A 112,650-nucleotide genomic window follows, 5' to 3' on the forward strand; every position below is an offset into this window, starting at 1 on the left:
CAAGTCTTTGATGGATACTGAAGTTACACCGAAAGCAAAGTTTAGATTTGATCACCGCGAGGGAAAAGGCGCATCTTCCTCGGGCATTTTTGATTTTTGGAAGGAAAATAAGCGCTTTTGGCCATTTGAACAGGATGAAATCGGCTGGAGAAGAGGATTTAACTTAAAACGCGAAGTTTCACACACACACCCGCCCCCAGTTAAAGAGCCAACGTCCACATTTGCGATCTATCCCAGCAGCCGGTCTTAAAATCCACAGGCCAGAATGTTTTTTTTTAACCCATTGTCTCCCCACCCCCTAATTTGGATTTAGTGGGAGGGAAAAAAACTTTATTGAACAATTCTTGAGACTCCAAAACGTTGCAATCAAGGACAGGGCTCCCGAGACTCCTTAAAAGTTAAAAGTCCCAAACTTTTCCTCCTTTCCCGCCCCGCCAATGCCTACCGTCCTTGTCCTAATGTCCCTTTTTATTCGTATATATATATTTTTTTAAGGGGCGTGGATAAGAGCACCAGCGTGCCTACCGATACAGTAGTTTATACACTGCTCAAACAACTAAAGGGAACACAAAACTACTGTATGTAACGAACAAAGTATTTAATAAGGCTATTTCATTCATTCAGATCTCGGATGTCTTCTGCTTGTGTTCCCTTTATTTTTTTGAGCAGTGTGTGTATGTATATATATATATATATATATATATATATATATATATATATATATATATATGTATATGTATATGTATATGTATATGTATATGTATATGTATATGTATATGTATATGTATATGTATATGTATGTATGTATGTATGTATATGTATATGTATATGTATATGTATATGTATATGTATATACATATGTATATATATAATCTAATATGTACTCGACAAAATAAATAAATAAATAAATAAAATAAAACCTATTTCATGTATTCATAATCACGTTTATACTTTTATAAACATATGTTATAAGCATATGTTATCTTTACATATGCTTGAAAAAATAAATAAAAAATAAATAAATTCCACCAATCTCGGAATTTCCCCGCCCGGTTGGAACTTTTCCCCCAAGCGGCCGCCCTCCAGATGTATATGGGCAGTGCAAATTTCCCCAGCCGAGGGGCAGAGTCAGATTGATGGGAATTGGTTGGAATCGCAACCGATCGGGAGGACCAATCGCTTCGTATAGGCAGAGAAAAATCCAATTCTTTTTTTTTTTTTTTTAGGGAAAAAAAAAAAAGATCCCCCATCATAGAAAAAAAATAAAATAAAATAAAAAAGATCGCCCATCATAGGAAAAAAAAAAAAAAAGATCCCCCATCATAGAAAAAAAAACAAAAAACAAGTGGGGGGTGGGGTGGGAACGTAAATTCGCGCCTTTTCACATTCGACCCCGAGGTCTTTAGGGAGCTGTAGTCTTTTTCCTTCCCCTGACCCAGAAAAACTACACTTCCCGCTCCCCTGCGTGCCCCATTCATCGCCTGGCCAATCAGCGAGGCGCCTCTCCTCCGCTCCTATTGGCCCGCGCCGAGCGGGGGGAGGGGGAGGAGCAGGAAGAAGAGTCCTCAACCTTCTCGCGAGTTGCACTTTGAGGCCTTTGCTCCCCTTGTGCCGCGAGCGCGAGACCCGGCGGCGGCGGCGGGCGAAAGGCGGAGTGGGGCGGGCGGGCGGGCGGGCGGTGGGGGGGGAGCCGAGGCTCGGGCTCCGGCCCCGGCTGGATTTGCAAGAGGAGGCGGAGTGGCGGGGGGTATCCGAGGCTGCAGCTTCCCGACCGGAGGGAGGAGACGGGCAGGCGCTGAGACCAGCTTTCCCCCGCCCGCCTGCCTGCCTGCCTGCCCGGAGCAGCTCTGGATTCCGTAGCCGCCACCGGCTTTTCCCCCCGACGCTTCGTAAGGGTGTTTTTCTTTGTCCAGCTTTCTCCAACGCCGGGTCTTCCGGAAAGGGCCGGACTACAGCTCCCATCGTTCCCGGGGGCCCAGCAGCACTGGCTGGGGATGATGGGAACTGGAGTCCGATGATTAATTACTCCCGACTCTCCTCTCTCTCTCTCTCTCTCTCTCTCTCTCTTTCTTTCCTCCCCCTCCACCACCCCCTCCTTGCAAGCCCGGCGTTGCTTGCTTGCTTGCTTTAAAGAAAAAAAAGAGAGAGAGGAAAAAAAAAATTCAGCTGTGCTTTGGGGTGTCTTTGCTCCGGAGTGCATGCAGACGATCGCTGGAACCCGGGTTCTTGCTCTCCAGGAAAGTGGGGGGGGGGGAGGGAAAAGTGATCCTCCTTTTGAGTAATCGGCGATCCCAACTTTCCTCTTGGAAGAGAAACTTTTTCCGTGATGGTGATGGTGGTGGGGTGGAAGAGGAGAAGGAAGGTCGCCTCCTTTGTCGTCTCTCTTCGGCTGGGCCACCCACACCGGCTGCTCCTTGGGAGAGGATATCTAATGCGTGCTTGGATATGAAATAAATGATTTAAAAAACAAAAAACGAGAAAAGCTGCCGTGAGGATCGGTTGTCCGGGGAACCCGAGTCGGAGAGAGGCTTTGCAAGCGTGTTGGGGTGGTGGAAAAAGCTTTTTTTTTTCTTTCTCTCTCTCTCTCCTAAAAGGCATCTGGTTGGCTACATTGGCAAACAGGATGCTGCATAAGGTAGGCCTTTGTCTGATCCGGAAGAGGTCTTCTGCTTTTTTATTTATTTGTTGGGTTGGGTAGCTTACCTTGACTTTCAGCAGCATGGAATCATGCTTTAAAAGAAAAAAAAAAAAAAAGCAACCCCACAGCTGATAATTTTACTAGAATGCTGCCCCCCCCAACCCAAATTTATTTATTTATTTATTTTTGCACCAGCAGCCATCCCTCCTCTGCCTCCTTGCATGGCAGTGAGTGAGTCTCTTTGCAGGAAAAGAAAAAGAAAGAAAAAAAATAATTCCTGGGACTTCCTTCAAGTGTGTAAACCCGCCTAATAGCGCGGTGTACCTTTGGCAGCCTGTTCCAACAATGGACTACCTAAAAGCTCTTTGCTTTTCTGTCTTTAAGACAATGTCTGGAAGCCAGCAGGTTCAGTTTCGCTATAGCTCTGCTTCCTGGTTAACTTGACCTTGTTACTGAGTATTGATTTTCCCTGGAATGGTGCAATTTGTGATCATTGGAAGGGTATTTACGTAGTCTAGGTAACGGGCGCGGAAATGCTTTTAAACAAAAAAAGTCCGAAGGCAACTTTTTCCTGCATGGGGTGGATATCATCAAAACGGATGGATTTTAGCAGGAAGTAACTGTATTCTTTCATGGTTGTTAGGCTTTCTATCTAAAGTCAGAAATCCCTTCCATTGAATTCAATGGGTTTTACTTGGCCTCAGTCTGTTTTAAAAGCAAGCAATACTGAGCTGAGTGGGATTTCCATGGTTTTCCAGCCAGTGCTGTTTTGTTTTTGTTCACACTGAATAGTAGCTCTTTCATAAACATTGTAGGGCACTAATTCAAAAGGTGTGTGTGCTGAGGTCATAGATAATATATATGTGAAGAAAGGTGGATATGTGGTGGAAGAGCCACACGTGGAGGTAAAACCCCGGTTTCGACACGCTACTTATGTGTGACACTAGTAACAATGTCACTGAATGGTGGTGATGGGTATCACATTTTGACGGTGCTCTTGCTTGTAACTATAAACTGGATGGCAGATAGTCCTTGACTTATGACCACAATTGAGCCCAGAATTTCTGTTGAGCTTTTGCCCCGTTTTACAACTTTTCTTGCCACAGTTGTTAAATGAATCTCTGCAGTTGTTCAATCAGGAACAAGGTTGTTAAGCGAATCTGGCTTCCCCATTGACTTTGCCTGTCAGAAGGTCACAGGGACATGGCAACCGTCATAAATATGACCTAGTGGCCAAGTGTCTGAATTTTGATGACATGACGATGGCCATGGTCATAAGTGTGAAAAACTATCATAAGTCACTGTTTTACTGTTGTGGTAACTTTGAATAGTCAGTAAACAAATGATTGTAAATTGAAGATTACCCGTATTTCACATCTATTTCGCATGACTATTTAAAAAAGCCTTCCTTAACTTCACTTGTTCCAAACACATTTAGACTACAACTCCCAGCCTCCCTTTCCTTATAGTTGATTGATTAGATCAGGGGTCCCTAACCCGCGGGCCATATAGGGGACATGGTGGCTCAGTGGCTAAGACACTGAGCTTGTCGATCAAAAGGTCGGCAGTTCAGTTCGAATCCCTAGTGCCACGTAATGGGGTGAGCTCCCATTACTTGTCCCAGCTTCTGTCAATCTAGCAGTTCGAAAGCATGTAAAAAATGCAAGTAGAAAAATAGGGACCACCTTTGGTGGGAAGGTAACAGTGTTCCATGCGCCTTTGGCATTTAGTCATCCCGGCCACATAACCACAGAGACATCTTTGGACAGCGCTGGCTCTTCGGCTTTGAAACGGAGATGAGCAATGCCCCCTAGAGTCAGGAACGACTAGCACATATGTGCGAGGGGAACCCTTTACCTTTAACCTGCAGGCATATGGACTAGTACTGGGCCATGGCCTATTAGGAACTGGGCCAGGCAATCTAACAAAACGAAAACCATCCCCCCCAAATTTTTTGGTGGAAAAATTGTCTTCCACAAAACCGGTCCCTGATGCTGGGGTTGGGAACCGCTGGATTAGTTGTTTTACACTCGGTGGATAAATCCATCTATTTTTGTCAGAGATGATGTTGACACTGGGGAAGAATGGAAAAAGATACAGTTCTGTTCCATCTTTCATTTTTTTTCACAGCTGCCTCTTGCTATAGGGGGAAGTATATTTAGAAATCCCACCTAGTCTATAGGCTGTGAAATTCCCCCAGGTCTATGTACACCAATAGTAGTGGGCCTAGCCCTACTTAATTCTGAGCCCAGACAAGGTCATCTGGGTGTAATCAGGAAATAAATTGCTTTCTATGTTTGCAGGGTGACTTATAATTACCAATACACTTAGGAACTATTAGAGTATGGAGCTACATAACCACCCACATTAAATTACAGCATGGATCCTCTAACAATATTTTGCAATGTCACAATCCTGTGATTCTAAGAAAGGCTTGAAGGGATTCTTGTGATCGCCCATAGGCTCCATAGGGAGCTTAGCACATCACCCTGGCTGTGAAATTCTAAAGTCATGGGGTGCTAGCATAAGAGGTACCTTTCTTCGGGTATTCACTGATCTGTATATAGTATTCACAGCCCTTCCTTTGTAAGAGAAATTGCTAGTTAATAGCCCTAGATGCTTAGTGGATGTTCCCTCTATAGGAATTGCAAAAGTCTTCTATTTCTGAATGAAACCCCCCACCCCTCACTTCAAAGCCCAGAGAGAGTGATCTTGCTCTAAATAAGGGGAGGGGGGCCTAGAGAGACAGCAAGGGGGAGGGAAGTCTGGAGTTTTCCAGTGGGAAGCCCCAGAAGATTGAAATTGCTATTTTTTTTTCTTTAGAGATCTGAATTGTTGAAATAAGTGCCTTATGGATGTACATGGATTTCTACTTATGTCTGCTTGTGTTGGCTGGTGGAAAAAGCTCGCATGTGGAGTCCTTATTCTCTGACCTGTATGTTTGCTTGCAGACATTTTATTACCCAACTAGGTAACATCATCAGTGCTAGTGAGTGTGGGATTTCCTCGTTTATATACAGTAGCTTGCCCTGCCTGTGTTTGAGGGGCCGGGGTGTTTTCTCCTCAGTAGTTCCTTAGCTAGTGTTCTCTGCTTGAAACAGAAAACTGGAGCAGAAATTAAAAAAAACAGGTTCCTAATCAAGGAATTACCAAGGAGAAAACCACACCTCCATTAATATAGAAGGTTTTCAATTTATGACCAATTGCTTAGCTACTATTTGAAGCTACGACGGAGCTCCCCAGGGGTACCTGCAGTTCCGTACTGAAGTTTCAACCTCCACCCCCACAAGGTGATGTAACCACATTTCAGGTGCTTAGCAAGTGGCCTGCATTTTCAGCTGTTTGCAGCATCCTATGATCATGAGGAGGGATGCAGTGGCTAAGACGCTGAGCTTGTCGATCGAAAGGTCGGCAGTTTGGCGGTTCGAATCCCTAGTGCTGCGTAACGGGGTGAGCTCCCGTTACTTGTCCCAGCTTCTGCCAACTTAGCAGTTTGAAAGCATGTACAAAAATGCAAGTAGAAAAATAGGGACCACCTTTGGTGGGAAGGTAACAGCGTTCCATGAGCCTTTGGTGTTGAGTCATGCCGGCCACGTGACCACGGAGACATCTTTGGACAGCACTGGCTCTTCGGCTTTGAAACGGAGATGAGCACCACCCCCTAAAATCAGGAATGGCTAGCACATGTGTGCGAGGGGAACCTTTACTTTTACCTTTTATGATCATGTGGCCACATTTTATGAGGGTTTTGGGCAAAACTGGCCCATAGCACACCGTTGGTTCGCTTAGCAACTGCCACAAAAAAGGACATAAAATTACGTGGGTCACAGAAGTAACCCAGTGTGCTACCATTATAACCTAGAACTGTGATGTCCATAGTCCCATTATGGTTGTAAGTCGAGGCCTGCTCTCATTGGCAGAGCAAGCTACTGTATAGAGATAGTCCTCGTCTTACAACAGTTCATTTAATGACCGTTCAAAGTTACAACAGCACTGAAAAAAGTGAAGATAACCCTTTTTCACACTTACGACCATTTTAGTATCCCCATGGTCACGTGATCAAAATTCAGACACTTGGCAACTGACTCATATTTATGACAGTTACAGCATCCCAGGGTCATATAATATCCCTTTTTGCAATCTCTTAACAAGCGAAGTCAATGGGGAAGTCAGATTCGCTTAACAACCGGGTTACTAACTTACCGACGTCAGTGATTCACTTAGCAATTGCGGCAAGAAAAGTCGTAAAGTGGAGTAAAACTTGTTTAACAAATGTCTCATTTAGTAACAGAAATTTTGGGCTCAGTTGTGGTCGTAAGTCGAGGACTGCCTGTGTAAATGGGGAGTAAACCCCACACTCACTTGCACTGATGATGTTGCCTAGTTGAGTAATGAAACAACCAGGTTCAGCACTGCTTTCTCCACAGCTTATCCCTGTGCTACACAGATGGTTTCCTACTGAAATAACTATGGGTGTAGTTTAATTGACGAAAATATGTTGCATGGGATTTTGAGAAGTGTCTTAGCAGGCCCATTTGGTTTACCTGAGATGCTTAGCTCAGTATAGTTTACCTCATGGCTGCCATGCAAAGGACAGACTAGGCCTATGTATCACCACCTTGATGACTTTATGATGGGTAGACTTCAACTCCCAGAGTTCGTCTGCCAGCATGCTGGGAATTCTGGGCATTGAAGTCCACACATTTTAAAGTCGCCAAGGTTCAGAAACAGTGAAATCTACTCCCCTGTCAGGTTATCAGATTTAATTTTGGAGATGGTATATGAAACTCATGTCTCATAGATCAAGGGGGTGATATGTCTTTTTGGTCCTTTCTCAAGAACCTCCTGAATATTACAAGCTGTGATTCCAAAGGACTGGTTGAAAAGGCTTACATTGTAAGCCGCCCTGAGTCTCCGGAGAAGGGCGGCATATAAATCAAATTAAAAAAAAAAAAAAAAAGGATAAAACATGGATTATCATCCCCTGCCTGGACAGTTCCTTTTTTTTTAAAAAAAAAACAGCTGTCCCCCAACCTGGTGCTCTCCATATATATTGGACCACAGCTCCCATCAGCCACAGCTATGGGATGGTTCCCCTGCTTGTTTTCAGGTTTTTCCCACATTGTGGGGGAAAAGAAACAGAAAGGCCAGAAATCTGCTAAGGGGTTTGCATCTAGAAATGGAAGGGGAAAGTGGTATTTGGAAGGGAAGAGAACACTCTTACACACTATTCTACCCTTTTAAGCTCTAGTTTGCCAAACAGGCCATGGTGGACTGGTTGACATGGAGTGCGAAGTCATAGACCACAGTTTACAGAGAATAACGGGTGGCTTCACACATTGCATTGTGTTCTAAAGTTGAACAAGTCACAATATGGCTTGGCATTCTATGGGAACTTGGTCTCCATCTGAAGAAACTGCTTAGGCCAGGGGTGTCAAACTCGATTTCATTGAGGGCCACATCAGGGTTGTGTTTGACCTCGGGGGGTGGGGTGGATTGAGGGCGTGGCGTGGCCAGGGTGGGAGTGGCCAGCTTGACATCACTTGTGTCGGGCGGGGGCACCTGTGGTGGCCTGAGTGCTCTGCCAGTGAAAACGGGCTCCTGAGCTCCGTTTTCGGCTGGGACGGCCTCCTGCAACCCTCTACCGGCGAAAACGTGCGGCCCTCCCAAGCTCTGCTTTTACTGGCAGAGTCACCGCGGCCCGGTCCTTCGTTGTTTCCAGGGTGGCCCCATGGGCCAGATCTAAGCACCCCATAAACCAGATCCGGCCCACGGGCCTTGAGTTTGACACCTCTGGCTTAGACCAAGAGCCGATAGACTCTGGAGTTCCCATGTTCCTCATGCAAGATTTTACATTTTTAAATCGGCTGCGGGTGACTTCTTTTTTTCTGACCCTCGATTAGTTTTTACTTGGGACAAAAATGAACAGAGCATTGTGCTCCTTTGCCTGCTTGCAAAGTCTTGTTGATTTTAATCAAACGTGAGCCAGTAGATCAATGGCTACATTTTCTTTGTCCGCTGACGCTCAAGAGAAATTGGAGCTATTCCATTTATTTCTGCAGAATGCAAACAAAAAAGAAATCCAAACATGAATAATAAATATTTGTGGTTCTAGATTTCTAGGGATGGCCAAATGATCGGAGAGCCAGTTTGATCTAGTATTTAAAGCACCAACTGGGAGACCGTAAGTTCTAGTCCTGCCTTAGACATGAAAACCCAGCTGGGTGACTTTGGGCCAATCACCAGGAGATGGTGAGTTCTACTCCCACCTTAGGCATGAAAGCTGGCTGGGTGACTTTTGGTCCTATTCCCTCCACCCAATCCACCTCACAGGATTGTTGTTGAGGGGAAGGCATATTAGGCACATCTGTCCACTTGAGTAGTTGTTAATTGCAAAGTCTTGTCCGACCCATTGCGACCCCATGGACAACGTTCCTCCAGGCCTTCCTGTCCTCTACCATCCCCCGGAGCCCATTTAAGCTCATGCTGACTGCTTCAGTGACTCCATCCAGCCACCTCATTCAATGCCGTCCCCTTCTTCTTTTGCCCTTTTTCCACTTGAGTTACTTATAAAGTAAACATGGGATTACAAAATCTAAATAAATCTGAGATGGGCATGGTAGGAGAAGTTGTGCGTTAGAAAGCAGAAATATACAAAGGTGTGGAGAAAAGGAGACCAAAGGGACTATGTTCCAAAGAGACATTTTCAAGAGGCAACTGGACTTTCTTTTTCCTTGAAGACGTTTTGCTTCTCATCCAAGAAGCTTCCTCAGTTCAGAAGTGAAGCGAAATGTTTTCAAGGAAAAATAAAGTCCAATTGCCTCTTGAAAATGCACCTTTGGGACAACCAGGACCTGGATGACTGAGAATCTCCATAGGCAGAGGGACTATGGCTTGCTAAGGGCGAAGGTGAAAGAAAATTACTGTAGAATAGAGGTGTTTTTATGTGCTGGGAAAAACAAGGGTCTTTTTGTGTGCAGAATTCTAGTGAGTTCAGATAAACAACCCTAACGTTTTGTTCACTTCTTTTAATTTTAGGGATACCAGCAAGTTTACAGGATCTGCGCAGCCTATTCCTGAAAGTCTCTCCTTGGACCTAAATCCTGGTGTGGGCCTACTTCCATATCGGCACCTCAATCACTGTGTCCCTCAAAAGGGCAAATTTCTAAGTAAGCTTGCATTAAAATAACCCTGGGTGTGGCTTGATTGCTTAAACTTTTGCTGATTTTGAGCATAGAGTTGCTTATTTTATGAAACAGTGATGCACAAAAAATCCCAGTCCATTGGATTACCTTTATCTGTAGTGACCCTCAGATCTTCCCACCATAAGAGGGTCCAATTGGATTGTCTTTCCCCTCCCCCATTTATGCAAATGTGAGATCCTTAAGGGGCAGAATGGGTCACATGATGCTTAAGACACCTATTTCATCCCTTAAAACTCCTGGATTATCCTAAACCAGATCTTTGCCTGCTTTGGGATACCCTGTAAAACAGGGGTCTCCAACCTTGGCAACTTTAAGACTTGTGGACTTCAACTCCCAGAATTCCTCAGCCAGCTGGCTGAGGAATTCTGGGAGTTGAAGTCCACAAGTCTTAAAGTTGCCAAGGTTGGAGACCCCTGCCATAAAACATAATTCATTGTTCAGACTGATTGAAGTTGAATGTTCCTAGGATTAAATCCCCACTGTTTTTAGGGAAATGTTGCACCTTCTATTGTTTCTTCTGCTCCTCTATTTATGAGGTAAAATGGAGAAAAAAAATTATCTCTGCAATGAACGTGTGGAGTGGGGCTAAAGCCAGTTCATTTTCCTATCTCTTTTCTAAGACAGATTCATAACTCTGCTGGATTTATATTTATTTTATTTATTGGTTCGATTTATATATGCCGCCCTTCTCCAGAGACTCAGGGCGTCTTACAATGCGTTAAGCAATAGCCTTCATACTTTTGTATATACCTGCGTAGTAGGTATATTTGAATTTTATCCAAATGTGACTTTTTGTGTGTGCAGTGGGTTGATACTTTGAATGTGTAGATCAATGTTACTCAACCCCAGCAACCGTAAGATATGTGGACTCCGACTCCCAGAATTCCCTAGCCAGCCATGGCTGTTTGGGGAATACTGGGAGTTGAAGTCCACACATCTTAAAAGTTACCAAGCTAAGGAACACTGCTATAGATGATACAGCCAAAGCTCTTGACACGTTCTTTCTGTTGATAGCAAAAAGGCCTTCATGCTCACAGCAGAAGCTGTTGCTTTGGGGCACTTCCTGGAATGTCCGTATGACCACACAATGTTGTAAGGTCACATGGTCAGTCCAGGAAGTGTTTAAAGGAGAAATGCTCTTGAAGAACCCTGTGAGAAGTCCTGACCTACTGGGATGAGTTGGATGGTGTTTCACGCTTTTGGAAAAAAGATAGGATATAAACTAGACTTGGCTTCTCTTAGTGTTTATCCTACCGTAGTTTTCTGGAAGTGAGAAACATTTATTTGTTTGTTCATTGGTGGCGTGATTCATGGGTCAATTCTTTTATAGTCCAATTTCACATCTCGTGTTATATGCACCTTTAATTTGCTGTATGGCCAATTTAAAACGGATACTTCCAGATAAATAAATGTTAGCTGATTAATTCATTGGTGAAAATAGAATCTTTCAGCTCTTTATACATCTTAAATAATGAAGGCTGGGAATTAAAAATGGTTTTCTAGTTGATAGTTTTGGAACAGTGTTGTATGGATTTGGGCTCAAAGGCCTTGGAAGTGTGACCCCTGGAGACTTCCCAATGTTGTTATACCAAAGTGACATTTTTTTAAAAAAAAGGTTAACATCAGAGGAAAACAGGGTGGATAAAAATCGATGATTTTTTAAAAAATCAAAATCAGATTTTTTAAAATTTTAAATCGATTTTTTTTATTTTTATCAAATTTATTTTAATGCTTTTGGAGTAAAAATCTATCTAAAGATAGTTTTCTATTTAAGATACATAATTTAGTTTATTCAGCGTGAAATGGAGCTTAGTTATGTAGCATGAGGCTGTATATTCTGCAATATTGGGACTGTCAGTGAGTCAACAGCGGGTCAGAGGAGGAACCGCTGCAGGACAGAGATGATAGTTGCTCTTTAAAAAATATGATTTAAATCAAGCTGATTTAAATCAAGCCTTTTTACTAGTGATTTAAATTGTGATTTAAATCGACTTGATTTAAATCAAATCCACCCTGGAGGAAAATGAGTAAGATATGACTAAGAAGCAATTATATTAATACTGTGTTTCCCCGAAAATAAGACCCTGTCTTATATTTTTTTGAACCCCGAAATAAGCGCTTGGCCTTATTTTCGGGGAGGTCTTATTATTTTGGGGTGCGTGGAGCAAAATGGGGCTCCTCTTGCCATCTTACCTGATTTCTAGCTCTGTCTCCCTAAGCCTAACCAGAGGAAATGGCAGTGCATCCGTTTAAATATTTTCAGGGAGGGCTTATTTTCAGAGAAACACGGTAATACATTTTCTGTGTGAGCTAGATAGGTAGTTCCTAAATAAATAAATAAAGATGAAATCAAAATAACATTGATGGTGGTTCCAACCATCATCCATCTTGCATTGAGTTAGAACTTGAATTATTCTTATTCCCTTCCCTTATCCTGCTCCTAATTTCCAGGGTTTTGTGTCGTCCCATGATGCGGTCATATGTTTCTCAGAAGCAAAGTGAGCTTTGTTGATCGGGCGCAAAGACCCCTCTCGAAAGAAGCCATGCAGGACAGCTATCAGAATGTCATGGCGCTGGGTAAGAATCCATAGTCATCCATGCAAGGATCTTTCACTTGTTCTCTCCTGGCATGAGAATCGCCCTGTGCTGCCACCCACTATTTTATACAGGTAGTCCTCGACTTACGACCACAATGAAGCCCCCAAATTTTTGTTTGTTTAGTGAAACGTGTGTGAAGTGCATTTTGCCCCATTTTACCACCTTTCTCGCCCACAAGTGGAAATCGCTGCAGTTGATAAGTTAGTAACTCGGTTGTTAAGTGAATCTGGGTCATAAATATGAATCAGAATTGCCAAGCATCTGAATTTTGATCACACGATCCTGGGGGAAGCTGCAAAGATCCTTAATGTGAAAAACGGTCACATAAGTTACATTTTTCAGTGCCGTTGTAACTTTGAACGGTCACTAAATGAACTGTTGTAAGTCGAGGGCTACCTGTATCTCCCTATCTGTGTGCATAATTTTAGGGGATAGTCTGCACAATGTGATTGGCACCGAAAGCTGGGTACAGCGTTCCCAGAGGGGTATGGTGTTGTACTCCTAGGAGTACAAATAGGGCACTATTAAGATAAGACTCAATAACGATAAACTCCTGTTAGTGTGGTGTTTCTCAACCGTGGCGATATTAAGAGTTCCCTGCAGATTTTACTCCGCTAGTCGTTGCCGACTATAGGGGTCAGTGCTTATCTCCATTTTAAGGTCTTTCAGCCAGGGCTGTCTAAAGATGTTTTCGTGGTCATGTGGCCAGCTTGACATCACAGAGCGCTGTTATCATCCCACCGAAATGGTACCTGTTTATCTACTCACATTTACATGCTTTCGAACAGCTAGGTTGGCAGGAGCAGGGGCGAGGATGGGAACTCACGCCATTCGTGGTGCTCGGGTCTTGAACCTGGACTGCTGGCTTTCCAGCTGACAAAGCCCAGAGTCTTAACTACTGAACCAGAGCACCACTCCAATATTATGATGGGTGAACTTCAACTCCCAGAATTCTTCAGCCAGCACATTGGTTGGAGAATGCTGGGAGGTGAAGTCCATCCATCTTAATGTTGCCGAGGTTGAGAAACTGTCTTGGAACATTCTGGTTTCTGCCAGAATGCTCGTCAGGAATGATGAGAATGGAGCCTCCACATTCTGGAGGACCATGGCTTCTTTTAAGTCTAGATCAGAATCCCTGACACACAAACTGCATTTACCCCAAAGGATATCTTATCTGCAGGGTCTATTTTCTTCATTTTTGGCCTTCTCTCTTTCCACACAAACCTTCCCAAGCTTTTGAGATGATAGTATGGGAGTTTGCACTGGGTTCCTTTACTGCTGATAGAAGACAGGATCTTCTGTGATTGTTTTTTGTAATTTATATGTTGTGTTCAATTTGAATGGTTTGTTCAACCAGGTTTTGGAATTGGCTTCTGAATCTTGACTAGCATCAGTTATGAGTTGATGTGACTTTTTATATTATATTGGCTTAATCTGAGTTTGAAATTTCCTTCAAGTCATGTCCGGTTTGTGGAAAGTCCCTAGACTTGTCTCCTCTTGTCTTGTTTCCTCAGCACTGTCTTCTCCACTCCCAATTTTTTAGACTACTCAATAGTTTTGGATTTTTTTTGGAGGTTTTCCATCCATATACTAACCAGGTCAGATCCTGCTCAGCTTCTGAGTTCAGACAAGGTCAGCCTAGTGCTGCCATCTGTTGAGAAGAAACGTAATACTTCATGGGACAAGTTCCACCTGTAGAGAGTTTTCAGAACTTCTCATTTTGCTTGTCAGTTGAGTTTCTTTCCTGGGTTTTTGATCCTCATTCATCCATCAGTTTCCTAGGAGAGAATTAGAAAATTTTCTCGCAGTGTATAGCAATGATTCTCAATTTTAGCAATGTTAAGATGGGTGGACTTCAACTCAACAATTCCCTGGGTAGCATGCTGGCTGTGGAATTCTGGGAATTGAAGTCCATACATCTTAATATAGCTAAAATTGAGAAACACTGATGTATGGACTTTTGGGGGAACAGAAAATTGGGATTCTGGATGTTACATTGACGGCCTTGGAGGAAAGATAGCCTTTAGATGTGATACAAAAAAGAAAAAATTGTCCTAGACTATTTACCCCAAATGAAAAAGTATTTCATATACAGCAAAATATGGATTTAACAGACTGGGTGGTTGGGGGATGCTATTCATTAAATCCAAATGTCCATTAACTCCAAATGTATGTCATTTACATCATTTATAAATCGTATCATTAATATGAAGGAAAATCTCATTGTAACAAAAGAGCTTTTGATTAAATGTGAGTTGGCATCCAAACTAGAAAAATAGGGTTGGGGTGCGTTCAAAGTCTTCTTAACGCTTCTGAAGCTTTACAATAATAATAATAATAATAACAACAACAACAACAACAACGTCTGCATTTGTGTTCCTGTGGCAGGCCGGACGCCCCTGTTGCCGAATTACCCTGCGGTTGCAAAAGACACTCAGGAGTCCCAGAGACAAAGGGCCAAGTTTTGGAGCAAGGAAGAGATCGGCCTTTTTGTCGACCTCTGGATCAGCCCGGAAGTCCAGAACGAACTCCAGAACACCTATCACAACGAGGTGGTTTTCAACTGGCTCTCCAACGAAATGGGTTTGCGGGGTTTCAACCGCTCAGCTCGCCAGTGCCGTGAGAAGATGAACGCGCTGAAGAAGAAATTTAAGGAGGTCACCACTCACAACAAATGCCCCGGCGCTGGCGAAGTGCGAACCATGCCGTTCTACGACAAGCTAGCCACCATCCTCCTCAGCAGGAGAGACGCCAAGCACTCTTCGAACAGTGGCGATAAGGGCCAGTGGTCCAGGCAAGCTTCCTCGCCGGCTCCAGGAACGTCTGGGCAGGCGTCTTTACTTGCGAGGCCATCTTTAATTAGTCCGCCAGGGCTGAGGTCCTCCGGGGCAGCCAGCCAAAGCAAATCCCACCTGCAACAGCCCCCTCAAAAGCAACCTCGCCTTCTCCAGGCTGGGACGGTATCTCCCACTCACTGCCACCGGCCTCTTTTGCAACCCAACCGGAGCTTGACTATGCAAAAGCACAGGGGACATTCCTCTCCCTGGCCTACCGCCAACCAACTGGCAGTGGTCACTCCCAAAATTGAGGAACAGTCGCCGGAGGGAGAAGACCCGCCCAACTCGATGTGCTCCGTGCTCCAAGGAAGCCACCTCCCCATGGAGGTGCGGGTGATCGACGAGAACGGCATCACGGTCACCTCCTCCATGTGTGAGGAGGTCAAGCAGGAGCAGGACGAGGAGGACGCGGCTCACGATCCCGAGTTACAGTTCGATGCCAAGTTTGAAAGAGAAATTGTGGATGATAGCGACCCTCCAGAGGCCACCGGCACCCGTCTTGACCCAGACGTGCTTTCAGAGTATTCGGAAGAACCGTATGACGAGACCGAAGGGGTTGACGACTTGCCCGTGGATTTACTACAATGTTTTGGAGACCGATTCTCCTCCTTTGGTGGGGTGGAAGAGAGCAACCATGAGCCGGAAAGACCAAAACACGAACATCCATTATCCAGGGCTTTATCTACAGGTAAGAACACTTTGACTTGGCCATCAATGCTGGGATTACTGTGTTCTGCCTTAACCTCTCTCTTCCAGGCATATACAGGTAGTCCTGCAACAGTTCGTTTAGTGACCGTTCAAAGTTGCAACGGCACTGGGGAAAAAAAGTGACTCATGATGGTTTTTCACACTTAACGACCGTTGCAGCAACCCCTTGGTCACGTGATTTATATTCCGACGTTTGGCAACTGCCTCACATTTATGACGGTTGCAGTGTCCCAGAGTCATGCGATGCCCTTTTGCAACCTTCTGACAAGCAAAGTCCATGGGGCAACCAAAATTCACTTTAAGAACTGTGCTACTCATTTAACAATCCGGTGATTCAGTTTAACAAACGTGGCAAGAAAAGTCGTAAATTGGGGCAAAACTCACTTGACCAATTTCTCACCCAGCAGCATAAATTTTGTGCTCAATTGTGGTTATAAGTTGAAAACTACCTGTATGTTCTGAAGTGAGTACTTTCATAAGCACCAGACAACACTAGGATTTGGCTTTTAGAGTCTGTATAATTATTTTCCACTGGATTTACCAGTCTTTTTTCTGTTTTTTCCAGCTGTAAAAAGTCACTGCCTCATTAAGGATTGCATTTTAAATTTTAACATTTGAGCTTTCTCCTTCTGAAAGTGGGAAAATGTGTGTCTTGTTGCTTACTCCCAATAAATTTCAGGAGAATTCTAGACGCAAAGCTAAAATTCCTAAAATTGCTCCCATTCTGTAAGGCTGTGGGCAGTGATAGTTGTTTCTTTGTTTTGAAGGCCTTTGAAATAGTCTTTGTCTAATTAGTCTTGGCAATGGCAATAGCACTTAGACGTATATACCGCTTCACAGTGCTTTCCAGCCCTCTCTCAGCGATTTATAGAGTCAGCATATTGCCCCCATTTTACTTCATTTTACCGACCTCGGAAGGATGGAAGGCTGAGTCAACCTAGAGCCGGTCAAGATCAATACTGCAATACTGGGCAATACTGCATTCGAATCACTTTTATATAATAATAATAATAATAATAATAATAATAATAATAATAATAATAATAATAATAATAATAATAATAATAATAATTTTATTTCTATACCGCCCTTCTCCCGAAGGACTCAGGGCGGTGTACAGCCTATTTAAAAACATTGATTAAAAATTTAAAATAATTAAATAAATTTGGCTCAATTTAAAACCCCACAAATTTAAAATACCCCAATTTAAAATTATTATTTTGATAGCCCGGCCTGGTGGAACAACAGGGTCTTGAGGGCACAGCGAAATATATGGAGGTCGGGGATCTTACGCATTTCCGGGGGCAGTTCATTCCACAGGGCAGGGGCTCCCACAGAGAAGGCCCTCCCCCTGGGTGTCGCCAGCCGACATAACTTGGCTGATGGCACCCTGAGGAGATCCTCTTCGTGGGAGCGAACTGGCCGGTGGGAGGCTATTGGTGGCAGAAGACGGTCTCGAAGGTACCCGGGTCCTGTGCCATTTATTTATTTATTTATTTAATTGGATTTATATGCTGCCCTATCTCCGCAGGACTCAGGGCGGCTCACAACAATAAACAAAAACAATCAGACCGTTAAAAACAAAGTCCATGATAAAATTGATACAAATCCAATAAAACCCCATTAAAGTCTAGGGCGGCTAGATGGAATAGCCACGATTTCAGCCCACGGCGGAAGGAGGGAAGGTTGGGGGCCACCCGGAGCTCCAGAGGGAGTTGATTCCAAAGGCCGGGTGCGCCTACAGAGAAAGCTCTCTCCCTGGGGGTCTCCAGCCGACATTGTCTGGCCGATGGCACCCTGAGTAGGCCCTCCCTGTGGGAGCGCACCGGGCGATGCGAAGCTGTTGCTGGCTGCAGATGGTCCGCCAAATATCCTGGGCCTAAGCCATGTAGGGCTTTATAGGTGATCACCAGCACCTTGAATCTCACCCGGAGGGCAACCGGCAATCAATGCAGGTCGCGCAGGAGAGGTGTAACATGGGAGTGTCGGGACACTCCCGTCACTACCGGCGCAGCTGCATTCTGCACCAGCTGAAGCCTCTGAGTGGTCTTCAAGGGCAGCCCCATGTAGAGAGCATTGCAGTAGTCAATACGGGAGGTGACGAGCGCATGAGTGGCCATGCGTAGGGCATCTCGGCTCTCGGCTGCGCCACCACAGCTCTTCTCTGCCTACATAACTGCCTACACAAATCTCTTCAGCTCTCTTGACAACAGTTTCCTAAGTGGTTTGCCATTGTCACCTTCTTCCTACGGCGGAGAGAAAAGGACTGGCCCAAAAGTGCCTAAGGCAGGACTAGAACTCCTGGTAGCTAGTTGTACCCTGGTGTTTCATCCTCTAGTGCAGCGGCCCCCAACCTTTTGGGCACCAGGGACTGGTTCTGTGGAGAGAGGTTGTTCTGCGGACTGGAGAGGGAATGGTTTCATATGCTGCTTGCATCCTGCGGATGAAGCTTTTCTTGTTTGCACGGACCGGTTTCTGTCATGCTGTGGCTCATTGCCGGTCCCCGGACCGGGAGTTGGGGGCCCTGCTCTAGTGCAAACATGGCTTCAATGTCAGCCACAGGTTTTCCAACCCAGATTCATTGTGATGACTCGGGGCATGGCATGAAAGCAACACAGCCAGAGAACAGGTCTAACTCCCCTTTATTGCTCCAACTTTACCCCCAAACATCCTCACGTTTACTACAAGTCCTGGAGCAAAGCTCTCACACACAGCTTCAGCAGTCTCTGGCTGCAAGTAGTCCAGTAAAACAGATTAGCCAAACAGTAACCAGGGCCAGCAGTCCAGTAAACCAGGCTAGCCAAGCCAGAGCAAGAAGTTCAGCGAAGCAGGCAAACTGGGCAAGCCTCCCAAGACAGAGTATAGTAATCTCCAGGCGTCGGCAAGCGCACACGAGGCGCCACAGATTCAGTGCTTGTTCCCGACAAATGCCCCTCCCACCGGCACCTCCTTACATCTTAGTCCCCAAGTGTGCCTTGTTAAGGGGGGCAGGGCAGTCTCGTAGCCGGCTCAGTCTGTGGTGTTCTTGCCTTCTCTCCTCTCTTTGTGCTCTAGGATCAGGAGGGGGTGGTCCAGTGGTGAGTTCCTCCCGGTTCGGCCTGGTTCTCCCGAGCCGGTAGCGGTGACGATATGACATTACCGAACCAGTTCTGCCCCCACCCCACCCCCCCACCCCCACGTTATTCTTACCTTTTATTTGGTCCCACCCCCAATCTATTGCTCCCTCCTGTATCCCAACTGATGGCTAGAGGGGAAAAAACTATTTAAACTCTTGCCGCGGGGCTTCAAAGGGCCGCCCTACAGCTGATCAGTGTTAAAAGAAAACAATTGAGTAGACCGGTGCCTGCAAAAATACATGAGTAGATCAGTGCCTGCAAAAATAAATGGATAGACCGGTACAGCTCTGCAAGCAGTTAAAAAAAAAAGAGCCTTGGTAGTACAGTGGTCTAAGGCACCCTGTTATTAAGCTGGTTATTAAGACCAGCTGCCTGCAATTACTGCAGGTTCGAATCTCGCCAAGGCTCAAGGTTGACTCAGCCTTCCATCCTTTCTAAGGTAGGTAAATTGTGCGGGCAATAAGCTGACTTTGTATAAATATACAAAAAAGGATGAAGGCTATTGCTTAGCACATTGTAAGCCGCCCTGAGTCTCCGGAGAAGGGCGGCATATAAATCAAATTAAAAAAAAACGCTTAGAGAGGGCTGTATAGCACTGTGAAGCGGTATATAAATACTGTATTTTTCAGAGTATAAGACACATCTTTTTCCCCCCCTAAAAGGGGGTGAAAATTTAGGTGCATCTTATACACCAAATGTAGCCTCACCCACCCACTGGCCCCCACCCTTTGGCCTCTGCCTCGCAGCAGTTACCTCCTTGCAAGCAAACAGCAAGAAAAAACAGCTCCTTTCAGCTTCGGCACAGCCTAATTAGCACAAGTTGATTAGATCAGCCTCCCAACTCTCAGCTGATTTGCTCTCAGCTGTTTTACGCAGGGCTCTGCTGTTTGCTGCAAAGAGGTAAATTGCTGGAGCAGATTTTTTTTCCCCTTGTGCTAATCAAGCTATGCTGAAAACGAAAATGAAAGTAAAGCAGGCTGTTTGCTGTTTGCTGCAACGAGGCAAAATTGCTCAGAGGCAGAGGGAGATTTCTTTTTCTTCTTTTCCTCACCAAAAAAGGTAGGGGCGTCTTATACTCCGAAAAATACGGTAAGTGCTAGTGCTAAGTGCTAAATGCCAGTTTTGGCAAAACTATCATAAAATACACTCGTGATCGCAAGACACTGCAGACGGCCATAAATGTGGGCCAGTGACTGAGCACTCTCGCTTCTGTTTCTTTTTAAGAGCCATAATGGCGGCAGTAGTCAGAATGCAGGCTAACTCACTGCCCAAAAGCCAGGAGTTCGATCGTGACTGGCTCAAGGTTGACTCAGCCTTCCATCCTGCTGAGGTCGGTAAAATGAGGACCCAGATTGTTGGGGGCAATAGGCTGACTCTGTAAAACTGCTTAGAGAGGACTGTAAAGAACTATGAAGCGGTATGCAGGTAATCCTCGACTTTACAAGAGTTTGTTTAGTGACCATTCAAAGTTATAACGGCACTACAAAGGGTGACTTAATGACCGTTTTTCACAGTTACGACCTTTCCAGCATCCCCATGATCATGTGATCAGAATTCAGATGTTTGGCGACTGGTTCATATTTATGACCGTTGCTGTGTCCCAGGGTCATGGGATCCCCTCTTGTGACCTTCTGACAAGCAAAGTCAATGGAGAAGCCAGATTCACTTAACAACCAGGTTGCTAACTTATCAACGGCTGTGATTCGCTTAACAACCAAGGCAAGAAAGATTGTAAAATAGGGCATAAAATTCACTTAACAAATGTCTCACTTAACAACAGAAATGTTGGGCTCAATTGTGGCCATAAGTTGAGGACTACCTATATAAGGGCCATTGTTATTGCTAAGTGCTACCGTCAGGCTAAAGCAGGGGTCTCCAACCTTGGCAACTTTATACGACTTGTGGACTTCAACTCCCAGAATTCCTCAGCCAGCGCTGGCTGAGGAATTCTGGGAGTTGAAGTCCACAAGTCGTAAAGTTGCCAAGGTTGGAGACCCCCTGGACTAAAGGATGACTTGTATTCACGTGGGCCTCCTTTCTGACTCCTAATGGTCTCTTCTCTTTCCTCTTCCTCAGCTGAAAGTCTCATTCAGGAGCAGGAGGGGGAAGTTCTCGAGAACTCCGACATCATCTGTGCTCCTTTGGGTAACCTTGGGCGGAAGGATCTGAACGCCAGCTTTGAGGGTGTCGTAGGGCCACCGGTCGACCGCGTTCCGCCCGCGAGAGGCCTGGGGGACGACGCTCCACTGACCAGCGCGCAGAGAACCGCCCGGTTCAGGAACAAGAGAAAAATTGAGAGAGTCCAGCTGGCGAAGGAGCTAATTAACGCCACCCGAGAAACTGGTGAGAACATCCGCGAGGCTCTTTACGAGCTCGACAGCAAGGAGTCGCAGAGGCGGGTTGACGATCGCAAGGTCGCCGTGTGGTGCGCCAAGCACATCGCGAAAAGCATCCGAGTCTCGAGCCAAACCATGGCCGCTGCCATGCGCGATTCGGACGCTGCCTTCCAGAGGTGCATGGAGAGCTACACGGTGGCCCTGGAGAGGCAGACGACTCTGTTGGAGAACATTGCCGATTCGCTAAACGCCCGCATCTCGGCTCCCCAGCCTTCCCTCCCCACTTCCACTCCCGCCGACCGGACACGCGAGACTTCCGTGTGCGCGAGTCCTGTACCAGCACCTTCGCCTTCCATCCCCATGGAGTCGGAGAAGACTCCCCCCTCGTTGAGAAGCCAGCCTGGAAACGAGGAAGAGTCTCCTGGGGGGGCAGACTCCAATAGCAGTAGCCGATAATAGTCCGAAGCGCCCTTCCCCAATTTGGTGCTCCCTCCCCATGGTATTGGGACCACAACTCCCAGAATTCTCAGCCGGAGGGCACCACGCTGAAGAAGGTTGGTCTTCACAGAACACTTGAGTTGCTGCATTGTTCCTCTTGTCAACACAACAGATCACCAAGCCTTCTCGAACGTTGACAAGGTTACCTCAGTACTTCCATTTACTCCTATACAATCGTTCTTCTGTTACGTTACTTGAGAGAGAAAAAAACGGTGCTATTTTCTGCACCTTATTCTTGTTTACAAAGCTCTGTTAAACCTGCTTTTTTTTTCTAGCACTGTATACAATACCCAATATTTACTAGACGGCACAGCCAGCTTATGCCATAATAAATTTGTTAGTTTTTAAGATGCCACAAGACTGCTCGTCGTTTTTGCTGCCAGAGACTCACCCACTGCCATCCCTGTACAGCACGGGTGTCAAACTTGATCGCCTCACATGACGTATCTTGACGTATCGCAAAGTTTTTTGCCTTTATAGAGTTGGGGTGGATGTGGCCTGCGCATGATGCATCCGGCCCATGGACCACCAGTTTGGCAGGCCTGCTGTAGAGAATGTCGGTATAGGCAGTCCTTGACTTACAATCACTCACTTAGAGACCATTTAAAGCAGAGGTATCAAACTCAAGGCTCAAGGTGCTTAAATCCGGCCCAAGGATTTAATATCAAAGGACTGACCTGAGGTGCCTCTGCTGCTTGCAGCTCCTGTTTGACCTGTTTTTGGCCTCTGCGGCCTCCAGCAGCACTATGCCAGCCAAACGGCCTGTGTGGCCCATTTTTGGCCGGCAGAGTGCTGCGGGAGGCCAAAAACGGGCCACATGGGGACCTCGGGAGGCCTCCACGTGGCCCATTTTTGGCTGGCAGAGTGCTGCAGGAGGCCAGGGAGGCTGAAAATGGGCTGCGTGGGCCGCACGGCCAATTTTGGCCGGTAAAGTGTTGTAGGAGGCCGTTCAAGCCAAAAACTGTGCGGAGGGGGTAGCGCGCGCACCCCCTGCCAGCCCACAGAGAACTACAATGCTGATCCGGCCCTCGAAGAAATCCAGTTTGACACCCTTGATTTAAATGAACCATGGTAGCACAGTGGTTAGAATGCAGCATTGTACCCTAACTCTGCCCACTGCCAGGAGTTCAATCCTGACCAGCTCAAGGTTGACACAGCCTTCTATCCTTCTGAGGTCGGTAATATGAGGACCTGGATTACTAGGGGAACAATAGGCTGTAAACCCCTTAGAGAAGGCTGGAAAGCACTATGAAGCAGTATATAAGTCTTAAGTGCTATTGCTATTTTAGACAAGTGGCTGTCTTAACCACTTAACAACCTGGTTCCAAAGTTTTGATAGCTGGACCCACGTGACCGCATTTCTGGCCCTCGACAACCGGAATTCATTTGCAGCCATTTGCAACATCTGGCAGTCACATGACATCAATTTGTGATATATTTTTTTTTATGAAAATAGTTGTTGTTTGGCAAAGATGCCTCCTAGTGAACAATGGGCTTGTTTAACTACCATAGCATTTGTTTACCGACCATAGTGATTCACTTAACAACCACCATAACAGTAGTAAAATGGGGTCGGTCACGTGTTGCCCCAGTTTACAACCGTCACAACTTACGTCTATAATGGGCAGGTTCCATTATGATGATAAAGTCAAGGAATACCTGTATGCTGTTGAAGCAAAGTGAAAAAAAAAACATATTTCCTGCTTCGACAAATGCAGTTTTATATACTGCTTCAGTATATAAATCATCCTCGATTTACGACCACAATTGAGCCCCAAATTTCTGTTGTTAAGTGAAAAGTTAAATTGTTAAATGAGTGTTGCCCCCTTTTACAACCTCTCTTGCCACCGTTAAGTGAATCCCTGCAGTTGTTAGTACCATGGTCGTTAAGCGAATCTGACTCCCGGGACACTGCAACCGTCATAAATATGAACAAGTTGCCAAACATCTGGATCAGTGGTGGGTTTCAATTTTTTTTACTACCGGTTCTGTGGGTGTGGCTTAGTGAGCGTGGTGTGGCTTGGTGGGCATGGCTTGGGTGTGGCAGGGGAAGGATAGTGTAAAATCTCCATTCCCACCCCAATCCAAGGGAAGGATACTGCAAAATCCCCATTTCCTCCCGATCAGCTGGGACTCGGGAGGCAGAGAATAGATGGGGGTGGAGCCAGTCAGAATTTTTACTACCAGTTCTCCGAACTACTCAAAATGTCCACTACCGGTTCTCCAGAACTGGTCAGAACCTGCTGAAACCCACCTCTGATCTGGATTTTGATCACAGGATCATGGGGATGCTTCAAAGATTGTAACTGAAAAGCAGTTGTAAGTCACTTTTTTCAGTGCTGTAGTAACTTTGAATGGTCACTAAATGAACTGTTGTAAGTTTGAGGACTACCTGTAATTGCAATCGGTGTCATTCTAGAGATCAGTATTATTCACTCTTCATGTGCAAATACTCTATCCGATAGCATCTTCTTTAGAGGTTGCTAGAAGCTTCCTAACCAGTCTTGGGAAGACTTAGCATTTTCAAAAGAGTTAGCCTACAAGGATTGTTTCTTTCTTTTAAAAAAAATCCTCTTTTTTTCTGGCCCAACCTCCAGCGTCTATTAATCATGCCTCTTCCTGTGTGCAATGCCACAGGGGATGTTGAAAAGTGTTGACCATTTGAACTGCTTCTGTTCCAAACCCCATTTTTTTTTTAAATGAAGGCATTAAACAGTCCATTCGTTTGAGTACATTGGTAGATGTCACTGCTATTCTCCTGTTACGTTCCTTTATACGTTTCCTGTTGGAGAAGAATGAGATTCCTTTCCCAAGGAATTGTGATTCTTTCAGTGCAATTTTAAATCATTTCTCCTTCCAACATTTTGGATTGGAAAATTGCTGAAAACGTCCGTTCCCAGCAGTTTTCTATGTGCTAGAAATTCCTTGGAGGTTTTTTGACTCCATGGAAGTGTTCTCCAGAGGCTGGACTTTAGTTTCCATCATTAACAGCCAGTAAGGAAAAGTGGAATAAACTTACCGGAAAATAGCCCAGACTGAATAACTCCCAAGTCATGCTTGCTTGCTTGCTTATGTATGTATGTATGTATGTATGTATGTATGTATGTATGTATGTATGATTGGTTTGATTTATATGCCGCCCTTCTCCGGAGACTCAGGGCGGCTTACAATGCGTTAAGCAATAGCCTTCATACTTTTGTATATACCTGCTTAGTAGGGCTTTCGCCCCCCCCCCCCAAGTGGTGTTCTTTTTTATACAAAGTCAGCTTATTGCCCCCATAATCCGGGTCCTCATTTTACCTACCTCGAAAGGATGGAAGGCTGAGTCAACCTTGAGCCTAGTGAGATTTGAACTTGCAGTAATTGCAGGCAGCTGGTGTTACTTAACAGCACTTTAGTCTGCTGCGCCACCAAGTCCTTCAATTTGGGAACACAGCTGCATTGCATTTGCATATTCATTAGCAGGGTAGGGGTTTTTTTCTGTACTTCAAGCCTGAAAATTATTTATTTACTTAGTGTATGGCATAACATACATGGACTTGCAATGTACATTAATATTTTACCTAAATTAAGACGCAGTAAAATAAAAACGTTAAAAAGAGCTATATTCGGATAGAAATGGCATTACATAAATCAAGTATTCTAAACTGAACTGGACAAAATTGGATACAGGTAGTCCTCGACTTACGACAGTTCATTTAGTGACCGTTCAAAGTTACAACTGAAAATTGACGTGATTGTTTTACACACCACCGTTGCAGCATCGTGATCAAAATTCAGATAGTTTGGGCAACTGACTCATATTTTACGACGGTTGCAGTGTTTCGGGGTCGTATGATCCCCCTTTTTGTTGACGAGCAAAGTCAATGGGAAAAAAACAGATTCACTTAACAACCGGGTTACTAACTTAACAACCGCAGTGATTCACTTAACAACTGTGTCAGGAAAGGTTGTAAAATGGAGCAAAGCTCCATTTAACAAATTACTCACTGGGCAACATTAATTTTGGGCTCCATTGAGGTCGCAAGTCGAGGACTGTCTGTATGATACATTGACCAGATAAAAGTGGTTGCTGTTTTTTTAACAAAAGTGGACCAAAAAAAAAAAAGGGGTTGACTCATCCTTCCATCCTTTCTAAGGTAGGTAAAATGAGGACCCAATTTGTGGGGGCAATAAGCTGACTTTGTAAAAATATACAAAAGTATGAAGGCTATTGCTTAACGCACTGTAAGCCGCCCTGAGTCTCCAGAGAAGGGTGGCATATAAATCAAATAAAAAAATAAAAAATCGGGTATTATGAGTTGAATTGAGCCAAACCAGGCATTGCCCCATCGGAGGAAGCCTTCATTGCATCGCTCTGTTTAGGTTTGCAGAAGAATCTTGTTTCTGGCGCCCGCCCGCCCGCCTTAAAGAACTCCGCACCCTCCGCCTTTCCTCAGTCGGGCTACCTAGAGTCCTAGAGCTAGACAGATGAGCTGGCGGTGGGCGGAGCCTGTCACTGCTTTCCTCGATGGATCGAACTCGCCGGGCGCCCCGCCCCGCCCTCTCCACCTTTCCAGGCCTTTGGCTCGGCGTCAGTCACGTGACGGGAAGCGGAAAACCCGTCCGCAAAAGCAGCCGGCAGAGTCCGAAGGACGCGCCCCGTAGTTCCCCCCCCAATTCCTCCTCCCTCCCTTTCCCTGCCCTTCCTTTCATCCGGAGCCTGACCCGGATCTTTTCCTTTTTAAGGTGCTCTTGCCAGTCTCTTCCCCCCACCTCCACTCCCCTCCCCCGAAGCAGCCCTCGGAGACTCTGGGATGGGGGGCTGGCGGGCTTCCTCCCGGCTGATCTTCGCGGCGAGGCAACTGCAACCTTCATGCAGACGGAGGGTGGCGGTGGGAAGGGAAGCGACGAGGCTCCTCGGGGTCTTCGCGCCTGGCTGCCCGACGCTGAGCTGGACGGGGGTGAGACGCGTATTTTGCACGGAGAAGACGACGAGCTTCCCGAGGCTTTGAGCCTGCAAGCTCCGTGGGAAGGAAGGCGGGAGAAGAGAAATTGCAGCAGCAGCAGCAGCGGATCTTCCGAGCGAGCAGCCATCCGGTGGCTAAACGGGTGAGAATAACACACACACAAAAAACATGCACACACACACACACCTCTCTACACCTGTTTGTGAAGCCAGGACCCCTATCCACCTCCCCTCCCCATTAATAGAATAGAACAGAACAAAACAAAACAAAACAGAACAGAACACTTTATTGGACAAGTGTGATCGGACACACAAGGAGGCTGTCTTTGGTGCACACACACACACACCCCTACACCTGTTTCTAAAGCCAGCACCCCCATCCACCTCCCCTCCCCATGAATAGCATAGAACAGAACAGAACAGGAACACAGAACAGAACAGAACACTTTATTGGCCAAGTGTGATTGGACACACAAGGAATCTGTCTTTGGTGCATAAACTCTCAGTGTACCTAAAAGGACAAGATACGTTCACCAAGAATCATAAGGTACAACACTTAATGATAGTCGTAGGGTACAAATAAGCAATGCTACAGCCTCTGCTAACCCTGTATTTTATTTGCTTGTCCGGGATGGCCGGCGGGCTATATTTGCTTGTCTATGGGACAGAGACACACACATACACACACACACACACACACACACCCCTCACCTGTTTCTAAAGCCAGCAACCCCATCCACCTCCCCTCCCTATTGCTAGAATAGAATACAACAGAACAGAACAGAACTCTTCCTTGGCCAAGTGTGATCGGACACACAAGGAATTTGTCTTTGGTGCATAAGCTCTCACTGTAAAATAAAAGGACAAGATACATTCACCAAGAATCATAAGGTACAACACTTAATGATAGTCATAGGGTACAAATAAGCGATGCTACAGCCTCTGCTAACCCTGTATTTTATTTGCTTGTCCAGGATGGCAGCTGGATTCTATTTGCTTGTCTATAGGACGGACACACACACACACACATACACCTGTTTCTAAAGCTAGCACCCCCATCCACCTCCCCTCCCCATAAATAGAATAGAACAGAACGGAACAGGAACACAGAACAGAACAGAACACTTTATTGGCCAAGTGTGATTGGACACACAAGGAATTTGTCTTTGGTGCATAAACTCTCAGTGTACCTAAAAGGACAAGATACATTCACCAAGAATCATAAGGTACAACACTTAATGATAGTCATCGGGTACAAATAAGCAATGCTACAGCCTCTACTAACCCTATACTTTATTTGCTTGTTCGGGATGGCAGGAAGCGTTCCCCAGATTTTACATCTCTGTTTGGGTTCTCATGTGATGCTGCCTAGCGTTGCGTGCATTTGGCCGGGATGTGCAGTTTTGAGCTGAGTGTGTCAGTGCTGTCTTAAGCCATTTGGATAGTACAAAAAATCATTCATAAGACCGGGGGGGGGGGGGGGGTGTTCATGTGTCAAGGATCAGTTGTGAGGTAGATTCAGTACAAATACCATCATACATACAGTATTACTGTCCTGAATGGTTCAACAGAAACCCAAAGCTCAACAAAAATGACTGTAAATTCTTCTTTTTCCAATTTAAAAAGGCTGAGATTTCATGAAGGTAACAGCTCTCGCCATTAGTTAGTGTTATTGCCTGAAGCCATCCAAGATTCAGGGTGAGGCAAGTCAGAATCATGTGAAATGTAATGATTCTTGAATTTGGTGCCATTTTCTAGTAATTATTTTTATAGGCAATCCCTAGTGGAAACTTCCCTCCAGTATCCACGTGGATGATCAGGGGTTCTTGGGAATATAGGTTGGGAATACTGTAATCTAGTGTCTTCAAAGTTGAGAGAACTAGAAGCTGATAGAGCGCTGCTTGGTTAGCGCAAGATCTCTTGATCATTCCAGTTTAGAAAAAGATCAAATAGCTGGATGTGAAAAAAGCAATATTTAAAGGTCATTAGAGGACCAACTGTTCCCTTAACTTTCCTTTTGTTCCTTACATTTCAAAAGAAACTCATTTTTTAGTTATTGTTGGTATTTGTTGCAATTCTTATCTCATTCTGAGCCTTAACTTTCTCTGTCCTTGCAGATTTGGGCTATTTGCTGATTATTCTGCTTTAGTTACAAGCTGCTCTATCCATTTTTTTATACTTGTCCTTTTTGTCCCTCACTTAGTCAGAACATTTTGTGCAACCATGATTTTTAAATCTTGATTTTTTAAAAAAAAATCAGTCATGCATTAGGTTAGGCTATGAAGCATGGCTTATTTAAAAAAGGCTGGATTCATTGCTCAAGCCAAAACACATAAATTTGCTTCTAGTGCAGAACTAACCTGCTGCCCCAATAGTTTTTCATGTTATGAACCCTTCCCCCTCCTCTTCCTCCCCCCCCTCCTCCCCCCCTCCTCCTCTTCTTCTTCTTCTTCTTCGAATGGATACAACTCATCTTTTCATTCTGATGCTCTCCTTGCTCATTTCTGTCTGGAAAAAAATATAACAGGCATATTAAACTTAAAAAGGATGCCAGTTTTCTACAGAGTTCATAGCATCCTTGGTGTGCTCTGAACATTGCTGGTATCCTTACGATTTATATTGACTGTTTCCTAATACGATTTGATTGCTTATTTGTTCCTTATGACTATCATTCAGTGTTGCACTTTATGATTCTTGATGAATGTATCTTTTCTTTTATGTACACTGAGAGCATATGCACCAAGACAAATTCCTTGTGTGTCCAATCACACTTGGCCAATAAAGAATTCTATTCTATTCTATTCTTGCTTGAAGATGTTTCATTACCCAACTGGGTAACATCAGCGTGAGTGTATTAGAGAGTGTTAGAAGCTCGGGCACACGAAGTTTGCATGGAGCTGAAGAAGTGTTCCCGGAATTTGGAAGAAAAACACACTTTTATATATGATTACACAGTTTATTGCTATAGATTATGAATTATTACTGGAGACAGGTGGAGAGGGCAGCCATTGGTCCCTGCAATCAACAATGGCCACGCCCATTTTGATGGCACCTACCTAAGTAACTGAAAACATCATTGATAGAAATTTGAATCCAAAACTGGAGTAGATTTCCCCTGTCAGACTTCGATGCTATCTCAAAATAAATGAATTTCCAAACTGCCAATCTTTAAGGAAATCTTCTCTTTATTCAAGTACAGCAACCGGATCATGACTCGTGCGGACAAGACTGACCTTTTGCCCCCCAATCCCTCCCTTTCCGATCCCCAATTCTTGCTTCTCATTGGCTATCTTCCAAGTCACTCTCCTGACTTCTTGTCTCGTCATTTCACAGGAATGGTCCCCCCTCTTCATTTCCACAGAGACCAAGCTTCAAAGGGATTTAGCAGGCAAAAGTTCAGGGCTTGTCTCCCTTTTCTATGTCAGCGCTGAGACGCTGACATCCCCATTGTGGGCACTAAGTTTCCAGATAGCTGACTTCAACTTCTACTATGGTCAGTAAGGGCCACAATGTGCAAGGAATTCTGGGAAATGTGGTCCATGCGTCTCAGGATATCCAGGTTAAAGAAGGCCGCTCTGGGTTTTCATAAGCTTTTCCTCTATAATCATCTGTAATTATCACTGCATGATTTTTGGCAGGTTAGTAGATGTTCTGAACTGACTCACATGCCTGGATTCAGTCTTTAGACATCTCAATCCCTGGAATGGCACCTACTGGTCATGGATTGCCATGGGGTGGGATTCATAATAGAAAGTCTTTTGCAAATTCTGAAAAATCTTTATGCTAAAAACAAGTGCTATTTTTGTTTTAAGGACATCAGGCAAATTCTGAAGATGCGGCCCTGTGCATCTTGTGAAGGAGGAACCACAGACTTTTGAGCCCAAATCCATGAAACTGATCCTGGGCAGATATGCAAGAGAATTCCAGGAAAATGTCTTCATTGGGTAAGGATTTCATTCTTCTTTTACGGATTTGAAGGGTATTGTTAATGTTGTTTTGTGGGCCCATGCTGATCAAGGGACATCCCTTCCTGAAATCACATTTCTGTTTTTGTTTTGACCTGAAGACGAATTAAATGCTCTTGAAGTAAAATTAACTAATTCTAATCAAGGAGAGAAGCAACCTAAGGAGAAATTTCCTGACGGAACAATTAAGCAGTAGAAGACGTTGCCTCCAGAAATTGTAAATGCTCCAACACTGGAAGTTTTAAAGAAAAGATCGGATAACCATTTGTCTGAAATGCTACAGCCATGATGGTGAACCTATGGCATGCGTGCCCAAGGTGGCACGCAAAGCCATCTTTCCGGACACGCGAGTTTTCGCCAAACTCAACCTGCAGCTGCACATGCACATGCGCCCCAGCTGGTGTTTGGTGCTCATGCGCGCAATTCAGGGGACCCAGCTGGTCTTCGGAGCTCTCCTGCGCATGCAAGCATGTTTGTGCACACGCACAAGATTACAGCGCAGGCATGTAGATGGTGTTCGTGCGTGTGCATTGTGCACATGATAACCATGCGCAAAGGGTGCCATTGCGCACAGGGTGTGCGTGTGAAAGCCGTGCACGGATAGCACGCTCGCATGTGAAGCATGTACCTGTTCAGCACTTGATGAGTAAAAGGTTCTCCACCACTGTGCCAGTGGTGGGTTCCGCCCGGTTCCGCCGAGCCAGTAGCGGTGACGATATGACGTCACTGAACCAGTTCTCCCCCACCCCCCGCATTATTCTTACCTTTTATTTGGCCCCACACCCAATCTATTGCTGCCTCCTGAGTCCCAGCTGATGGCTAGAGGGAAAAAAACTGTTTAAACTCTTGCCCCGGGGCTTCAAAGGGCCGCCCTACAGCTGATCAGTGGTAAATGAAAACAGATGAGTAGACCGGTGCCTGCAAAAATACATGAGTAGATCAGTGCCTGCAAAAATAAATAGGTAGACCAGTGCCTGCAAAAATACATGAGTAGATCAGTGCCTGCAAAAATAAATGGGTAGATTGGTACAGCTTTGCAAGCAGTTAAAAGCCTGGTAGACCAGTACCTCTGCTAAATCCTAAAGAATTGTCACATGACCATCAAGCCATGCCCACAAAATAAGCCACACCCACAGAACCGGTAGTAAAAAAATTTAGAACCCGCCCCTGCACTGTGCTATAGGGTTTCCTGCCTAAGCAGGGGGTTGGACTAGAAGACCTCCAAGGTCCCTTCCAACTCTGTTATTCTATTCTATTCTAATTAACCAAGTGCAAGCAAACTCAATAGGGAAGCCAAATTCCCTTGAACAGCCATGTTGCTAACTTAACAATTGCAGTGACTGGGAAGAGTCAGTGGGGCTAAACTCACTTGACAACTGTCTAAATTAGCCACAGAAACTTTGGGCTCAATTGTGGTCGTAAGTCGAGGACTATCCATACTTCACAAGGTTGACAAAAGTCTGAAAATACCTTAGCTATGTGTGATGAAGTCTGAAAATATGTTAGCTATGTGTGATGACCTTTGGCACGGCACAGAGGCAACACAGTCAGCTGACACTTCATACCGCCCCTTTTATTGCTCCAAATTTTCCCAAACGCTCCCACGTTTCTGGCAAGTCCCAGAGCAAAGTGATGACACACACACCTCCAGCAGCCTCTGGCTGCAAGTAGTCCAGCACAACGCTGTGAGCACAATGGCTGCAAAGCAAGAAATCCAGCAGGGCAAGTCAATGAGTCCAGGAAGCAAAGGAACAAGGCAATTAATCCAGGAAGCCATAAAGAAAGCAAGAAATCCAGGAAACTTCAAATGTCGGCAACGGCACTCAACACTCCATGAATTCAGTGTTTGTTCCCGACAAATGCCCCTCCCCACAGTGTTTCCTTAAGTCTCAGTCCCCAGGTGTGCGTTGTGTAGAGGGGCAAGGCGCTCTCCTCCCAAGTAGTAGTAGTGGTCAGCCTGCGCTGTTCCCGCCTTCTTTCCACTCTCCTTGCTCGAGGATCAGGAGGGGGTAGTCCTTGCTTGTCACCTGAGCTCTGTCTCTCATGTTCACTGCTTAGTCTCTCTTGGTCATCCTGGCCCCGTTCCTCTCTGCCTACAAGCCATCCCAATCTTGAAAGGCTCTGGCTTGACTTGGCTGCTCCTCCCCATATTCCTCCGAAGCCAACGGAGCCGCCCCCTCAATCTCCATCGGCTTCCTCCGCAGATTCAAGCTCCACCGGGGGCATGACATTATGCTTCCATTGCTTCTACAAGCTAAGTTGCTTCTTATCCAACCATTATCTAGTCTGCAGCTGTTCTTCTTGTCTCTCAGATGGAGATATCTGCAGCTCTTTTATTGGCCTCAAAGGCTGTTAGGATGTTATTTGTAAATGGTAGAAGTGAGCAATATCATACACTGTATCCCCCCCCCCAAAAAAAACCATAATAGTCAGCAATGTCTTCTTTTTCAATATTTTTCCTCTCTCTTAATTAGAATTCCCTAACGTGACAATAAAGTTAGAAGACAAAGAAGACGTCTCATGGCTTCCAAACAACCAGGTGGCAGAAGGAAGTCGGAGTTTCTCAATTGATCATTCAGGTACAGAAGGAGTAACCTAGATTTGTGCCCAGTGCTTTTTAAGGTCCACAGGATGGAGCTAGACAGATTAAGGAACTAAATTCCTTAAATGAAGTGTAGTGGAGCATAACGATTCCAGAGCTGAACCAAGAGCTAGGCTGTGCACATTTTATATTTATTACCTTAGTCCTGGCAATCTACCATATTCCAGTTTCAATATTTGGGACAAGTATGTAATATTAGCAACTTTACTTCTAGAATGATAAATATAAGTTTCATTGAGCCAAGAACACCCCCACCAACACTTGCAGGCCAAACTACTTACATATCAAGAGAAAGCAAACCCTGGAGCCTGGATAGCTCAGCAGACTAATGCATTGTAATTTAACTCCAGCTGTCTGCAATTAGTAAGTTCGAATCTTGCCAGGTTGACTCAGCCTTCCATCCTTTCTAAGGGAGGTAAATTGAGGACCCAATTTGTGGGGGCAATAAGCTGACTTTGTAAAAATATACAAAAGTATGAAGGCTATTGCTTAACGCATTGTAAGCCGCCCTGAGTCTCCGGAGAAGGGCGGCATATAAATCAAATTAAAAAAAAAAAAAAAAAACTCCCTTTCAGCACTGATGATGTTACCTAGTTGGGTAATGAAACATCTGTAAGAAAACAATGAAGCACACGGCGCATTGAGAACCTCACAGTTCAACCTTGAGATACAAATAATTCTCATTTTGTTTGTTTTCTTTCTGTGTAGGGTTTCCAGTTCCCAAGTCTGAAGTGATCCATGGGGGAGATCCATGGATTCCGGAGCCTATTTCACAAGAAAAAGAAATTCCAATAGATTATGGTTCTGGTAAGATTAACTATTGAGTGAATTATTGCAATTAATCTAGATTCCCCACCCCAGGAGTTCCTTAATTGGTGCACCACTGAAATAACCAGGTTATGGAGAAAGTCTTTCCATGTGGTTACTAAGAGTTGACACTAAATTGATATCACATAATCAATTAGTCAATCTAGCTAGAATTAGAAGTTCTCTAATTCTGCTCCATTATACCACTGTAGCATTGATCTAGACCAGGTGTCAGCAACCTGCGGCTCTGGAGCCGCATGTGGCTCTTTCACTCCTCTGCTGCGACTCCCTGTCACTCAAAATATGCGTCACAACTGCCCATTTGTGACACCTGCCAGCATGCGATTTATTGAGCTTTTCAACCCCCGATAGGCCAACCATGGATAAATCCAAGAAAAGAAAAGTTTCAGAAGAAAAGAGAACATTTAATTCAACTACATATGCTAGTTTTGTGGCTGCTCAAGAAATAGTCAGGCACGGGAAGGGTTTTGTGGCTCCCGGTGTTTTCTTTTCTGTGGGAAACGGGGCCAAATGGCTCTTTGAGCGTTAAGATTGCAGACCCCCGATCTAGACTTTGAGGAAACCAAGTTCAGTTTTAATTCAGTCATTGGATCATCTTGATTTGAGGATAACACAATTGGAGAAATACCACAATTGTATTTTGAAATACTTTAAGACAAAATTACTTTTCTTTCCCTTCATATGCCTTAATGTTGTGCTTGGTATAATGTGCCCATTCTGAAATTACTGTGTATTTTTTGTGGGGGAGAACTATCCTTCACAGATTGGCTCTAAGGCAGCGTTGTTGTTTTTTTAATTTGATTTATATGCCGCCCTTCTCCGGAAACTCAGGGCGGCTTACAATGTGCTAAGCAATATTTTCCTCCAGAACTGTTGGCATTGCAGTTCCCAGAATTCCACGGCATCAGAGCAAAGAGAATTCTGGGAGTTGAAGTCCCAATACACCTGGAAATTGCCATGTTGGGAACAGTTGTTCTGAATTATTGCCTAAAGTTCTGGGATTTGCCCAGAAAATTGCAGATGTCCTCCATTGCCAGTTACCAAAATAATTATTCTATCATATCTCATTTCTTCTGATCAGAGCTTCCAGATGTAATAATAAAGCTGGAACAGGAAGAGATTCCGTATGTTCCCTGCCCCCAGGTTTCAGAAACAAGTGTGACATTCAAAACAGTCCAATCAGGTAAGTTGAGATTAATTTACTCCATTAAATTTTATCACTAGGAAGAAAGGACTGTGCTGACCTTACCTCAAATTCCTTCTAAGAGCCAGTTTGGTCTAGTGTTGCAGGCTAGAAACCAGGTGATAGTGAATTTTAGTCCTACCCAGGGGTGAAATACTCCTGGTTCAGACCGGATTGCCCGATTGCAATAGCGGCAGGTGGTTCGGAGAACCGCTAGCAAAAATCCCTGCCCCCCCACCATGCCCAGCTGAGCCGCGCAATCATCAGAGGCTTTTTTTTTTAATTTTTAAAAGCATTTTTTCTACAACCTCTTCGGCTGAAAAAAAAATGCTTTTAAAAGTAAAAAAAAAAAAGCCTCTGATGATCAGGCGGCTCAGCTGGGATCGTCAGAGGCTTTTAAAAGCATTTTTTAAATAACCTTTTCGGCCGAAGAGTTTGTAGAAAAAATGGTTTTAAAAGTTAAAAAAAAAAAGAGTTGGCCATGCCCACCCAGTCACATTACCCCCTCCCCCATCAACCCATGCCCACAAACTGGTAGTAACAAATTTTACATTTCACCACTGGTCCTACCTTAGGAATGAAAGTCATTTGGGTGATTTTGGATTAATCACTAGGAAACAAAGAGTTCTAGTCTCTCCTTAGGCCTGAAAGCAGTTACCCTCTCTGAGCCCAATCTACCTCACTGGGTTATTGTTATTGTGGGGAAAAGAGGAGGAAGAAGGAATATTAGATATGTTTGCCATTTTGAATTATTTATAAAAATAATAAAGATAGGATAAACAAATAAATAAGGGATGTAATGTTCCTTCTCAGTCAAATACGTGCTTTCCTACTTAATCTCTTTCTCGTATGCATTAAGCAAGATGTTGCTTCTGAACCAAGATTCTCAATCTGGGTACAATAACAGGACATAAAGATGTGTGTGTGTGTGTGTGTGTGTGTGTGTGTGTGTGTGTTTGTGTGTGATCCATCAGGTTCCATATTCATTCTGCTTTTAGAGGATATGAGATGCCAAGCTGGAGAAAGACCTCAATCTGGGACACAAATTACATTGTGGTTTAACACAATCTATGTAAACTGGAGCACCACCTGGGGTAGATCTTAATGATCTTATTTCCATGAATTAGTCAAGATATAGACAGAGGTTATCTTCCAAGAGATGTCTGAGGACAATCAAGAGGTCAAAAATCCTGTCACAAGTCCCCCAAACATTTTGACTCCCCACCCCTACCCAGCAGATGTCCCTGCTGAAACCCTAATCCTGGCTTGATTAAAAATGAGCATTTCTTTGTTTATCCCAATAGGAGGTGGCCATGACAAAACGTTGCAGAGAGAAATACCATTTTACTCTGGCTTTGTGAGACGTTTCCCTGACAAACCCGACCGTGTCAAACAAGAGAACCAGAACACGGCAGAGAAGCCCCACAAGTGCTCTTGCTGCACCAAAAGCTTCATGAAGAGGTCCAACCTTCGTACCCATGAGAGAATCCACACGGGGGAAAAGCCATTCCGGTGCTCCGAATGTGGCAACAGCTTCAGCGACGGTTCCAGTCTCATCAGGCACAAGCGGAAGCACACCGGGGAGAAGCCGTACAGCTGCTCGGCGTGTGGGAAGCGGTTCAACCAGAGCTCCAGCCTCATCAGGCACGAGCGGAGTCACACGGAGCAGAGACCCTACAAATGCTTGGAGTGTGGGAAAAGGTTCAACCAGAGCTCCACCCTCGTGCGGCACGAAAGGATCCACCGAGAACAGAGACTATACAAATGCTCGGGCTGCGAGAAGAGATTTATTCAGAGCTCCAGTCTCCTGGCTCATGAGAGGATCCACCGGGGAGAGAAACCCTACAGCTGCACAGCTTGCGGGAAAGGCTTTGTCCAGAAATCTAACCTTCTGATTCACGAGATGAAACACACCGGTTTGAAGCCATTCAAGTGTCCGGACTGCGGGAAAGGTTTCAATCAGAATTCAAGTCTCGTCATACACCGGAGAATCCACACAGGGGAAAAACCATACAGTTGCTCGCACTGCCGGAGACCTTTCAGCGACAAGTCGAGCCTTAACAAACATGAGCGAGCCCACCGAGGGGACAAACCTTACAAGTGTTCCAGCTGCGGGAAAAGTTTCGTGCGTAGGTCTCACCTCTTGACTCACGAAAGGATCCATACGGGCGTGAAGCCATTCAAGTGCTCGGACTGTGGGAAAAGCTTCAGCAGCCGGTCACACTTGATTAGGCACGAGGGGACGCACACGGGGGAGAAGCCCTACGATTGCTCATTCTGCGGGAAGAGCTTCAACCGGAAGTCCAACCTGACGAATCACGAGAGGACGCACACGGGGGAGAAGCCTTACAAGTGCTCCGATTGCGGGAAAAGCTTCAGCGACAGATCCAGCCTGATTAAACACGAGCGGATCCACACCGGGGAGAAGCCGTACAGCTGCGCGTCCTGCGAGAAGAGTTTCAGCGACAAATCGAGCCTTATCAGGCACGAGCGAATCCATACGGAGGAGAAGCCGTACAAATGCTCCGATTGCGGGAAAGGATTCAACCAGAGCTCGAGTCTCATTGTGCACGAGAGAACCCACACGGGCGAGAAACCCTTCAAATGCTCCGACTGCGGGAAAGGCTTCATTCGCAGGACGATTCTTAATAAACACGAGAGGACCCATGCTGGGGAAAAACAATAAAAAAAAACAACCCGGGGTAGTGGACAAGGCCCAGATTCCATTATGAACTCTAGGTCTTCTGATTTGACAGTACACTTGCTTGAAGGAAGCTGTTGGAATGAATGTAGGCTAGTCATAGAGCTGTGCACTAAGAGTCTTTTATTTCTGTGATTTTAGATAGCCTTAGAGCAGAGATAGACAGTTATGGCAACTTTAGGACCTGTGGACTTCAACTCCCAGAATTCCTGAGGCAGCCATTTTATGCTGACTCTCAAGAATTCTGGGAGTTGAAGTCCACAGGTGGTAACGTTCCCATAGTTGCCCATCCCAGCCTTAGAGAGAGGTTTCTCCTTGCCTTCCAAGCCCTTTGTCGTCATCATGTGACATGGGGATTGACGCATAGACCACGGGTCAACACCAAATTCCCTGTTTAAAGGCATTATGTCGAGTGAAGTGCAAACATGCTAGATTCTACTGCTGGAATGCGATTCTGATATTATTCCTCCATGGAGATCTGTCGGCGGATGTAGAGGGGGGATGCAGAAGACAGTCGATAACGGTTAACAGTCAATAGACTGGAGGATTGTGGGAAAATAAAATGAGTGTATGGTGGAAAAATAAAACATGGATTATAAAGAATTACGAACCTAAATTTAGAAAAGAAACGGCTGCATTAATAACCATAAAAAGTACTTTTTAAACATTTAAGTGTTGTTACTTAATAATAGTCCCTAGTGGAAGGACGGATGTCTTATCCCTGTTTAAATGGATGACTGAGTCATTCTGGCTTTCCAAAATTAGATTAGAAGCCGTTTGGGTATCTGGAGTTTCACATCTGTAATTAGATTTCTTTTACCCTCTCCTCTCTTGCACTCCCTCACTGTAAGTCTTCCTTAAGACTTAAGGGGAAATATGGTAACAATCTATGCAGGACTGTCAAACTCAATTTCATTGAGGGTCGCATCAGAGTTGTGTTTGACATTGGGGGGCCAGGTGGGCGTGGCCAACTCGACAACACTCATGTCGGGGGCGCCTGTGGTGGCCTGAGCATTGTGTCAGCGAAAATGGGCTCCCAAGTTCTGTATTCGGCTGCGACAGCATCCTGCAACATTCTGTTGTTGCTGGCAGAGGCACTATGGGCCAGTCCTTCGCTGTTTCCAGGGTGGCCCCACGGGCCAGATCTAAGCACCCCGGAGGCCGGATTCGCCCCATGGGCCTTGAGTTTGACACCCTGGTCTACGGACATAGATAATGCTTTTCTTACAACTACAATTAGGATCAGAATTACCATGGCTAAGCAAAGCGATTGTTAAATGAGGGGTGCCTGATTTTACGACCTTTTTTGCCATGGTTGTTAAGCGAATCACTGCAGTTGTTAAGCAAAGCACATAGTCGTTAAGCGAATTCAGCTTTCTCCGATGACTTTGCTTGTCGGAAGCCAACTGGGTAGGTGCTGGTCACATGACGTGTGCCGGTTGCCAACCTTCCAAATTTTGATCATGTAACCATGAGGATACTGCAACGGTCGTAAACGCAAGGACTTTTCTCAGTGCCGTAACTTCGGTTGCTAAATGAATAGTTGTAAGTTGAGGACTACCCATATCTAAAAGGCATAGTTGGAGAATCAAGTTGAGCATGGACCAAGAGAACAGGGTGGGTTCTAAAATTTTTTACTACCGGTTCTGTGGGCGTGGCTTATTTTGTGGGCATGGCTTGGGGGAGAAATGTGACATGGGCGTGGCCAACTTTTTTTTTTTTTTTTTTTACTTTTAAAAGCATTTTTTCTACAACCTTAAGAGGTTGCAGAAAAAAACACTTTGAAAAGCCTCTGCCGATCAGGCAACTCAGCTGGGATCGTCAGAGGCTTTTCAAAGCATTTTTTCTACCACCTCTTCGGCTGAAGAGGTGGTAGAAAAAATGCTTTGAAAAGCCTCTGACAATCCCAGGTGAGCCGCGGGATCATCAGAGGCTTTTTTTTTTTTACTTTTAAAAGCATTTTTCCGGCAGAAGAGGTTGTGGAAAAAATGCTTTTAAAAGTTAAAAAAAAAAGCCTCTGATGAGGTGGGCGGGGTAAGCGAGCGGCAACCAGGCCGGGGACTGGTTCGGGGGCGGGGCCAGGCAATGTTATCACCGGTTCTTGGAACTACTACAAATTTTTACTACCGGTTCTTACGAACCAGGAGCAACCCACCACTGCAAGAGAATGAGCTGAAATTAAGAAAAAGGAAATTCAGAGCGAATATACAGGCAGTCCTCGACTTGCAAACACGATGGAGCCCCAAATTTCTGTTGCTGAGACATTTGTTAAGTGAGGTTTGCCCCATTTTATGACCTTTCTTTGCCACCGTTAAGTGAATGACTGCATTTGATAAGTTAGTTCCATGTTGTTTTTTTTAAGTGAATCTGTCTACCCCATTGATTATGCTTGTCAGAAGGTTGCAAAAGGTGATCACACAGCCCCGGGACACGGCAACGGTCCTAAATATGAACTAGTTGCCAATCAACTGAATTTTGATCACATGATTGTGAGGATGCCGCGAAGGTCGTAACTCTGAAAAACGGTCATATGTCACTTTTTCCAGTCTCGTCGTAACTTTGAACAGTCAGTAAATGAACTGTTGCACACCGAGGACTACCTGTGTTAAATTCTCCAGCCATTGTTGTATTGTGCTGGTGCTCACATGTCCCTGGGATAGTGCAATTGCCATAAATAAATGCCAGTTGCCAAGTGCCTGGATTATTCAGAATTCAGTTCCATGTTCTGCCCTCCAGACATGTATGTCACTTGATCAAAGAGCTCCGATATTGAATATTGGCAGAGATCACACATTCTGCTCAACCACAATTATTGGCATCTCATTTATGTGAATCACATTTGGCTGGATGAAGTCACACAGGGATCCTCTTAAGTCTTAAGCCACGATTTCTAAGCCACAAGATGGCTTGCTTTTGTTTTAGAGCAGGGATGGGCAACTATGACCAGTTTACAACCTGTGGACTTTCAATTCTCAGAATTGAAGCATAGCTGGCTCAGGAATTATGGGAGTTGAAATCCACAGGTCATAAAGTTGCCATAACTGCCCACCCATTTTAGAGCTTTGAGTCCCAATCTTGGCAATTTCCAAATGTGTAGACTTCATTTCCCAGAGTTCCTCAGTGTTCTGACCTAAGCTTCCCAAGAGCACTCCTTGTCCCGACAAAACCCCTTTTTATTAAGTTATTGTGAATTCCTCTCATTCACATCCAGCAAAGTCTTTCAAGGGAGAATTTACAGTCACAGACCTTATCTGGCTTGGAGAGCTGCCAGGCCGATATCTTCAAAACTTGGCAAGGAGTCATGGAGAGTCACGAACCAATTAAGCAAACTAATTGTCTCCTGCAAACTCCGCTCCCCTTTTGCTCTTTATTCTCTATGGGGCCTGTGGCTTTACTCCTGAGTTGACCCTTGCTCCTTAGCTGTTCCCTTCTCCTGGCAGCTCTGCGCATGCACACACTGGGAACAGGCTCCAGGTGTTCTTCTGCCCCACTAATGTCTGGCTCCGAAGGCAGCTGACAACTGTCAGACGGCCTCGACCCCATCTCTGCCTCCGACACAGAGCCTTCCCCAGACTCCAGGACTGGCCCATGGTCCTCCCCAACCTCCTCACTGTCTGAGTCTCCTACCAGCTCCGCTGGCCACTGGCGGGCCACAACACTCAGTAAACATGCTCATTACTGAGGATTCTGGGAGTTGAAGTCCACCCATACGGACATTTTGAAAATACCAACAGAATATTGGGTGAGCCCAATTTGCATATAGCAACTTTACTATTGAAGTTGTAGTTTACAGAATTTAGTGAATGTTCACTATAGATCTTAAAACGGTGTGCATTTATACACCGAGCCTGTCACAAACCTTGGTGTCCGAAATGAAAATCATCTTCACTTTAAGTGAGCATACCTACATTTGCCGGTTGATCTCTGCACGGAGCAGCCGTTGTTCTTTTTAATTCACTGGTGATCTTCCAGGGGTTATTTTTGGGATCAAAAGAGTTTGGGGAACAATTGCGCAAGAGGTTTTCTAATCAGAGAATTAAAAAAAAAATCTCACTGCAGATAGGCCTCTTGAATCCTGGTTTGTGTATGCATGCATATATACCGGTACATACACAAACATACAAAACCAGGATATAGGGAGCTTATCAACTATTGGGTTTTTTATTTTATCAAGGTGATCGCATGATGCAAAGATCCACCTGTCTGGAAAAGGTTCCGATGCTGGGAAAGGAGGAATCAAAGAGAAGAAAAGGAGGAACGGCAGCAAGATGGATGAACTCAAGATACTTCAGCAATGGGGGCACCATTGGAAGACCTGAAGGAACAGGTTTGGGCCACATCAGGTGTTGGTTACCACCTTTAAAGCGCTCCATGGCATAGGACCTGGGTACCTTCAAGACCGACTTCTGCCACCAATAGCCTCCCACCGGCCAGTCCGCTCCCACAGAGAGGGTCTTCTCAGGGTGCCATCAGCCAAGTTATGTCGGCTGGCGACACCCAGGGGGAGGGCCTTCTCTGTGGGAGCCCCAGCCCTGTGGAATGAACTGCCCCCGGAAATGCGTAAGATCCCCGACCTCCGTGTATTTCGCTGTGCCCTCAAGACCCTGTTGTTCCACCAGGCCGGGTTATCAATGTAATGATTTTTAAATTGGGTGTTTTAAATTTTGGGGTTTTAAATTTGAGCCGAAATTATTTAATAATTTTAATTATTTTTAACTGATGTCTGTCTTTGTGCTTTTAATAGGCTGTACACCGCCCTGAGTCCTTCGGGAGAAGGGCAGTATAGAAATAAAACTATTTATTTATTTATTTATTTATTATTTATTTATTAATTTATTTATTTATTTAATATGAATCAACAAGGCCCACTGAAATAAGTCATTTTGGGCAGTGCTTGCAACATGCTCTCAAATTTGGAATTTTAATTCTCATACTTAGAATGGTGCCAAATGAAATAGGCACCAACTGTTCTGACCCAGTCTTCGCAAAAGCAAGAAACAGATTCCTCGCAAAAAAACCCAAAAACCTCTTTTATGTACATCTTGTGAATTAACTGCATTCACCCACAAAGTCCAGGCAAGAGTCCTGCAAGGAGTTAACTGAAGCAATAAGCGAGAGGTCTTCAAACTTGGCAGCTTTAAGACTTGTGGACTTCAACTCCCAGAATTCTCCAGCCAGTTGTGCTGGGAGCTGAATTCTGGGAGTTGAAGTCCACAAGTCTTAAAGCTGCCAAGTTTGAAGACCTCTGCAATAGGCCTTATCAGCTTGTTACAATAATTGCAAGGATGTGAGCTCCCAGCTGGAAGGCTACAAATTAAGTCAGTTCAAATAAACCTCAGTTCTGGCAAGGCAGTCTGTCGCACAAAACCACAATGAGCAAAAACTCCAGAAATGCGAATGGTTGTCTGCTACAACTACCACTCCCTTTTCCTCCTATTTATTCCCCAGCCAGGGAGGGGCCAGTCAGAATCCATGTTTGTTTTGCTTCCCGAGTTGACTTCTTGTCCTCTGTTGTTCACCTCTCCTATCTGCTCTGTGCATACGTGCATCTAGAACAGGCCCCAGCTGTTCTTCCTCCTCACTCATCTCTGACTCCAAAGGCAGCTGCCTCTTCGGTGGCTGGGAAATGCTGGACAGCCCTGGCTCTATCTCTTGTGTCCAACACTGATCATCCATCAGAGCCTTCCCCAGGCTCCATAACTGGCCCAAGTTCTTCCCCAACCTCATAATCATTTGAGTCTCCCGCCAGCTTTGCTGGCAGCTGGCGGCCCACAACACCAACACAATTTCCTAGTAGGCTTGGAATTGTACGATTTTTAAAGCTGGTGAATTCTGGGAGTTGAACACCACACATCTTAAAATTGCTGAGATTGAGAAACACTGTTCCAAGAACTCGAATTAAAAGGAGTATCCTGGAATCCGATATGATGCTTAATATTTCCAAAAGTGCCACTGCTCCCTCTCCCAATCTGCAACCATTCCTTTAAAAAAAATACATTATTTGCCAATTTTGGACTAATATACCTGAAATATATCTGAAGGTAGGGGGAAAACTATCCTTCAGCACTTGCAAGCTGTAAAACCCAGAAATATGTCCTTTTAATGATGTTAAATATGTTAAATTTATTCATCAACAATATGATTCCCAATAATAAGTGCCTTGGTGCAGTTTACAGTGACAAAAAATAAGAAAAACAACCTTCTACTAATTTTAGAATAAACTCATCATTGTAACAACAAAGGTTTTAGCAACCCATCAAACATGAGAGCTGAAAATATGGAATGAATAGAATAGATATACTCCACTTCTACTTTATTCCTGAAATGGTGGTATTGTCTGATCTCTAAATATGAGATTAAAACAGTATTTCTCACCCTCAGCAGCTTTTAAGATGTGTGGACTTCAACTCCCAGAATTCTCCCAGCCAACATGCTGGGGAATTCTGGGAGTGGAAGTCCACATATGTCAAAGTTGCTGAAGTTAAATTAAAGGTCAAGTTGAGATTGTGTGTCTCCTTCAAGGCAAAGCTGATCTAGATCAAGAAAAAGGAAAATTGGTTCAGTATCTCAGAAAAGGCTTTGTCCATTCCTGCCTTTTTCTCAACATGGCTTTAACAAAAGGATTTGGAGGATGATTCAACTGTTTTTTACAGGTTCCCAACTGTCCCGCAACTAAAATACTGAATGTGGCATTGTATAGTAACCAGTATCTGAAAATGGTTAATAATTTTTATTTAGTTAATTTAATAGTTGTAACCGTATTACAAATGACAGGAATTCCTCCATTTCCAAAATTTCTCTTTGCTCCGTTTCTTCCTCCATCAGCTGTCTCAATGTCTGCAATCCCCACAAACAAATGTAATCATTTGCGAATTTTCTCTAACATCCCATGTGGATGAACCGAACTTCTAACAGCCCTGATGTTTTCTTTCTGAGAAATTAATTAAATAAAAGCGATAGCCAAAACAAAGGTAACTGATCCAGGTGTTAAGATCATGTCCCAAATTCAGAAATAAGGATAAGCTCTGTGGTGGATCCAGAAATTAAAACAAAGCATCAATACAGTACTTCTTCATGCTGTTGGAGAATATTTTGTTCCTCCATGAATACCCTGCAAGTAGAAAATAGGTAAAGGAAGTCCTCAACTTACAACCACAATTGAGTCCAAAATATCTGTTGCTAAGTTAGACAGTTGAGAAGTCAATTTTGCCCCATTTTATGACCTTTCTTGCCACAGCTGCTAGTTGACTTGTGGACTTCAACTCCCAGAGTTCTTTGAGGAATCTACCTACCTCAAGAGTTCTGCTTTCAATTTCAATGAAAATTGAAATTGTGTTACTCGGAATGCTGACATTCTACTTTCTGAGGTGTGAAGAAGAGAAAATTGTGGTTATAGCTAGTCCTCAACTTACGACTACAATTGTGACCAGACTTTCTATTGCAAAGCAAGGCAGTTAAGCAAAGCTGGCTGAGGAATTATGGGAGTTGAAGTTCACAAGTCTTAAAGTTGCCAAGGTTGGAGACCCCTGTTCTAGATCAACCTCCTGCTCAAGGTAGGAGACCTTATTACATCCTGGTCAAATGACTGTCTAGTCTAGGGATGGAGCACCAATAACTTCCGGAGTTAAGTCCCATATGGGTGCTCTTGTGTGCAAGCAAACTGGTTGAATCATATACTTAAATTTTTTTTTTTTTTCATCCTGCATGAGTTCTCTCGTGTTTCCTCGGCTGGATTTGTACGAAAAGCTTTTCCCGCAACCAAACACGAATACGGTTTCTCCACTTCATGGGTTTCCTTGTGGACCACGAGAAACATTTCCTCATAGGGGATGCATTGGTTCGGTTTCTCTTTTGCACGGATCCCTGAATTTCTCATCCGGTTCATGTGCAACCTGGAACTTTCCCCACAATCCAAGAACAGATTCTCCGGTTTTCCTTTGTGGATCTTCTCGTGCCAGAGAAGGTTTGATTTCTGGATTAAGCTTTTCCCACATTCTGAACAGATGTGGGGTTTCTCCCCTGTGTGGATCCTCTCGTGTTTGATTAAGCTGGATTTGCTGGTGAAACCTTTAACACAGCTGAAACACTGGTACGGCTTTTCACTGGTGTGGGTCCTCTTGTGTATGACAAGAGTTGTTTTATTGCTGAAGTTCTTCCCACACTTGGCACAGTTGTAAGGCTTTTCTCCCGTTTGGGCCTTTTGATGTTTTAAGAGGTTCCACCAGTTGTTGAATAATTTCCCACAGCCAGCACACTTGTGTTGCTTTTCAACCACGTGTGTCTTCTCCTGCACTCCAATAAAATTGGACCTCTGGCTGAAACTTTTTCCACACGCTAGTTTATATGGTTTCTTTCTTAGATGGGCTTTCTCATGTATGATGAGCTTACATTTCAGCCGGTATCCTCTTCCACAGTGGGAGCAGGTGTGCAAATTTGATCCATTATGGGGGCCCTTGGGAGCTGCAAGAAGCTTTAATTTTGGAATGATGCTTTTTCCACAGGGAGAGAAACAATATGGCTTCCTTCCCACTTGAGGTCTTTTGTGTCTAAGGAGAGCTAACCTAGAACCGAAGTGTTTCCCACCGCCAGAGTAGGAATACAACTTCTCCCCTTGCTGTACACTTTCGTGACTGCTAAAACTCGTTTTATCAACAAAGCTTTTCCCACAATATGTTTTCACTCTTGTGTGGCTTCTTTGGTGGATCACAAGGCTTAAGTTGTGATGGAATCTCTTCCCACACTTCGAACACTCATAGGGTTTCTCTTCCTTATGCGCCACCTCATGGACGAGAAGGTGCGATCTTTGAAGGAACCGCTTCCCACAGTATGCGCATTGATAGGATTTCTCGCCCATATGGATTCTCTCGTGTATCCGGAAGTTTGACCACTGAATGAAACCTTTCCCGCAGTGCTCACACTGATAAGACCTTTCTCCCACTTCCATTTTTTCATGCCTGAGGAGTGCCGATTTGTGACGGAAACTCTTCCCACATTCGGAGCATGTGTACGGCTTCTCTCCCGTGTGGGTCCTCTCATGCCTGGTCAAGATGGACCTCTGGCTGAAACTCCTCCCACATTCTGTGCATTTATACGGCTTCTCTCCCGTGTGAGTTTTCTCGTGTCGAACAAGGCTGGATCTCTGCGTGAAGTTTTTCCCACAATCGGAACACTGATTAATTTTCTCCCCCGTGTGGCTTCTTTCGTGGATGAGAAGGCTTAAGCTGTGATTGAATTTCTTCCCGCATGTTGAACATTCATGAGAGGCCTCCTGCTTATGGGTCATCTCGTGGACAAGGAGATGCCACCGCTGGACAAAGCTTTTCCCACAATCCGAGCACAGGTACGGTTTCTCACCCGTGTGGATTCTCTCGTGGATGAGAAAGTTTGACTTCTGAATAAAACCCTTCCCACAGTGTGAACATTCGTAGGGCTTTTCCCCAGCCTCCATCTTTTCATGCCTCAGGAGTGCTGATTTGTGGCGGAAGTTTTTCCCACACTGAGAGCATTTATATGGCTTCTCTCCCGTATGGGTCCTCTCGTGTCGGGTCAAGATCGATCTCTGACTGAAGCTCCTTCCACACTCCAAACACCGATATGGTTTCTCTCCAGTATGGGTCTTCTCGTGTCTGACAAGGCTGGACCTCTGCGTGAAGCTTTTCCCACAATCGGCACATTTATTCTCCTTACTTCCCACGTAGCTCTGTGTCAGCTCCTCTTCTGTGGGATAAACAGAAAATCACAATGTGAAAATAAGCAAAGGAAGTCACTGCAAATAAATTCAGGATCGAGTATATCACATGTATTCTATGTCAACTCTGAAGCAAACCTGGCTGAAGCCATCTTGTGCTGCCTCATTGTTGCCACGAAGCCTGAGAGGGGGAAGGGAGAGGGGGAAGTAGATAGCCCAGCTAACAGTCAAAACAAGAAGTTTTCCTGTGGGAACCAAGGTCATCATATCAGGTAGCTGTTGAAGGAGAAGAGGAGCCTGCCATCCATCTTCATTGGACAATGTGACAGGTGAAACCTGGGAGGGGGGATTTTTACTCTTTGAATTAGGTGAAAACCGCGGGAACTGTTAGAGTTGGTTTTCACCGGCTCTGCTGATATGATGTATCCAACATTCTTTGAGGAATCTACCTGCCTCAGAGTTCTACTTTCAATTTCAATGGGTAGGTTACTTGGAACGCTGACATTCTACTCTCTGAAGTGTGAAGATGAGAAAATTGTGGTTATAGCTAGTCCTCAACTTACGACTACAATTGTGACCAGACTTTCCATTGCAAAGCAAGGCAGTTAAGCGACTCACTCCAATTTTATGACATTTTATGTCACGGTTATTAAGTGACTCACTATGGTTGTTAAGTGAATCATTCAGTTCTTAAGCGAATCCAGCTTCCCCCCCCCACCTCATTGACTTTGCTTGTTGAAAACTGGCTGGACTTTGAACGTCCGTACGATTCCCTCTTCCTTATGCATCGTCTCATGGATGAGAAGATGCGACCTTCAAAGGAACCGCTTCCCACAGACCGTGCATTAATAGGATTTCTCGCCCATATGGATCCTCTCGCAAATGGTGATCACATGATCCCCCCCATGACATGGCAACCATCCTAAGTACATGCCAGTTGCCAAGCACTTGAATGTTGATCATGTGACCATGGGGATGCTAAGATGGTGGTAGGTACAACGACCAATTACTCGCCTTTTTCATTGATGTTGGAACTTTGAACAGTCATTAAATGAATGATTGTAAATTGAGGACTACCTGTATATTCTTTTACAGTCTACAGTCTGGTGTTTCTAATTTCCAAGTTCACATCACTGAGAAGAAAACTTCAGGTATCCTCCTCAGTGGTGGGTTTCAAATTTTTTTACTACCGGTTCTGTGAGTGTGGCTTGGTGGGCGTGGCATGGATTGGTAGGCGTGGCAGGGGAAGGATACTGTAAAATCTCCATTCCCTCCCCAATCCAGGGGAAGGTTACTGTAAAATCCCCATTTCCTGCCAATCAGCTGGGACTTGGGAGACAGAGAATAGATGGGGGGCGGAGCCAGTCAGAATTTTTACTACTAGTTCTCTGAACTACTCAAAATTTCTGCTACCGGTTCTCCAGAACTGGTCAGAACCTGCTGAAACCCACCTCTGATCCTCAACTTTGAAGTATGCCTATATTAGCAAATTCACATACATATGTATATATGTATATGTATATATATGTGTGTGTGTGTGTACACACACACATATATATACATAATATGTATATATATATTTATATACACAGTGACTCAGGCAGTTAAAAATCCACAATTTAATCCTGTGGTAGCAACCACAGAATTATTATGTTTGTCAACTATTTGCAGAAGTTGAAAATTAGGCTGTTCAGTCTTACAGTTGTTCTCTGAGGATGAAATGTTTAATACTATCTACATGAAATCTTCAGGTTTGACAAAGCACAAATAAATACCTTGTTTCTCCGAAAATAAGACCTCCCCAGATAATAAGCCCAATCAGGGTTTTGACCGCATGCGCTAAAATTAGCCCTCTCCTGAAAATAAGACCTCTCCAGAAATATTTAAACGTATGGACAGGCAGTCCCCGCCATTTTCTCTGGTTGCTTGCCGTGCAAACAACATGAGATAAGGAGGCGAGGCCAGAGGGGGGGAAGGGAGGGGGGAACATGCCCCACACACTCCACATATCCTTACCTAACGGCCACTCCCGCAACCCTAGCCACCACACCCCTTTGTTATGCTAATGGCCACTGCAAGAGTGTGGTGGCACAGCACACTAAAGCCTGTTATTAACATTCAGCTGCCTGCAATTACTGCAAGTTCAAATCTCACCAGGCTCAAGGTTGACTCAGCCTTCCATCCTTTCTAAGGTAGGTAAATTAAGGACCCAGTTTGTGGGGGCAATAAGCTGACTTTGTATAAATATACAAAAGTATGAAGGCTATTGCTTAACGCATTGTAAGCCGCCCTGAGTCTCTGGAGAAGGGCGGCATATAAATCAAATTAAAAAAAAAATAGCAAAGAACAGGGAAGCGGCAGCGGCGATGGGACATCCAGTCGCAGTGATGTGGCTGGGCCGATGGCATGGTGCAGAGTCCTGGGAAGCATGGCTGGAAGCGTGTGCACGGCCTCAGGGGCAAACAGCTGACGAGCGGCTGTGTCAGCAGCAGCCATGAGGTAACCATGCTCATTGCCTCCTGCACCTCAAAAATAATAAGACCTCCCCAAAAATAAGGCCAAGCACTTATTTTGGGGGTCAAAAGAAAATAAGACTCTGTCTTATTTTCAGGGAAACACGGTATGTACTTGGGCACAAAAACTAAGAATATAGCCAAATCAGGCACATTGGAAACTTGCGACGAAGCAAATAGAAAATGTGAACAACAATACCATACATAAATATCCGGGATCCAGATAGAAAGAATAATAACTTTATAATAACTCATTATAAAGCTCGTCTGAACTTGTATTACTTTGCTGGTTCTAACAGCCATTACTGGCAGCCCTTCATAGACAGTGTTCCTTCAATCTTGACCTCAGTTCACAGCGACAATTCAACAGTAATAAAAGCAATTTTTTACTCCAAGTAAAGGAAATCCGGTAAAAACTGTTGAATTGCTTCTCTACATAATTTTTGATTCTGCAATCCTGGAAGCTGATGTTTCCTCACCTTCTTTCTGATGACATAGTGATGCATTATTTCAAGATCTAGCCATCTTGTGAAATAAAAATTTCTTACCTGAATGAGAAGCTGGGAAGGCCCCATTTCCTTCCGAAGCCTGGCGATACAGCACCCACTGACCTTCCTGTTCTTCCTTCTTTATGATCACAACAGGAAACTCTGCTCAGAGAAATGAGACAGTTGCAGTGATCAGACATTTTGCCAAAGTCAAAAGTGTGTCTTCTTTGATTGCCTTGTCATCCTTATAATATTCTTTTCCTGACATCTTGTTATGTACAGGTAGTCCTTGACCTACGACCAGTGGTGAAATCCAATTTTTTGAACTACCGGTTCTGTGGGCGTGGCTTGGTGGGTGTGGCAGGGGAAGGATACTGCAAAATCTCCATTCCCTCCCCACTCCAGGGGAAGAATTCTACAAAATCCCCATTCCCACCCCACTCTGGGGCCAGCCAGAGGCGGCATTTGCCGATTCTCCAAACTACTCAAAATTTCCACTACCGGTTCTCCAGAACCTGTCAGAACCTTCTGGATTTCAGTTTACAAAGTCAGCATATTGCCCTCAACAATCTGGGTCCTCATTTTACCCACCTTGGAAGGATGGAAAACTGAGTCAAGTTTGAGCCAGTCAGGATCGGACTCCTGGCAATGAGCTAGCCTGCAATGCTGCATTCTAACTACTGCGCCACCACAGCCCTTTTGGAAGATCAAAGTGTTCAAGCACTGCAGAATTCCATTGGGGTACTTGCTAAAAGTTGAATGGCCAGAATATGGGCCAGGCGCATGCGAGAAAAGCGTGCATGCGCAAATCATATGCGTGGAAGGCCGGCCGCATGTGCAGACAGAACCAGTGATAAAGGTAAGTGAAACCCATCCCTGATCTTCTTGCCTCTTTATTCATTTCTACAAGAAACTGTTGCCTTTGCAATGAGGGAGAAGATTTCTAACGATTTGAGATGAACTGGACTTCCCTTCTTACCTGGAGTGTTATTTGTTGTAGTTTCACTTTCTTGGCCAGGTGAGAGCAACGCTTTCCTTTCTTGTTCCGCGTTTCCTGACAGCCATTTCTCCTCTCCTTGTTCCAATTTTATTATTACATCAGGGAACTCTGGGAAAAACAAAATATATGCCTCAATGAGTCAACAGAGTGATATTCTTTGGGGAGAGGAGAATCAGGAAATTCTTGATTGTTCTCTGTGGCAGTTTGTAGTTTTTTCCACAAGAAAAAAGGGTGTTAAACTCAAGGCCGTTCTTCATATGTTTTAGCCTCCAGTCCCTTAATCATCTTTGTTGCTCTTCTCTGCACTCTTTTTAGAGTCTCCACATCTTTTTTACATTGTGGCGACCAAAACTGGATGCAGTATTCCAAGTGTGGCTTTACCAAGGGATTATAAAGGGGTATTAACATTTCATGTGATCTTGATTCTATCCCTCTGTTTGTGCAGCCTAGAACTGTGTTGGCTTTTCTGGCAGCTGCTGCACACTGCTGGCTCATATCTAAATGGGTGGCCACTAGGTATTTAGAGGTAAGGCATGTGTAGTTGCATGGGGGTGGGTGAAGAGATTGTTGCTAAAACAACAGATTGGAGGAATGCCTTTGCTTGGAATAACAGAATTGGGAGGGACCTTGGAGGTCTTCTAGTCCAACCCCCTGCTCAAGCAGGAAACCCTGTAGCACCATTTCAGACAAGTGACTGTGTTATGTCTGCAGTTCAGTAAATGGGGGCCCTCTGAAAATAGTAATAATAGAACATCTGGATGACAGTGAGACAGAAAAGCAGAAAATCTTTAAAAAAAAAAAATTCCTCGGGTTTCTAGAGCCCGTAGTTTGGCCTGCATTCAACAATGCAATCCTTCAGCAATGAACTCCAACTCAACATCAGAAAACTGACAGAGGACAAACTTTCCTCCACACCAGGAGTGAAATCCAGAGGTTCTAACAGGTTCTGGAGAACCGGTAGCGGAAAGTTTGAGTAATTCGGAGAACCGGCAAATACTACCTCTGGCTGGCCCCAGAGTGGGGTGGGAATGGAGATTTTGCAATATCTTTCCCCTGGAGTGAGGTGGGAATGGAGATTTTGCAGTATCTTTCCCCTGGAGTGGGGTGGGAATGGAGATTTTGCAATATCTTTCCCCTGGAGTGGGGTGGGAATGGAGATTTTGCAATATCCTTCCCCCAGGAGGGGAGGGAATGGAGATTTTGCAGTATCTTTCCCTGGAGTGGGGTGGGAATGGAGATTTTGCAATATCCTTCCCCCAGGAGGGGAGGGAATAGAGACTTTGCAGTATCTTTCCCATGGAGTGGGGTGGGAATGGAGATTTTGCAGTATCTTTCCCCTGGAGTGGGGTGGGAATGGAGATTTTGCAGTATCTTTCCCCTGGAGTGGGGTGGGAATGGAGATTTTGCAGTATCTTTCCCCTGGAGTGGGGTGGGAATGGAGATTTTGCAATATCTTTCCCCTGGAGTGGGGTGGGAATGGAGATTTTGCAATATCCTTCCCCCAGGAGGGGAGGGAATGGAGATTTTGCAGTATCTTTCCCCTGGAGTGGGGTGGGAATGGAGATTTTGCAATATCCTTCCCCTGCCCCGCGCACCAAACTACACCCACAGAACCGGTAGGGAAAAATTTTGGATTTCACCCCTGCCCCGCACCCAGCCATCAATCAATCAATCCGTGCATATGAGAGAAAATTGTGGATTAGGGAAACTCGACCCCTTTTTTATGCATTAATCCTTATGCATTAATTCAGCATCGCTGGGGGGGGGGGGCGCGCTGCAAAAGGAGACCCCCGGATTCCGCCTAGGGATTTACGCCTTTTTTTCCTTTTTTTTTTTTGGTGCAACCTCGCTCGCTTCTTTCCTCGTTCCTCCCATGTGTTTATTTTCTTTTTTTTTCCCCTCCCATGGCCCCCCTTTCCTCTTCCCTCCAACTCACCCGCTTCTTGCAACCTCGCCATGGCCGGATCTGCAAACCTCAGGATCCTGCAAGATCGTGCAAGCCAGATCCAAAGCCTCAAGCGCGGAGTGGATGCAACCCAAAATCTCTTTTTTGAGGTGGGGGTGGGGCACTTTTTCTCTACCTCTCAGATCTTTGCCCGTCTGGTCCTGTCTAGGATTGGCTGCTCGCTCCGTTTAACCCAGTGTTTCTCAACCTTGGTAGCTTGAAGATGAGTGGACTTCAACTCCCAGAATCCCCCAGCCAGCAGCGCTGGCTGGGGGATTCTGGGAGTTGAAGTCCACCCATCTTCAAGCTTCCAAAGTTGAGAAACACTGGGTTAACCCCTTCGGCGTTTACGAAATCGAGGGACTGGGCGAGACATCGCTTCTTGTGGGGAAAAACCAGGACCAGGACTGGGCAGAAGGAAGGAAGGGAAGGCTATATGGCTGAATATTATCGCAGCCGCCTCCAGCACCTCACAGGTGGGTGAAAGAGTCTATCTCTTGACCTTATTTCGTGAAAAATTATTTATTCAATTTGTTTGCCTGACTAGCTTGTCGATCAGCAAGGTCGGGGATTCGAATCCCTAGTACAGGTCTCCTGCGTGAGTAGCGGGTTGGAATAGATGACCTCCAAGATCCCTTCCAACTCTGTGACTGTTTAATTTAATTTAATTTAAATTAAACATATTTCTATGCCGCCCAACTCCCAAGGGAGTCTGGGCAGCTTACAACAGAAATAATACAAACAGTGAACATAATTTTTTTAAAAAAAACATTATAAAAGCATTTTAAAAATGTTAAAAACACATGCACACCATTCATGACTGGATCTCACCAGATCGCAAGAGCAAGATCAACGGCCCCAAGCCTGCCGGAAAAGCCAGGTCTTCACTGCTTTTCGGAAAGCCAATAGGGTGGGGATGGTCTGGACTTCAGGAGGTAACTGGTTCCAGAGAGCTGGGGCAGCCACAGAGAAGGCCCTCTCTTGCGGGCCCACCAGCTGGCATTGTTTAGCTGACGGGACCCGGAGGAGACCAACTCTGTGGGATCTTACCCGTCGCTGGGAGCTATGCGGTAGAAGGCGGTCTCGAAGATAGCCTGGCCCTGAGCCATGTAGGGCTTTAAAGGTAATAACCAACACCTTATAATTCATCCATCTCACCTGGAGATAACTCTGAGTGGTTTATAATATTAAAAACACAAAAAACAGAGTTTGTATTCAATAAAATCATTGAAATCCATTTATTCGAACTGCACCCTCCTGCCAAAATAAAGGTAGTCCTCAATTTACGACCACAGATGAGCCCAACATTTACTAGTATGTTGCTAAGTGAGAAATTTGTTAAGTGAGTTTTGCCCCCTTTTATGACGTTTCTCGCCACGTTGGTTAAGCGAATCACTGCAGTTCTTAAATTAGTCACACCGGTTGTGAAGTGAATCTGGCTTCCCCACTGACTTTGCTTGTCAGAAGGTCGCAAAAGGGGACCAAGCGATTTGAGACACTGCAACCGTCATAAATGTGAGTCAGTTGTTAAGCATCCGAATGTCAATCACGTGACCACGGGGATGCTGCAACAGTCGTAAGTGTGAAAAATGGTGATAAGTCACTTTTTTTAGTACTGTTATAACTGATCGCTTCTTGTGGGGAAATGAAGTATTGTAAATCAAGGACTACCTGTATACCCATCTTGGCCCAATCTCTTTAGCATGACTTTGAACAGGTTGGAATACTTTTGACTCAAAATGGATTGTAATAATTTTAAGCCTAAATAATAACTGTCAGTTTGGCACTGGATTAGGGAAAACTGAGTTCTAATCTTAGTTTAGGACTAAGTTTAGGAAGAAGGCACCAAGGCAAATCGCTTCTGAAAAATGTTGCCGAGAAAACTTCAGGAACCTGCCCAATGTAATCACCAGGCGTCAAGACTGATTCAAAAGCAGACACTTAAAATAAATTATTCAATTTCCTGACAGTGAGAACAATTAATCAGTGAAGTTACTGGAAGTTTTTAAGAGGAGATTTGACAACCATTTGTCCGGAATGGTATAGGATAGTGATGGCTAACCTTTTTGCTGTCACGTGCCAAAAGTGGGGGGAGAGTGGGGGGGTTGTGTGCGCATGTGCCCATACCCATAATTCAAAGCCCTCCCCGCACCCTCACGCATGCGCGCATGACCTCCCCATGCTGCCCCCGCTTTTGGCACGTGATGGCACGGTGGGCCCAGTAGGCTCATTTTTCACCCTCCCCAGGCTCCAGAGGCTTTCTAGGAGCCTGGGGATGGCGAAAATGGCCTTTCTCACCCCCTCGGAGGGCCTCCAGAGGCCATTTCTCAACTTCCGGTGGGCCCGGAAGGCCAAAAAATCATGCGCACTGGAGCTGAGCTAGGGCAATGCTCGCGTGCCCACAGATATGGCTCTGCGTGCCACCTGTGGCACATGCGCCATAGGTTTGCCATCACGGGTATAGGGTCTAGAAGGCCTCCAAGGTCCTTTCCAATGTATGAAAGATTATATCTATATATTTCTTATATCTCTATCTCGGAGATATAATCTAGATAGATAGATAGATAGATAGATAGATATAGAAGAGAGAGAGAGAGATGGATGGATGGATGGATAGATATAGTAGAGATAGCTAGCTAGAGATAGTAATAGATAGATAGATAGATAGATAGATAGATAGATAGATAGATAGATAGATAGATAGTTCCAAGCTGGGAGGAAGGCACTGGAAATAAAAGGGGTGGCTGGAGGCTGATTGGAAAGAAGATCCATTTATTGATGAAGCAGAACCTTCTGGGTCAGCTGAACAACTGGTTTTTCTTGTACATCCGGCTTTTATACAATTTTTACAGCATTCTGTAATCTGGAGGCTTGCTTTGTGTATTTGATTGGTATATTATTTGATTGGTTTTACTTATTTGGCAAAGGCTCATGATGGGTCTTAATTGTTAGTTCCTTCGTCCTAATCCTGTTATCTATTGCCTCTAGCCTGCCTTTCTTAATGGACCAGTATTGTTACCACTTTTCTTAATGGAGTTGAGCTCATGCCCTGTCCTTTCTTAATCCCATCTTAATTCCTGAAGGAATTATCCCATCTTAATTCCTGAAGGTGTTTGTGAATAGATTAGCCCAGCCTTTCTGAATGGATTACCAAATCTGCATTTCTAAAAGCTGGCCTTCTCAGTTTCTGCTTGGGGAAGGGAGACGGAGGCTGGTTTCTGTCTCCCTTAACATTTTTGTTTTTTTCATTTCTCATTTAGGGGAAATATTCTATCCTGCCCTTTTAAAATTTTCCAAAATATTTCATTCTTCTAGGAGTAGGGCGGGGGGGGGGGCTTCCTACAGTTGATAGTTGATAGTGGGGGAGGGGGGAAATCCGGGTGGAGGAGGAGGAGGAGGCGGGGAAGGAGGCACGTGATCAAAACAACAACAAAGGGCCAACTGTGGGCAAAAGGGAAGGGCGCGCGAGCTTCGGGGGTGGCGCGCGACCATGCTCGGGACCGAAAGAGGCGGCGCGCGCCCTCCCTCCCTCCCTCCCTATCCTAATAAGAGGCCCCTCCCTTTCGCTTCCTTCCCCTCCGCTTCCCTTTCTTCTTCCTCCCAGCTCTGTTTATTCGGCCAGCCCTGCCCGGGGCCCTTCTCCCGCCCGCCGAATCGCCTGGCGGAGCCCTGCGAAGTGAGAATCCCCGCGTGCGAGGTATGGACTTTTCCCCTTTCCACCCTCCCCCCACCTCCCCTCCCCAAAAAAGTCACTTGCAAGAGGTCCATGCGAAGGGGGGGGTTCCTCTGCACGAAGCCCCTGTGCCTGCATGGAGGGGTGGGGGGTGGGGGGGAGGGGGAAGAAGAGAGTCAGTCCCCCCACCCTTTCAGTTTTTAAAATTGCAATGCAACAAGCCGTCCCGAATGCCGATCTTGCAAAAAGTAAGTTCGCCTTCCTAGGTGTCCGATGGCGAATCGGGGGGGTTCGGTTCTCAGTTTGTTGGTTTTTTGTTATCCCGGGGTTCGATCTTGTTCCCCAACGTGGATTTGGTCCAAAGGAAACAAAGCCCCCCCACCCTGATTCTGCACCCCTTGGCAGTGCGCTTTCTCCTCCTTTCCCTCCCTCCCTTCTGCAGCGCTTTTGGAGAATGGGCATTGTAGTCTCTGGGCAAGTGCCTCGGCTCTAACGAGGAGAGGACTTCATATCCCATCAGCCCCCCCCCTTCTTTCTCTTGCATGCCTTCTCCGCCTCTTTTGCCTTCTTGAGGATTTGGGTTCAGAAGTACAAATTCGCTTTTTTTTTTTTTTAATTTGATTTATATGCCGCCCTTCTCCGGAGACTCAGGGCGGCTTACAATGCGTTAAGCAATAGCCTTCATACTTTTGTATATTTTATACAAAGTCAGCTTATTGCCCCCACAAACTGGGTCCTCATTTCACCTACCTTAGAAAGGATGGAAGGCTGAGTCAACCTTGAGCCTTGGAGAGATTCGAACCAATTATTGCAGTACAAGAGCCGGGTCAGCTTTGTTCTGGAATTTGGCAATCTCTTGGTGAAATCCCAGGATGTTTGCATGTCTGCAACAAAAGCGGCATTATAAATCATCCAGATGTTGGCCAGTTCGGTAAAATTAATCTTCGGTGTCGAATTAATTAGGGCAGTTGCATGGTTTGCTGTGGGATGCTCTTATTTAGAGAAACTTACCTTCCTCCCCCCTAAAACATGGGCCAAATTTTCTCATGCAAAAAATGCAGATAGTATTCGATTTACGACCATAATCTGAACCAGACCCAAAAGTGGGTTTTTTTCCCCCAAGAAGCAATTGGACTTTCTGGTTTTTCTTTGAAAGTCCAATTGCCTCATTAAAAAATGAGGCAATTGGGGCAACCGTGACCTGGATGACTGAGAATCTCCATAGACAGATCTGAACCAGAATTTCCATCATAAATTAAGATGGTTGTAAGCTGAGTATCACCTGACTTTATGACTATTTTTACCATGGTCATAAAGTGGATCACTGCAGTTAAGCAAATTATTTGGGGGTTAGGTGAAACCAGCTTTGGGTGAAAATAGAAAGTTGCAAATTGCGATCTCTGAACGCACAGCACGTCATAAATGCAAGCTTTGATGCCAAATGCTTGACTTGTGATCACACATGACCCACAGGGGTGTTACGATGGTCATAAGTGCGAGTACAAGATTTGTTTTGTAGTTTTGGAAAACTGCAGTACAAGGAAGTGTGATTTTGTCAGTCAAAGTGTGTTATCACTTTGGGTAGGTTTGAGGAGAAAGATTGCTGTACAATAAAAAAGATGAAGTGGAAGAAAGGCAGCGTCGAACAAACAAATATAAATATATTAAGATAAAGAATGAATTGTTTAAGAATAAAAGAGAATAAATGTGAATAAACAGTAAAGTTAGAATTTAGGGGACAAATGAAGATGGTGTTTATGTATGCAAGTATAGAAATATTGAGATATGTTTAAAAAAGAAAAGAAAAGGGGGAAAGACGATTTTGGCAAGAATTGTAACAGTAAAATGTATTTGAATTTGATTAATTGCATAAGATAAGAAACGGCCAACACTGTTAAAAAAAAAAAAGATGTGGGTGAATGTGGGAGAGGAGAAAAAACCCAATAAAACTTGTTTAAAAAAAATGTGTGTTATCAGGCCACATTTTTAGGCAAATGATCGGGTACCTACCTCTATATGTCAGGTTTTTTTTTCCTGTAAACCTGTGAGCAGGTGAAATGCTACTAAATACACGTAGTCCTCGAATTACAACCACAATTGAGAGCAAAATTTTTGTTGTTAAGACAGTTGTTAAGCGAGTTTTGCCCCGTTTTACAACTTTGATTGCCCCAGTTGTTAAGTAAATCACTACAAACATAGCTGTTAAGTGAATCTGGTTTCCCTCATTGACTTCGCTTGTCGGAAGGTCACAAAAGGAGATCACGTGACCCTGGGACACTGCAGTCATCATAAATATGAGCTAGTTTGCCAAGTGTCTGAATTTTGGTCATGTAACCATGGGAATGCTGCAATGGCTGTAAATGTAAAAAATGGTCATAACTCGAGCTGTTCAGAGCTGTTGTAACTTCGAACGGTCACTAAATGATACAAAGGTGCTTTTTCAGTTTCAGTTTATTTAGATTTATATACTGCCCTATTCCCAAAGGACTCAGGGCGGTGAACAGCCAAGAAAAAACACATACCATATAAAATTTAAAAACAATTTAAAACGTATTAAATAAATTTGGTCCAAACTAATTAAAATACCCCTGTTTTTAAAAAACAAATTAAAATTAAACAATTAAAAAGAGTTAAGCCAGCCCAGCTTGTTGAAATAAAAGAGGCAACTGGACTTTGTTCTTTTCTTTGAAGACGTTTTGTTTCTCATCCAAGAAGCTTCTTCAGAGTCAGAACTGAAGAAGCTTCTTGGATGAGAAGCGAAATGTCTTCAAAGAAAAAAACAAAGTCCAGTTGCCTCTTGAAAAAGCACCTTTGGGACAACTATGACCTGGATGACTGAGAATCTCCATAGATGGTCACTAAATGAACCGTCGTAAGTCAAGGACTGCCTGTATTCCATAGCTATTTTGGGAACTGACCCACTTGCACATAGCGTTTAAATGAATGAAGATGGTATGCTTTACAACGCAGCTACAGAGATGTCATCCTTGCTGAAATAGGAGAGAATTTCCTTCTCTTATTTTTGTTTATTTTGGTAGATTGCTATCTATAGCACTATCCTAAATACCAGGACTGTTGCATTGCTCACTCGGGCTCTAAATGTAGATCTTTATGCAGCCAAAATGACATCATCCACATACAGAAAGGAGCATCACTAAGCTCTGAGAAAAACAAAAATCAGAGGGATGAGAGGAAAAAATGGAGCAATGTGAGCGATATTTAATAGATTAAAAGATTGTGTTCATTCCCTATTAGAAATATATGGGGGCTTCCCTTTTACATTCATTTTAATAACTTTATAATGTAGTTACATTTTATTGTATTATGATTACTGTATTGTTATTTCAATCGACTACATTCCAGTAAAATAATTAAAAGAAAAAGTGTGCAGTATTACTAAAATACTTCTGTGAGGGATGATGACGATGATTTTTTATTCATATTTCACCTTTATTATTTTGTCACCTTTATTATTTTGATAAATAACTGAAGGTGGCAAACACGGGACTAGAATTCACTGTCTCCTAGTGGTTGGCCTAAACCCAGCCTGCCTTCATGCCTAAGGCGGGGCCTGAACCCACAGTCTCCGGGCTTCTAGCCTGGTGCCTCGCTCATTAGAACAAACTGGCTTTCTGATGATGATTTATATCAGTGCTTCCCAAATGTGAGTAAATTACTCAAAATAAGGTAAATCTAATTTTTCTTTGTGTAATGACCCAAACCCATTCCCCATCACAATAGGGATATTCAAATTGACTTAAAAGTATAGTAAACAACATTCAAAAATTTCCCAGAGTATTTCTATTGGGATGAAAATCCACGAAGTTGCCAAACGTGGTAATCAATTGAAATGACATAAAGATCATTCAATGATACCGTTTTTATTACACAGGTAGTCCTTGAGTTATGACCATTCGTTCAATGACCAATGAAAGTTATGATGGTGCTGAAGGAAGGATCTTAAATTTGTCTTCAAGTTTGATAAGACTGATAAAAGATTTTAGGGAATGAAGGCAGTGTTTGGGAAGCATTGATTTACAACTGTCCCACTCCAAGAAACTTTGGTGATTTGCAAAGTCCAAAATATAGTTTAATGCCAGACCTGAGAACAGAGCCAGGTTTTCAAAGATATACAAAGCAACTACAGCTTCTGAAAATTTGTGCTTCTGTAACCATGGCCTTAATCTTTTAGAGGCAAGTGGATCTCAACATGAGACATGGTGCAAAGATTGAATGGACGGTGCCTTTTGTCTTTCAGATGCCGGTGAATTTCAAAGAAGTTGCTATGTATTTCCCAGAGGATCAAGGACTATTATTGGATGCAGGTCAAAGGAGTCTCTATGAAAGTGGCATGCAAGAGAACGGTAGGTGGTACTAACTAGAAATACTTTAGAACAGTCTATTTCAACCTTGGCTACTTTAAGATGTGTAGACTTCAGTTCCCAGAATTCCCCAGCTAGCTTATGCTGGCTGGAGAATTCCATATTGAAATCCACATATCTTAACATAACTGAACTTGAGAAACATTGAACTACCGCATTTTTCAGAGTATAAGATGCACCGGAGTATAAGACGCACCTTAGTTTTTGGGGAGGAAAATAAGAAAAAGGCTGATTGGCAGGTGGATCGGCCTCCCGGAATACCCCCAATCAGCTGTTCCCAGAGGTGAATTTTAGCAACAGGTTCCTTGGTTGTGAGCTCTGTGCCTTGCTTTTTTTTTCTGCCTCTGAAAGCCTCCGAAACAGAACTTCAGAAAAAAAGCCACTGAAGCTCTGTTTGGGGGCTTCTTTTCTGAAGCTTCGTTTCTGATGCTTTTTTCAGCCTCTGAAACCTCCGTTTTAGAAGCTGGGCGGGGCTACATTCAGAGTATAAGACACACCCAGATTTCCCCCCTCTTTTTGGGGGGAAAAGGTGCGTCTTATACTCTAAAAAATACGGTACCTAATTGCACATCATCTGCTCCTAATTTAAGCTTTTGACTGATCTATTATGGAACCAACAAGCCAAATTTTCTTGGAACTAAAAAACAGGATGAAAGTTACTACTGGCAATACCTATAAAAGGTGGAATGAAAAAACTCTGATGTTACGTAGTTTTAGTAATGAAACACCTGAAGACAAAAAAAACCAACAACCTCAGAGAGCACCAAGGACCCTCAGTGAAAAAATCTAGAATATCCAATCTTAGAAAATCAGTGTGACTGTTCTAAGAAATGTAACCCACATGGTGGGGACCAAGGACACATCCTGAAAAATAATCCTTGTAGAAACAGGTTAACAAAAATTAATTCCTCTTGAAGGATTTTCTTTTCCAGCCTGCTGAGATTATGTTCATATACCAATTGTTTGTTTGTTTGTTTTATTTAGCAGGTGATGGGCAGATCCATGAGGAGAAGGAAGATGTGTCAGGGCCAAACTATCACCAAAATCAACAAATTGGAACATCCCCGGGAGAGCCGACCGTGAAACATCTCAACGCAGAGAGGCAGCGACAATACCATTTAGCAAAGAGAAGAGATAGCTCTGCGGCTTACACCCAGGTCCCCCAGCCTCCGGGCCAAGGTGCACCTGGAAAGACCAGGCGCAGATCCAAGATCCCAAGAACCTGTAATGAATGTGGGAAGACGTTCGCTCAGGCTTCCAACCTCTTGGCCCATAAACGGATCCACACGGGCGAGAAGCCCTATAAGTGCATCCACTGTGGGAAAAGCTTCACCGAAAGGTCGAATCGTAACCGGCATCAGAGGACCCACTCGGGACAAAAGCCCTACAATTGTCTCGACTGCGGAAAGAGCTTCAGCTTCAGGTCCGACCTCATCCGACATGGGATCACCCACACGGGAGAAAGGCCGTACAAATGCTCGGATTGTGGGAAAAGCTTCAGCCATGCCTCGACCCTCATTCGGCACGAGAACATCCACACGGGGGAGAAACCCTACTCCTGCGCGGACTGCGGGAAATGCTTCACCCAAAGCTCATCTCTCCTGGCGCATAAACGGCTACACACTGGAGAGACGCCATTCATCTGCCCCGTTTGTGGAGAAAGCTTCAACTGGAAGTCGCATCTGGTGACGCACCAGCGGACCCATACTGGGGAACGGCCGTACAAGTGCGGCAAGTGCGAGAAAAGCTTCATCGAGAAATCCAAACTGAACAGGCATCAGAGGACCCACGCGGAGAAGAAACTGTATGGATGTGGGGAGTGCGGGAGAATCTTTAGCCTCCGATCCAACCTGGCTCGGCACGAGACCACTCACCGAGTGGGGAACGCCTACACCTGTTTGAGCTGCGGGAAAAGTTTCAACCAGGCGGCGAAACTGATGCGGCACGAAAGGATCCACACGGGAGAGAAGCCCTATTCCTGTTCAGGCTGTGGGAAAAGTTTCAGCCAGACCTCCGAACTCCTGCGGCACGAAAGGATCCACACCGGAGAGAAGCCGTACAAATGCTCGGCCTGCGGGAAGTGCTTCAACCGCAAATCACACCTCAGCACTCACGAGGCGACCCACTTAGCTGACGTGCCGCGTGGAGGGCTACAAAGCAGGACAGTCTACGACAGCAGCTCACTCTTTATTGCAGGGCTGAGTCCCCACCAGCAGACCCACGCAGAGGGCCAGGCGTATCCGGGCTCAGAAAGTGAAAAAGATTACAGCCACAGTTCGATCTTTATTGCGGGGCTGAACCCCAGCAGGCCCACCCAAGTAGGGGACCAGCTGTATGAATGGCCCAACAGCGAGACAAGCTATGGCCATTGTTCACTCCTAATCACTGGAATCAATCCACAGGAAGGCACCCAGGCAGAGGAACCGCTGTTTCAATGTCTGGATAGAGAGACCAGCTACACCCGAAGCCCCTTGTTTAAAAGCATCATGAACACACGCCAGGTGGTCCTTTCAGGAGGCCAACCGATTGACTGCCTGGACCGCGAGAAAAATTACAGCGACCCGTCGCTTTTCCAGAAAGAGGAGAAACTGTTTAAATGTCCCGAATGTGGAAAGAGCTTCAACTGGCAGTCTCATTTCACCAGGCACAAAAGAATTCACACGGGAGAAAAGCCGTACTGTTGCACGGACTGTGGGAAAAGTTTCAACCGCAGGTCACACCTCGTTCGACACAGCAGGACCCACAACGGACTGAGCCTGTACTCTCCGGCTGTTGAAGAATCCTCAGTTCAGGACCTTATTTTCTTAAACCCAAGTGAATCAGTGCAGGAGAAAACTGATTAACACATAGACTGGGGGGGCTTCCTTTATAGCTCGCACAAGGTTACAGCCTGAAAACCTCACAATCCTGTCTGCTGAACCCACTCAGGAATAAATGTTGTGAAGGTTCAGTACAGGATGAAGTATTAAAGAACTCATCCCAGGGAAAAGCTGTGTATTGGGCAACTTAGTAGTAAAACATCAGTTCTCACTAGGCCCAAATGCCTGTGGCAAGGAAACGGTGGGCTTAGCTCTTATGAATAATAGAACTGATAAAACTGTTCCTAACCTGAGAGGTCGCACGGAGGTTTTTCCATAAAATAATTCCAAATCTCCATGCTCACTGAAAAGTAGCATGCCAAGGAGCTAAATTTGCGGTCTCCGTGAGGTGTTTCTTCTATACCAGTGATGGCGAACCTTTTCAGCACCGAGTGCCAAAAAAGTCATGTGGAAACATTGTGCTTGTCGAGGCCGCACTACGGAAAAGCCGAACTTCCGGGTTCTAACATGCATGTGCGCTCAACAATCAACTGGCCAGCACGTGTGTGCACACCAGTTTTCAGCAGTGCCGCGTGCGCGAAGGACAGCTGATCGTTGTGCGTGCATGGATGCCAGAAACCTGGAAGATAAACAGGCAAGGCTGCGCGTGCTGGGCGACATGGCTTCGCGTGCCACTTTGGGCATGCGTGCCATTGGTTTGCCATCACGGTTCTATATACTTAATGTTGTTTTTTTCATGGATGTACTATCCCTGGCTTCCAATTCATGTTCAAAGGAAGGATATTAAAGTTTTCAATCCGAAGTTAAACCATATGGAAGAATTCATGGTAAGGATGTTTTCTCTTTTCCCGCCTTTGCAAATTCTTCCAGTAGTGCTGAGATGGGGAGACCTGGCCTCTCCAGTTGTTGCTGTATTTTCACGAACATTCGCCTCAGGCAGTGAATTTCAAGGATGATGGGGATTAGAGTCCAGCTGGGTCTGGAGTAGTACAGGTGCTTAGTCATAACTGTTCGGGAAATGGCTGGATTACTCAAGATAATAATGGGATTATAGCAGGGATGAAATCCAAAATTTTTCCCTACCGGTCTGTGGGTGTGGCTTGGTGGGCGTGGCAGGGGAAGGACATTGCAAAATCTCCATTTCCACCCCACTCGGGGGCCAGCCAGAGGTGTTATTTGCCGGTTCTCCAAACTACTCAAAATTTCCGCTACTGGTTCTCCAGAACCTGTCAGAACCTGCTGGATTTCACCCCTGGATTGTAGAGCTGAATAGCTCTCAATATTAGAAAATTCCTTCCTCCATTAAATTAAAGTATTCCAGTATTTGAGAGGCTGCCACAAAGAAGAGGGGGTCAATTTATTTTCCAAAGCACCAGAGGGCAGGGACAAGAAACAATGGATGGAAACTAATCAAAGAGAGAAGCAATCTGGAATTGAGGAGAAACTTCCTAACAGGGAAGACAATTAACCAGTGGAACAGCTTTCCTTTCGGAAATTATGGGTGCTTCATCACTGGAGGTGTTTAAGATGAGACTGGACAGTCACCTGCCTGAAATACTATAGAGTCTCCTGCTTGAGCAGGAGGTTGGACTAGAAGACCTCCAAGGTCCCTTCCAACTCTGTTATTCTGTTCTGTTAAATTTAAAAAAACAAAAGCAACCCTCACCTGTGTTTTAAGAGGCAAGTTCCACATAGGCTAGTAACAGTGTTTTCCTGCTTTGTGAAAATTAGATCTTTTAAGCCATTTCCACGTGTCTATATAGATAGCAAAGGTAGCCTGAAGGAAATTGCACGAACTGGTAAGTTTAGATGATAACATATTAGAATGACAGTACAAGCAGTCTTTGACTTACAACTGTAATTGAGCCCAGAATTACAGTTGTAAATCAGCCTGGTCTCTAAGCAGGACACCCTGTAACCACACTTGACTTTACAGCATTTTTTTTTACTGTCGTTAAACAAAAGCTACAGTAGTTAAAGGAAATCCATTGTCTGCAATGGGTGTGTTTTGTTTTTGTTTTTTTTGCTGGAAACCAGAAGTAAAGGCTGGTTTCTAGTAATATATATATATATAATATATATCATCAGCTTGTGGAGAACTGTGGAGAGGAGAATGAGCCACCTTCTGTGGCTCAGAAGGTTAATTCAACTGCCTAACATGCAGGAAGCCCAAGTTCGAATCCAAGTAAGGGTATGGCTAGCTGATGAAAGCTAAAAAGCTTGAAATAGATCTATAGTAGTCTCCCTTTATTTCTTTATTAGTGAAATATAAATTTGGTATAAAATGATTTGTGAACGCGAGTGCTTGAGGGCTCCTGGATTGGAGCTGAAAGGCGAAAGGGAGCAGAATGCCCCCTCCCACATGTTGGGGTAGACCAGGTGTCATGTGACCTCTGGAATACTGCAAACAATCATAAATGTGAGCTGGTTGCCAAGTACCCCAAATGGGATCATGTTAATTGGGGGTGATTTGTTAGAACTTTGGATCTGAATCATAAGTTGTCTTGGGGAGGTCCATCAAAACTTTGAATGGTTGTTAAGCATCCAGTCATAAATTGAGGACTACCCATAGCTACAGTATTGGTAGTCCTTACTTATGATCACAATTGAGCACGGAATTTATGTTACTAAGTGAGAAATTTGTTAAGGGAGTTTTGCCCCATTCGATTTTTAATCGCTGCAATTGTTAAATTAGTAACACAGTTCTCAAGTGAATACTGCTTCTCCTCTGACTTTGCTTGTCAGAAGGTCACAAAGGGTGATCCTATGACCTCAGGACACTGCAACTGTCATAAATATGAACCAGTTATCAAGGAACCGAATTTTGATCACATGACGGTCATAAGCGTGAAAAAATTGTCACAACTCAACTTTTTTCAGTGCCGTTGTAACTTCAAACGGTCACTAAATGAACAGTTGTGAGTCGAGACTACCTGTATAGGCCAGGAAAACATGGGATCTCATCTTGCAGGAAAACATTTTTTATACTAGACCGCATGAAAAATGGAAAGCAAGAACCTCCTTCCTAGAGGGAGATGGAGAGAAAATTACGACTGGATTTGAAGAAGGATGAGCTAAAAGTTCTGGAACAACCTCTGCAATCAATAGTTTGCAACGTCGTCATCTTCTTGAATTAAAATAAATAAAAGAATTAAAATAAATGAATTCTCCTTGACCCAAGACCTTTTTTCCCCTGGGTCCATATTCCAGCTCTTCAAGAAGATCAAGATGTATTATTGTATTTCTTTCTTACATACTACTCTTTATCTTTTGGTATTTAACTTTCCTCTCTAATCTTCTTTCAGTTATAACTCAAAAGATGGCACCTCCCGAGATGCCAAGAGTAATTTAGGGACACCCAATGTTGTGTAGATTTTGTGGGCTGATCAATAATACAAAACATGGATTTTTAGTTTTCGTGGGGTTTCCCCTCCCGTTGACAATTTTATTAAACCTCTTTTAGATCAATTGCACTAAAAACTGGTTGTGTGTGTCATTCCAATAATTCTAAAGTGGCGCTGGCTGTGGATGATGGGAGTTGTACTGCTGCAAATTCAAACTGGGGAAACTTTATTAAACATTCGCAGTGTACTTTGCATATATTATTTTTGTATTTATTATTTTATGTATTCATTTATTTGATTTCTATAGCCGCCCATCTCAGCAAACGACTCTTAGGTTAGGTTCGTATACCCAAAACTAGAAAAGGTTTAGGGGGCAGATCGTCGCGGAGAAAAATCTTATCGATGTGATCGGTGGGGATCGAAAACAATCGGCTGGAACATAATAATAAAGAAAACCCTTTCAAACGCCCCTGGGAGGGGGAGGGGGGGGAGAGATCGGGCAAAGGTGTTTTTCAGCCATCTGTCACTAGATGGCGCTGTAGAAATGAACAACGCACGCGCCTAGATAAGCTGTCTACACTAGTAGCCCATTGGTAACGAGTTAAAAGGAATTTGAAACCATCAAGTATTAAGTGACTAGAGAGGATGCCGGAGTAGAGAAGACCAGAGGAACTTCCTCTTCCTGCTCATCCCTGGGAGGATGATGGCATGCAGGGTGGCACTCTTGTTCTTCCCAGGGTCGCAACAGCAGCTAGAAGGTGAGTGGAGGACAGATTGGAGGAAAGGGCTGGGAGCAAGCAGGGCTGCCTGGTTTGCACCTTGGTGTAAAAGCAGAGAAGCTGCTACATATCCCTTCCCACTCCAGATTTAATTCCACTGGTGCTGCAAGCTTTAAAACTGCTGCCTGCAATTTTCTGTGGGTTGGGAGATTTTAAAAAGTCTCCTTCAAGGTAGAATTGACTTCTTGTTATTTTATTGACATGTTGTTTTCTTGGCAACAATCTGGGACTGATCTGCTACCGCTGGCTTCTGGGATTATTATTTTTTCTTATTTCCCCATCCAAACGGGATTTCCTGGTGGTGTCCCATCCATGTATTAATTAACCAGATTCAGTTTAACCCTTAACCTGTTTTTAAAATTGAGAATTATTTGAGATGTTCAGTTGTATAGGTAGTCCTCATTTACCACTTGTTTAACGACCGTTATGACTCTGAGAAAGGAGACTACCTGGTCCTTGAAGGTGTGATTGCCACAGTGATTTGGGTGCGACAACTGGCACTGATAATGGTCACAGCATTCTGCAGTCGGCGATCACGTTTGCAAACCTCGAAACACGGGCACTCCGAAGTTTGGCGTAGACAACTGTTGCCTAAATTTGAGAGAGACACTTTTACCTTTGCAAAGGGGTTTCTGAAAATACAAATCACCAAGTAATTTAGGCAGAGCAAAAGCATTTAAATGGGGGGGGGAGGAGTTTTTATAGGGTGCAGAAACATGATACATGTATTTGGCATATGTGATGCATCATAAAGTAAGCGATCAAATTAGAAGATACCATTTACATGTAACACGTGAACAACAGGAAAGTTTGATTTTAGATAAAATTCCACAAGTGGCAAATTTGTGGCTTAAAATATTTCCTTTTCCTGACCTGGCTTGTAATTTTTAGATTTGCAAGTGTACAAATAATCCTTGACTTCATTCATTCAGCAACCCAGGCCTCCCCCATCCCTTGGCAACCCTTCTCCACATAATGACTGCAATGGGGAGAGCCAGGATTGCATTGGTGCCTTGCTTAATGACAGAAACAATTTAAGGACCATAATTCTGAACTCCATTGTTATTGAGGCCATCGTTTAGGTTTAGGAGCTGTGTACAAAAACAAAACTTTCACAAACATTTAGCACCCAGCACCTGGCTAATGTTGTGCAGCTAAGTTGCATCTAACTGTACCTTTTCAAGCTTCCCTCAGTTGCAAAGGTATATTTTTGAGGAATTATCCTGCACCCCCAAGAACAGTCTTCCCTGATTCCCCAAGGGAGGTGTGGTTTGTTGTTCATTTTTTGTACAACGTTCTCCCCCCCCCCCCCCAAAGAATGCTTTCCCTTGGTTTAGTTCTCGCTTCTTGCATACAAAGTTTCTAGCTCAGATTTATTTATTGATGGATGGATAGAACACGTGCGCTTAGAAAACAGTCAACATGATAGGAATAATTGCCCTTTAAATATTAAAGTAGCCTGATTGTAAGCTGAAAGAGGCAGAAATAAAATTAGGGGAAATATTAGAATATAATTTTTTATAGAATGATTAAAAATAATAGAAGTTTATACATTAGGCATTTTTTAATGTATATTTAAATAATAGGATTACTTAAATTTGATAAATGCGATAGAGATTACACGTTTTCTGAATAGTTTTTATCCCAGAGCTATAATTACACTTGACAGTGAACTAAAGGACCACCATCAGTGAGCTATTAGGCAGTATTACTTGGTCTGTTGTGTGGATGTTTGGGTGGTTAAGGGGTGGGGAATTGTGGTGGGTGGGAGTGTGTTTGGGGATTGTTATGTATGTTGGACATGGTCTTTGGGTGTTAAGTGAATTTCGTTGTGTATACACGTACAATGACAATAAAGTTATTATTATTATTAACATTGTTAGCATGAATTGGATTAATATGAATGATACCCAGAAACAACTTCGCCTATACACAATAGAGAAATGCTTAGATTGAACAAGAAAGATATAGATGAAAATAGAGATAAAGATGAGGAGTTAGGCATTTTTTTGTTTATGTATGTTTAAACAATATAATGAGGATTACCTAACTTTGACAAATGTGATAAGAGATTATTAATATTGTTACTGCGAGTTGGATTAACATGAATGATTACCCAGAACCAACTCTGTCCACACACAAGATGGATGTATATATTTTTAAAAAAAAAGAATAAAAGAAAAAGAAAAGAAAACTTTCAATGCATCAGATATATAGGTGACTGTTCAAGCACCGATATCCAATGTCAGAGGGAACGATTGAATTGACTTGGTGGTGAAACCATCGAGTATCGAATTGCTAGAGAGAACAAAGAGGAGACGAGAAGGTAAGAGGAACTAACTTCCTCTTCCGGCTCACCCATGGGGAGGAGTGGAGGTATAGTGGCGGCTCTCCGGTTCGTCCCAGGATCCAAGTAGCATCAGCAGCAGCTGGACGGCAAGTTCAGGACAGGTCGGAGGAGAGACCGGGAGCCAAGTAGGTTTCCTCCACGGTGTAAAAGCAGAGAAGCAACTACTAGGCTGAAATATATCGGCTGCTGCTTTATTCCTTCCCTCCCCAAATTTTATTTTATTTTATCTTCTGCTGGTTGGGAGATTTTAAAAAGATTTTTAAAATCTCATTCACTTTAGGGTTGCTGCTATTTATTTATTTATTTATTCCTTCCTTCCTTCCTTCCTTCCTTCCTTCCTTCCTTCCCCAAATTTTATTTTATTTTATCTTCTGCTGGTTGGGAGATTTTAAAAAGATTTTTAAAATCTCATTCACTTTAGGGTTGCTGCTATTTATTTATTTCTTCCTTCCTTCCTTCCTTCCTTCCTTCCTTCCTTCCTTCCTTCCTTCCTTCCTTCCTTCCTTCCTTCCTTCCTTCCTTCCCCAAATTTTATTTTATTTTATCTTCTGCTGGTTGGGAGATTTTAAAAAGATTTTTAAAATCTCATTCACTTTAGGGTTGCTGCTATTTATTTATTTATTTATTCCTTCCTTCCTTCCTTCCTTCCTTCCTTCCTTCCTTCCTTCCTTCCTTCCTTCCTTCCCCAAATTTTATTTTATTTTATCTTCTGCTGGTTGGAAGATTTTAAAAAGATTTTTAAAATCTCATTCACTTTAGGGTTGCTGCTATTTATTTATTTATTTATTTATTCCTTCCTTTCTTCCTTCCCCAAATATTATTTTATTTTATCTTCTGCTGGTTGGGAGATTTTAAAAAGATTTTTAAAATCTCATTCACTTTAGGGTTGCTGCTATTTATTCCTTCCTTCCTTCCTTCCTTCCTTCCTTCCTTCCTTCCTTCCTTCCTTCCTTCCTTCCTTCCTTCCTTCCTTCCTTCCTTCCTTCCCCAAATATTATTTTATTTTATCTTCTGCTGGTTGGGAGATTTTAAAAAGATTTTTAAAATCTCATTCACTTTAGGGTTGCTGCTATTTATTTATTTATTTATTTATTTATTCCTTCCCCAAATTTTATTTTATTTTATCTTCTGCTGGTTGGGAGATTTTAAAAAGATTTTTAAAATCTCATTCACTTTAGGGTCGCTGCTATTTATTTATTTATTCCTTCCCTCCCCAAATTTTATTCCACTCTTCCTGTGTGATTTGAAACGGGTCCCTTCGTTTTTCTTCCGGTTGGGAGATTTAAATGTCTCATTCAGATTCCAAGTGGTACAGCTGCCGGCTTTAGAAGAAAGTGGTGTCTGCAATTTTCTGCCGGTTGGAAGATTTTAAAAGTCTCCTTGACTTTAGAGTTGACTCCTTGTGCTTTTTATGAGTGTGATGTGTTGTCACCAAAACTGGACTCTTGCTTGGTGTCGAAGCCGATAAGTCACCGGACACAAGGTGTGATACAGAATTATACTTTTGTTTTGGTACCAAGATATAAAGACCCTAGTTCGAAATGCTAACCAAGGGCCTGGATTAGAATGTTATAGCAATTTTTATAGTCAAGGGTTGCATTCAACCCTTTCCCCTAATAATGCACGCATAACAGATATTGATTGGTTATTTGGATTTCAGCCCCCTAAACCCTTATGCTTGTTATGCCAAATAGCTAAATATCACGTCACCTAAATTTCACCCCAGATCACGGGTATCTTGCAAAGTGTGCCAGCTATGTGGTTTTGGGGATTTTCTTATAAGCGAGCTATTCTTGTGTCTAATACCCTGGCTAGTGGTTTTCTAACAGGTAAGGTGCAATTGCAGAGCAACTCAAGGCAGCATCCCCTGCAACCCCCCCTTCTTCCACAGAGAAAAGTAAAAGCAGTTTTAAGTCTTTGTCTGAGGCAGCACCTCCACACACCCCCGTGACCCCTGCCTCCTTCTGCAGTGAGAGAAGATAGGAAGGAGCAAAGCTCTTAATTGTTTGTTGTAAGGCAAAGAAATGAAGACAAGAGAAAATGTTTTTTCAGAATTCATATTCCTCACTCTCATGTCCACTCCATCCACACCTGGGTCCTATCTCCACATGTGACACTTCCTCTGCTCCTTAAGGCCTCATCTGTACATACATTCCACCATCTGATCCTTCAGATGTTTTCTTGGCAAGGGAGGAGTTTCATAGGCAAAACCGGTGATTTAAACTTTGTAGATGCTTTGGGTAACATTTCCTCTAAATTAAGCTGAAAAGTTTGAACGTACTCATTTCTGAGACATTTTTCAGGCTGAAATACAAATGTATTTTCTACATGCATACAATATATATATACAATATATCTGTATTTCCTGTGTGCCAGATATATTAGAACATAACAATTTTATAAGGCTAAGAATTTGTGATTTAGTCAAGTCCACAAGAGAATGTCACGATTGTGTGGATATTTAAAATTAGATCTAGCTAGTCTTCTATGTGACAAGTAAATCATAATTGATGTTTATACATAATCTAGCATTTTCACATGTTTCTTTTGTCATGCTTCTTGTTGTTTTCACATTTTATATCCAATCGTTAAACCAAGCCTTTTATGTGATTGTTATAGGCAAAAGAGGGTGCCAAGAAGATGCCAAGTGAAATCAAAAGATAGAACTAAAAAGGAAAATGAATCCATCCTGCAATTAAAATCCAATTCCTCCAGAAAACAACAAAACACTTCTCTGTTCCAGCTTCTGATGGAAAAGAGAGATAGTAACTGAAGAGATTATCAACCTGGAAAAAGTATGAGTAAAATTCATTGAGTATGTGGAACTCAATGAAACACTCCACAAAAAGGTCAAGGGAAAAAGTTATTTGCAAATTCAGAAAAAGATGGAAGTATCTGGAAATCAATGGAGAGGACAATTGGATAACCAGGTGTGGCAAGCAGTCATGCAAGACTCGCTCTGTGAAGAAAGAAAGAGTGGCTTGAATGAAAACATCATCCAAGAAGGGATCCAAAATATTTTTGACCTCCCCAATAAACCAAGAATATCAGTGGTGGAAAAGCCCCACGGAGCTACCTGTTATGAGGATAGTATGGATTGCAAATCGCAACTGATTGTGCCTGAAAGGATTCACATCAGAGAAAAGCCAAATAAATGTTCCAAATGTGGAAAATTGTTTTGCTATAGCCCACACCATTTTGAGGATAAAATGACTCTCACCGGAGGGAATACGTACCAATGCTCGCAATGTGACAAGAACTTTTGCAAGGACACCACCCTAGCAATACACCGGAGGACTAACACAGAGGAGGAACAGTATACATGTCTGGATTGTGGGAAATGTTTCAGTCAGAATTCCAACCTGTTGATACATCAAAGGTCTCACACGGGGGAGAAACCCTATGAGTGCCTATATTGTGGGAAAACTTTCAGTCGGAATTCCCACCTGGTGATACACCAGAGGACTCACACAGGAGAGAAACCTTACAAGTGTCCAGATTGTGGGAAACATTTCAGTCGGAATTCCAACTTGTTGATACATCAGAGAATTCACACGGGGGAGAAACCGTATGGGTGTCAGGATTGTGGGAAAAGTTTCAGTCGGAATTCTAACCTGGTGATGCACGAGAGGACTCACACAGGAGAGAAACCATATGAATGTCAGTATTGTGATAAAAGTTTCAGCCAAAATTCTCACCTCGTGATGCACCAGAAGATTCACACAGGAGAGAAACCATACGAGTGTCTGGAATGTGGGAAAAGTTTCAGTTGGAATTCCCACCTGGTAATACACCAAAGAACACATACTGGGGAGAAACCGTATGGGTGTCCTGTTTGTGGGAAAAGTTTCAGCCAGAAATCTGATCTGATGATGCACCAGAGGACTCATACCGGGGAGAAACCATATAAATGTCCCGTTTGTGGGAAAACTTTCAATCGGAATTCCCACCTGGTGATACATCAGAATACACACACTGGAGTGAAACCGTATGAATGTCTAGAATGTGGGAAAACATTCAGTCAGAGTTCCCACCTGTTGATACACCAGAGGACTCACACAGGAGAGAAACCATATGAGTGTCAGGAATGCGGGAAAGGTTTCAGTACTAGGTCTAACCTTATAAATCATTTAGGTTTACACACAGGGGAGAAACCTTTCAAATGCCCAGAGTGTGGACGGTGCTTTACGCAATATTCCTGCCTTGCTGCACACAAAAAAATCCACATGAGGCAGAAGGCGATGACTGCTGAAAAATCTTGAATTAAGAAATTAAATATTAAATGTCTGGCATCATTCACTGTAGTCAACTGTATCTCAGTATTAGACATGACGGCGGAGAGAATTTGAAAATATTGGTTTGGTAAAAGGTAACTTTTTGTATCTGGATATCAACAAACTTACTGGAAATTCCCTTATGCAGAAATCATGCAATTCTACAAAAAGGCTTTGAGAGTCGGTTTTTTTGCACACTGATCATCATCAACCATAGAAATGCTACATAGGGAGTTTCAGGTTTCTTCAACATAAGTGTCAATCCTGAAGTTGGCTGAACTGGCCATTTTCTTTTTTTTAGTCTCTAGGGAGGTTTTGTTTCTCACTGCTTCAGGGCTGACACAGCCTGGAGCGAAGGGGCCAGGGAGGGGGGTTGTAGAGATTAGCTGGGGTGTTGTAGCCATAATAAAATTCTTTCCCCTGGGAATCAAGGACATTCGTGCAGGTATCTGCATGGTGGAGACTGAGGTCATCTAGCAACTGTGGCTGTATGCTGATTGGTCCGTGTGACTGAGACTCTGGGGAAATGTGATAATTTTTTACTTTTAATTGGGGGAGAAAACCGGCACCAACTTAAGAGCCGGTTTTCCACTAGGAAAATGCCAATTTGGTATGTCCTAATAAAAGTGTTCTTTGAGGAAATTGCCTGCCTCGGAGTTCTTATTGAACTGAGATGTATTACTTGGAACCCGGACAATAGATGTGCTGTAGATTTCAAGCCCCAGAAATCGTTAGCCAGCAGACCTGTTGCATAAAGTATCTTGAAGTTGTAGTCAACATTTGTGGTAGGTCTTATAACCGGCTACAGCTCCTAAAATACACATTACAATTCCGCACTCAGATTTATTTACCGATGGTGGCTTCTCCACTATGACAAAAATGAGAGGAGATAAGGAGGATTCGAAGTTCGTCTTTTCCAAATACTTCCAACAAATCAGTGCCAGGAAAATCCATTATTTCAGACTGTGGCCTAGGATAAGCACAAGTATCAAAGAAACTCATCAGTGGGGCGACTATAGGTAGGCCTCGAGCTACGACCGCAATTGAGCCCCAAAATTTATCTTGCGAAGTGTAACATTTGTTAAGTGAGTTTGCCCCGTTTTACGACTTTTCTTGCCCCAGTTGTTAAGTGAATCGTTGCATTTGGTTAAGTTGGTAGCATGGTTGTTAAGTGATCTGGATTGTGTCAGAAGGTCGCAAGAGCAGATCAGATGACCCCAGGACATTGCAGCCGTCATAAATATGAATCAGTTGCTAAGCGTCTGAATTTTCATCACATGATCATAGGGATGCTACTAATGTCGTAACTGTGGGAAATGGTCATAAATCACATTTTTCAATGCCCTTGTAACTTCGGTCACTAAACAAACTGTTGTAAGTCAAGGACTACCTGTATACTCTCTTACATCTTTTGTCTGTTTATAATAATGATTATTCTTAGGCTTTCATTGTTTTCTATGTTTTTTTTAACTAAATGTACCCCCACAATCCTTATGCTGTCTTTCACCATAATAAACATTTGATTTGATTTCGTCAGATTATATCATACTTCTTTTCATAGTTGGTCACATTGCATAGGATCTCTTTGCAGAAGGACACCCATGAATCAGAACCAGGCCAGGGATGAGGAGGAACCGAGAGGTTCTTTAATCCTGATCGAGAGGCTCTTTGGGCTCCATCCAGGTGGCTTCAAATTTAAACAAATGTGCATTTTTTTAAACCTTACAGTCATCAGATTATACTGTATTTAATTCTGTCTTTTTCTTTTATTCTGCCATGTTTTGATATACAGCTATTCCTTGACTTATGACCACAATTGAGCCCAACATTTCTGTTGCTAAGTGAGATATTTATTAAGTGAATTTTCTTGCCACCTATGTTAAGTGGATCACTGCAGTTGATAAGTTAGTAACTATTAAATCAGTGTTTCTCAACCTTGGTAGCTTGAAGATGGCTGGACTTCAACTCCCAGAATCCCCTAGCCAGCGCTGCTGGTTGGGGGATTCTGGGAGCTGAAGTCCAGCCATCTTCAAGCTACCAAGGTTGAGAAACACTATTAAATGAATCTGGCTTCCCTATTGACTTTGTTTGTCAGACGATCACAAAAGACAATCACATGACCTTGGGACACTGCAACCGTCATAAATATGAGTCGATTGCCAAATGCTTGAATTTTGATCACATGACCATAGGGATGCCGCAATAGTGTGAAAAACGGTCACCAGTCATTTTTTCCAGTGCCGTTGTAACTTCAAATGGTCACTAAATGAACTGATAAGTCAAGGACTACTGTACATCTTATCATTTTATTGTTCTTAGGAGCTGAAAACACTTGAAATAATTCCAAGGGTTCTCAGTTTCTGAGAAAAACCAATCCATAATGTAAAATCTTAGTGGGTACAGCATTCTTAATACTGTATCTTTGAGGAATACAATAGAATAGAATAACAGAGTTGGAAGGGACCATAGAGGTCTTTTAGTCCAACACCCCCTCCCCCTGCAAATGGTTATCTAATCTCTTCTTTAAAACTTCCAGTGTTGGGGCATTTACAACTTCTGGAGGCAAGTTGTTCCACTGATTAATTGTTCTAACTGTCAGGAAATTTCTCCTTAGTTCTAGGTTGCTTCTCTCCTTGATTAGTTTCCACCCATTGCTTCTTGTCCTGCCCTCAGGTGCTTTGGAGAATAGTTTGACTCCCTCTTCTTTGTGGCAGCCCCTGAGATATTGGAACACGGCTATCATGTCTCCCTTAGTCCTTTTCATAAGACTTAAGACATGCCCAGTTCCAGCAACCATTCTTTATATGTTTTATCCTCAAGTCCCCTAATCCAGGGGTGAAATCCAGTAGGTTCTGACAGGTTCTGGAGAACCAGTAGCGGAAAGTTTGAGTAGTTCGGAGAACCGGCAAATGCTACCTCTGGCTGGCCCCAGAGTGGGGTGGGAATGGAGATTTTGCAGTATCCTTCCCCTGCCACGCCCACCAAGTCACACCATGCCCACAGAACCGGTAGTAAAAAAAAAATTGGATTTCACCACTGCCCTAATCAAAAAGAATAAATAAAAGAATAAAATGAGACATTAGCACAGAGGGAATGGAAGGGAAGAACTTGGAAGAGAGTTCCTGGCTGCCTGGCTACAGTCTATGTATAATATACAGATGTGTATCTAACAGTACTGTATCTGTCCTTCCAAAAAGCAGATAAGTGTCTCAAAGGTGCTTTTTTTTCAAAGAGGCAATTGGACTGTCTGTCCAATTCTGAGAATCTCCATAGACATCAGACAAGTGTGTTTTTCAGCCTTGTAGTCGCTAGATGGCGCTCTAAAGATCAGCAACACCAGCGCCTAGAAAACCGCCGATGTAAGCAGCGGCTTCTGAGGTAAGAGCATTCAAGTATTGGATTGCTAGAGAGGCTTTGGAGGGGGGAGAAAAAAGGGCACAGGAGCTTCCTCTTCCGGTTCTCCCCCCTCCCTCCCTCCCCAGGAGGATGGTGTCGTGGAGGGCTGTTTTTTGTGCTCTTCCCGGGGTCGAAGCAGCAGCAGCTGGCAGGTGAGTTGAAGGAAGGTCGGAGGAAAGACCGGTAGCAAAGCGGGGCTGTTTGGTTTGCTCCATGGGGTGCAGAAGCAGAGCAAGCAACGGGGCTGAAACACATCCTCAGCTGCTACCTATTCCATTTCCTCCCCAAATTCCGTTCCTGTGATGCTGCATGATTTAAAATACGTTGTTGTTGTTCAATTGCTAAGTCGTGCCTGACTCTTCGCGACCACATGGACCACACACACACACACACACACACGGGGTCCTCCCCTGTCTCCGAGAGCCTGCCCAAATTCATGTTCATTGTGTGGATGACACTATAGCAATAGCACTTAATCTTATATACTGCTTCACAGTGCTTTACAGCGCCTGTCTAAGCGGTCGGTCTATCTATCCATCATCTATCCACTTCTATCTATCTATCATCTATCTATCATCTCTTTCTATCTATTTCTATCATCCACCCACCAATCCATTGATCTATATCTATTTCTATCTATCTATCTATCTATCTATCTATCTATCTATCTATCTATCATCTATCTATATCATCTATTTCTGTCTATCATCTATTTCTATCATCCATCCATCTATCCATTATCTTATCTATTTCTATCTATCATCTATTTCTATTTTTATCATCCACCCACCAATCCATCGATCTATATCTATTTCTTTCTTTCTATCTATCAATATATCATCTATTTCTATCTATCATCTAATTCTATCATCCACCCACCCATCTATCGATCTATCTCTATTATCTATTTCTATCTATCTATCTATCTATCTATCTATCTATCTATCTATCTATCTATCATCTATTTCTATCATCTATCATCTATTTCTATCATCTATCATCTATTTCTATCATCCATCCATCTATCCATTATCTTATCTATTTCTAGCTATCATCTATCATCTATTTTTATCTATTTCTATCATCCACCCATCGATCTCTATCATCTATCTATTTTTTCTTTCTATCTATCATGTTTCTATCATCCATCCATCCATCCATCCATCAATCTATCGATTAGCTATTTCTATCATCCATCCATCTATCTATCTCTATCATCTATCTATTTATATCTATTTCTATCGTCCGTCCGTCCGTCCGTCCGTCTGTCTGTCTATCAGCTTCTACTTTCAGGCAAGGAAAACAAAATGCACAGGTACAGTATATGTGGTACCTTGCTCAATAGTAGTAACTGTGAGAGGGATCTTGGGAGTCCTAGTGGACAACCATTTAAATTTGAACCAGCAGTGTGCAGCAGCTGCCAGAAAAGGCAACACAGTTCTAGGCTGCATAAACAGAGGGATAGAATCAAGATCACATGAAATGTTAATACCCCTTTATAATGCCTTGGTAAGGCCACACTTTGAATACTGCATTCAGTTTTGGTCACCACGATGTAAAAAAGATGTGGAGACTCTAAAAAGAGTGCAGAGAAGAGCAACAAAGATGATTAAGGGACTGGAGGCTAAAATATATGAAGAACAGTTGCAGGAACTGGGTATGTCTGGTTTCATGAAGAGAAGGACTAGGGGAGACCTGATAGCAGTGTTCCAATATCTCAGGGGCTGCCATAAAAAAGAGGGAATCAGGCTATTCTCCAAAGCACCTGAGGGTAGGACAAGAAGCTATGGGTGGAAACTAATCAAGGAGAGAAGCAACTTAGAACTAAGGAGAAATTTCCTGACAGAACACTTAATCAGTGGAACAACTTGCCTCCAGAAGTTGTAAATGCTCCAACACTGGAAGTTTTAAAGAAGATGTTGGATAACCATTTGTCTGAAGTGGTGTAGGGTTTCCTGCCTAAGCAGGGGTTTGGACTAGAAGACCTCCAAGGTCCCTTCCAACTCTGTTATTCTATCCCATCCCATCCTATCTCACCATCTCATCCTATCCAATCATCTCATCCTCTGCTATCTGTCCCCTTCTCCTTTTGCCTTCCATCTTTCCTCAACATCAAGTTCTTTTCCAGTGAGTCCTCTCTTCTCATTAGGTGACCAAGGTATTACCTATTACCTTATGGCATTTAAAATTGCTGCCTTCGATTTTCTGCTGTTAAGTAAAGATAAAGGTTCCCCTCGCACATATGTGCTAGTTGTTCCCGACTCTAGGGGACGGTGCTCATCTCTGTTTCAAAGCCGAAGAGCCAGTGCTGTCCGAAGACATCTCTGTGGTCATGTGGCCGGCATGACTAAATGCCAAAGGCGCATGGAATGCTGTTATCTTCCCACCAAAGGTTGTCCCTATTTTTCTACTTACATTTTTTACGTGCTTTCGAACTGCTAGGTTGGCAGAAGCTGGGACAAGTAAGGAAGCTCACCCCGTTATGCGGCACTAGGGATTTGAACCACTGAACTGCCGACCTTTCAATCGACAAGTTCAACGTCTTAGCCACTGAGCCACCGCGTCCCAGTTTCTGCTGGTTGGGAGATTTAAATTTCTGCTTTACCTTGTGCTTTAACAGAATAAGAATAACAGAGTCGGAAGGGGCCTTGTAGGTCATCTAGTCCAACCCCCCACCCAAGCAGGAGACCCTACACTATTTCTGACAGATGGCTGTCCAGTCTCTTCTTAAAAGCTTCCAGTGATGAAGCTCCCACAACTTCTGAAGGCAAACCAAGTTCCATTGGTTGATTGTTCTCAGGGTCAGAAAAATTCTCCTTATTTCCAGGTTGAATCTCTCCTTGATCAGTTTCCATCCATTATTCCTTGTCTGGCCTTCAGGTGCTTTGGAAAATAGGTTGATCCCCTCTCTCCTCTCTGTGACAGCCCCTCAAGTATTGGAACACTGTTGTCAGGTGTCCCATGGTCCCTCTCTTCACTAGACTAGCTTTTTATCTGTGTTATTTTCATGGCAATTGAAGAGTTTCATGTGCAAAACTGGGGCTTTAAATCTCTCATAGGCTTTGGGCACCATTTCATCAATTTAAAGCCCCCTTCCCCCCCCCCACATCAGACCAAAAAGTTTGAGCATACCCACATTTGGGACATTTGCTAGACTGAAATACACATAGATTTTTGACATGAATCTATATATAACGTATTTTTCGGAGTATAAAATGCACCTTTCCCCCCCCAAAAAGAGGGTGAAAATCTGGGTGCGTCTTATACTCCGAACGTAGCCCCGTCCAGCCTCACAAATGGAGATTTCAGAGGCTGAAAGAAGCCTCTGAAAGAAGCTTCAGGAAAAAAGCCTCAGAAACGGAAGGTTCAGAAAAAAAGCCTCTCAAAGGCTTTTATCTAAAATAATATGACAAGCAACAAAAGAAGAATCAGTAAAGGTCCTAACCAAACTATGATAACAAATCTGGAGAATGACACAATAACCAACAGATTGGAAGAGGTTAATCTACATACCAATACCAAAGAAAGAAGATTGAACAGAGTACAGATAGTCCTTCAGAATAAAAGCCTCTGAAAGAAGCTTCAGAAAAAAGCCTCTGAAAGAAGCTTCAGGAAAAAAAGCCTTTTTTTCTGAAGCTCTGTTTTGAGGCTTTCAGAGGGAGAAAAAAAACTTTTTCCTGAATCAGTGTTTCAGAGGTTTCAGAGGCAGCAAAGAAACCAAGGCACAGAGCTCACAACCAACGAACCTGTTGCTAAAATTCACCTCTGGGAACAGCTGATTGAGGGTATTCCGGGAGGCCGATCAACCCACCAATCAGCTTTTTTCTTATTTTCCTCCCCAAAAACTAAGGTGCGTCTTATACTCTGAAAAATATGGTATAGTCATAGATTTATCTACATTTCTCCTTGTGTGGATATATCTGTATCTGTATAACCTATACCCACTATTTTCAGATTTATTTCATAACAATTTTTAATGCTAAGCGTTTGTGATTTACTCAAGTCCAAAAGAGAATTTCATGATTGAGTGGATATTTGAATTTGTATCTTGCTGGTCTTCTATGTGTCAAATGAATCACAATGTTAAAGATTAGATTGGTATGTTTGGTTTTTTCACTGTAATATATGCTTTTTTTTTATTTTCATATGTTGTGCACCCATTATATGTGCAGCCATTAAACTGAGTCATTTATGTGAATCTTGCAGGCAAAGAAGATGCCAAGGAATGCATTCTGAACAAATGAGAATCACAAGCAGCATTAAAAAAACAAAGCAAATCTATCCAGCAATCAAAATGCATTTCATTTCCTCCGGAAAACCTTTCTGCTTCCACAGCAGACAACAGACAAGTGAGAGAATAACAAGAAGAAGGTTTTTGTGCTGGAAATAATCGAGTATGTGAAACTCAGACTCTCCACAAAAAAGATCAGTCTGGATCGTTTCTAAATTCAGAAAAAGAGGGAAATATCTAGAAATCAGTGGGGTGGAAGTAGTCGCTTGGATAGCCATGCAAGCCAGATAATCATGCAAGCCTCACCCTGTGAAGAAAGAAAGAGCAGCTTGATTCAAAGCAGCACCGAAGAAGGGATCCAAAATATTTTTGATCTCCAGAATCCAGGAATGTCATTGGTGGAAAAGCACCACAGATGCGGATATTGTGGGGAAATGACAGATCGCAGATCAGAGTTGATTACACATGGGAGGACCCACACTGGAGAAAATCTCTCCCAGTGCCTTCAATGTGGCAAAAGCTTTATCAAGCACACTACTCTACTGATACACAAGAGAAGTCAAATGGCAGAGAAGCAGTACGAGTGTCTGGATTGTGAGAAAACTTACAGCAGTAATTCAAGCCTGTTGATAAATCAGAGGACTCACACAGGAGAGAAACTGTATTTTTGTCCAGATTGTGGGAAAAGTTTCACTCGGAATTCCCACCTGGTGATACACCAAAGGACTCACACAGGAGAAAAACCATACGAGTGTCCTGATTGTGGGAAAAGTTTCAGTCAGTATTGCCACTTGGTGATACACCAGAGGACTCACACAGGAGAGAAACCATATGAGTGTCTTGATTGTGGGAAAGGTTTCATTCAGAATTCTGACCTGGTGATACATAAGAGGACTCATACTGGGGAGAAACCATATGTGTGTCTGGATTGTGGGAAAAGTTTCAGTCGGAATTCCTACTTGGTGGTACACCATAGAACTCACACAGGGGAGAAGCCGTATGAGTGCCTGGAATGTGGAAAGGCTTTCGGTCGAAATTCCGAGCTGATGATACATAAGAGGACTCACACTGGGGAGAAACCATATGAATGTCCGGTTTGTGGGAAAAGTTTCAGTCAGAATTCCCACCTGGTGGTACATCATAGGACCCACACAGGGGAGAAACCGTATGAGTGTCCAGATTGTGGGAAAGGTTTCACTACTAGGTGTAAACTTATAAATCATGTAGGTTTACACACAGGGGAGAAACCTTTCAAATGCCCAGAGTGTGGACGGTGCTTCACGCATCATTCTTGTCTTACTGCACACAAAAAAATTCACATGAGACAGAAGGTGATTCGTGTAGAGAAGGCTTGAATTTAATTTCTGATTATATTAAGCTGAAATATTAAGTGTTTAATTTTGGGTCTGATTTGCTTTAGTCAAATATGCCTCAGTATTGTAGATAAGAGTGAGGAGAGAAAAGAATTGGAAAATGTTAGTTTGATAAAAGACTAGCTACCTGTATATAGCTGTTAATAGATGTTACTACCGGTAGATACTTACTTTTCAAGAAATATTTACTTTTCAAGAAATATTTATTTTTCAAGAAATACTGCTATTGCTGCAATAAAGGTTTTGTGTGTTTTTTTGGATTTCTATAGATCAGGGCTGTCAAACTCCCGAATCACAGGCCGGATGCGCCACGTGCTGGCCACGCCCCCACCCGATTTAGCGAAGGGGAAAAAAGTCCCCATACGTCACGTGATGCTGCCATAATACATGAGTTCAACACCCCTGCTATAGATCATAGAAATGCCACATGCAACATTTCAGCTTTCTACCTCATTGTCTTCCAGATTTCAAGCCCCAGAATTCTCCAGCCAGGGTTACCTCTTGAATAAAATACCTTGAAGTGATAGTTGACGTTTCTGGTTGGTCTCTGAAATCTGGGCTAAAAATACTTTACAGAAAAGATTGCAGTGCTCATGTTTATTTGAGATAATGAATCCTCAGATATGACAAAATGGGAAAGTGAGTTCAAAGAAAGTCAGTGGAAGGAGAATACCTGTTTAGATTGTGGCTGGGATAAAGAGCACAATACAGAAGATCTGACGGAAGTATCCAGCAATGACAAAAGCACTGTAGAATTCAACATTTGATGCCTATTAAATATGATGGATAAGAGTTGTAGGTACATAGAGTTGTGGAGAAAAGGGGTTGTGGTTTTGAGCAGAGGATCTTCAGGTTTACTAGCAACTCCTCCTGTAATATTGTTTGCTTGGAGGTGCTTGCTGGTTTGCCTTTGGTGTGTGATACAATGCCAATTTGCTGACATTTTTGCTGCCTCCCCCTTTGGTGGTCGAGATCTGAGAAAAAAGTTGTAGAGCGGTAAATGATGCTAACTTCATCCCCCTTCAAATCAGATGACGGATAAGGGCAGCAACCTTGGGAGGAAGTATTGAGTTGAAGTGTTTGATGCATGTGGAACTCAATGAGACAGTGCAGAACAAAGACTCAAAGACTGTTATTGCTCGCCACCTGTGCATAGAGAAAAACTTCCTGTTCCTTTGCACAGAGATGAGCAATGTGGAAGGGAAATGTTGGTCTGGATTTCTCTGAGGAATGGACTTCAGGCCAGGTTCCGTTTCCACAGAGAGTTTTATTCTGGTCAGCTCATCAGAGATAATTCCCAAATAGGAATGTGTGATGACAACTACTCAATAAGAAAGAAGGGAGCAGAAAGCACAACTCTATGGTTTTTCTTTTTGCAATTCCTTTCCTATTTATATTTCCTACTTTCATGTCTTTTACCCAAACTGTTTGGGAATAGTAAAGCCGAAATCTTAATTACTCTGGAGATTGGGAAGGCTGCTCAGAGCAATTCTGCCCTCTAAAGAGATGTAGACTCCCCTATAATGCAAATAAGAAGATCAGCTTCTCGATCAGAAGGTCGGCAGTTCAGCGGTTCGAATCCCTAGCACCGTGTAACAGAGTGAGCTCCCGTTACTTGTCCCAGCTTCTGCCAACCTAGCAATTTGAAAGCATGTAAAAAATGCAACTAGTGCGCCCCCGTTGCGAACCGGTAGTAAAGGTAAGTAGAACCCACTCCTTTCACCTTGAACTTAATGAAATTTTAGGACCCAGCACCCGGCTAATCTTCTACAGCCAGATCTATCTTTGTTGGATCTACTTTTGTTGTTCAAGCTTCCCTCAGTTGCAAAGGTAGGTTTTGAGGAGCTATCCCGCACCCTGGAGACAAGTAAGTGGCTGAAACAATATTTACTGATCCCCAAGAGAGGTGCGTGCACTTGTATTTCTATCACCCACCCCAACAAAATGATGCTTTCCCTTAGTTCTCTTTTCTTGTGAACAGCTTCTGGCTCTGATTGGTTGATTGATTCATTGATCCATTCCATTCATTCATAAAATTTATATGGCCACTCAACACACTCATGGTGACTCTGAGCGCATAACAATTATCTCACCACTATACACAAACTAATGTGAACTCACACACACACACCCTAATTACAGTGCGGTTGGCGATGAATACTCCTCGGGAGATCAGAAAAAACATGTTAATGATAGTTCGTCCTGGAGAGAAGCTATCAGTGTGGTCAGTGGTGTTGAAAACCACTTACTGGCACATAGAGCAATCAAAAATCTAGCAAACGCCTCAGAATAGACAGATAGATAGTATAGATAGTTTTTCAGGCTTCCGTCGCTAGATGGCGCGCTATAGATCAGCAACACCGGCGCCTAGAAAGCAGCCAATACAGTAGCCGCATCGGTGGTTGCTGAGTACCGACATCCAACGGGATGTGGGGGGAGAGACGAGTGAAAGGCGTTGAAACAATCGGGAATTGCTAGAGAGGATGCAGGAGAGGAACTTCCTTTTCCGGCTCATCCATGGGAGAATGGTGGCACAGGCAGCTCTCTTGCTCTTCCAAGGGTCGAAGCAGCAGCTGGAGAGGTGAGTTGAGGACAGGTGGAGGTGGAGCCGGGGAGAAATAGGGCTGTTTGGTTTTCTCCATTGCGTAGAAGCAGAGAATCAACTAAGCTGCAACATACTCAGCTGCTACATATTCCTTCCCTCCCCGGATTTTAATTCCATTGGTGCCACTTGTTTTAAAAGTGGTGCCTTCAATTTTCTTGCTGGTTGGGAGATTGAAAAAGGTCTCCTTCAGTTTAGGAGTTTGCTTGTGCTTTTTATGAGCATGTTGTTTTCTTGGCCAAGAATAGAATAGAATTCTTTATTGGCCAAGTGTGATTGGACACACAAGGAATTTGTCTTTGGTGCATAAGCTCTCAGTGTACATAAAAGAAAAGATACATTCATCAAGAATCATAAGGTACAACACTTAATGATAGTCATAGGGAATTAATAAGCAATCAGGAAACAATATCAAGGATACAAGCGACCAAGTTACAGTCATACAGTCATAAGTGGGAGGAGATGGGTGGTGGGAACGATGAGAAGATTAATAGTACTGCAGACTTAGTAACTAGTTTGACAGTGTTGAGGGAATTATTTGTTTAGCAGAGAGATGGCGTTCGGGGAAAAACTGTCCTTGTGTCTAGGTGTTCTGGTGTGCAGTGCTCTATAGTGTCGTTTTGAGAGTAGGAGTTGAAACAGTTTATGTCGAGGATGTGAGGGGTCTGTAAATAATGAGTGTCATTGGCAAAACTGCTGCATTAAATCTTGCAGAGGCTCTGGGCACCCTTTCCTATGTTGAAGCTCCCCACATCTCTAAAATTAGATCAAAAAATTTGAGTGTACCCATTTCTGGGACATTTTTGAGGCTGAAATACACATGGATTTCCAACATACATATATTTGTAAGTGTATATCTGTATTTCTCTCTGCGTGTAATATATCCTCAGCATTTCTAGATATATTTGATGATAACCCTTTGCAGTTCTAAGGATTTGTGATTTGCTCAAGTCAGCAAGAGAATTTCACGATTATGTGGATGTTTGAATCTCATTAGTATTCTATGTGTTAAATGAATCATAATTAACGTTAGGGATTAATCTAGCATTTTGGCATGTTTGCTTTTTCATTGTAATTCATGCTTTTTACTTGTGGTTTGTCACCTGTTGGGCACTCATTTTATAAACAACCAATTAAATTTATGTCAATCTTCTAGACAGAGAGGATGCCAAGAGGAGCATTCTGGATAAGTGAAAATCGCAAGAGGAATTAAAGAAGAAAGTGAATCCAGTCAGCAATCAAAATCTTCCAGTTTCCTCCAGAGAACAACGAAACTCTCCTTCCCTGTCAAGTAACAGACAAAAGAGAATAACAGGAACTGGGTTTTGAGCCAGAAGAAAATTGAGTCTGTGGAACTCATATCCAAATTCAGAAAAAAGATGGAAATATCTGGAAGTCAATGGGGAGAACGCTGTGACTTGGATAGTTATGTAGGGCAGGCAGTCATGCGAGCCTTGCCCTGTGAAGAAATAAAGAATAGCTTGAATCAAAGCGCCAGGCAAGATGGGATCCAAAATATTTTTGACCTCCAGAATCCATTGGTGGAAACCCCCCACCGATGTGGGAAAAGCACAGATTGTGGATCACAGCTGATTATGCACAAGAGTTTCCACACTGGAGAAAAACCAAATGAATGTTCCGGGTGTGAGAAGGTCTTTTGCTATAGCTCCTTCCCTTTGGAAAATAAAAGGATTTACACCGAAGAGAATCCATACCAAAGCTTCCAGTATGGAAATTTTAGCAAGCACGCTCCTCTAGTCTTACACCAGAGGACTCCTACAGGTGAGAAACCATATGAGTGTCCGAACTGTGGGAAAGCTTTCAGTCAGAATTCCCACCTTGTAAACCATCAGAGGACTCATACAGGGGAGAAACCGTACGAGTGTCCAGATTGTGGGAAAGGTTTCAGTCAGAATTCCAATCTCTTGATGCACCAGAGGACTCACACAGGGGAGAAACCATATGAATGTTCAGATTGTGGGAAAAGTTTCCGTCTTAATTCCCATCTGGTGGTACACAAGAGGTCTCACACGGGTGAGAAACCATATGAGTGCCTGGATTGTGGGAAAGGTTTCACTCATAGTTCCCACCTTGTGATACACAGGAGAACTCACACAGGAGAGAAACCTTATGAGTGTCCAGATTGTGGGAAAGGTTTCCGTGTTAATTCCCATCTGGTGGCGCACCAGAGGATTCACACAGGGGAGAAACCATATCAGTGTCTGGATTGTGGGAAAAGTTTCAGTCAGAATTCCCAACTAGTGGTGCACCAGAGGACACACACAGGAGAGAAACTGTATGAATGCCCAGAGTGTGGAAAAAGTTGCACTCACAATTCCGACCTCATGGTACACCTGAGGACACACACAGGAGAGAAACCGTATGAGTGTCCATATTGTAGGAAACGTTTCAGTCACAATTCCAACCTGGTGGTACACCAAAGGATACACACAGGAGAGAAGCCGTATGAGTGTCCGTACTGTGGGAAAAGTTTCAGTCGGAATTCTTATCTGGTGATACACCAGAGGACTCACACTGGGGAGAAACCATATCAGTGTTTGGATTGTGGGAAAAGTTTTAGTCACAGTTCTGAACTGGTGAGACACCAGAGGATACATACAGGAGAGAAACCGTATGAGTGTTCAGACTGTGGGAAAAGTTTCAGTCAGAATTCCAGCCTCGTGATACACAAAAGGACTCACACTGGGGAGAAACCGTATGAGTGTTCGGATTGTGGAAAAACTTTCAGTCAGAATTGCTACCTAATTATACATGAGAGGACTCACACAGGGGAAAAACCATATGAGTGTCTTTATTGTGGGAAAACTTTCATTCGGAATTATGCCTTGGTGATACACCAGAGGACTCATACTGGGGAGAAACCATATGAGTGTTCGGATTGTGGGAAAAGTTTCCGTCTCAGTTCCCACCTGGTAGTGCACCAGAGGATTCACACTGGGAAGAAACCATATGAGTGTCAGGATTGTGGGGAAAGTTTCAGTCAGAATTGTCTCCTGGTATACCACCAGAGGGCACACACAGGAGAAAAACCGTATGAGTGTCCAGACTGTGGGAAAAGTTTCAGTAACAATTCTCACCTGGTGGTACACCAGCGGATTCACACAGGAGAAAAACCATATGAGTGTTCGGATTGTGGGAAAAGTTTCAGTCGGAATTCCCACCTGGTGGTACATCAGAGGACTCACACAGGGGAAAAACCATATGAGTGTCCAGATTGTGGGAAAGGTTTCAGTACTAGATCTAAACTTGTAAATCATGTAGGTTTACACATCGGGGAGAAACCTTTCAAATGCTCAGAGTGTGGACGGTGTTTTACGCAAAATTCCTCCCTTACTGCGCACAAGAAAATCCACACGAGGCAAAAGGTAATGAATATAGAGAAGGTTTGAGTTTCCTTTCTGATCTCCTTTGGAAATGCAGTTGAGAAATTCACTTTAGTGAAATGTCTTAGTATTAGACATGAGGGTAGAGAGAAACAAAATGGAAAAATGTTAGTTTAATTAGTTTAGCAAAAATAATGGAATTCTGCAAAAAGTGTTTTGGGGTGGGTTTTTTTCTTTTTGCATATTGATCATCATAGGGCATAGAAATGCAACCTACAAAGTAAAGGTATTCCTCAATTTACAACCATAATGGAGCCCAAAATTTTTGTGAGAAATTTAAGTGAGTTTTGCCCCATTTTATGACTTCTTTTGCCACATTTGTTAAGTGAATCACTGCAGTTGTTAAATTAGTAATATGGTTAAGTGAATCTGGTTTTGCTATTGACTTTGCTTGTCACAAAAGGGGATCACAAGACCTTGCGACACTGCAATGGTCATAAATATGAGTCAGTTGTCAAGCATCCGAATGTAAATCACGTGAGCATGGGGAAGCTACAACGGTCTTAAGTATGAAAAATGGTCACAAGTCCCTTTTTTCTGTACTGTTGAAACTTTGAACGGTTACTAAACGAACTGTTGTACATCGAGGACTATATATTAACCTTCTACCTAGATGTCCTCCAAATTTTCAGCCCCAGAATCCCCCAGCCAGCATACTTATTGAATAAAGTATTATGCAGTATTATAGTAAACATTTCTGGTAGGTGCCAAATTTCTGCGGCAAGACTTAAAAATACATTATTAAAAAAATAGGAACATTCATATTTTTCTAACAATTCCAGAATTTTATGTCAAGGAGAATCATATTTAGATTATGGTAAACTAAAGCACAGAATAGAGAATATATGAGGGAGGGTTTAGGAACAACCACTCTGTAAAATTTTACAGGTAAAGGCTGTTGAATATGATAAGTGCTATAAGGATATTGAAGAGAAAAAGGATTGTGCTTTTGAGTGTAGGACCTTCCTGTTTATTAGCAAACCTCCTATGATCTTGTTTCTTTAGAGGTACCTTTGATGTCTGGTAGGTGATATTAATGTCAAGATGCTGCCCCTTTTTTTGCTTCCTCCTTGGTGGTGGAGAGCTGAAAAAAAATGTGATAAATGTTTCTTTTGTAAAAATGCATTGTGTAAGAACCATAACTTTTGAAAAAGAAAATAAAAGGGCAATATCAGCATTGCTGTGAACATGAGACAAAGAAATGCAAGCCCCTCTTCTCAAGACACAGGAGATTCTTTCAATTCTTTCACTCCACTCTCGGGGCTCTTTTTAAATGTTTCCAAAAATCCCTACTAGTAAAGAAAAAAAAAATTATTTGGAGCAGCTAAGAGGCATTTTAGTTATGCAGATGAATGACTTTTATTGTGCTGTGTCTAAAAGACTCCAAAGAATTCAAGATTGGTTCATTACACTGACAGAATTCAGAGATCAGATTATAATACAATGCCCCGTGACACACAAACAACAAAGCATGCGTCTCAAATGTGCTTTTTCAAAAGGCAACTGGACTGTTTTTTCCTTAAGGAAGAAGACGTTTTGCTTCTCATTCAAGAAGCGCAATCGGTTCTGGCCAGATCCGATGAAGCTTCTTCGATGAGAATTGTCTTCTTCCTCCTTAGGGAAAAAACAATCCAATTTGCCTTTTGAAACAACTATGTCCTGGATGACTGAGAATCTCCACAGACAAGAGAGCACGTGCTTCTCCAGTGGCTGTATTACAGAGGCATTTGAGCAGGCTCATTTCACCATTACTGCATAAATACTCAGGAGAGACAGAACAATTCTGCATCTCCCTGCTGCTTTCAGATAGAAACCCTGATATAACATATGTTATCAGATTCTGAGGATCAGCACTTAAAATTTGTCAGATAATGGATGACCTGTGCCATAAATTAGTCTTGCTGAACATCATATTAGACTTTGCACGGGGATAGGTTTAATCTGCCACATATTAACCTTTATGCTCCCCGTCCCTAGACCTCCTTTTAGACTTCTGTTTTTATATATACTCTCTCTTTTATATCTTTTAGCTTTTGATAATAATTATTTTTGGGTTTTAATTATTTTCTATGCTTTTTAACTTTCCATGCTCCTTATGCAAGTCTTTTGGGCACATCAGATTTTATCCTTAGGAGCTGAAAATGCTTCAGATGGTTCAAAAGCCTCTAGATTTTTGAGAGGACCATACCATAATGCAAACTCTACGTGACTACGGTATTCTGATGTCTTTGGAGGAAAGGGGACATTAGCAAAGAGGGAATGGGAGGGAAGAACTTGGAAGAATTGATGGCTATCTGCTGCAAGAGTTCGTTGCAGAGAGTGTGTTTCTTTTGATTATTCTTCTCTGAAAATGGTTTGTTTTGGTTTTTTTGGTCTTTTGGGACATGTCTCAGGCATACATCCAAAATGCCAGAGGGGCAATGGGGAGGAATAACAATTTATGCCATGCTTAAGACATAAGTGCAGAACACCAATCAAAGATGTTATTCATTTATTTAATTTATTTATGTATCAAACTTCTTAACGGCCTGTCTCCCTCACAGAGGGGCTCTGAGTTGTATACAAATTAATCAGTACAATAAAACATTAAAAACCAAATAATTTAAGATTAAAAATATAAAACACTATAAATTTATTGATATATTAATATTAATATTTGAATATGCAAAATACAAAGTAGAAACATTGAAACTGACACTAATGCAATACCAGACATGTAGCCCCTTTTAATAGATTAATTGGACCGCACGCACAAAATCTAATATATAACGAATGAATTTGAGCAAAATTAACCAATTCTCCTAGATATGGATTGTGTCATGTCATTTACGTAAACTTCCATACTGCAGTTACCACTTTTCTCTTAAAAGATCAGATGTGAATTCTCTCCATATTTGTACTGTTAACTGAAGATAGATCAATTCTATTAAAAATATACCCTGCTGCATTCTATGATGTTCCATTCTTGTGATTAAAGAAACAAAAAGCTGCTTTAATGGGCTTTTTTCTCTTGAGGAGCCATTTTACGTTTTCCTCTCTTTTTATGTTGTTTTCCCCTTTTAAAGTCGTATTTTGCAAAAAGTAGTTTCCAAGTGATAAGCAATTCGCATTCACCATCCTGAGAACAAGACCTGATGGCCTAGAGATGGAGCTCTTGCCCCACAATCAGGAGGTTGTGAGTTTGATCCTAGGTAGAGGCAGGTGTAGGGTCTCCTGCTTGGGCAGGGGGTTGGACTCGATGACCTGCAAGGTCCCTTCCAACTCTGTTAATCTGATGGGGTGCTTCTCCCAAGGCTTGTTTTTGCGACACTCAGAATTACAAACGGCTGGGAGTTTCATTGAAAACTCAATTGGAAGGAGAGCTGTGTGAGTCTCTGGCAGCCAAAAATTGGAAGGCATCTAATAACTCCTTTCAGACTACCATATTTTATTAACAGGCATATATATTATATACCTGTGTCAGCTGTATGTGTGTATGAAACCATGGGAAAACAGGCAGCCATAAAGCGCACTTTCCTTGGTGAAGTCAGTTCCAGCCAGTTCTTCATCTTGGGATGGGGGGAGGAATGCAGGAGAACTCCTCATAGGCATTCCCTTGGTTTATCCAAAGGTGCTTTTTCAAGAGGCAACTGGACTTTCTGGTTTTTCTTTGAAGACGTTTCGCTTCTCATCCAAGAACCTTCTTTAGCCCTACCATCCAGTCAGAGCTGCAGAAGCTTCTTGAATGAGAAGCCAAACGTCTTCAAAGAAAACCCAGAAAGTCCAAAAAAAAAAAAAAAAGCACCAAAGTGAAAAGTCCAAAAGTCCAATTGTTAAATTGTATTATTATGTATTTCAATAAAAATTTCTAAAAAAAGAAAAGTCCAAAGTGAAAAAAAAAGCACTTTTAGGACAACCATGGCCTGGATGACTGAGAACCTTCATAGACATTGCCTTGGTTTCGTTCTCACTTCTTGCAAAAGGATCATAGATCCTCCTCCTGCAGAAGAAGTAACAGTAACAGAGTTGGAAGGGACCTTGGAGGTCATCTAATCCAACCCCATGCTCACGCAGGAGACCTATACTAGGGTTTCGAACCGGCGACCTTTCTGATCGACAAGCTCAGCGTCTTAGCCACTGAGCCACCTAGAAAACCGACACAACTATCGATATGGTCGGTAAATGTCGATTATTTTGAAGGCACATCATAATCAAGAGAGAGAATCTGGCAACCGCCTCAGGATATTCGGACAAGTGTGCTTTTTCAGCCTGAGGTCGCTCGATGGCGCTCTAAAGCCGCCCTCTTGAAAACAGCCCCTATTTGTGAGGTAGAGCATTCGAGTCCTGGAGTGCTAGAGAGGATTCGGAGGAGGAGAGGAGGCAGAGGGACTTCCTCTTCCGGCTCACCTGAAGGAGGATGGGCGCGTGGGGAGCGGCTCTCGTGCTCTTCCCAGGGTCGCGGCTGCAGCTGGAAGGTGAGTTGGAGGAAGATCGGAGGAGGAGAAGCCGGGAGCAAGTCGGGCTCTTGGGTTTCCTCCAGTCCAGGGTGTACCTTGTTTTTTCCTTCCCAAATTTTTATTCCAATAGTACTGCAGGCTTTTTTTTTTTTTTATCTGCTCCTTTAAAAATGATGCCTTTAATATTCTGCTGGTTGGAATATTTAAAAAGATTGCAAAAAGTCTCATTCACTTTGGGGTTGTTGCTATTTAATTATCCCTTCCCTCCTCAAATTTTATTCCACTCTTCCTGCATGATTTGAAACGGGTCCCTTCGGGTTTTTTTTTTTTTTTCTGATCTAAATGTCTCCTTCATATTCCACTGGTGCTTGCACGCTTTAAAAGTGTCGCCTGCAATTTTCAGCTGGTTGGAAGATTTAAAAAGTTTCCTTCACTTTTAGGGGTTGACTCCCCTTTTTTTTTTTTTTTAATGAGCGTGTTCTTTTTTTTGCAAGTGAGGCGTTTCATGGGCAAAACTGGTGATTTAAATCTTGCAGAGGCTTTGGGCACCATTTCCTGCCTTAAAGCTACCCCCCACCCCCCAATCTGTAATATGAGACCAAAAAAGTTTACCGTACTCACTTCTGGGACATTTGTCAGGCTGAAATACGCAAGAATAGTAACATAGGTACCTTTATATTGAGCCTTGGTGGCGCAGCAGACTAAAGTGCTGTTAAATAGCACCAGCTGCCTGCAATTACTGCAAGTTCAAATCTCACCAGGCTCAAGGTTGACTCAGCCTTCCATCCTTCCAAGGTAGGTAAAATGAGGACCCGGATTGTGGGGGCAATAAGCTGACTTTGTATAGAAAAGAACACCGCTTAGGGGGGGCCGAAAGCCCTACTAAGCAGGTATATACAAAAGTATGAAGGCTATTGTCTCCGGAGAAGGGCAGCATATAAATCGAACCAATGAATGAATGAATGAATAAATATGTGGGTTTGTATTTGTGTTTATGTATCTATATGAACTATCCTCGGCATTTCCACATTTATTTGATAATGATTTCAATACTAAGAATGTGTGATTTTCCTGGATTTTGCTAGCCAGTTATATGTCAAATGAATCATAAATAGTGTTGGAGGTTAATCATTAAATTAAATTTCATTAAATTTCAAAAAATAAATGAGAAGAACAAGGAAAGTTTAAAACAGACATAATGAAAAAAGACAAAAGTGACATTAAAAAATGGTTCCTTCTAAATATTTTTAAGATATAAATGTTTAAAATACACTTTTGCTTTAGATAACACAATAAAATAATACAAAACTAAAAATATAAAGATGTACATACCAAACAATCAAGTAATAAAAGCAAAACATATAATCTCAATCTAAATAAAACATATAGTGGCTAGCCCATGAATGCATCATATTATCAATTCAAAAATACACATAACATTACTACATTCTTCTATAATAATCCTATAGTAAAACATTGTCTATTTTAAAGTTAGACAAATACATAAAAACTTAAAAACGTATATCTGTTAAACTCTTTGGTAAGATATTCACTTTGGCTATCCTATTAACTAAGTTCTTTGAAAGCATATTGATTCTTGAAAATGATTTATGCCTTTCTGAAAAAGTGTATATTGACTTTCAGAGCTAGTTTTGTGTCTTCAAGAATCTACCAGTGCCAAATTATCCCATCAATCCAAAGATAGATTTTGAAAATTTTCCTGGATAGGCTTGATTTCACATTATATCATCTCTCAACATGTCAATCCAAATATGAAAATGGAGAAAGTTGAAAAAGAGAAAACTCATTATCATCATGTGCAACATAAAAACCAATAATAGATTTAATCCTTTTGGTCACAATTTCTATAGCATGGCCCCATATGTACTTTGCCCATTAACAAAACACTAGGATTGGAAGGGACATTGGAAGTCTTCTAGTCCCACCCTCTGCTCAGGCAGGAAACCCTATATCATTTCAGACAAATGACTGTTCAATGTCGTCTTAGAAACCCCCAGTGATGAAGCACCCACAACTTTTGGAAGCAAGCTGGTCCACTGATAAATTGTTCCCACTGTCAAGAAATCGCTCCTTATTTCTAGATTACATCTCTCCTTGATTACTTTCTATCCATTAATTCTTGTCCACCTCTCAGGTACTTTGGAGAATGGTTCTTCGTGGCAATATTCTTTGTGGCAATATTTTTCCAATATTCTTCCAAATATTGGAACACTTCTGTCATGTCACCCCTAGTCCTTCTGTTCATTAGATTAGACATGCCCAGTTCCTGCAACCGTTCATCTTATTTTAGCCTTCAGCCCCCTAATCATCTTTGTTTCTCTTTGTACTCTTTCTAGAGCAGTGATGGCTAACCTTTTTGTCATTGCGTGCCAAAAGCGTGGGGAGCATGGGGGGGTTGCGCACACGCATGCCCATACCCATAATTCAGTGCCCCCCGCACATGCACATGCGACCTCCCCACGCTACCCACGCTTTTGGCACGTGACGGCAAAAAGGTTTAACGGTGGGCCTGGTAGGCCTGTTTTTCGCCCTCCCCAGGCTCCAGAGGCTTTCTTGGAGCCTGGGAAGGGTGAAAACAGCCTCCCACCCCTCCGGAGGCCAGAAACGGCCCGTTTCCCGAATTCCAGTGGGCCCGGAAGGCCCAAAAACCAGCTGGCCGGAGTGCACATGCGTGCTGGAGCTGAGCGAGGGCAATGCTCATGTGCCCACAGATATGGCTCCGCGTGCCACCTGTGGCATCCGTGCCATAGGTTCGCCATCACGGTTCTAGAGTCTCAACATTTTTTTTTGTGTCATAGTGACCAAAACTCGGTGCAGTATTCTAAGTGTGGTCTTATCAAAGCTCTATCATTTCATCATTTCATGTGATCTTGATGCTATCTCTCTGTTAATGCATTTTAGGATTGCATTTGTCTGTGGAGATTCTCAGTCATCTAGGTCATGGTTGTCCCAAAGGTGCTTTTTCAAGAGGCAACTGGACTTTCTGGTTTTTCTTTGAAGAGGTTTTGCTTCTCATCCAAGAAGTTTCTTCAGCTTTGACTGGATGGTGGGGAATGGAAGGATTTATACTCCTTGCAGACAGCTGGTCATTAAAGCCACCTCGAGGTTTATCTGTGTCCTCAAGGTCACCTGAGTGGTGCAAATGGGTGTGGAGCCTTCTTGGAACTGTTGAAAGGACTGTGTTGTAGACTGGAGATAGATGATGTCGTGTCCCTTCCCCTCTGTTGAGAGGGGAACTGATCGATTTTGACATAGATGGCCTCTTTGACCCCTCTTTCAAACTGGCGGTCCTCTCTGTCCAAAATGTGGACTTTGGTATCTTCAAAAGAGTGGCCTGTGTCTTTTAAATACAGATGGACTACTGAATCTAGTTCTGATGGGTTAGTTCTCCTACGTTGTGCCATGCGTTTATGAAGTTGCGAGCAACGGGAGGTCTGGCTGGTTAAAGTTTGCAACTTCCAAAGAGCAAGGGGGAGATCAGGCTGTATCTTGCAAACCTCTAGTTGCCTTCCCACCCAGGAACTTGCAGAAGTTAGTGTGCTTCAGGGCTCAGAAGCATCCAACATAACTTTCTGCTTTTGCAGTTTCCTAGAGAGGCGCCTAGCCCGTTAGAGGATCAGCTTCCTTACAGAGCCAGCCTTGTGGCAAAGTCAAGTCCAGAAATATTAAAATCTCCAAGAAAAAAAATAGCTCATATCAAAAGAGAGCCTCTCTTAAATAACAAATGAGTATCAAAAGAAACCTGTTTAAGAAATGAGGAAATCTAAGTTAATTGCCCCACAGCATCACAAAAGAGATTCCTCTGCCTCCCAGTCGGCCACTCACCAATCAATGGGAAAAAACACTTCCACAATCTTCTTGTCAGTACTGATTGTACAAAGGACAAATCCAGTGATTCCTAGATTGCTTTTTGATTGCAATGTATGCTTTTTTCCTTGGGGTTTTCATTTGTCGTGCACCAATTCTTTATACAATCGTTACACTAATCCCTTTTTTATGAATCTTTTAGATGAAGAGGATGCCAAGAACAACATTCTGGACAAGTGAGAATCACAAAGAGCATTAAAGGGGAAAGCAAATCCAGCCAACAATCAAAATCTACTACTTTCTTCAGCAGGAAAAAATAAAACTCAACAAAGCACCCCACGAAAAGGTCAAGGGTGAGGTCATATACAAATTCAGAAAAAAAAAAGATGGAAATATCTGGGAATCAGTGGAGAGGAAGCTGCCATATAGATACCCACATAGGGCAGGCAGTCATGCAAGCTTTGCCCTGTGAAGAACGAAAGAGTAGTTTGAATCAAAGCACCATGCAAGAAAAGATTCAAAGTATTTTTGACCTTCAAAATCCAGGAATGTTAGTGGTGGAAAATCCCTGCAGATCTACATATCATGAGGAAAGCATAGATTGCAGATCACAACTGATTACACCTGAAGGGATGCACACCGGAGAAAACCCGAATGAATGTTCCGAGTGTGGAAAGGTATTTTACTACAGCTCTCATCCGTTTGAGGATAAAAGGACCTACAATGATGGAAATCCATACCAGTGCTCCCAATGTGATAAGAGATTTCGGAAAGACACACCCCTACTGATACATCACAAGACACACACAGGTGAGAAACCATATGAGTGTATGGATTGTGGGAAACATTTTACTTACAATTCCCACCTGGTGAAACACCAGAGAACTCACACAGGGGAGAAACCTTATGAGTGTCCAGATTGCAGGAAAAGGTTCCGTACTAATTCACATCTGGTGGCGCACAAGAGGACTCACACAGGGGAGAAACCACATCAATGTATGGATTGTGGAAAAAGTTTCATTCGAAATTCCCAACTAGTAATTCACCGGAGGACACACACAGGAGAGAATCTCTATGAATGTTTGGACTGTGGGAAAAGTTTCAGTCAGAATTCCCATCTGGTGGTACACCAGAGGACACATACAGGAGAGAAACCGTATGAATGTCCATATTGTGGGAAACGTTTCAGTTACAGTTCCAACCTGGCAGCACACCAGAGGATTCACACTGGGGAGAAATCAAATGAGTGTCCGGATTGTGGGAAAAGTTTTAGTCGGAATTCCTACCTGGTGATACACCACAGGACTCACACTGGGGAGAAACCGTATGAATGTCCTGATTGTGGGAAAAGTTTCATTCACAGTTCTGAACTGGTGAGACACCAGAGGACGCACACAGGAGAGAAACCATATGAATGCCCAGACTGTGGGAAAAGTTTCAGTCAGAGTTCCAGCCTGGTGTCACACAGGAGGACTCACACTGGGGAGAAACCGTATGAGTGTCCAGATTGTGGGAAAACTTTCAGTCAGAGTTGTTATCTGGTTATACATGAGAGAACTCACACAGGGGAGAAACCATATGAATGTCTATATTGTGGGAAAAGTTTCATTCGGAATTACTCCTTGGTGATACACCAAAGGACTCACACGGGGGAGAAACCGTACGAATGTGTGGATTGTGGGAAAAGTTTCCGTCTTAATTCACACCTGGTGGTCCATCAGAGGACTCACTCTGAGAAGAAACCATATGAGTGCCAGGATTGTGGGGAAAGTTTCAGTCAGAATTGTCTTTTGGTATACCACCAGAGGCGACACACAGGAGAGAAACCATTTGAGTGTCCAGATTGTGGGAAAAGTTTCAGTAACAATTCCCACCTGGTGGTGCACCAGAGTATTCACACAGGAGAGAAACCATATGAGTGCCAGGAGTGTGGGAAAACTTTTAGTCGTAATTCTCACCTGCTGATACATCAGAGGTCTCACACAGGAGAGAAACCATATGAGTGTCAGGAGTGTGGGAAAACTTTCAGTCGGAATTCCCACTTGGTGATACACCAAAGAACTCACACAGGAGAGAAACCATATGAGTGTCCTGATTGTGGGAAAGGTTTCACTACTAAGTCTAAACTTGTAATTCATGTAGCTTTACACATTGGGGAGAAACCTTTCAAATGCTCAGAGTGCGGACGTAGCTTCACACAAAATTCTTCTCTTACTGCACACAAGAAAATCCACACGAGGCAGAAAGTGATGAGTCTAGAAAAATCTTGAATTTCATTTCTGATCTGTAGTTAGAAGTGTGGGAGATCTAGGGAGGCCTAATGGAAGCATCAGCCCACCAGCCTCAGGCCTTTCCCACCCCAAGATACTGGGCCAGCTGTCCTGCCAGTGAGAATCGCTGCGGAAGGAATCTGTGCCTGCCTTTTCTAATTCTGCCTCTGCACTTCCTGCTCCCAAGGTGCCCTGTCTTTCTGGGGTAAAAAAAAAGAACCAGTTCCTTAGCTTTTGGGCAGCTTTTTTCACTAATCAGGTGTCCACCTATTAGCTGTCCATGGGGATGCTGCAAAGCTACTCTGCCTCTCTAGGCTTTGGGAAGAGGGCCCTTGCTGAAAGAGCATCTTAGGACAAGCTTCCCAAACCTTTCCCTTCATTAAAAAAAGAAAAGAAAAATTTCTTCAGTGAAAAAAACAAAAGAAAAAAACTGGGAAAGATGGGCTTGTTGATCTTCCTTCACCCTGCCCCAATTAGGTGCTAAAACTAAATTCTCCCTCTGCCCTCTAACCAATATCCTTTTTTAAAAACCTTACTTTGACTCCAGGCTGAAGAGTGGAAGAATGAAGCCAGCAAAGAGACTTTTTATTTCTGGTGAAAAGATGACTAATCGAATACATGCCCAGGGAGAGATCCCTGAAAGGTTTTTCCCTGGGCAGTACCTCTTCAACTATTAACTGAAGGGACTGGCATTCCTTCAGTTTGTATAACTCACCTGGATTAGGGAGAGTCTAAGAATTACTCCAAAGAGAGAACATCTTTCTGCGGCCTTTCCCCCCTGAGATTAAAAAAAAAAACAGCAAATAACTAAAAGTTGTGCCAGAAAATAAAGAATGCTTGGTCTTTGCAAGCTTAAGCTGTCTGTCAGACTGCTGTTTTATCAGATTATGTGTAAAGTCCATCTAGGGCTTAAAGGCTAGACAGCTGCAATCAAAATGGTGGCTTTCTGAGGGATGAGGGACATTAAGGAAGGGGAAGATTTGGGAAGCTAGTCCTGAAGCTGCATTTTGTGGCCACAAATTAGTCTTAATAAGCATCCAGGTTGTCATACTAAACTATGGGCAGTGATAGATTTAATCTGCCACATACTAACCTTTATGCTCCCTAAACCCATCTCGTGTTCCTAGTCCCCCTTTTAGATTCCATTTTAGCGTCTGTTTTTATATATGCATTCTCTTTTATATCTTTTAATTTTCTATAATAATCTTTATTTTAACAATTATTTAGATTATTTTTTTTTAATTAAATGTACCCCACAATCCTTATGCTGGTCTTTCGGCATAATAAAGATTTCATTTGATTTCACCAGTACTTTTTTGTCTCCTGTTGTGGCCCGTCAGCGGCCTGTGCGGATTGTAGCTGATTCTGACAGCGAGGAGGCTGGTGTGGTGTTGCGCCAGCAGCCTGTGCAGCTGGCACTCGAGTCAGACAATGAGGAGGCTGGAGAAGATGTGGTGCCAGAGGCGGGGATTCAGCCAGGGCCTTCAGAACCTCCAGAAGCTCCTTTAAGTGAAGAGGACAAAGAGGAGGAGCCTCTTCTCGATGCACAGGTGCGCAGAGCTGCCAAAAGGCAGGAGTAGCTCCTCAGGAGGAGGTCTCCTCGAGAGTAAGGCTTGGGGCTAATTGGCCACTCCCTTAGTCTATTTAAGGAGGAACGCCGACTGAAGCAAGTTGTAGGGAACAACTTTAGTTCACTCTACTTCGCGTCTGGATTCTCTGCACATGGCTTCTGGGCTTTCTGCCAACCTTTGTAAGATTGTGATTATTTTATCTTTGATTTCTTGTAGGCTGTTAAGAAAGCTTATTAACAGCTTTGTTTTGAAAAAGACTTGAGTTAGTTTAGTAAATTAAGTTTTGTACAAACTTTCATGTGTGCTGTGTTCTTTGGGATCCGTAGCTTGGGCAGAACATCTCCAGTAGATCCCATTGCATATGACTCCTTTGCAGGAAGATATCTAACAACCAGCACCAGGCCAAGGATGAGGAGGAACCAAGAGGCTTTTTTGAAGCTCCAGGTGGCTTCAAATTTAAATGTGCAAAGTTTTAAAAGAATCAAATTATATTTAATTTTCTCTACTTTTCTCTCTCTTGGTGCCATTTTTTTCGGGTGCACCCATTATCACATCAGACTTTATTATGATTAGGAGATGAAAAACCTTGAAATGGTTCAAAAGCCTCTGGATCTTTGTGAGAGCCATACCGTAATGCAAACTTTTAGTGACTACAGTATTCTGATGTCTTTGGGGAATAAAGTGGGATATTGGGACAGAGGGAATGGAAAGGAAGAACTAACCCTAATTCTAACACTACCGTTTTTTTTAAACAACCATTTAAAATGTTTATTTGAAAAGTTTATTAGTTTCTTTTACCAAATTTAAACAGCCCCACCCTCTTTCTAAACCCTCTTTTTCTGCTCCCTGCTATTATGTCTCTCACTTTCACCCAGAGGAGACTTTTGTGCAAGGGAATTTACAGAAAGAGATGGCATTTAGCATTGTGGGTGCCCCCATCACTGGAGGCTTTCAAGAACAGACTGGACAGCCATTTGTCTGAAATGTTATAAACTCCTGCTCAAGCAGGGGGTTGGACTAGATGACCTCCAAGGTCCCTTCCAATTCTGTTATTCTATGTTCTATTTTGAAAATAGCCTGGTGTTTTGTTTTGTTTTTCTGTAATCTACAACGACAGCTAAAGAGAAACATGATTGAATAATCAGGTCTGTTGGCTATTTTTTCTTTTCCTTTCACAAGCAGCTTGGTGATTTAAGGACTTCAAGTCTAGAGATTCTCAGTCATCCAGGTCATGGTTGTCCTAAAGGTGCTTTTTCAGAAGGCAACTGGACTTTATTTTTTTCTTTTGAAGACGTTTTGCTTCTCATCCAAGAAGCTTCTTCAGGTCCGACAGGATAGCGGGGGATGGAAGGATTTATACTCCTTGCAGACAGCTGCTCATTTGCATCCTTTTTGAGGGTCATTGAGGCCACTTGGAGGTTTATCTGTGTCCTCAGGGTCACCTGAGTGGTGCTAATGGTTTCTGTGGCCTGCAATTTTTCCTCTGGAAAAATTCTGTTGTTCTCCTTTTCTATTCTATTCTATTCTATTCTATTCTATTCTATTCTATTCTATTCTATTCTATTCTATTCTATTCTATTCTATTCCTATTCCTATTCCTATTCCTATTCCTATTCCTATTCCTATTCCTATTCCTATTCCTATTCCTATTCCTATTCCTATTCCTATTCTATTTTTTGGAGTAGGATTCAACTTTTAAGTTAATCTCTTTATCATTGAAAGATTTCCACACCAGTGAAGAAGGTGAGTGTTGTATTTGTTCAGCAGATGCTGAACACCGTGTGAGATGTTCCGAGGACCAACAACCTATCAACCTTGCTGTCTACAAGGAATATAAATCCTTCCATTCCCCACTATCCTGTCAGAGCTGAAGAAGCTTCTTGGATGAGAAGCAAAATGTCTTCAAAAGAAAAAAAAAACAAAAAAGTTCAGTTGCCTCCTGAAAAAGCACCTTTGGGACATTTAAGCAAGGGCTTTAAGTATCAGCATCCTCTCTCAAAAAGACTTGGATAATCCAATGCCCCATCCATGCCTTGCATGGCTTCTCAGTGGGTGTGTTACAGTAGTGGCTTGTGGGGTAGAGCATTGGAGTGTTGGATTGCTAGAGAGGACTTTGGAGGAGAGAAGAACTTCCTCTTTCGACTCATCAGTTGGGGGGATAGAAGCATGGAGATAGAAGTGGGTCTCACGCTGTTCCCGGGGTCGAAGCAGCAGCTGGAAGGTGAGTTCAATGAAAAGTCGGGGGAGAAGCTTGGAGCAAGTAGGGCTGCTTGGTTTCCTCCACGGCGTAGAATTTGTTTTTACTTTAAGAAAAAGAATGTGTTGGACAATTATGGTGGCATTTTGTATACTTTTGTGTGCATTTGCATAATATCGTCTCACAACTGCATTAAAAGTTTCTTTGGAAAGTTTATCATTTTCTTTTACTGTTTGCAGACAGTCACTTCCTCTTTCTAAGACAGAAAAGCTGTTCCCAGGCTTGTCTTGACATACTGTATAGATATTGAGTGAATCCCAGCATTCCAGCAATAATGCCTGGGCTGAAAGATGATAGGTGTTGTAGTCCTACCACATCTGCGAGACAGTTACCTATTCTGTTCCTATTCTATTCTTCTATTTCTATTCATTCCTATTCTTATTTCTGTTCTATTCCTATTTCTATTCTTTCCTATTTCTATTCTATTCTATTTCTATTCATTCCTATTCTTATTTCTGTTCTATTCCTATTTCTATTCTGTTCTATTTCTATTCATTCTTATTCTTATTCTGTACTATTTCTATTCTATTCTATTCTATTTCTATTTCTATTTCTATTTCTATTTCTATTTCTATTTCTATTTCTATTTCTATTTCTATTCATTCCTATTCTTATTCTGTTCTATTCTATTCTTATTCTATTCTTGCTATTCCTATTCTATTCTATTCTATTCTATTCTATTCTATTCTATTCTATTCTATTCTATTCTATTCTATTCTATTCTATTCTATTCTATTCTATTTCTATTTTATTCTATTTCTATTCATTCCTATTCTTATTTCTATCCTATTCTTATTCTTATTCCTATTCTATTTCTATTTTATTCTATTTCTATTCATTCCTATTCTTATTTCTGTTCTATTCTTATTCCTATTCTATTCTATTCTATTCTATTCTATTCTATTCTATTCTATTCTATTCTATTCTATTCTATTCTATTCTATTCTTATTCTGTTCTATTTCTTTTCTATTCTATTCTATTCTTATTCTTCTTATTCCTATTCCTATTCTATTCTATTCTATTTCTATTTTATTCTATTTCTATTCATTCCTATTCTTATTTCTATTCCTATTCCTATTCTCATTCCTACTCCTAGCCTATCCCTAGCCCATTCTATATTCAATAGCTTTGAATTCCTAATTCCCCCTGAAGATGCAGATGAGTACACGCAACTTTCCCTTTCAGTCTCGGTGCTTGCTTTGAGCCTTCGGCTTTTCCCTCTAGGTGAGGCGAGCGAGGAATCCTCTCTAGCAGAGCCGAGCTGGGGGATTTTGGCATTGCTCAGTCCAGCCCGCTGCCCGCCTGGGCTTCAGCGAAGGAGTTAAACGCAAAGAGCTTTTTCCTTTGCCGCCTAGACAGGAGGCAGGAAAAGGGAGAAAGGGGGGAGGCTGGGATCCCAGTTTCCTGACCCTCCCGTCCCACCCTCCCCTCTTCCTGGTCTCTAGCCGTCTGCTACGCCAGAACTGCAGAGATCCCCTCGTGGGGAGGGGCGCCAGGTGAGCAAGGACGCTGGCAAGAGGGCAGGTGGACCCCGAGCGAGGGAGTGGGCTCAATCAGGTGGAGGAGGAGGTGGGGGAATCCCCAGGTGCAGAAAGGGAAGGGAGGGATTCCTTGGGGGAGGGAGGGAGGGAGGAGGTGGGCTTTTGCCAGCTGCGCCCTTTCCCCTTCGGAGTCCCCGGTTGTTGTTTTTTTTGCTTGCAAGGTTTTCTGCTCCCTGCAAGCTGCCACGCCGCTGCTTTATCCCCCTTGGTTGCTGCTTCTGCTTCCAAGCCCCTTAAAATCCTTCAAGCAAGCCCACTCCTTCTCCGAAGCCCAACTTCTTGGTGCAGCCGAGCTGCCAGCGTGTGGCCTCCTGGTATTTTCCGGAAGGTTTATTTTATTTTTATTTATTTTTATATGCCGCCCTTCTCCGGAGACTCAGGGCGGCTTACAATGCGTTAAGCAATAGCCTTCATACTTTTGTATATTTTATACAAAGTCACCTTATTGCCCCCACAAACCGGGTCCTCATTTTACCCACCTTAGAAAGGATGGAAGGCTGAGTCGACTTTGAGCCTGGTGAGATTTGAACTCGCAGTAATTGCAGCCAGCTGGATGTTAAATGCTGCTTACGCCACTCAGGCTCCTGGTTGGAGGACCACCCTTCCCATGTTCCCCTGTCGCTGCTGGGGAGGATCAGCATCTTAGTATCTGGAGGGGGAGGAAGAGGACTCAGGGAGATCTGAAATCAGACAGAACCGTAGTTATGAGGGGTCCTTGGTGCTCTCTGAGCTTGCTTGCCGATGTTTCATTACCCAATTAGGTAACATCATCAGTGTTGGTAGGGAGTGCGGTTTGCTGTCAGTTAATAAGTATACATAATCATAATCTTCTAACTTCACCAATACCATTCTCTCTTTATAATTCTTTATCGTTTTTTCCCATTAGTGCATTTAAACGTAAATAACATTTCTTTGCATCATTTCTTTGTTACCCCTACTAAGTCACTAATATTTAATATTTAAAAATTACTCATTAATCCACCATAATTTCGATATCCCAAATGTCTACAACTACTAATAAAGCCAAATATTAAAATTTAATCAATCCCGGGATTATATCTTAAAATCCCCACAATTTCTAATCCTTAAAAGTTTGAATTCGCAATATATTTTAACACACTGTTAATCTTATAAATTTCCAACTGGATTTTCTTGTTTTTCTTGTTTCACTTCTCATCCAAGTAGTATCTATCTATATAAACCAGAGCTGGGGAACTATGACCTTTTTATGACTTGTGGACTTCGACTCTCAGAATTCCCGAGCCAGCATGGTTGGGTCAGGAATTCTAGGAGTTGGTCATAACAGAGCCGAAGTTCTGGGAGTTGAAGTCATCAAAGGGCCGCACAAAATTTGGAAACTCTTGGGATGATAACAGACTGCAAGGATTTCTGAATTATGCAGAACCAGAAGAGAATTTCATGCTTCTGTGGATATTTGAACTTGGTTCGCACTAGTTTTCTATGTGTCAAATGAATCATAATTAATGTTAGAGGTTAACCTTTGATTTTTGGCATTTGTTTTTTCATTGTAATGTAGGAATTTTTCTCGCTGTTGTCGCATCTTGTGCAGCCTTTTATATACAATAATTAAACTCACCACTTTTTGTGAATCTTTTAGATGAAGAGGATGTCCAGAAGACCATCCTGAGCATGTGAGAATCAGAAGCAACATTAAAAAGGAAAAAAAAATCTGGCCAGCAATCAGAGTTTTTTCCACTTTCTCCAGAAAACCACAAAATTCTTCTCTTTCCCAAGGCAGGTGAGAGACAAGAGAGAGAATAACAGAAAGAGAATTTTGAGCTGGAAATAATTGAGTCTGTGGAACTCACTGAAACCCCCCCTGAAAGGTCAAGGTCAGGATCATTTCCAAAGTCAAAATAATCTGGAAATCCAGGATGGAAGGGGTCGCTTGGATAGGCACATAGGGCAGACAATAATGCAAGCCTCATCATGTGAAGGAAGAAAGAGTAGCTTGAATCAAAACACCATCGAAGAAGGGATCACAAATATTTTGGACCTTGAGAATCCAAAAATGTAAGTGATGGAAACACCCCTGCAAAAATTTCAAATCATAGCATGAGATTATGCATGAGACGATCAAAACTGGAGAAAAGTCCGCCCAGTGCCATCACTGTGGCAAAATCTTTAGGAAGCAGGCCACCCTAAGGATACACAAGAGGACCCACACAGGGGAGAAACCATATGAGTGTCTGAATTGTGGGAAAAGATTCAGTCAGAATTCCCATCTGGTGAGCCACCATAGGACTCACACTGGGGAGAAACCATATGAGTGCCCGGATTGTGGAAAAAGTTTCAGTCACAATTCCGACCTGGTGGTACATCAGAGGACACATACAGGAGAGAAACCGTATGAGTGTACGGACTGTGGCAAAGGTTTCAGTCACAGTTCCAACCTGGTGATACACAAAAGGACTCACACTGGAGAGAAACCATATGAGTGTCCAGATTGTGGGAAAAGTTTCAGTCAGAATTATGCCCTGGTGATACACCAAAGGATTCATACTGGGGAAAAACCATATGAATGTTTGGATTGTGGGAAAAGTTTCAGTCAGAATTCTCACCTGGTTATACACCACAGGACACACACAGGGGAGAAACCATATGAGTGCCCAGATTGTGGGAAAAGTTTCAGTCACAATTCCGACCTGGTGGTACATCAGAGGACTCACACAGGAGAGAAACCATATAAGTGCCCCCACTGTGAAAAAAGTTTCAGTCACAGTTCAAACCTAGTGATACACAAGAGGACTCACACTGGGGAGAAACACTATGAATGTCCCAATTCTGAGAAAAGTTTCAGTCACAATTCCGATCTGGTGTTACATCAGAGAACACACATAGGAGAGGAACCACGTGAGAGTCAGGAGTGTGGTAAAATAGTCAGTCAGAATTGCCACTTGGAGAGCCACCAGATGTCTCACACTGAGGATAAACCGCATGAGGGTCCAGATTGTAGGAAAAAATTCAGTCAGAATTCTGACGTTGTGATACACCAGAGGATTCACACTGAAGAAAAACTGAACAAATGTCCAGTTTGTGGGAAAAGTTTCACTCGGGATTCCCACCTGGTGAAACATCAGAGGTCTCACACTCGGGAGGCACTATATAAAATTCCAGATTGTGAGAAACGTTTCATTCAAAATTCCAACCTTGTTGTACATCAAAGGAGACACATAAGAGAGAAACTGTATGAGTGTCAGGAATGTGGCAAAACCTTCAATCACAATTCCCACCTGGTGATACACCAGAGGATTCATACTGGGGAGAAACCATATGACTGTCCAGATTGTGGGAAAAGTTTCAGTCGGAATTCCCACCTTGTGATACACCAGAGAACACATACAGGAGAGAAACCATACGAGTGTCCAAATTGTGGGAAAAGTTTCAGACAGAATTACGATCTGGTCATACACCAGAGGACTCACACTGGGGAAAAGCCATATGAGTGTCTGGATTGTGGGAAATGTTTCCATCGGAATTCTCACCTGGTGATACACCAGAGGACTCACACGGGGGAGAAACCATACAAGTGTCTGGAATGTGGGAAAAACTTCACTCGAAATTCTGAGCTGGTTATACATCGAAGGATTCACACAGGGGAAAAACCGTATGAATGTTTGGATTGTGGGAAAAGTTTCAGTCAGAATTATACCCTGGTGATACACCAGAGGACTCACACTGGAGAGAAACCGTATGAATGTCCAGATTGTAGGAAAAGTTTCAGTCGGAATTCCGAGCTGGTAATACATCAGAGGACTCACACAGGGGAGAAACCATATGAGTGTCCAGATTGTGGGAAAGGTTTCAGTACTAAGTCTAAACTTATAAATCATGTAAGTTTACACATTGGGGAGAAACCTTTCAAATGTCCAGAGTGTGGACGATGCTTCACACAAAATTCTTCCCTTACTGCACACAAGAAAATCCATGTGAAGCAGAAGGTGATGATTGCAGGGAAGGCTTGAATTTCATTTTTTGAGCTGCTTTGGGAAGTATGGCTGAGAAATTAACTATTTAATTTCTGTCCTTGTTCGTCAAATGTGCTCAAAAGTATTGGAGATGAGGGAGAAAAGAAAATTGTTAGTATGATAAAGGCTAATTTCCCATTGCTGGCTATCAGCAGAAATTACTGGATATTTACTGGTAGAGAAATAGTGCAATTCTGCAAAAAAGACTTTTAAGGTGTTTTTTGCATATTGATCATCATACATCCTAGAAATGTCCAGACAGGATTTCAGCCTTCTACAAAAGTATCTTTCTCACTTCGAGCCCAGGAATTCTACAGCCAGCAGGCCTTTAAAAAAAAATAAATGTAGGAGTCATGTTTCTCAGAAGCTCCAAAAATCTGCTACAGAGGGTAAAAAATACATTACAGAATAATGTTGGAAGGGATCTTGGAAGTCTTCTAGTTCAATCCCCTGCTGACACTATACCATTCCAGATAAGTAACTGTCCAGTCTCCATAAATGCCTCCATTGATCAAGCACCCAGAACTTCTGAAGGCAAATCGTTCCACTGGTTAATTGGAAATTTCTCCTTAGTTCTGGTTCTCTCCTCCATATGAAAAAGATAGGAGCCCTTAGTGATTGTGGCTCCTCAAATATGAGGTGATGGGAGAGGAGAGATAAAGAGGATTCAGAGTTCATCTTCTTCCTAACATGCACAAAAATTGAGTGCAAGGAGAACCGTGAATTCAGTGTTCAGGTTGTGAACGGTGAAGCACAGCGCGGTGAAGCACAGAATGGAGAACATATGAGGGAGGTTTGGAACAGTGAGAAGAGCACAAAAATTTCATATGTAAAGGTTGTTGAATATGATATGCAAATGCTATTGTAATATAGAGAAAAAGGGGCATAGGGTCTTCAAATTTATTACCAACTCCTGCTGTGATCTTTTTTGTGTGGAGGTGCCTCTTGTTATCTTTTGAAGGCTGGTAGATGATAGCAGTGCCAAGATGCTGGGTGTACCAAAGAATTCAAGGTTTGCTCATTTCAGTAACACATTTAGTTATGTTAGTTATCACCTTTAAAGCGCTCCATGGCTTAGGACCTGGGTACCTACGAGACCGTCTTTTGCCACCAATAGCCTCCCACCGACCAGTTCGTTCTCACAGGGAGGGACTACTCAGGGTACCGTCAGTCAAATTATGTCGACTGGCGACTCCCAGGGGGAGGGCCTTCTCTGTGGGGGCTCCAACCCTTTGGAATGAACTGCCCCCGGAGATACGGAATATCCCTGATCTCCGTGCTTTCCGCCGTGCCCTCAAGACCCTGATGTTCCAACAGGCGGGGCTAAACATACGAACATGTGAATGATTTTTTAAATGTTATCTAATTCTGGGTTTTATTTGATTGACCAAACTAAGTAATAATTTTAATTAGCAATTTTATGATGTTTGTGTGTCTATATTTTTCTTGACTGTACACCGCCTTGAGTCCTACGGGAGAAAGGCGGTATAGAAATATAATAAATAAATAAATAAATAAATAAATAAATAAATAAATAAATAAATAAATAAATAAATATTTCAGGTTCTAATACAATGCCCCCATGACTCTCGACTGCCCAGAAACAATAGAGCATGTGCTTCTCCAGTGACTTTTATAATGCCTTGGGAAGGCCACACTTGGAATATTGCATCCAGTTTTGGTCGCTATAATGTAAAAAAGATGTTGAGGCTCTGGAAAGAGTGCAGAGAAGAGCAACAAAGATGATTAGGGGACTGGAGGCTAAAACATATAAAGAATGGTTGCTGGAACTGGGTATGTCTAGTAGTTTAATGAAAAGAAAGACTAGCGGGAACATGATAGCAGTGTTCCAATATCTCAGGGGCTGCCACAAAGAAGAGGGGGAATCAACCTTTTCTCCAAAGCCCCTGAAGGCAGGACAAGAAGCAATGGATGGAAAGTAATCAAGGAGAGAAGCAATTTACATCTAAGGAGAAATTTCCTGACAGAACAATTAATCAGCTTGAATCCAGAAGTTGTGAATGCTCCAACAGTGGACATTTTAAAGAAGAGATTGGACAACCATTTGTCTGAAAGGTTTCCTGCCTGAGCAGGGGGTTGGATTAGAAGACCTCCAAGGTCCCTTCCAACTCTGTTATTCTGTTATTGTGCTTTATTACAGAGATGTTTGTACCAGTACTGCACAAATACTTCACATACAAAGGAGAATTCTACACTTCCCTGCTGTCCCTGCTTTTAGATAGGACTACCTTTTAGATACTACTACTTGATTCTACCGGTATCATACTGGAACTATCATGTTGTATATTATGAGTATGGTTGAGTATTTGAGT

General features: G+C 43.2%; 6 protein-coding genes and 1 pseudogene across 8 annotated transcripts in view; 6 read left to right on the forward strand and 1 right to left on the reverse strand.

Annotated features, from left to right (window-relative positions):
- The first annotated feature begins 1,784 nt into the window (after window positions 1–1,784).
- Window positions 1,785–22,284, forward strand: LOC139312059 (uncharacterized). Of its 2 annotated transcripts, XM_070936582.1 has the most exons (5): window positions 1,785–1,889; window positions 9,677–9,807; window positions 12,295–12,420; window positions 14,830–15,966; window positions 21,179–22,284. In XM_070936582.1, the coding sequence occupies exons 3-5, from the start codon at window positions 12,324–12,326 to the stop codon at window positions 21,892–21,894; spliced, it is 1,950 nt and encodes a 649-aa protein (XP_070792683.1). In that variant the 5' UTR covers window positions 1,785–1,889; window positions 9,677–9,807; window positions 12,295–12,323; the 3' UTR covers window positions 21,895–22,284. The 2 variants fall into 2 exon arrangements, with proteins under 2 accessions (XP_070792683.1, XP_070792684.1); XM_070936583.1 differs by lacking the exon at window positions 1,785–1,889 and having other exon boundaries at window positions 9,608–9,807.
- Window positions 22,285–26,682: 4,398 nt separating this feature from the next.
- Window positions 26,683–38,766, forward strand: LOC139312060 (zinc finger protein 271-like). Its single transcript, XM_070936584.1, has 6 exons — window positions 26,683–27,027; window positions 30,697–30,828; window positions 33,324–33,428; window positions 34,160–34,258; window positions 35,361–35,462; window positions 36,767–38,766. Exons 2-6 carry the CDS (start codon window positions 30,795–30,797, stop codon window positions 38,146–38,148), a joined length of 1,722 nt encoding a protein of 573 aa, XP_070792685.1. The 5' UTR covers window positions 26,683–27,027; window positions 30,697–30,794; the 3' UTR covers window positions 38,149–38,766.
- Window positions 38,767–45,858: 7,092 nt separating this feature from the next.
- Window positions 45,859–53,810, reverse strand: LOC139310069 (zinc finger protein 271-like; annotated as a pseudogene).
- A 3,584-nt stretch (window positions 53,811–57,394) lies between these two features.
- LOC139312058 (zinc finger protein 271-like) lies at window positions 57,395–65,779 on the forward strand. The gene is made up of 3 exons (XM_070936581.1): window positions 57,395–57,494; window positions 61,729–61,834; window positions 62,837–65,779. The coding sequence occupies exons 2-3, from the start codon at window positions 61,729–61,731 to the stop codon at window positions 64,693–64,695; spliced, it is 1,965 nt and encodes a 654-aa protein (XP_070792682.1). The 5' UTR covers window positions 57,395–57,494; the 3' UTR covers window positions 64,696–65,779.
- Window positions 65,780–68,714: 2,935 nt separating this feature from the next.
- On the forward strand, window positions 68,715–76,946 carry LOC139312061 (zinc finger protein ZFP2-like). Its single transcript, XM_070936585.1, has 2 exons — window positions 68,715–68,773; window positions 73,764–76,946. The coding sequence occupies exon 2, from the start codon at window positions 74,030–74,032 to the stop codon at window positions 75,404–75,406; it is 1,377 nt and encodes a 458-aa protein (XP_070792686.1). The 5' UTR covers window positions 68,715–68,773; window positions 73,764–74,029; the 3' UTR covers window positions 75,407–76,946.
- A 1,943-nt stretch (window positions 76,947–78,889) lies between these two features.
- On the forward strand, window positions 78,890–84,558 carry LOC139312063 (zinc finger protein ZFP2-like). The gene is made up of 2 exons (XM_070936588.1): window positions 78,890–78,966; window positions 83,021–84,558. Exon 2 carries the CDS (start codon window positions 83,339–83,341, stop codon window positions 84,398–84,400), a length of 1,062 nt encoding a protein of 353 aa, XP_070792689.1. The 5' UTR covers window positions 78,890–78,966; window positions 83,021–83,338; the 3' UTR covers window positions 84,401–84,558.
- A 10,251-nt stretch (window positions 84,559–94,809) lies between these two features.
- Window positions 94,810–112,650, forward strand: part of LOC139312057 (zinc finger protein 585A-like) — a 23,543-nt gene continuing 5,702 nt past the window's right edge. The window contains exons 1-4 of one of the 2 annotated variants that reach the window (XM_070936579.1): window positions 94,810–94,878; window positions 98,891–100,934; window positions 108,443–109,038; window positions 109,528–110,180. In XM_070936579.1, coding sequence (XP_070792680.1) covers window positions 99,075–100,934; window positions 108,443–109,038; window positions 109,528–110,180 — 3,109 coding nt within the window. In that variant the 5' untranslated portion in view covers window positions 94,810–94,878; window positions 98,891–99,074. Of the gene's footprint in view, window positions 94,879–98,890; window positions 102,509–107,946; window positions 107,986–108,442; window positions 109,039–109,527; window positions 110,181–112,650 lie in introns of those variants that run through there. The other variant, XR_011599963.1, reaches the window with a different exon arrangement.

Source organism: Pituophis catenifer, unplaced genomic scaffold (assembly GCF_029215685.1).
Source record: "Pituophis catenifer annectens isolate HBS135680 unplaced genomic scaffold, rPitCat1.0.hap2 SCAF_2, whole genome shotgun sequence".
NCBI classification, from domain to species: domain Eukaryota; kingdom Metazoa; phylum Chordata; class Lepidosauria; order Squamata; family Colubridae; genus Pituophis; species Pituophis catenifer.

Bases quoted from the DNA above. Each gene is read 5' to 3' on its own strand.
- LOC139312059 (XM_070936582.1), top strand. From the start codon at position 12,324: ATGTTTCTCAGAAGCAAAGTGAGCTTTGTTGATCGGGCGCAAAGACCC. The intron at 12,421-14,829 runs GTAAGAATCCAT...TTCCTGTGGCAG, and splicing joins TCAGAATGTCATGGCGCTGG to GCCGGACGCCCCTGTTGCCG. The intron at 15,967-21,178 runs GTAAGAACACTT...CCTCTTCCTCAG, and splicing joins ATCCAGGGCTTTATCTACAG to CTGAAAGTCTCATTCAGGAG.
- LOC139312060 (XM_070936584.1), top strand. From the start codon at position 30,795: ATGCAAGAGAATTCCAGGAAAATGTCTTCATTGG. The intron at 30,829-33,323 runs GTAAGGATTTCA...TCTCTTAATTAG, and splicing joins CAGGAAAATGTCTTCATTGG to AATTCCCTAACGTGACAATA. The intron at 33,429-34,159 runs GTACAGAAGGAG...CTTTCTGTGTAG, and splicing joins TTTCTCAATTGATCATTCAG to GGTTTCCAGTTCCCAAGTCT.
- LOC139312058 (XM_070936581.1), top strand. From the start codon at position 61,729: ATGCCGGTGAATTTCAAAGAAGTTGCTATGTATTTCCCAGAGGATCAA. The intron at 61,835-62,836 runs GTAGGTGGTACT...TGTTTTATTTAG, and splicing joins AAGTGGCATGCAAGAGAACG to CAGGTGATGGGCAGATCCAT.
- LOC139312061 (XM_070936585.1), top strand. From the start codon at position 74,030: ATGGAAGTATCTGGAAATCAATGGAGAGGACAATTGGATAACCAGGTG.
- LOC139312063 (XM_070936588.1), top strand. From the start codon at position 83,339: ATGCAAGCCTCACCCTGTGAAGAAAGAAAGAGCAGCTTGATTCAAAGC.